The sequence below is a fragment of the Rhodamnia argentea genome, chromosome 3, assembly GCF_020921035.1.
Source record: "Rhodamnia argentea isolate NSW1041297 chromosome 3, ASM2092103v1, whole genome shotgun sequence".
NCBI classification, from domain to species: Eukaryota; Viridiplantae; Streptophyta; class Magnoliopsida; order Myrtales; family Myrtaceae; genus Rhodamnia; species Rhodamnia argentea.
This window is the reverse complement of record NC_063152.1, coordinates 22,178,337-22,322,515: the sequence shown is the minus strand read 5'-3', so window position 1 is coordinate 22,322,515 and position 144,179 is coordinate 22,178,337. Positions and strand designations below refer to the sequence as shown.

General features: G+C 38.6%; 7 protein-coding genes and 1 pseudogene across 23 annotated transcripts; 5 read left to right on the top strand and 3 right to left on the bottom strand.

Moving 5' to 3' along the window:
* The first annotated feature begins 8,213 nt into the window (after positions 1-8,213).
* On the top strand, positions 8,214-13,451 carry LOC115756700 (glycolate oxidase 1-like). 5 transcript variants are annotated; one of them, XM_030696560.2, is made up of 12 exons: positions 8,214-8,335; positions 8,986-9,144; positions 9,340-9,464; positions 10,664-10,710; positions 10,886-10,963; positions 11,386-11,510; positions 11,728-11,794; positions 11,872-11,934; positions 12,015-12,084; positions 12,179-12,279; positions 12,564-12,668; positions 13,091-13,451. In XM_030696560.2, exons 2-12 carry the CDS (start codon positions 9,008-9,010, stop codon positions 13,274-13,276), a joined length of 1,104 nt encoding a protein of 367 aa, XP_030552420.1. In that variant the 5' UTR covers positions 8,214-8,335; positions 8,986-9,007; the 3' UTR covers positions 13,277-13,451. The 5 variants fall into 5 exon arrangements, with proteins under 5 accessions (XP_030552420.1, XP_030552421.1, XP_030552418.1 ...); XM_030696561.2 differs by lacking the exon at positions 8,214-8,335 and adding an exon at positions 8,768-8,821 and having other exon boundaries at positions 8,989-9,144; XM_030696558.2 differs by lacking the exon at positions 8,214-8,335 and adding an exon at positions 8,794-8,821 and having other exon boundaries at positions 8,925-9,144.
* A 38,021-nt stretch (positions 13,452-51,472) lies between these two features.
* Positions 51,473-56,036, top strand: LOC115756701 (glycolate oxidase 1-like). Of its 2 annotated transcripts, none has more exons than XM_030696563.2 (11): positions 51,473-51,609; positions 51,805-51,929; positions 53,133-53,179; positions 53,355-53,432; positions 53,855-53,979; positions 54,197-54,263; positions 54,355-54,417; positions 54,498-54,567; positions 54,662-54,762; positions 55,021-55,125; positions 55,547-56,036. In XM_030696563.2, exons 1-11 carry the CDS (start codon positions 51,473-51,475, stop codon positions 55,730-55,732), a joined length of 1,104 nt encoding a protein of 367 aa, XP_030552423.1. In that variant the 3' UTR covers positions 55,733-56,036. The 2 variants fall into 2 exon arrangements, with proteins under 2 accessions (XP_030552423.1, XP_030552424.1); XM_030696564.1 differs by having other exon boundaries at positions 51,498-51,613.
* A 2,755-nt stretch (positions 56,037-58,791) lies between these two features.
* Positions 58,792-67,004, bottom strand: LOC115756694 (U-box domain-containing protein 43-like). 3 transcript variants are annotated; one of them, XR_004017248.2, is made up of 6 exons: positions 66,698-67,004; positions 64,910-66,253; positions 62,625-62,922; positions 61,456-61,943; positions 59,903-60,998; positions 58,792-59,658 (listed from the first exon to the last, which is right to left on the bottom strand). XR_004017248.2 is itself a non-coding variant. In XM_030696552.2 (6 exons), the coding sequence occupies exons 2-6, from the start codon at positions 66,149-66,151 to the stop codon at positions 59,754-59,756; spliced, it is 3,024 nt and encodes a 1,007-aa protein (XP_030552412.1). In that variant the 5' UTR covers positions 66,152-66,253; positions 66,638-67,004; the 3' UTR covers positions 58,792-59,753. The 3 variants fall into 3 exon arrangements, 2 of the variants coding, with proteins under 2 accessions (XP_030552412.1, XP_048132033.1); XM_030696552.2 differs by having other exon boundaries at positions 58,792-59,880; positions 60,130-60,998; positions 66,638-67,004; XM_048276076.1 differs by having other exon boundaries at positions 58,792-59,880; positions 60,130-60,998.
* Positions 67,005-84,359: 17,355 nt separating this feature from the next.
* LOC115756699 (protein TIFY 5A-like) lies at positions 84,360-85,696 on the bottom strand. Its single transcript, XM_030696557.2, has 3 exons — positions 85,516-85,696; positions 85,288-85,381; positions 84,360-84,863 (listed from the first exon to the last, which is right to left on the bottom strand). The coding sequence occupies exons 1-3, from the start codon at positions 85,608-85,610 to the stop codon at positions 84,636-84,638; spliced, it is 417 nt and encodes a 138-aa protein (XP_030552417.1). The 5' UTR covers positions 85,611-85,696; the 3' UTR covers positions 84,360-84,635.
* An 8,659-nt stretch (positions 85,697-94,355) lies between these two features.
* Positions 94,356-97,678, top strand: LOC115756698 (annotated as a pseudogene).
* A 651-nt stretch (positions 97,679-98,329) lies between these two features.
* LOC115756693 (solanesyl diphosphate synthase 3, chloroplastic/mitochondrial) lies at positions 98,330-124,580 on the top strand. 3 transcript variants are annotated; one of them, XM_030696551.2, is made up of 12 exons: positions 98,330-98,697; positions 110,617-110,703; positions 112,513-112,593; positions 112,703-112,774; positions 114,503-114,634; positions 115,398-115,484; positions 115,849-115,920; positions 116,746-116,831; positions 121,701-121,833; positions 122,463-122,552; positions 123,275-123,373; positions 124,140-124,580. In XM_030696551.2, exons 3-12 carry the CDS (start codon positions 112,579-112,581, stop codon positions 124,317-124,319), a joined length of 966 nt encoding a protein of 321 aa, XP_030552411.1. In that variant the 5' UTR covers positions 98,330-98,697; positions 110,617-110,703; positions 112,513-112,578; the 3' UTR covers positions 124,320-124,580. The 3 variants fall into 3 exon arrangements, with proteins under 3 accessions (XP_030552411.1, XP_030552410.1, XP_048131819.1); XM_030696550.2 differs by lacking the exon at positions 98,330-98,697 and adding an exon at positions 109,658-109,941; XM_048275862.1 differs by lacking the exon at positions 98,330-98,697 and adding an exon at positions 109,991-110,140.
* A 2,915-nt stretch (positions 124,581-127,495) lies between these two features.
* LOC115756692 (pentatricopeptide repeat-containing protein At5g16640, mitochondrial) lies at positions 127,496-132,955 on the bottom strand. Of its 7 annotated transcripts, none has more exons than XM_048276300.1 (4): positions 130,144-132,955; positions 129,236-129,384; positions 128,830-128,880; positions 127,496-128,078 (listed from the first exon to the last, which is right to left on the bottom strand). In XM_048276300.1, the coding sequence occupies exon 1, from the start codon at positions 132,709-132,711 to the stop codon at positions 130,246-130,248; it is 2,466 nt and encodes an 821-aa protein (XP_048132257.1). In that variant the 5' UTR covers positions 132,712-132,955; the 3' UTR covers positions 127,496-128,078; positions 128,830-128,880; positions 129,236-129,384; positions 130,144-130,245. The 7 variants fall into 7 exon arrangements, with proteins under 7 accessions (XP_048132257.1, XP_048132254.1, XP_030552408.1 ...); XM_048276297.1 differs by having other exon boundaries at positions 127,498-128,078; positions 129,236-129,332; positions 130,147-132,955; XM_030696548.2 differs by lacking the exon at positions 128,830-128,880 and having other exon boundaries at positions 127,498-128,078; positions 129,236-129,332; positions 130,147-132,955.
* Positions 132,956-135,549: 2,594 nt separating this feature from the next.
* On the top strand, positions 135,550-143,380 carry LOC115756695 (hydroxyproline O-galactosyltransferase GALT2). Of its 2 annotated transcripts, XM_030696554.2 has the most exons (9): positions 135,550-135,642; positions 135,762-135,877; positions 135,967-137,070; positions 139,780-140,012; positions 140,321-140,611; positions 141,933-142,061; positions 142,162-142,335; positions 142,753-142,860; positions 142,963-143,380. In XM_030696554.2, the coding sequence occupies exons 3-9, from the start codon at positions 136,173-136,175 to the stop codon at positions 143,167-143,169; spliced, it is 2,040 nt and encodes a 679-aa protein (XP_030552414.1). In that variant the 5' UTR covers positions 135,550-135,642; positions 135,762-135,877; positions 135,967-136,172; the 3' UTR covers positions 143,170-143,380. The 2 variants fall into 2 exon arrangements, with proteins under 2 accessions (XP_030552414.1, XP_030552415.1); XM_030696555.2 differs by lacking the exon at positions 135,550-135,642 and having other exon boundaries at positions 135,672-135,877.
* The last annotated feature ends 799 nt before the right edge of the window (positions 143,381-144,179 follow it).

The following is a 144,179-nucleotide window of genomic DNA, read 5'->3' as shown; positions in this document are numbered from 1 at the left end:
TTTGATGAATTTTACCCGACATCGCGATTCGAGTAATGAGTCTTGGGAGAGACCCGCAATCCTAAAAAATACCCCGCCGACAACCGGGGTCTTCCTTATATAAAATTAAAAAGGATCGACTCGTTAGCCCTATTCAACCCGGAAAGTAACTTTTGAAAAAAATTAAAAAAGATAAATTCCGGAGGGTCGCGACAGGGGTCAACTCGCCTCCGATGCATTTAGAACCCGCAATGCAATATAGTGTGTGTGTGTGTGTGTGTGTGTGTGTGTGTGTGTGTGTGTGTGTGTGTGTGTGTGTGTATACGAGTATGCTATCACAATCATAGGCAAGCTTACTTGCCTTGGCACACGCCTTGCATGTTACAACCAAGTATATGCAATACCATGCAATAAATGTATGACACAATTAGAACATATGTTACTTGTTCGTGCACAGTGCGCTCAAGCATACTCTCATAATTATGGCCACTCATGGCATGGCCCTTCATACACGGGGGTTTTCGGCTCTGTCGAAACAATTGTTTATTTGATCAATCACGGCAAATCGAGGGCACGCCCGTTTTTCTACGAGGGTCATCCGTCGGAATTTATCCGGTCGATCAATCACGACCGATCGAGAGCATGCTCGTCTTTCTACGGGAGTCTTCCGACTTATTCGGGTATTTATCCATTCGATCAATCATGGCCAATCGAGAGCACGCCCGTTTTTTACGGGGGTCTTCCGACTTATTCGGATATTTATCCATTCGATCAATCACAGCCGATTGAGGGCACGCCCGTCTTTCTACGGGGGTCTTCCGACTTATTCGGGTATTCTTAGATTAATGCAACTCTCATGCCAAATATGCAATAAATAAATTGCACATGATCAAATATGCGGTAACTAAATTGCACGTCCTTAAAAGTTACCAAATAATTTATTATATAAGCCAATTTATATGATTGTTCCCAATATCGACTTCATAGTTTAATATTGGATACTACACAAGAGCACATTAATAAATATAATTTCTAACTACCGAAAATTAATTTACTTAATTAGGGAATAATAATTCTCAAATAATCCGATAGCTTATCGTAAAATATCGATAGCTTATCATAAAAATACTCAATATCGTAAAACTACCGATAGCTTATCGTAAAATATCGATAGCTTATAATAAAATATCAATAACTTATCATAAAAATAGTGATATCTTATCATAAAAATACCGATAGCTTATCATAAAAACTCGCGATAGCCTATCGCATCCTTGATAACTTATCAAGTCCACTTATCACTTATCATGATAGTCTATTGACTAATCACTAATTAAATTAGTGCTAAGCATACTTAGACTAATATAAACTCATCCTCATCAAGTTTAGCATACTAATCAAGGGATTAGGACGATAACTCACTCGATTACGATTTCGAAGGCACCGGCGCGTCATCGGTGGCGGCGAGGGCTACACGTGGCTTAGTCCGACAACTCGAAATCACTTAGGACACCGGACCAGCAGCAAACAGAATCGGAGGGGGCTGTTTTTGGCTTGACAATGCTCAAATCAAGACCGAAATGGCTAGAACAAGCAACGTACAACAACAGGAGGTCACAAAGATGCTTAGGGGCAGTCTTGGCCAGCCAAACAACAACAAAATGGGCTGATTTGGTGCTAGATGAGGGCTGGCCAAAGCAACAAGGGAGGGGAAGTATTCGGCCAAAACAAGAGAGAGAGAGAGAGAGAGAGAGAGAGAGAGAGAGATAATATCTCATCCAAACTTATTCACCAAGACAAGACCAATGTGTGATCTTCTTGAAAAGCTTGCCCCAAAAGTCTTCCTCTTATCATGGTGTTTTGTTTTTAGTGAATAATGCAAGAAGGGCAGTTTGGTCATTTCATAAGGTAAGGGTATTTTGGTAAATTCACAAATTTTAGTATGAAGTACTATTCACCTATAAGAGCTAGTATTTTGTACGGATGCGTATAAATTGAAATTGGACTCAAATAAATAGAGTTTGGGCTTTAAAATGGCTTAATGGGCTTTAGAAAGCTTAATGAGCTTCAATGGGCTTACTTGGGCCCAATTGGGTTTGGCTTGGGCCCAATAGACGAACCCTACTTAGGCTTGAGACCCAATGGGTCCTCGCCGGCCCGCCTTCTTGTAGGCTCTAGATCTCAGCTTGTTGATCCTTAAACCAAGAGTATAGAGAAAATCGATAAATTGGTATCTCAATGAGGCGACATCCAAAAGTTTAGTCATGAGATTCTAGATGATTTGATACCCATATTCGGATTCTAACTCATGGTTAAAATCGATCGATCGCAACTATAGTTCATCTCAAGCTAATGGGCGGTTTCTAGGAGTTATTCGTATTTGACCCATAGTTGATTTGATATCAATCTATGTTTAAGCTGTCTCGAGTCATGGACGACCTCTGTTATCATGTAATTGCGAGGGTTCAATCACTAGTTTCAATGTACACGATCTTTAGCAATTGGTTTAGGGTCGTTCGCAATCCATACAACGGTCAAGCGGATTTATCCACGATCCAATTGTATACTATTGTCGAAACGTTCTATAGCCGTTCCTTGATCGGTTTTTAATGGCTCGAAATTGTCCCTCGTCAATCCTTATGGTCGAACCGTCGGTTTATGGTTGAGTTCTTAGGTCACGCGTACTAAAATCCTTAATAGCATTTCCTTTTTAGTTAGCCTCTCATGAGTGATCAATTCGGAGCGAGAATTACTAATAGTGCATCGATCAAAATAGTCATTTCATTACATCCAGAATAGGGTTGAATTTGAGGATGTCACAGCCTATATCTCGAATTCAAGTTCATTATGACGCACGTGTCAGGTGGGACTCACCTATAATTTATGCAAAAAAACAAAGGTCGCTCGGTGAAAGGCACATCGCCACATCTGTCATTTCTAGCAAAAATTGGTTGAAAGAATTATATTGCGCAGGAGGTTTAGGAGAAGACTGAAAATTTTAGAGTTGAATTGATATTAATACAATTGATTTAGGAATGATTGAATAATTTCTCCTCCAATTTCAATTGCATCTTTAATTGAAAAATGAAAGTTATTAAACTGATTTAGATAGGATTAAAGTGGAATTAAATTAGTCAATTAAGATTGTTGGACACTATGAGTTTGGGGGCCGAGACATGACAAGATGATGTGATTTTTTGACTTGTCCTATCTCTAATACTTATCTCTCTTAGTTTTGCTTTACTACAAAATTAATAAATGAAAATTTTGTTTTAAAAAAATGAGATTAAAAATTCTGGAGCTGAAGCCGTCAAAGTTGGGCGGCTGGGAATGGTCGTCGTTTCCATGGTCCATCTAACAGAAGGAAACCTAAGAATATATATAGCTTAATTACAATTTAGTTTGGACACTTTCTAGAATTATGATAATTCTTTTTTCCCGCCAATCTTGTCCCTAAACATAGATTGTTGTTGTCCCGTGCCTGCACCAGTTAGATCTTTATTCGCAGATTCTCGAGATGATATATCACGATTATAATCAAACTCTGATCAGCAAAGGTATAGGGACCTATCGAGCCCGACCTTGAATTTTTCCTCAATTTAGATATCATGGCTTACATGTTTTGAATTTCTTGGAATTCGAGTAACACGTAAAGTCGCATACTTTTTTTTTCATAATTTCCCAGAAATTCGAATAATATTATGAAATTTACTGTAAAAAAAAAATATATTTTTTGCTCTTTTAAGCCCAAGAAAACATGCTCTGAATTTATCTTGGGTTTGTTGTGCTTGAATTTTGTGACATTTTTAATTTCTCTTTATAATGTCAATGGCAACTCGCAAGAATGGTAATTTTATCCCAAAGCAATTCCTGATGAAATGGTTATTTCCTTGTTTGTTTTAAAATAAAAAATTACCGATATAGTTTTTGTCCCACCTACAGCCCCACCTCAATCCATTTACCAGCATGCCGCATACCTATTAACAACAAAATAATGAGATTAATTGGCGTTTAAAGGCTAGTTTCTCCAACAGATCCATACGTCTTTTGATAGTTCGATAATAACTTTCTTTGGAAACCTTCGTATGGCTTTTTTTTTTTTTTTCCAAAAGGCTTCAATTTTTGTGTGGCTTGAAAAGCTCGATTCATTAGAATCTAGTCATAAACAGCATTCTGAAAACGTTTTGTGTTTCCAAAATGGAGCATGAATGCCCGATTCGAAATTTGTCGAAAACAACCCAATGTGAATTGGGACCAAACTGCACCGGGCTGATTTGAAAGATGTTTCCGTTCTTCGGACACTTTGTAATTTGATCATGAAAGATGGGTCTCTATAAATTGGGATCCTAAATATAGCAAAAAAATGATATAAATGGTCCTTAAACTTTGATCAAATGTAAAATGTGATCAATAAATTTTTAATCTATTTAATGTGGTATCTAAACTTTTGGTACAAGTTCAAACTAGTTCCTCGACTATGTGAAAATGTTTAATATTTTTCTTTTTGTCGAAATAAAAAATATTTAATATTGTCTTTCCATTAATTTAAGTTCAAAGATAACATTGAATATCTTCATATAGTTCAATGACTAATTTGAACGTATACTAAAAGTTCATGGACAACATTAAATATATTAAAATTTTAGGGATCGTATTTTAAATTGAGCTAAAATTCAGGAATTCATTGGACATATTAAAAGTTTAGTAATCACATAGCACGTTGGGCCAAAACTCAAGGAGATCATTTGTGTCATCATTCGAGAAGGTATTTTGCCATAAAAGCACCATACACACCTTACGTTTGTAAGAGAGATGATTGTTGCAAAAGCCGTCATTACCATACGTCGCTCTTTATTGATCTAACCTTCTTCGGTAGTTGACGCAACGGAAATGAGAATAAACAAACCTATGTCATACTAGATTCGCAAAACTGAAGTTGCACTCCCATCAAATGCAGGAAAAGAGGCCAAGCTCAATTTGCTATATAATTCAATGAAAACGTAAAAAATAATAATAATCTTATAACCTTAGAGAAATCGCAACCTTTTCAGGAAACCTAATATACGAGATAAGACAAAAATATGCTAAGTGGAACTAATTAGATAGCTAATAAAAAGGAAATGAACTCATCTAAGATATCATTTTATGTCATTTAAGAGTCTAAGGGCCTGTTTGGTAATGTGCATTTTTCTTTGATTCCTGTTATTTTATTCCCTGAAACTGAAAAAGAACAGAAATCTATTTGGTAACGGGATTTCATTTTTCTGATTTCTAGAACATATCAGTGGCCATGGAACAGATTTGGCACAAAAACAAGAAGAAAAAGAATCTACTTATGTTTCCGATAACATAATAGAAAATCATTTCTACTTAGAACTATTTTCAGGAACATAATTGTTATCAAACAGGCCCTAAAGATACCGAAAACTTGGTCGAGAATATTCAATCCAGCATGAGAGAGAGAGAGAGAGAGAGAGTTTTCTTTGCCTATCACGACTATTTGTTGAAATTTGCTTCTGTTAGCCGCAGAAAAGTCCTCCGTTGACTAACCAGGAGATGAAGTCATATTTTGATTCCAACTCGCAGATGCGTCCGTCCAGCCAACAAAGATTGAATTTGTTTGTTAAATTTAGAAAATCCACAAGATATTACTGAAGACATCTTGGAAAATGTGTCTACTTCTTGAAAATCATTTCTCACTATGTCCCATCTATCAGAGAGAAACCAATACAGCCGAAATTTAAAACACATAATATGCTTGATTCTTTCATAAAAATAAGCTTACCTAAAATCTGAGCGTAAAAATTATAACTTTAACATACATTACTCATTTCGATCCAAAAAAAAATACATTAGTCATAAGTCATAATCTAGTTTGGAGAATCATACTGCTCCAAATCCGTATACGGTTTTCTCAATCATCCATATGCATGTCTCCAATTTTTCACATAACCTATTCACCATGAGAATGATAGAAATTTTGTTTTTGGGTAATTTTTATATGTCTCTTATTTAATTTGGATCTTTTCCATCCTATTCTATATTCGTTTTTTAATTGAATTTTTCTTTTCATTGCATAAGAATTCATCCGTTTCCACTTGATTTTTTTTAATTGTATTGAATATTGTATTCCATCGGCAGAAAAAAAAAGAGGTGTAAAAATAGAACCTCTGTTTACATCGAAGTTTACTGTGCAATATGCATATGGATAGAAAGTGCTAAAAACTTTCAAAGAATTACTTAGCAAGAGTGATGGGAAATGTCGGGATCTTTTATAATTGTCACTTTGCAACATTAAAACTCTTGAAAGCTCATCTTGTTTTTTCATTGAACAAGACGCATGATATTGAATACGTTGGAATGAGGCAAGCCCAACATCCTAGTTGCAAGCAAACATTGTGGAGAAGAATGCAACATAAGTGCTCTGCAACCTCATGTTATCTAGTGTCCGAGGTATCAACCTTAGAGGCAACTCTTACTGAAGAGTTTGTCATTATATATAAATATCAAACAATTTGTCCAAGCGTTGTACGGATTGTCATACAAATTATAAATAAAATGGAGCACGAAATATTTTAGCGTAAAACGGGATTGTTTTAAAAGTATCGTTTGTAGTAAAAGTTACATGAAAAAATATATTATAAAATAAAAGGACCAGTCAACCAATTAGTATAACAAATATATAGTTTAGATACTACAGTATTCTACTAACTACATGGGGAATAATTTTACGTAGTGGAGAGAGTAGAGAAGAATGGGAAGGCAACAAATTAATGCATAAATATTTTGCTACTTTTCGTGTGGAGAAACCATGAAAATCATTTTTCTTTTTGGCAATGAGGAGAGTTGCAATGCTAACAATCTACAATTTTAGGTCGCATATTTAGAGGCAACGGGTAGAAATGATTGTAAGGAGGAAAGAGGTGAATATTACCAGATGCCGAATCAAACCTCCTGATTGTAAGATAATTCGATCAAGTAATATAGATGTGTGGAGAAATAGCCCACTCAAATTTCAAAGTAATCCGACCCAAAAAAAAAATTCTCAACGTAAAAAATTGCAGTTTTGTATTCTTTGACAAATAGAGCATGCCATCAAGATTAATTAATATGGCTTCAATCGCTGTAACAAGATTCACGTTCAAAGAGTAAAATGCATCTTTTTGGTGCGTTTGTTTCACGAACAATAAATAATTTGAAAAATATTTTCCTAAGAATAATCATTCATATTACTTACAAAAATAAATAAACCAAATATATTTTCATCTTTCATAAAAATATTTAGACATAAATTATAATTGATAATAAAAAGTATTTTTCATTGACTAATTATTTAAGAAGATAAAAATAATTAAGGTTTACGCAATAAAAAAAATCTCAAATTGTATGCATATGACAAATTTACCCAAAATTAATTTTTTGACCACCAAAAAGTTCAAAGTGTATGCATGTGACAAATTTATCCAAAAATAAATTTTTTACTACCAAAAATTCCAATTCAGTACACTTATGACAAATTACCCAAAGCTAATTTTTTTTCATCACAAAAAAACTCAAACCGGTATACCTATGAGACATTCATTACAAATTAATTTTTTGACCATAAAAAATCCCAAAATAGTAGACTTTTGACAAATTTACTCTTTGTTGGTTTTCATAAAATTGAAAAAATATCGTAAAAAATTCAAAACTGGTACACTTCTAACAAACGAAGAGTAAAAATCTCGTATTTGTACACCCGTCAATTGCAACGTGTTATCTAACTCGGTAATTTAATGGTAAAATTTAAAGAGAACCGACAAATGGTAAATTTATCTTAGGTGTACCAGTTTGAGATTTTTTTTGTGGTAAAAAAATAGTTTAGAGTAAATTTATTGCTGGTGTATCGATTTGGGATTTTGGTTGGAAAAAATTAATTTATGGTAAATTTGTCATAAATATACTAGTTTAATATTTTTTTTGTGAAAAATTAACTCCAAATAATTAATTTTAATAAAATACTTTCTATTCTTGCCAAAAAATTATAATATTCCGTTAGATAGTCTAAAATATGACTAATTTTGTTTTGGTCGAAAAACTATTCCATAAGTTTTTTTGTTTGACTGGTACTTCTCGCATAACTTGTTTTGTTTGACTGGTACTTCTCGCGCAAATTCGGCATGCTTGACCCTTTCGTCTCTTAGCCGATGTTTTAATCTCTCTCTCTCTCTCTCTCTCTCTCTCTCTCCTCATTTTATTTGTTTCGACTACGTAAGTGTCTGTCTCCCTCTCTCTCCCTTTCCCTCTCTCTCTCTCTCCATATTCGTGAGCTCCTCTGAAGTCTCGGGCGCTCCGTTTCGCTTGAGTTCAGAAGCTCCAAGGTCTGTTCATTCTTTTTTCTTCTTGTTCGAAGTTTGATTCTGCAATTTTCCTCGATCTCACCTGCCATGGCGAAACTTGGGCTGGTTCCTGCCACCCTTCAAGCCCGAGAGCATTCGCTCAGCTTCGGTTCCGCAATTTAGCCACGGCGTTCTCTCTCGTTTTTCTGATGCTCATAATCTGAAGAAACACTTGATGATGCTTGTCTTTTGTGTTCGTCTCTGTTTGCTAACGGTGTTCAATTTCATTTTTGTTTTGATCGCAACACTGCATGCGTCTCGATCTTCGCCAAGTGGGTTGTGATCATGATTTGGATGATGTTTAAAAGTTTTTAAATTGGCGAGGCCTGGGAAAGGTGCACTGTGTTCGATTGAATGTGCAAAAGCTGGGTGTCTTAGGAGAACTGAGTTTTTTTTTTTTTTTTTTTTCCTTTTCCAGCGAGTATAATGTGTTTGTTCCTTTAATTTGTATATGCCGATTACAGGTGTGGGTGGACACAAACCCAAAGTCTGAATCTCTATACCCTTTTCTTAAAAGAATCGTTCTTGTATTTAAATGACAGTGTCGTTCAACTAATGAAATGCTAGCATCGAAGTCGTATTGGACCGATGGACTAGTTCTGAACTACTTTCTCAAAATCCATGGGAACAGATCAGGTACTGCTGAGAAGATGGAGATCACTAATGTGATGGAGTATGAGGAAATCGCGAAGAAGAAGCTGCCCAAGATGGTGTATGACTACTACGCGTCCGGTGCAGAAGACCAGTGGACTCTCAAGGAAAACCGAAATGCGTTTTCAAGGATTTTGTGAGCAGACATCTCACTACACTATTGGGTTTAGTTGAGCTCGCGCCATTCCTGATTTCTTTCTTTCACTGTCCATTTAAAATTGATGAACTGGTGTCTATGGTGATATTATTGGGTTTATAGGCTCTTGTTGTCTATGTGACCCTGAGACACGTATTGACATGTTTTTTCCTTGACTGGTGTTTAACTATACAGGTTTCGCCCTCGGATTCTTGTAGATGTAAGCCATATAGACATGACAACAACAGTTTTTGGATTCAAAGTCTCGATGCCTATCATGATCGCTCCCACAGCAATGCAAAAGATGGCTCATCCTGACGGTAAAGAGCCATGCTTGCATTAGCTCCTTTCTACTTCCTGAGGAGATTGATGCTTACCATTTCAGTACATGACCTTTTTTCTTTTGTGGGTGCTCTGCATCTGTATGTAAATGCATTTGTTACTCTGCTGGGGCTTGATAATGAAAGTTATGTTGGGTATGCACGCACATTTATGTATTCGCATGATCTTACTGCCACAGTGTCTGAGATCGCATCTTCAATTGGAAGAAACTTGGTGTGTATCATACTAATGTTATATTGAAACAAATCTGCATATGCATTCCTTAATATGTTTAGTACTCTATAAGTGTGTGCCTGTAGATGACAGTATGCATACGACTAACATTTATACAGATGTTAGATTAACAATCCATTAAATGTGTTGTATCTGAAAATTCTGAGCTTGTGTTTAACTTCAAAAGGGTGCTTTGCTAGTGTATCTGCATCATTTATAATACCACAGCTACACTTTGTAGTTAACATTTCACGTATAACATGATTAACTGTTGTTTGCAATTTGTATTTATTTTCACATGACTAATCCCCATTACCTACATAGCAAGCAACTTGTAGTATGACATTGACTAACTATGATAATAATTAGCAACTGCTTCAGTAAAGTTTACTTAGAGCAAGTCCATTTCAACTTGTTGCCCATGGAAGTTGGACAGGATATTTCTGGTGTGTTGAGATTTCCCTTGATGGTTTCCCTCACATCAGTTTTTGAACAGCGTGATACCTTCACATATTTGCTCATTACAAGGAAAATATGGTATACCCTTGATCACTGATTGCTTGAAAGGTAAAAAGGTGAGATGAGTGTTTCCTATTGACCGGTAGAAGTCATAATACGTAGGGACCTATGGTTAAATTTTGCTCAGAACAGCCACTAAAAATGATGGTTTGCTTATACTTTCCTTTAAGACAGGACCCTGACATGGATGTCAAGACTGTTGGTTCATTAGGAACAATAGTCTTTACTTCTGAAATTTCTGAACAACTTCAACAACCTGGTGCATGTATGATGGTACATGACCAGAAAAGAAAAATGAAGCAAAGAAACTACCTTGGGATTGCCACTTACTCAACGGAATTTGAAGTTAAAAGATTATTGACTCAGTATTTTTACTCTTGGCGTATTTGACCTTTTTCATGACTAACAACTGCAATTATTGAGTAGGCGTGCTTCTTTTCTTCAGGAGAATATGCAACAGCTAGAGCTGCATCGGCAGCAGGGACAATTATGGTACTTTTGATTTGCTTCTTCACCTCTTTCATATTGTGTAATTTAGTTTAATTGTGTTTATATCGATCGAGACTACGTAGGCAATGTGCCACCTGTACTCCTCTCAAGGAGTCATTCTATCAACAATTAATGCCGTGTATATACGCCTCACTCCTTTTTTTGATTGTCATTTCAGACTCTATCCTCATGGGCTACATCAAGTGTGGAAGAGGTTGCTTCAACAGGACCTGGAATTCGCTTCTTCCAATTTTATGTGAGTTTAAGAGATGAAATATCACCCTTTCTCTTACACTTTGATTAGTTGTTATTTTTTGCTGTTGCCATTTATTTAGTCTTTTGAATGCGTTTGTCCTTAGTTATATTATTAGTGTAAAGTGTACATATAATTTATCTCCTCCAGGCACAACCTAATCTAGAAGGTAAAATGTTGTTACTTATTCTGTGTCCGCAAGTCATCTACTTGCCGAAACTCTAGTCTTTTTCCCGATTGGTCATTATCTGCTCCGAACGTGCTCTCTTTGTTCAATTTCTCACCAGATTTGTTATCATGTGTGAACTTTTCAGATTGAACCCAGAAAATCTGTTGATAATCTTGAGAGCGAAATTTTTCTCATGCTATTTTTTAGAAACCCCTGTTTATCAATTGAATAATGATTCACTGCCAAATGCATTTAGGTGTTAAAAGACAGAAATGTTGTTGCACAACTTGTGAGGAAAGCTGAAAGAGCTGGTTTCAAAGCGATTGTCCTTACCGTGGACACACCGAGGCTTGGTCGCAGGGAAGCTGACATCAAGAATGGGTGAGAACTCATTGAATAACCCATCCTAAATGAAAGTAGCACATACTTGGATTGTCTGAATGATAAGTAGGATACTCTGGCTGCCTTCTGCAGTCATCAATTTTATGTTTGGTGGTGGAATAATGATTTAGATCCATTATGAGGTGAACATAAGATGAATTTTTGGTGGGCCTTATTGAAAATTTCAGCCTTCCAGTTCTGATGCATTCTTCTGCAGATTTGCTTTGCCTCCAAATCTCACACTCAAGAATTTTGAGGGTTTGGATATTGGAAAGATGGATAGGGTACTCTCTCTCTCTCTCTCTCTCTCTCTCTCTCTCTCTCAGTGTGTTTCTAACTGCTTCACCTCTTAATCTTGCAGACAAATGACTCAGGTCTGACCACTTACGCTGCTGAACAGGTGGACCGATCTCTAAGCTGGAAGGTGATGTAATTGACCTGAATATTATCATCCAGATAATTGTATAAATTGGACAATACTTAAAACTTCTTTTTGGTATACAGGATGTCAAGTGGCTTCAAACAATCACTACACTACCAATTCTAGTGAAGGGTGTACTAACTGCCGAAGATAGTGAGGATACCTAATCCACTTGGAGAAAACCTTCACCCATTCTATGACCTCTATGTATCCCACCCCTGACCACACCTTTCTGCTAAAATTGCAGCTAGGGTAGCTGTTCAAGCTGGAGCTGCTGGAATTATAGTGTCCAACCATGGAGCTCGGCAACTTGATTATGTGCCCGCAACCATCATGGCTCTGGAAGAGGTTCGTTCTTGATGTGAATGTTATATTCTGATTATGCTCCTACTATTTTTTCCATAAAGAGCTTGAAATCTATTGAGCTAAAATCTGTATCTACAGGATTCTGTCCATCTCATTAAGTTTCCGATTCCTAGAAAGTTGTAAGTACTGAACAGGCTGACTTGACTAATATTATCGGGTGTCATCATAGGCTACATTCTATCCGTCAACTGGATGCATTTTCCAATAACCAATTTTCTTTCCTGTCGCAGTTTCTGGTGCAATGAATTGGTTGATGTGATTTGCAGGTTGTAAAAGCTGCACAGGGAAAACTTCCGGTTTTCCTGGATGGTGGGGTTCGCCGCGGAACCGATGTCTTTAAGGCATTGGCTCTTGGAGCATCTGGCGTATTTGTGAGTACTCAGACTTGATTACGTCAGTTCTTGCCCATAGATGAAGGCTATATGGCCCATACTTACCATCACAACAATCTACATTCATGCAAAAAGTGAGAGAGAACTCATGTTCCTATAGTATCTACCTCATAAGATAAGCAGTGGGATAAAAGAGGAGTAACAATCGTGTTGGGCAGTAATTTTTCTTCCTTTTACATGGGTCTTTGAAACCCCACTTCGATTTCTATTCAATAGAAATAAACAAAAGTATTGGTATTGCCATATTGGGTTTTGTCAATTTGAAATTCCAGTCCAAATATCTATAGGCTTTAATGATCCTGGGGATTCGACACTTGATAGATATAGGATTGAAGCTGAATTTATTGATATTTAGCAAAGGCTAACAGAGAAACTAAGATGATTTTTGCCTTTTCTAACAGATTGGAAGGCCTGTTCTGTTCTCGTTGGCGGCCGAAGGCGAAGCTGGTGTGAAGAAAGTGCTTCAAATGCTCCGTGATGAGTTTGAGCTGACTATGGCATTGAGCGGATGCCGCTCGTTGAAGGAGATCACCCGCGACCATATCATGACTGAGCACGACCGTCCTCGGGTCGCACCTCGATTGTGAATGTGGTGACTCTTCTTGCCTGTTTCGTGGATTAACAGTGTGGAATGTTAATTGTTCAGGAACTTGTCTATTCGGAATAACAATGCAATGTCCCTGGTTTGGGATTATGTGAACTGGGGTCCTGTTGTGACTTCCTCACATGTATCAATGGCAATGTCTGCTCTTAGTTGTGCTCTTCGTATGGATGATCTTCTGTATGTACTTCTCCTTCATCTGGTTCCAGTACTTCAATCGTTACTTCATCCTCAGATTTTTCATGACTTATCCGCTGAGCTCGTTATTCATACTCTTCACCTTTCCAACTTCCTCATTGCTTCTTGCTAAGTCGTTGATGGCATTCAAGACTTCGTCGCACGTTTGATTTCGTGCACCATTCTTAAAGAGAGAATCTTTTTGGATTGTCCACGACTACTCTACAGCAATGTTTATCATAAAAACATCGGCATGCAAAATATGATGGGTGTTAGGTTGTGCATTCTAGGTTAAATTATACTCCTTCCCCAAGAGATTATCCAAAAGCCCTAAATCTATTGTATTTTTGTTAATTCCGTCATAAACTTTTTAATTTTGACAAATGAGTCTTGAACACATTTTGATAATTGAATCCGTCCGGCTAATTTTGATCTAACGTGAACGTCATTCTTCCTACGTGACATCGACGGCACTGATGTAGACATTTTTTTTATTATTTTATTATTTTATTATTTTTTCTCTTTTTCTTTCTTTACTCTTTTTTTTTATTGAAGGCCGGTAAGGGTTGCCGGCCCTAGGTGAGAGCCACTGATCCTAGCCTAGCCTCAAACGAGGGCCACGGCACCCTTGCTCCTACTATCAATAAAAAAAAAGAGTAAAGAAAAGAAAAAGAAAAAAATATATTTGAAAATTATATAAAAAAATGTCCACGTCAGCGGAGTCCATGCAACGTAAGATGATCGGCGTCCAGATTGAGTTAATTGGCACAAATACAGAATGTTTAGGATTAAATTGACACCATTCAAAAATTTATAATTGAATTAGGATCAATGCAGAAAATCATTAACTTTGACCTCGGTTTGACCAAGGGTTGAAAAATTTTGACCAACGAATTAGAAGTCCCGGAGCATATTAAAATATACTCATCCTACGTCAATTTGGTGTCTTTCCAGCCGTCTACGTGTTTCGAACTTTATCCTGTCAGAAAGCAATGAACCTTTTCTCATGAAAGCTATTGACTACATCTGATACCCGTCGATATAAGTAAGTGGCATCTCGAACAATTTTTTTCGTCAAAACAATACCTAATGGATTTGAAAACTTTCATTTAAAAGATCCAGCTAGACATGAGATACAAGATAAATCCTTCATAAATCTTAAATTTGTTTCCGAGAACAATTAAATGAAATCCTTTAATCGATCTATTTACTTTTCAGTGTTTACTAAAAGATCATCAAGACATAATAACATTTGATTGATACAAAAAAAAAATTGAAATAATTATGTTATTGTTCCCCATCTTGTCAAAGAAAGCACAAGTTCATCACTAGTTTACAAGACAAATGCAAATATCAACTGTACCCACCATTTCAAAGCAAATTTACAGCTGCCAACTCCATTTGCCAAAGGCTAAATGGATCAACATTGATGATCTTGAAATGACATGACACCAAAATACTTTCAGACAAATTTAGCATCATAACCATGGAACGATGCCACTATATTCACCATGAAAGGACTCTCTCCCTATCTATCGCACCAGCTCCGACATCATATCGGACAACCGATCACCATAGTTGTGACTTTAAGCTCGGCTAGGACAGAGGCCGCATCAATCACCTTATAAATAGCTTGGTGATCGTAACTTGCTAATATGGGCTTTCACATCCATCAACCTTCACACAGACAAACATAACCTGTCTAACATCTGAAATACTACCTGCGTCGCATGTCTCAATTCTCAGACAATATTCCGCTATTGGTCAATACTTTTCAAGAAAGTCTATATGGGGCAGCCTTAGCATGGTTTATCGAACTAGAACCCGAAAGACTCGCTGATTGGGATAAGTTAGCCGATGAGTTCCTCAGGCAGTACAAGTTTAATACTCCGACGACCCTTACTAGGGAGGACCTTTTGAGGACCACTAAAGGGAAAAATGAGGCCGTTCATGCCTATGCTCAAAGGTGGAGAGCTTTAGCCGTTGAAGTGAAACCACCCGTCTCCGAAGAAGAGTTGGTGGATATATTCCTCAAAGCATTACCCTTTGATTACTTCGATAAGTTGAACAACTCTGGGTGTCAAACGTTCGCGCACTTAATTAAGGTGGTGGAACGTCATGATGGGCGTTGCGGGAGAAGAAGATACCCGACTCGTCCTTTAGGCGCCAATACCTTGTAAGAAGGGATAGGGAGCAACCTGGTGATGTGGCGTTCATCCCTAACCCACCTAAACCGAAAAAGTTCTCACCTTCTACCCTTACCCAAGGATCTTCTTCTTGGACCGTCCCTAAACCACTGGAGCCAAGGAAGAAAAATCCACCTGTTTTTACCTCACCGCCTCGATCTTTCTCTAAACCGCTACCCATGCTACTTGAGAATCGATTAGTTGCGAAGGAACCTCCTAGAGCAAATCCTCCTAGGTTTGCTGGGTTCAATGAGACTCAGATATGCGTTTATCACATGGGAGAAAGGGGGCATAATGTTGACAATTGTCTCCCTCTTAAGTATAAGGTGCAAGCCTTGATTGATGGTAAGGTCCTGGAGTTTGATAGCACGTAACTTAACATGCAGTAGAACCCTTTACCGGAACATCGCGAGGTGAACACGATATTTGAAGATAATCATGAAAAGACTCTAGAGTTCATAAAGGATGTGAGTAGAATGCAAGACATCCTGACGTTGGCTTCGCAATACCCTAATGGAGCAACGATTTCCAAGGAACAAAAGAAGGCATGCTTAGAACGGCTAATCAACCTAGGCATCATTGGGAGATTGGAGGATGTTACTTTCAAGGGAACCTATGTAACCATTGATATAGTAGCAGAGGAGTTCATAATGAAAGCTATAAGAGGTAAGACTTTGAGGGTTCCTTCAGCATACTTGATGACTGTTCAAGACGACAAAGAAACGGAAAAGCTAGATGATTATGAAGTTCGCCTTGAAAAAGCTCGCCAAGGTGATAGAAGGTTCATGCAGAAGGCTATTGAAAGGGGCGAAATAGTTGACAATCTCGGGGAAGATAGCGGCGGCTACAACTTTAAAGTCCTATATTCGGCACCGCCAAGCTTTTTCATTGATTCGGGAGATATAGTTCCCGATGGTTGGGGTGGCATGGATGACCCCGAGAGTGAAGAGTTTGTAGGCACCGTTAATGAAGTCAAGAATCAGACGATCCCTCGGAAGGAGCGGAAGGATCGGGAGGTCAATATGCAACCTTCTAATATAGAGACCTACATGCGTCATCCGACAAGTATAGTGGTAGAGGTATCTCAACTAGCGGTCAAGAATAATACCACAACAATGGAAGAAAGTATGCAAATCGTAAAGATACAACGGACTATTGAGACACAAAACCGACGGATCGCGTTGTTGCAAGAACAAGGTGTCGATCTTTCGAAGAAGGTGGATGAACCGAAAGAGTTGATCATGCTGATCACCCAAATCGAAATGTTCTCGCCCCAAGGCATGAATCCAAGGGTGACTTTCCGTTTGAAATATGATGGTGTTGAGTGTCATTTGGCACATATTTCGTATTATCTCCGCCAAATGGTTGGTCATCATGAAGATGATGAAGTGTTAATCCAGGGTTTTAAGCATAGTTTGACCGGTCCCGCATTGGCTTGGTTCCAATCAATTGATCTAGATTGGGTTCCAAGTTGGGAGGAACTATCGGAGCACTTCCCGCGACACTTTGAAGCTGGGATTAGAGGATTCTTTACCAAAGCCAACTTGTTGAATATCGGGAAAGGAGAAGACGAGTTTTGAACTCTTCGCCGAAAGGTGGAAGAAGCATGCTATGATGATGCAACCACCACTATTAGAAAGGGAAATGTTGAAATTTATGCTTAAGTCATTGCCGGCAGCGTATTTCGACCGAATGTATACATATACATATTCCTCCTTCCAGCACATGGTGGATGTTGGTATGAGAATAGAGGGCATAATCATGAGGATCGGGAGGGAAAGACAAAGGCACTTTGACGAAGGAAATGTCGATGATGCAACACCCTCGAGGCCATGTCATTGACATAATCTTGAAAACATTCATAAGGATGAAATGATTGGGATGGTGGACATTCCGATCCATTTCGTGATTGATCCGAATAAGATGGATACTTGGGACGCTTCCGGTTCGGAAAAGCCATCAACACTAGATTCATCTTGTGAAGAATGGCGGAAACCTCAAAAGGTCCGGATGGCGAAATTAAGCCTATGAAGATTAAACTTCCACCCGTAGAAGAATATGACCCGAAGGAGGTACACTGGGATTACGGGACAGGTGAGATTGATGCCGTGATGAGATATGGAAGATGTTATGCTCCAAGGGAGGTAGAGCCTAAAAAAGAAGGCGCCAACGTCGAAGAGGTTGAAAAGTTCCAATCTGTTGTGAGAACTAGTGAGTATGAAGTCGTTGAACAACTCCAAAAATGCATGTACAAATCTCCCCGCTTGACCTCTTTAAGAATTCAGAGAAGCATAAAAACGCTATGTTGAAGGTATTAAACGAAATACATGTTCCCGAGACTATTAACGAAGTCCAGCTGGAAGACTTCATGGGGGCCATTCTATTGAAGGATCAGATTTCCTTCTCGGATGAAGATTTCCCGAGAGAGGGGCGCGTTCACAACAAGGCTCTCTACATCACCGTAAGGTGCCATGGAAAAGAGGTACCTCATGTTTTAATTGATAATGGCTCAGCTTTTAATTTGTGTCCTCTAAGCACTTTGAAGAGCTTGGGGATAAATGAAGATTTCGTCAAGATGTCCAAGGCGACTATTCATTCATTCGACGGAGTTTCTAAGAATGTGGTGGGCGAGATTGAACTAGATATCTCCATTGGGCCGGTACCTTTCTCCGTACCATTTCAAGTACTGGATATCCATAGCGTTTTCACTATGCTTTGGGAAGACCATGGATCCATGTGTGCAGGGCAGTACCTTCTTCTCTACATCAGAAGGTTAAGTTTGTGGCCCAAGGCCGACCGATCACTATTCACGGTGAAACGGGACATCGTGCTTCCTTGAAAGGAATGATTCCTTGCGTCGAGCCCCTAAAGAAGGATGAGCTTAGTTGTCACACCTTTGATGTCGTATCCATTATGCACGTACCATCCGATGGAAATATAGCTACTCCAGAGTTATCTAAACCCGCAACTATAGCCGGAAAGGTACTCCACACAAATGGCTTCATTCCCGGCACTGGATTGGGGAAGTATGGCCAAGGAATTCGTAATCCCTTAAGTCTTAACTCAAATGATCACAAGGTTGGTTTGGGATATAAGGGAATGATAAGACATGATACGGGTCGAGGCCGAGGTTGAAACAAATGTTATGGAGACCAAGGACGTCGTAGACACCGGGATAATCGCTTCATTGGCACCAATGCCTGGAAAGCTAAAGGGAGAATGGTTGAAAATCTCTTATCTGAAATATTCTCCAAAGGAGGTAAATGGCTTGAGGATGAAGATATTTCCGATATTTCAGAGCTGGATTTATTCAACCTATTTCTGGACAATCGGGTGAATGTGATCATTGAATGGCTCGACGACGACTTTCCCACCCATGAGTAAAAGGCTGTTTCTAAACTTTATCTTTCACCGCATTTCGATTCTTGCATTTGTTTCCTACAACTAAAGCTTTTCGATGTTTCTTCTTTTAGGCACCCTTTGGATCTCGTGTCGTGATTCAAGAAGTGCGATGTTGTATTGCTATTAGTTGCATCTATCGGTAAAAATCATTTTTGATTTTATTAAGGATATATGGAGCAACGGATTGGTTCGATGATGACAATTGCCCCGACCATGAAACTTGAGGCTTGATTCGCCATATGATCCTTGGTTTTCAAAATGGCTGTTGGGAACCAAGATGTCCGGAAGGTCAAGGACTAGTTCTCTTTTCTTTTTCTTCAAAAAGCAAATTCGAAAATGTTTTTGTCAAAATAGGTCATGCATTCTCTAATTTCATCATTTTAGCGTATCGACCTTTCATGATGCATTTCGGGCATATCATCCCTCCCATGCATAACGAGTTAATATGTGACTCGGATCAGCTCGATGACTACTCATATGAGATTGATGAAGAAGAAATAAATGTGAGTGATATCAAGAGAGAATGATATTGTTTTGAAGAGTCCAAGCCTCCTATTTCCGAAGAACCTATTGTTGTCAACCCGGGAGACTCGGTTTGTGTTAAAGAGGTGAAAATAGGGGCATTTATCTACAACCGACATTTTGAGAATGATGGCATTGCTTAAAGAATATCAAGATATTTTCGCCTGGTCATATGCTGACATGTCGGGATTAAACCGAGATATATTGGAACATACTTTGCCCACAAATCTTGCTTGCGAACCCATTAACCAGCCATGCAGAAGAATGAACCCCGAGTTGTCCGATAAGATCAAAGAAGAAGTAATGAAGCTTCTCAAAGTGGGGTTCATTGAAGCCGGCCCATATGTTGATTGGGTCGCTAACATTGTACTAGTTAAGAAGAAGGATGGGAGAATCCGAATATGCGTGGATTATCGAGATTTGAAAAAAGCCAGTCCAAAATATGATTTCCCCTTGCCGCATATTGATGTGCTTGTTGATAGCATCACGGGCTTCGAAATTTTCTCCTTCATGGATGGCTTCTCGGGATATAATCAGATCATGCTAAAAGAAGAAGACAAGATCAAAACCTCGTTCGTCACCCAATGGAGGATTTTCTACTATAAAGTCATGCCCTTTGGATTAAAAAATGCAAGGGCTACTTATCAAAGAGCTATGGTGACTATGTTCCATGATATGATACACAAAGAAATGGAAGTCTATGTCGATGATATGATCGCCAAATCCAAACCCGGAGAAGATCATGTTCAAGTACTAAGAAAGTTGTTTGATTGGGTGAGGAAGTACAAGCTCAAGCTGAATCCCGCAAAATGCGTATTTGGCGCCGGATCTAAAAATTGCTTGGATTTGTCGTAAGCGATCGTGGTATCGAAATTGACCCTTCCAAGATCAAAGCCATATGGAAAATATACTGTTAAAGAAGTAAGGGGTTTACTTGAAAGGCTGAATTACATATCCAGATTCATATCACAATTGTCAGAAACAAGAAAGCCCTTCTTCAAACTCCTAAAAAAGGGCACAAAAGTGAAGTGGGATTCTGATTGTCAGCAACCATTTGAGAATATCAAGGAATATTTGGTACAACCTCCAAGATTGGTACCTCCTATCTCTAACGTTCCTTTAACCTTATACCCGACGGTTCATGATGAGTCTTTGGGGGCTTTACTTGCTCAAACCAACCCCAAGGATCGAAAGGAATGGGTTATCTACTATCTGAGCAAAAAGTTCACCGCATCTGAAGCTAGGTACTCAACGGTGGAAAGAACTTGTGTAGAATTGGTGTGGGTCCTCCACAAACCGAGGCAGTATACCCCGCATTATCATATCCAACTAGTCACCGAAAATGATCCTATCAAGTATCTTCTAGAAAAACCAGCTTTGTTGGGAAAGATGGTCAAGTGGCAAGTGCTCCTTTCGGAGTTCGACATCAAAACTTCGCCCAAAAATCCATCAAGGGAAGAGCGATCGCTGACATGTTGGCCGAAAATCCTCCTAAGAACATTCCGGAGCGAAATGATGGAGGCCAAATCCTGAACATATTTGAAGACAAATGGACGATGTACTTTGACGGCGCTGTAAATCGCTCTGGATCAAGTACTGGGGTAGTCTTAATATCCCCCGAAAATCAACATTATCACGTCTCGGCTAAGTTGGTATTCCCGTGCACCAATAACATCTCCGAATATGAAGCTTGCATCCTTGGGTTACAACTAGCCATTTCCTTGAAAGTAAAGAAACCGATGGTATACGGAGATTCCATGCTCATCATCCTACAACCCCAGGAAGCATGGAAAACAAAGGATCCCAAGCTTATCCCTTATCATAAATTCCTCGAAGGACTGATCCAATATTTTGAGGAGATTATATTCGAGTATCTACCAAGAACTCGAAATCACTTTGCTGATGCTTTGGCCACATTATTGGCTATGTTGCAAGTACAAGACGGCCTTAAGATAGAACCATTGAGGATTGACATCCTTAATCAACCAGCATACTACATGGTCATCGAAGGACAATCTGATGAAGAACCATGGTATCATGATATCAAAAATTACCTGCTGAAAGGCGAGTTCCCACAAAATAGCCAACCAGAAGATAAGAAATACATCAGCAAGATGTCTTCTAAATTCTTCCTTAGTGGACAGATCTTATACAAGAAATCCTTTGATTTAGTCTTGCTAAGGTGCGTAAACGCCAAAGAAGCAAATCTCATTATGAAAAAGATCCATAAAGAAGAATGCGGGCCGTACATGAATGGTCATCTTCTCGCTAAGAAGATCATGAGACTCGAATATTATTGGATGACTATAGAGTCAGATTGCAATTAACATGTTAGGACTTGTCATCGATGCCAGGTATATGACGACAAGATAAATGCATCGCCAAATGAACTTCATCAAATGTCAGAACCTTGGCTATTCTCTATGCGGGGGATCGACATGATTGGTCCCATCAACCCAAAGGCCTCCAATGGACATCGTTTTATTCTCGTGGCCATTGATTACTTCACCAAGTGGATTGAAGCCAGCTAGTATGCCAAGGTCACCGCAAATAGTGTGGCTAAATTCATCAAGTGAGATATCATTTCAAGATATGGAGTTCCACGAGCGATCATTACGGATAATGGCTCCAACCTGAACAACAAGGTTGTGGACCACCTCTTAGATCGCTTTAAAGTACGACACCTTAATTCTTCACCTTACTGCCCACAAATGAATGGAGATGTGGAAGCGGTAAATAAGAACATCAAGAAAATATTAGCCAAGACTACTGAAAAATATCGGGATTGGCACGAAAGATTGTCATATGCTCTCATGGCCTATCGAACTTCGATTCGTACTTCAACCGAGGTAACTCCCTACTCATTGGTATATGGTATGGAAGCAGTCTTACCAATAGAAGTTGAAATTCCCTCTTTAAAGATCCTTTCCCGGATCAAACTCTCGGAAGATGAGTGGAATCAGCAGAGGCATGAGCGATTAAATCTGATTGATGAAAAACGACTAAAGGCCATTTGCCATGGCCAAAGCTATCAGAAGAAAGTGGCCGGAGCTTTTAACAAAAAAGGTCAAGCCCAAGAATTTTGAAGCAAGGATGCTAGTTGTGAGAAAGGTACTCCCAAATGCCCAATACCCGGGAGGCAAATTTACACCAAACTATGAAGGCTCTTACCTAATCCAGAAAATTTTGTCCGGGGGAGCTCTTATCCTTGTAAACATGGATGGAGAAGAATTGGCAAGTCCGGTAAATGCAGATGGTGTGAAGAAGTACTATCCATGAAATAAAATCAAGCTTTGAATTGATTGATTGAGCAAATCCGAGTCACATAAAACTTTGCATTTACATGCCATCTGCATATCTGCATTTGCATATGTTTGCATTTTACGGTAGGACTCTGTGTCATGAAGAATCCTACAGAGTAATTGATCAAACTAGGAAAAGGAACCAGCTTCGATCTGAAATTTTTTATTCGTAAGTGATTGTTTTCTTTTGATTCTCTAGGAAACAAGAATCAGCATTTGAAGAAGACAAGTTTGAGGTTCTCTTCCTTTATGAAAGACACTCATCTTCATTAAAAAAATGTTATCATGCTTCACACTAAGAAAACGCTGCAAGGCCTTTTAAAGAAACATCCCTTTTAAATTTCACAAACACCTTTTAAATATATCTTTTGTGATGAGATTTCCGCTGATGGTGAATTTTGATGAAAACACCCTAAGGTCCTGCAAAAGGGTATGTTTTGAAGGCCTTTCAAAAGGATGATCCTTCGGATGAAAAGAGGCAAACTTCATCCTCAAACACGTCCCCGATACACTTGAGAGATGAGCGAAGGTGATAGAGAGAAAAAGCTTAATCTTTGGACGTAGGGGTCATTCGCGATGATTACATGGATTGAAATGATGAAAGACATTTTCATTTCAAATTTTCCATACACACTTATATCCCTTGACAACTATTCTGAACCAAAAAGGGAGAAATTTTTCTAGATAAAACCCTCTCAAGAACCACCCCACACTGGGGCATATTTGGAGGCTCGTTGGTTGATTCCTTGGAGAAAAAAGATTAAGGTAAGACTTTATTGTGCTAACCTGCATCAATCTTTCTATGATAGCTTCAGGTGATTTCTCGCGGAAGCTTGGAACACCTCAAAGTGAAGAAAAACACTTCATTTCTATATCCCCAAATACTTTATCCTTTGATGAGCCAATTTGAGCCTTTATAATCTTCATTTCTAAACCATTGTTGGTGATCACCTCCCTATACTGGAGCAAGACACGGGAATTACCAGCAATAAGTCAAAAGCGTAATTCGAAGAAAAAATTTCAATCTTGGTCTCAAAAAATGCCAGTCTATGTAGAAAATGACAAGAGGCAAAAAGGGCTAGAAAAAGCAAAGTGCCTGGTAAAAAGCAAAGGCCAAGGCCCATTTGAAATCGTCTCGTGAAAAAAAAAAAAAAAAGAGAGAAAGAAAAAGTTTGAGCATTACAAAGAAAAGAGGAAAATCCTCAAATTCAGCTGAAGAAAGATATTCATGAATCTTCCTCAAAGCAAACAATTGCTGGTAAGGATAGCAAGGCAATATCCGTGTTCACCCCTCTTTTGAAAATATGGCCTTTCTTAAATAGCCTACCTTAAACCAAGATACAACCTATTACCAAAATTTTTTCTAATCTAGAGATGTCTCAAGGCGATGCGGGAGATCACACAGGAAGTTACTGCTTAAAGGGGTAAGTATAATCCTGTCTTACCATATCTTCAGGGTTCTTGACTTGTAGACCCGAAGAAGCTATTCTTGATCAAGGTTCATTTCTTAGCCTCAAGATGAATATCCTTTGATAAGCCTTTGACCTGGCCTAAATTACGGTCCCTTTTAAATGCCTTCTCTGATCAATCGGATTGTATGCATCTCGAATGATCCCGAAACCTTAAGGTTAGGTTTCTTGTGAGCATATTCGAGCTTTGAAAAGCCTTCCCAAATGGTGAGAAGCCCTCTTGGATGAAGGAAATCCTTTTGAAAACTTTTAAAACAATCTTTTTGAAGAATACTCAGATTGTGATAGTCAAAATTGTTGAGAAAAATCCCTAGATGGTTTTGAAGTTGACAAAACAATCTAAGTACTCTTGTGTTTTGCGTAAATGCCGTGATTTATTTGTTCTGCAGATTATCCTTTGGTGCGGGGATGCACGGGATTGAATCTGGCAAAAGGATTTGGCTCAGACGTTGTTTCTAAGAGTCTTAGACGCTGGTTCGAGCTCAAATGATGAACGGGGATAGCTCGGACGTTGGAATGACGCTCAAGCTTTGAGAGAAGTACTTTACGAGCGTGAATCAGAACTTCAAGAGTAATACAAATTAAGCTTAATTGATGCATATCAACGGACGCCATCGAGCTGGATCATTCTTGAAGATTCTCGGTGGATGAGATCAATCAAGGATACGGAACCAAGAAGACAAACAAAGACTTTCCAAATAGAAGAAACCATTTATGAAAACCCAGGATCATAATTGTATGGGCGATTTGATCCAAGCGGGGAAAACTTTCCTTTGGCGATCCCCAACGACTAAGAGATCTTCTTTTGGCAAACATCTCGTCTAAAATGGTAGATTTAGAGAGATCTCTTCTAGATGCCTTGCAACGACTAGATTGGAGGCGGAAGAGTATAAAAGACATCTCGAAGACGAAGGGAAACAAGCGATCGGCGTTAAGAGGGAAAAGTGTTCATAATTCTTAGATAGAGTTAATTCCATTTCCAACACACTTCTTGATCCATCCATTGTAATTGTGAGGAGGTGTACACACGAGTATTGAGCGCTAGGTTTGAAGCCCCGTGTATCAAGAAGATTACAGATCTGTAACCTCCGAGCAGCTTACTAGTGGAATCTAGCCGATTGGTCGTCAGCCGAAGAAGTGGACGTAGGCTTAACCAAAGCCGAACCACTATAATCCCTCCGTGCGGTTTTCCTTATCTCTTACTTTGATCACTCTAAATATTTTGTGATAGCTAAATTGCACACGAACAACGCGCATCGATCCCATTACATATCCCGCATCAATTGAATTACTTGCTCGTTGCGATATACTCTAGTTCCATCATCCGAGATCTCTGTTTTACGCCGTGTGATCTAAATTCCGCAATAAATTCTTAAAATCACACTCTATCACTTATCACTTATTCACTCCCTTTCTAGGTGAAATCACTAGCCATCAATAAAAATTCTTCCTCGGTGGAGATTTGAGCATGTGTGCTATTCGACAATGTGTTTGAACAAGCTTCCTTCACAAATACAAGTTGAAAACCTTTTAAATGTGATTCCTAAGTTTTTCCCCAAAACCTAGGACTACCTTTTTTTCGTCATGATCCATGGGCCTCAACCTACTGGATTGCTCTGAAAGCGATTCTAATGACGTTTAGTTGAATTTCTGCGGGTTTTCTGGTGTCCTCAAATCCTCGGAACGACTACATTTTTAAAGATCTGACTAGTTTGGATTTTTTGCGGGTCTTCCGGTATCCTCAAGTCTTTGGATAGTCCTCTTTTTAAATTTGAAAATTGGGTTTGAGCTTCTGTAGGTTCTCTAGTAACCTTAGGCCCTCAGATAGCACCCTCATCTTTTAAATTTGAAAATTGGGTTTGAGCTTCTGTAGATTCTCTAGTAACCCTAGGCTCTCAAATGGCACCCTCGTCTTTTAAATCTGAAAATTGGGTTTGAGTTTCTGTAGGTTCTCTAGTAACCCTAGGCCCTCAGATGGTACCCTCATCTTTTAAATCTAAAAATTGGATTTGAGCTTCTGTAGGTTCTCTAGTGACCCTAAGCCCTCAGATGGCATCCTCATCTTTTAAATCTGAAGTTTAATTTAAGTTTCCCAAAGGATTCTTAGTAATTATAGGTCATTGGAACAATATCCTTGTTACCGCTTTTGTCGATTCCGGAAGGAAGACATTAAGGTAGTCTTTTAATAGGTGAATTCCTTTTTACGGGATAGCCGATCTCCTTTTAATAGGTGAATTCCTTCCTATAGGATAGCCAATCTCATTTTAATAGGTGAATTCCCTTCTACAGGATAGCCGATCTCCTTTTAATAGGTGAATTCTTTTCTACAGGATAGCCGATCCCCTTTTAAACCGATAACCAATTTTCCCTTTACGGTGAATTCCTTTCGACGGGATAGTCAAATATCCCTTTTTGGATCTTTCTAGGTGAATCCCGTATTACGGGGTAAACCCTCCTTTTAACCTTCAAACCGCCGCAAAAAGACTCTTACCACCGGCCGGTGCTGCTCTTCGAAAAGGACCTCACGAATTGCTCAAAGGTAATCCCGTAAGCTCGTCATATCAACTACTGATTGACAATCTCTAGACCCTTGGCGGGTGAGCTATAGGTATCTCTCTCTCTCCTCATTTTTCTCTCACATTAGGAATGAGCCGAAGTGATTTCTCCATAAAATTTTGAACTTCAACGGCAAAGGTAAGATAATTGAATGTCGAGACTCGGTTTTCTTAAACTTTTCCCCGCTTAAGTCGATTGAAGATTCAGGCGTCACCTTGTCTTTGAAAAGCAACCTCTAACCAAGATTACATTCAAAGAGGGGCAACTGTTGATACCCGATTTTTGATCAAATGTTTCTTAGTTTTATTTCATAAAATTCACAAAAATTCATAAAATGTCAAAAAAAATTTGAAAAATCAAGTTTGGTAGCCTTGGCCAAGCATAAGGGACCATTTTTGAACAAAAAATAATTTTTTATATTTTCGCATTTTTTAATATTTTCAGAAAATAGAAAAATACAAGAAAATTCACAAAAAATACTTCCCGAGGTCACAAAAATATAGAAAAATGTTACATATTTTTATTTTAATTCCCTTTTCATATTGACCACAAGAAAAATTAAAAATTGAATTCAATTTTAGGTATTTCTTCACAATACCAAGGGTTGAATTTGCCTAAAAATGCAATTTGAGTCTTTTTATTTGCAAATTTTGCATATTTTGAGTCAAAACATTCGATTAAGATCCTCTGCATTTTCAATTTAACTAAATTCACCCTCAATTGCACGAATTGCACAGATTGGGTAAATACTCAATTATTCTTTGCAATTTAGTCCCCGGGATTTCCAATTTTTGAAATTACTTTTAATCTAGGGACTTTCATAATAAAATTGGACTACCTCCCAAGGTTTTCATATGTCCCGAATCGATTGGTAGTGGTAATTTAATCTGATTTTACCATTTAGGCGCTCAATTGAGCTTTTCCTCGATTTACAATTTTTGAAAAAGTTGGGGTTTTTATAGAAATTGGTAAAAGTTTTTGGGCAAAGTCACATTTCTAGATAGTATTTGAGCACCTGAATTCAATTTTGAGGTTTAATTGCAAAAATTCCCCACAAATTTGGATTAATTTAGAAAATTGCAAGTCTGAACCGGTTCAGACCGGTCCGACCGTCGAACCGGTCCAGAACAGTGTCATCGTCTACCCCGAGCTCGCGCCATCTTGCAGGTTTGAAGGCCGAAGTTTGACGATCAAATTGGACGACCAATTGGCTATAATCAGATATGGTCGGGGAGGCGTTTTGTTCCTCGGATCGATACGCGTCGATTGAGCCCGATCTCCGCACCGGTGGTCACCAAAGGAGCGCCGGCGAAGCGGTCAAAGCCTCGGCAACCCGGAAAGTCAGCATTTGAGGAAATGACCAAATCCGTGCACAACTTACGATCGCCGGAGTGCCAAACGGAGTTGGACGGAATCCTGTTCCGTTCCCGACGCCGCCCAGCTCACCACACGCGTGGGCACATGCGAAGTGAGTCGGCGAAGCTTGGCCCGTGCGCACCAAGTTTTGAAAAGTTGATATAAAAGCCAAGAAGCTTCACGTACAAAAGAGAAATTCATTTGTGCTCGTGAGAAACGTAATAGAGAGAGAAAGAGAGAAAAGGTAGAGAGAGAGACTCTTGCGACGATCATCGCCGCTTGCCAGAGTTCAAACCGTGAGCTGCTCGGCCGTCCAATCCAAGCCAAATCAAGCTCGTGGATCATCACCAGAAGCTCGCCCGAGTCAAGAGGAAGCGATCGCACCAGCTAAATTGACCTGTAGCCTCCGAAACGGGTGAGTCGACCTCGCGAGCTTCGATCCGTGTGTTCATGGTGTAGCACTATCCCAGGCATAATCGGTTGAATTAGCGTGTGCATTTTGATCCTTGAATATCACTAGCACGTCTACATTCCCGTTTTGCATCGATTTCGCCCGAATACCTCGAGTCGAGCCTTCAACTAGTTGTGGCTCGGTCGAACTTCGACCGGGCGATTCTAGCCATTGCGAGCTCAATCGGAGCTTGAGGTAAGCTTTCCGAACTTCCTATGATGCTCGTGTATGAATGAATTGATCCGATTTGGCTTGATTGTGCATGTTCGAACTCAAGAATGGCCGATTGTGTGTAGTGTGTAGCTCATGATTCTGTCGAGGAAATTGCTTGATTCTGAGATATGTTGATCCGGGAGAGTAGACGAATCGATTGGTACTGGTTTTGTGTCATTCCGTCGAGATCTCACCGTTAGATCTCGCCGGAGAAACGTAGGCCGTCGGTCTTGTCGTCGTTGAGAGGTTGAAGACGAAGGCGAGCTAGCAGGTCAACGAGTCGGTGTCCGAAGTGACGAGCCGTGAGTGGTCCAAGTCGGTGTCTAGTCGGCCTAGCCGTTCGCGCGAATAGGCTGGGTCAGATTAGATCGACGGTCGAGATAAATAGGTTAGTTCAATTCTCGACCGTTCAATTAGATTTTCTGAAATTCGTTTATTAGTTAGAAAATAAAAAACGCAGAAACGGTGTCATTCATGTAAGTGAGTATACGACGTCGTCCGAGGTGGGGGTCTGATGCGGCGTCGTTTTGATCTAGGGTGAACCGACGGTCAAGATCAAATCTAGGGTTTAAATCATGACCGTCCGTTTAGTTGTGATGCGGCGTCGTTTTGTGCATAGGGTAGGTGTGATCCGGTGTGGCGAGACACACGTTGGCGTGATCGAGTGAACGGCCGAGATCAATTCCAAGATTAATCGTGACCGTCCGTTAATTTTTTGTATTTTCGGATATTAGTAAAATAGTTTTAAAAATAAAAAAATATCTAGAAAATAGATACGGTGTTGTTTTAGGTCGAGCGGGTCCGAGTCGGGTTAGGGTCGGGTTGACCGGGTGTTGACCAGGTTGACCCGGTCCGAAAAATTAATAAAAAATTAATAAAATTTTTCTAAAAATCAATAAAAAATCAATAAAAATAATAAAAAAATTTTAAAAATTTCCAGATTTTCCCAAAAAATTTCCAAAAAATGTTTAGACCGATTAGAGACTTTTATAGTTTGGATAAAAAATTTTTTGAAGTTCCGAGGGTCGATTTATATCGATCTGAAAAATTATTGATTTTTGGAAAATAAATAAAAATTTCAAAAAAAAAATAGAAAAACTCCAAAAATTTCCAAAAACTCACAAAAAATGGAAAATGACCACATTCAACTGGCCCAACCCTATTTTGTAATTTTTGGGTCCCGAACCTTCAAAATGACCATTTTACCATTCTGGGCAATTGGCCCTAAAAATTTCCCGAACCATCCCGGAACTCCATTGGATCTTTTTCCCGGCCAATAAGGCCGTATTAAGCATGTCGTGCTCATTTGATTGCTTGATTTGATTGTTATTATTTTGATTGCGCATCTTATTTCCTAATTGTGATTGATAGGATAGTGAATTCTCGTCCGCATGATACCCTAGATCGTTAGAACCTACCTCATCCTAAATTTCATCTGCATGAATTCCTAGGTTAGAAAATCACTCAACTTCGATAACCGAAAGAGCGTCGATTCGAATCTCGGCGTAACCAAGTTCCCGAACCCACCTCTCTGGTTTCCGTAGAATCGAACGGTTCCTCCCGACCGCTCGATAGGGTTCCCGATCATACCCTCCAAAAATTGATCAATGGCGACTCCATATACATGTACACCGTGCACATGTCACTCGACCACACTAAGGTCGACCCCAATATCTCGATTTCTTAATTTCTTCTTCCCGTCGCAATTCGAGTAATGGGTCTCGGGAGTGACCTACGCGCCAAGGTCCACCGCCAACCGGGTCGGAAGCGCGGCTCGTCAACCAGATTAAAAAAAAAAAAAGCCACCGGTCGCGACAAACATGTTCATGGACAGTAGGGTCTAACTTGCATTTTGAGTGCTTGAATTGTCTTAATCAGATCTTGTCTTCACTAGTAATTGAGTCTAAACGTGATCAATTCAATTTCCTAAGTGACCCCGTGTAGGCTCACTAAGTCTCTTGTGATTGTTTAGCGTCTAAGGCTCAAAGACCTAAACGCATGATTTAATTAGGAGGCTTTGCATGTGATTTGATAGATGGATATTAGGATTGATGCATGACACTTGGGTAATCAAATGGGACCCTTAAAACCGAACCTTCCTTGAGCAAGTTGACGGGGTTAAAATGTGTAATCACGACATGTGCATACAAAGGCCGATCCCAAGGCCCATTCTTGAGTGGTTCGGATTGTCTCATTGACTTATGGATATTAATGTGCTTTGTGAATGCGATCATGCACGTTTGATTGAGTAGTTTAACATGCTAAATTGTTTGATGTTTGGCCCGATACCATGGAGAATGGAGGTTTATGACCGATGTCCAATCCGGTCTCGCTTTTGTCGTACCCCTCGATCATGTCTCGGGTTTATTCACTTGGTTTGTAATTATTAACCCGACGAGTTGCAGATTTTCTTTCATTTGTCCTTAGATTAGTTTTAATTCTTGCATGCATTTTCGTTAGCCCTTTGATTGTTTTGGATGATTTTATCTTTTTTTAAGGATACATTCAAAACCTAGAAAATGCCATAAAAAATTTCCTCCCGCAAAACCATTTTGAATGAACGCCTAGTATGATTGCAAAAAAATGATTAGTGATTAGAAGCAACTAAACCTCGCATGATCACCTTAGGTAACAATCAATCTCGTGGAAACAAGAAGGGCTCTAGTAGAAATACTAGGATAAACTAATTCCCGAACCCAAAAATCTTTGGCTGCGTAGAATCAAGTGACTCCTCCCAAATGATTGATAAGGGTCTCCGATCTACCCTCCTCAAAAGATCGGTGGCGACTTCTTTGCATGCACACGTTGTACATGCCACCCGACCACACAAGGTCAAATACGAATTCTTGACGTCGCAACTTAGTATGAGCTTGGGAGGGCCCAAGCCAAGGGTCCACATTTGAGGTTCCCTTGGCAATTCATTAGCTCACCTTCCCCTCGATCGAAGGAACCTCCATCACTCGAGGGCGGGTCGCAATAATGGCATAGAAGTTTACACTTTTGTGAAATCTTTCATGTGCTTACTTTTTTAAAAAAAAAAATCTTTAGAATATCTACTTTTATTGAGTAAGTTTTGTTATCATAAAAAAGTGGGAAATTGTTGAAAAAACCTTCATTTTGAATATTTTGATTCCGACAAAACTATCCTTCTTTAGAGAGAATCTGGTTAATGTCGATAAATCTTTTATTGCAGGAACGAACATGTGAACTAAAAGCTTATATTGTTCCAAACCTAGCGTTCGGACTCAAATTTTAGTTGTTATGTATTTGCTTCTAAGATAGTTAAAGTCTTTTATCCAGATGGAGGAAGATGTTGCCTCTAAAGACTTAATTTGGAGAAGACTTGTGTGACACGTTAACAAGGACTTTACTGGAGCTTATAGTCATTGTTCTAGTCTGTTTAGAATCAAAGAGTTTCTTCTTCTAAAGACCGTTTTTGAATTATGTTCGGATTCCGCAATATGCTTTAGCTAGATTTTGAAGACCCACATTTAGCAAGCTTCCGGTTTGACTGCGTTATTTATGGAAGCTTGTAATTTTTTATTGAAAGGATTATTCTCCAATCAAATCGGGAGAATATCTACGATTGGATATTACCTTCCAAGAGTAAGATTTGTTGGAGATTTGAATTAACTCTACTCATGAAAACCGAGAATTTAGTTGTATGGGCAATTGAATTTGAAGGGTTGAAACTCGACTCCAATGGCTACCATATCTTTCCAGAAAGCTTCTCATTCAATCAAGATTGATGACATCCAATCAACGGTTGAAGAGCGAACCTTTGAAGACCTATCCAATAGCTAATTTGGGGGTGAAGGAGTATAAAAGGAAGATTTATGACTAGTGAAAGAGAGATTATAACTTATAATTCCAAAGTGCCGAGTTATTCAGATTCACATATTCTTGTTCTGGAGAGCTAAAAAGTATATCATTGAGAGGTTGAGTAAGAGTGATTGAGTGTGACATATCTTGTGACCTTTCAACGATTCATATAGTAGAATCCAGCCAATTGGCTGTTATCGTGAGAGAGTGGACATAGGCTTGCTAAAGCCGAATCACTCTAAGCTTTGCGTGCAATTCTCTCTACCGTAATTCTCTTTATTGTGTTTAGATTACTCCACGTCTCTTTACTGGACTTATTCAGTGTGTGTTTTAAACTCGCTTAAATTTCGCATTAAGTTTCATAACTATTCAGAATAACCTATTCACCTCCTTTATGTGATATTGCTAGAAACAACAGTATCAACATTAGAGGCAACTTTTACAGAAGAGTTGTCATTATATATACATATTAAAGGAAAAATACCACAAAAAATCCTGAATTATGCCTTTTATGACACATTTATTCGAAACTTTTTTTTGTGACGTCAAAAATCCTAAACTATACACACTATAACACATGTACCCCAAACTTTTTTTTTTACATGAAAAACCTCAAACTTATACCAGTGCAACACATTTGCCCTCCGTTAAAAATTTGTTAAAAATTTTCACTAAAAATCTGATATGGCTCCACCTCGGCGCCACATGAGTGGCATGTCAATAAAAGTTAAAAACAATTAAAAAACAAAAAAAATGAAATTTACTATTCATTATCTTCAACCTAGAGATCGGTCGGTCAAAAATCGTCCGATGCTCGCCATCGCTATCCATCAGCACTTAAACCTCCCGGCGGCGTTCGTCGACACTACTTGACTACTCTTCAGGATCGGCCACGGTGGCCACAAGCTTTGAGCTCGGATCTCACTTGGAAGTTCATAGCCACCATGGCTGCTCAAACTTGAAGCTTGGCCTAAGGGTATGTGGATTTCGTCTCTTCGCAAGGGGTGGGCGGTGGCAGCGGTAGAGGTGGTGGTTACACGCTCGCATAAGAGGAACATAGTGAGGGTAGTGGTGGGGAGCTGCAGAAAAGGTTGAAACCAATATGCAAATTCGAAAAAGGTAAATCAAATTCATACCGGCAAATTCCAGATTGAAAACAATCTGCGCTGATGAATTTTCCATAAACAAAGGGACATACCCATAAATGGATGCAACATAAATGGACGCAACATAAATGGACGAAGTTTACAAACCCTCAAGCCAAGCATGGAGCTCGAGTGGTCATGGAGACTGCAAGCTTAAGAACCTAAATCAAACCTCGAAGCTTACGATCGCTATTCCAAAATTTGATGGATGTGATCGGGCATGGGTGAACACCGCCGGAGGTTTAGACACGAGATCATCGTTGCCATCGAGGACGGGTTGGTGCTCAAGAACAAGAGCAAGAACAACCACAAGATCCGACGCCCGAAGCTAAAACGAGCCAGAACTTGACTAAAACCCACAACAAATACTATTTGAACATGAGCCGATCCACAAACAACGACAACTCGAACCAATGAGGACTTGCAAAAGCACAAAACTAATGTAAACAAAGAAAAAGTCCATCAATAGGAAAAAAAGCAATGACCGATCTCAAATGCCGGAGGACCTCACCCAATCGAAGATGATGAACAGTGACTTCAAATTTTCCTTTTCTTTTTCCTTTTCATTTTCATGGTTTCATATGGCGCTTACATGGCGCCATATCAGCGGCATGTTGGATTCAGGTTAACTTTTTAACTATCAATTATAATGAAACCCTAATGGAGGATACATGTGTCACATAAATACAAGTTTGAGCTTTTTGACGTCACAAAAAGGAGTTTAGCGTAAATGTGTCATGGTGGACATTGTTTGGGATTTTTTACATAACAAAAAAAAAATTCAGGATAAATGTGTCGCACCGGGCGTAGTTCAGGATTTTTGGTGGTATTTTCTCCATATTAAACAATTTATCCACGCATTTTACGGATTGTCATACAAAGTATAATTAAAATTAAGCATGAAATATTTTAGCGTTAAAACAGCACTGTTTTAAAAGTATCATTTGTAGTAAAAGTTGCATGAAAAAGTATATTATAAAAGTACGAATTAACCAATTAGTATAACAAATTCAAAAAGGTACCATAAGATATGATATATTTTAGTTACTACAGTATGCAACTAACTACATGGGGAATAATTTTACGTAGTGAAGAGAGTAGAGAAGAATGGGAGGCAATAAATTAAAGCATAAATATTTTGCTACTTTTCGTGTGGAGAAACCGTGAAAATCATTTTTCTTTTTGGCAATGAGGAGAGTTGCAATGCTAACAATCTACAATTTTAGGCCGCATATTTAGAGGCAACGCTTAGAAATGATTGTAAGGAGAGAGGTGAATGTTACCAGATGCCGCATTAAATCTCGGATTTTAAGATAATTCGATCAAGTAATATAAATGTGTGGAGAAATAGCCCACTCAAATCTCAAAGTAATCCGATAAAAAAAAAACTCTCAAAGTAAAAAATTGCAGTTTCGTATTCTTTGGCAAATAGAGCATGCCATCAAGATTAATTAATACGGCTTCAATCGCTGTAACAAGATTCAACTTCAAAGACTAAAATGCATCTTTTGGGTGCGTTTGTTTCACGAAAGATAAATAATTTGAAAAATATTTTCCTAAGAATTACTCATATTGCTTACAAAAATGAATAAACCAAATATATTTTCATCTTTCACAAAAAAAAAGTTCATGGTAGAATTGAAATTGGTCATAAAGTTAGATACTTTTTTGAAATAATTGAGCCGATTGCAAAAATTACTCGGAATTAAAAATATATTAGTATGTATATATGTATGTCCCGACGTTAGGATGGGAATTCCGAGAAAGATTCGGAAAACATAAAATCTAGTCGGACAAACGCATGTTGAGACATTTTTTAAGCAGGACAGGACACCATTTTCTAATCTACTATAGAATCACTGATTATAATCAGCACTAAATAAGTGAAGTTGGGTGAGAGAAGAGACTGTATATCATTGATATTTGACATCCTTCTTGTATGTGCTCCCTAAATGAGAGCGCATGGTAAAAGAAGGGAAGACAAATTAAACAATTTGATTCAATAATTTGGGATAAGTACACCATAAGTGTCATAACTTGTGTACAACGTTCACTTGAATGTCATAACTTTCAAAACGTTCACTTAGGTGCCATAACTTTTAAAAAATCGTTCACTTGAGTGCCACGTCGGAGAAAAATCGTTCACTTAAGTGCTATAGTAACTTTTTCGGCGTGCCACGTCATTTTTTCGGCGAACCACATCAGCTTTCCGACTGCCACGTCAGCTTTTCCGGCATCCACGTCAACATGGCACTCAAGTGAACGATTTTTGAAAATTATAGCACTTAAGTGAACGTTTTGAAAGTTATGGCACTCAAGTGAATGTCGTACTAAAGTTATGGTACTTCTAGTGTACTTTTCCCTAATAATTTGGAAGCCATCAATGTGACATGCAGTTGGTGTGGCTTGGGAGTGATCTATATAGATGAACCAGTGAGAACTGTATGTTCAAGGTGCAAAGAGGGCAGGCCAGCCTTTTCCGTCAAAATGAGGCTTCTTCCATCTCACCACTTATTTTGGAGTCCTGGCCGGTGCTCAATGCGGCGCTAATAAATCCAATTGACTTTTGCTACAGAATCCACCACAAACGACATCTCATGGAGTCACCTATCCATTATGTTTCACGTACGATGAATATTCTCAGATCTCTCTCGTTACTTTATTAGTCTCTAGCTCTGCTGCATTTGAACAACTCATATTTCTTGAAACATCGACTTTAGAGTCCTTGAGGTCTTCTATGATTTAGCCTAGACAAAAATTCTGATAAGAAAGGGGGGTAAAAAGGGATTTAATCTTGCCTTGGGTTTTTTCAAATTCGCTTGTATCTCAGATTCAGGTTCCATGTGTTTCAATTCAGTATGAGGCAAATGGGAGGGGGGTTTCAGATTCTCATTGATGGGATTACTTGGTCTTAGTGAGTTTGGGCTCAAGTTAAGCAAAAGGAATAAAGAGACCTCGTCATACTGAATTTTAACAACTATGTACTCGGCGGAAACAAATATCCATCCAATGGGGTTGATTAATTTAGCTCCTCAAATTGCTACATTGGAAATGTACAGGAGGAAGAAAAGGAAAGAAAAAAAAAAGGCCGAAGAAAAGGAAAGAAAAAACGATGAAGAGAGAAAAATGCTAGATTCAGAAATAGCGAAAAAAAGACGATGCCCGGTGAATGGCATAAATCCCTCCTTTGCTTCCTTTTCCTTCATAAGTTTTTCTTGGCGTTAATCTTCGGTTCTACTTCATTTCAGCAACTCATGTCTTGAAACATCGACTTTAGAGTACATCTATGATTTCACATTAATATTGAACTTTATGCACAAAATATTTTGAAGTACAAAAACACCTTTGGAGGAATATTCTAATAAGAAAAGGAGGGTAGAAAGAGATATAATCTTCCCTTGGGTTGTTTCAGATTCGCTCGTAGATCAAATTCAGGTTCCATGCGTTTCAATTCATTATGAGGTGCATGGGCCAGGTGGGTTACCGATTCTCATTGATGGGATGACTTGGACCCAGGCAGTTTGGGCTCAAGTTAGGCAAATATGAATAGACCTCTTCATACTAAATCTTGACCGCTTGCGAACAAATATCCATCCAATGTTGTTAATTGGCTCCTTACATTGGTACATCGGAAATGTGCTGGGAAAGAAATATAAAGTAAAAGGACGAGAAGAGGAAAAAAAAAAAGGAAGAAAAGCGGAAAAAACAACAAAAAGAGTAGAATGCTAGAGGAATAAATGGAGAAAAATATGACTCTTTGTGAAAGTCATAAATCATAAGTAAGTCTCCCGCTTCTTTTTCATTAAGTTTTTATGGTATTAGTCTCCGCTTCTGCTGCATTTGAGCAACTCATATGTCTTAAAACATCGATTTTAGAGTCCTTGAGTGCTTCCACGTTTAACCCTAAAATTTAACTCCATGCATGAAATATTTTGAATTACAGAAACACAATTAGAGGAAAATTATGATAAGAAAAAGGCGTAAAAAAGACATTTAATCTTGCCTTGGGTTGTCTCAGATTCGCTTGTATCTCGAATTCAGGTTGCATGCTTTTTAGTCCATTATGGGGCACATGGGCAAGGTTGGTTTTAGAATCTCATTAATGGGATTAGTCATATTCAGTCAGTTTGGACAAAATGATGCTTTTAGTGCCAAAAATTATATACGGAGATCACTTTAATGTCAAAAGTTTCAATTGGATCATTTTAATGCCAAAATTTTTTTAAAACGATCATTTTAGTACCAAGTCCGATTTATTTCACCGAAAATCTGACTTGACATTATTTATTATTATTTGAAGTTGACGTGGCTCCAACGTAGTCAAGTTAGCAATTAAAAAAAGGTAAAAAAATTGAAAAAAATTACTAAAAATAAAAATACAAACTTAATTAGTTTACAAAAATTCACAAAAATTGGAAAAAAAATCCAAAAAATATAATTTTTTTAAAATAAATTAAAAAATTAGACTAAAAATTAACAAAAAAAGTCAAAATTTAAAAAAAAAAATGTGAACGTTTGCAAAACAAGCGGCGAGGTCTATCAGCCCTCACCGCCGCCACCCCACCATCGACAACAATAGCGGAGAGGGTGGGGCATCGCAGATCTCCCTCGGATCGGGGAGGGTCGCCGGCCCTTGCTCGAACCTGGGAGAGGGCCACGACCCTCGCCCGGATCCGAGCAAGGGCCCGCGTAACCTCACCTGTGGTCGACGAGGGTCGGCGAGCCTCAACCCCACCCTCGCCAGCCACAGGCAAGGTCCCGCAAGCTCTCGCCCATATATGGGCAAGGGTGGGGCCATTGCTAGCAATGGTGGTGGGGTGGGGTGGGGTGGGGTGGGGTGGGGGGCAGCGAGGGTGTAGTTCTTTACCCAGAAACTTTTTGCCTCTTTTTTTTTTTTTAAGTTTAAGGTTTTTTGTTAAATTTTTTAGCTAGTTTTTAAATTTATTTGAAATAAAGTTTGTATTTTAAATGAATTTAATTTTTAGCTCATTTTTAAATTAAAATTTGACTTATTTTAATTTATTTTAAAGTGCATAAGTGTTTTCTTTAAAAGCTGGGTTAGAGGACGAAAGCTTAGTTTCCAAGTTGGCAAGCTAATACTATTATGCTCTATTGTTGCATCGCAATAGAAATAGAAGCCCGTTCATGCTGCTACGGCGGTGCTTTTTCGCCTTCTCTTTAAATGTCATTTTTCATTAAACAAAATAATAATTAATGACACGTGACAATTTTGGTTGGAAATTCTAGCCGGAGGCATCAAAGTGATACTTTTATCTCCGACTTGGCATTAAAGTGATCCGATTGAAACTTTTGGCACCAAAGTGTTCTTCATCCACAACTTTTGATAATTAAAGTGTCCTTTTGTCGTCGATTTGGGTTCAAAAAGCAAAAATAATAGAGAACCCTCTATTTTGACCACTATTTACTCTATACAACAAATATCCATCCAATGTGGTTGATTAATTTGACTCCTTACATTGATACAATAGGAATGTGTAGGAGGAAGAGAAGGAAAGAAAATGAATAAAAAGCCAAAAAAAAGAGAAGGAAGAAGGGAAGAAAAATGACAAAAAGAGTGAAATCTAGATCAAGAAATGGAGAAAAACATAGGATGCCGGGCTTCCTATTCATTCATTAAGTTTTTTTTATGGTATTAGTCTCTAGTTCTGCTGCATTAAAGCAATTCATATGTCTTGAAACATCGATTTAAGTCTTTGAGTGCGTCTAGGATTTACCCTTAAAATTGAACTTTAGATTTAACCTTAAAATTAACCTTTCCGCATGAAATATTTTGAAGTAAATAAACACATTTAGAGGATAATTCTGATAATAAAATGAGTGTAAAAGGAGATTTAATCTTGCCTTGGGTTGTTTCAGATTCGCCCGTGTCATGCCGCGTACCCAACAAAACGCCAACATCCCATCCTTAGTCGTTAAGTTGTGATGTCTCAAGACGTGTCACCGACCCATTTAAAATTTTATCTTTCAATTAAACGCACATGGAAGCGATTTACTTTCCTAGACAAATATAATGATAGGGATAGTAAAAAAAAACAACGAATAGTAGATAGCAAAAGCACTTTTTATTTAATTATCATTAACCTTGGGAGGACTACTGTCACGCCCTGCACCCATCGGGCATGTCAACATCCCTTCTCGGTCGTTAAGTTGTGACATCCCGGGACGCGTCACCGACCCATTCATTTTATCTTTTAAATTAAGCGTATGCAGAACGTGCTACTTCTCCGGACAATATTAAAAGTGATAGGGATAGTCACGAGGCAGTCAACAATCAACAGTAGCAAAATATAATTTTATTTATTTATCTCGTTAACCCTAGGAAATATGTATATACAAGTCCTATCTCGGGGCCACTTCCTACAACCATCAAAAGATACTAGATCGGGGTTGGGGTAAACACTACTCCATTCTACAAAAAAAGAAACCGACGTTCACGTCCACCTCAGAACAAGCTCTTCATCGCTAGAGTCCCGAAAAATGGTTAACAACAACGGGTAAGATATAAAATCTCCGTGAGTCAACGCCTAAGTTCAAGTAGGGCGCCGATTCGCTCATGGCAGCCTATATACATAGGATAACTATTGATAACAGATCAATAGCGTGCGACTAGCTCTACGCTCTAAGCGTCACAGGATCAGACACAACCCAATAGTCAAACCTCAATCACATGATTCAACTACCAACTCGGCATACTTTCATATCCAAACATTCTTGACAATTGTTGATCAATATAATTAATTATATAAGCCAATTTATTTGGCTATTCCCAACGTTGACAACACAATTCAAGCATAGAACAATTAGAGACAAGTATTAAACCTACATAATAATATTAGTAAAATAATAAATCGATAGCTTATCGTCCAAATCTCGATAGCTTATCGTCCAAATCTCGATAGCTTATCATCCAAACCAAGATAGCTTATTGAATAAGGTTAACTAACCCAACCATGGTTAACAAAAAGTAACTATGGTTAATATAAAGTAACTACAGTTAACGAAAAGTAACTACAGTTAACGAAAAGTAACTACGATTAACGAAAAGTAACTGTGGTTAACGAAAAGTACATAAAGTTAACTAAAAGTAATTACGGTTACTTTAACTAACTAGGGTTAACTCACCCAACCGTAGTCAACTAATCCAACCGTGGTTAGTTAACTTAATCCAACTATCATTAACTAAACTAATCCAAAATTAACATAAATTAATCTATCCTTAAACGTAATTAACGACCTAATAAGAAATTAAGGGTTAACTCACCCGATTGCAAATTTGAGAACACCGGCGTGATGGTGGTGGTGAGAGCTACGCGTGGCTTGGTCCAAATCAACACGGAACCACCGAGGACCACCGGACAACATCTACATAGACCCGGTTGTGCTGGTTTTGCTTGACGGAGCTCAAATCAAAGCAAGAACGGACCGGTTCTCACCAACCAACTTCTGTTCTGCCCAAATCCACGAAAATCCAACTGTTTCTTCGATAATCAGCCCTCGGATCCGAGTTTTCCTCGTTCTTACAGTTACTTAAGAGAAAACGGAGCTCAATTCGCCCTCCGGACGAGCTCAAACGAGCGATTTCTTATCGGGCGCGCGTAGAAATCCGAGAAAACGAGGGTGCTCGGGATGGGGGAAGATTGCTCACGAAAATGGAGGGGAAGAGAGGAAAGAAAGAGAGTCACGGCCAAGCTTGGGGAAGAAGGAGAAAAGGTGGGGCCCATGGGTCAAATCTCCATTAATTTTTTCGTCTTATATGAATAATATCTAGGGGCAATTTGGTAATTTTACAATTAAGGGTAGGTTAGTCATTTGACACAAATGATTAAGGCTACTTTGGTAATTTAGCATCAAGGGAAAAATGGTAATTTTGCAAAGGGATAGAATGGCCATTTCAAGGTAAAAGGGCAAAATAGTAAATTTACCTTTAAGGGCGGAATGGTAAATTCACTTCTAAGGTTTGGCTAGGATTAGGCTCAAGTGCGAATTATCTCGGAGCTTCGATTCGACGACTCAATTATCCAGGCTTGATTTCCCTTGTCCAATGCCTTAAGGTTACCCAATACCATTTTTAGTTTGATAAATCAACGTCGAACAATTGTCCATTAATCCTCGAAAATCTAATATTATCAACCAGACTGAAATTCGTGGTTAAAATCCATCGAATTCATTTATCTTACAGATGTCAAATTTTTGGGATGTCACAACTATAATATTTACAGGCCTATCACAAAGCCACTCCATACCAACCACATACTCAAAAAGGGATGGGTGAATGGGTTAACCTAACTTCATGACAACTACGTCAACCACAAGAAGATAAGCATACGGAGCTTATCACCACGTCCGGCCATAGCTTGCGGGAGGCTCCGGATTAGACTCATCCTCTTCTTCATCATCCGGACTAGTATCCGGATTAGTAACAGCTCCATTAGGAGGGTCAAGATTCAGAGGATTCTAGATCTCCTCTCCAACGCCACCACTAAAGGGTGGGGGTCCATCAAAACCTCTAATTGGGCCATACGGCTCAAACCCATCCTTAAGAGACCACGCTAGGAACTCTTGTGGCTGCCACATCTCAAACCCCTCGTCGACCCAGATAGTTGTCATTTGCTTCTGATACAACCACTCCGGACCTACCAAATACTCTATTACTATGGTACCTATATCCATAAGCACCCCAAAACGAGTAAGCAAAGGGGGACAGATCATACTCGGGGGTCTGAAAATATTTAGAACAACGACAATGAGATAAACTCAGCAAGTTATCAGCCTAAACCTTGATTAGGGGGTCAACTCAGCTCCGATGCATTTAGAACCCGCAATGCAATACAGTATATATACATACACACACGAGTATGCTATCACAATCATAGGCAAGCTTACTTGCCTTAGCACACGCCTTGCACGTTACAACCAAGTATATGCAATACCATGTAATAAATGTATGACACAATTAGAACATATGTTATTTTTTCGTGCACAGTGCGCTCAAGCATACTCTCATCATTATGGCCACTCATGGCATGCCCCTTCACACGCGAGGGTTTTTGGCTCAGCCGAGACAATTGTTTATTCGATCAATCACGCCAAATCGAGGGCACACCCGTTTTTCTACGAGGGTCATCCGCCGGAATTTATCCGGTCGTTCAATCACGACCGATCGAGGGCACGCTCGTCTTTCTACGGGAGTCTTCCGACTTATTCAGGTATTTATCCATTCGATCAATCATGGCCAATCGAGAGCACGCCCGTTTTCTACGGGGGTCTTCTGACTTATTCGAATATTTATCCATTCAATCAATCACAGCCGATTGAGGGTAAGCTCGTCTTTCTACGGGGGTCTTCCGACTTATTCGGGTATTCTTAGATTAATGCAACTCTCATGCCAAATATGCAACAAATAAATTGCACGTGATCAAATATGCGGTAACTAAATTGCATGTCCTTAAAAGTTACCAATTAATTTATTACATAAGCCAATTTATATGATTGTTCCCAATGTCAACTTCATAGTTTAATATTGGATACTACACAAGAGCACATTAATAAATATAATTTCTAACTACCGAAAATTAATTTACTTAATTAGGGAATAATAATTCTCAAATAATCCGATAGTTTTTCATAAAAATACCGATAGCTTATCGTAAAATATCGATAGCTTATCATAAAAATACTCGATATCGTAAAACTACCGATAGGTTATCGTAAAATATCGATAGCTTATCATAAAATATCGATAACTTATCATAAAAAAAAGTGATATCTTATCATAAAAATACCGATAGCATATCATAAAAATTCGTGATAGCCTATCGCATCCTTGATAACTTATCAAATCCACTTATCATTTATCATGATAGCGTATCGACTAATCACTAATTAAATTAGTGCTAAGCATACTTAGACTAACCTAAACTCATCCTCATCAAGTTTAACATACTAATCAAAGGATTAGGACGATAACTCACCCGATTACGATTTCAAAGGCACCGGCGCGTCATCGGTGGCTGCGAGGGCTACACGTGGCTTGGTCCGACAACTCGAAATCACCGAGGATAGCCGACCAGTAGCAAACAGAATCGGAGGGGGCTGTTTTTGGCTTGACGATGCTCAAATCGGCACTGAAATGGCTAGAACAAGCAACGTACATCAACAGGAGGTCACAGAGATGCTTGGGGGTGGTCTTGGCCAGCTAAACAACAACAAAATGGGCTGATTTGGTGCTAGATGAGGGCTGGCCAAAGCAACAAGGGAGGGGAAGTATTCAGCCAAAATAAGAGAGAGAGAGAGAGAGAGAGAGAGAGAGAGAGAGAGAATATCTCATCCAAACTTATTCACCAAGACAAGACCAATGTGTGATCTTCTTGAAAAGCTCACCCCAAAAGTCTTTCTCTTATCATGGTGTTTTGTTTTTAGTGAATAATGCAAGAAGGGCATTTTTGTCATTTCACAAGGTAAAGGTATTTTGGTAAATTCACAAAGTTTAGTATGAAGTACTATTTGCCTATAAGAGCTAGTATTTTGTACGAATTCGTATAAATTGAAATTGGGCTCAAATAAATAGAGTTTAGGCTTTAAAATGGCTTAATGGGCTTTAGAAAGCTTAATGAGCTTCAATGGGCTTACTTGGGCCCAATTGGGCTTGGCTTGGGCCTAATGGACGAACCCTACTTAGGCTTGAGACCCCATGGGTCCTCGTCCGCCCGCCTTCTTGTAGGCTCTAGATTTCAGCTTGTTGATCCTTAAACCAAGAGTCTAGAGAAAATTGATAAATTGGTATCTTAATGAGGCGACATCCAAAAGTTTAGTCATGAGATTCTAGATGATTTGATACCCATATTTGGATTCTAACTCATGGTTAAAATCGTTCGATCGCAACTATAGTTCATCTCAAGTTAACGGGCGGTTTCTAGGAGTTACTCGTATTTGACCCATAGTTGATTCGATATCAATCTATGTTTAAGCTGTCTCGAGTCATGGACAACCTCGGTTATCATGTAACTGCGAGGGTTCAATCACTAGTTCCAATGTACACGATCTTTAGAAATTGGTTTAGGGTCGTTTGCAATCCATACAACGGTCAAGCGGATTCACCCCGCTATCCAATTGTATACTATTGTCGAAACGTTCTATAGTCGTTCCTTGATCGGTTTTTAATGGCTTAGAATTGTCCATCGTCAATCCTTGTGGTCGAACCGTCAGTTCATTGTTGAGTTCTTAGGTCACACGTACTAAAATCCTTAACAGCCTTTCCCTTTTAGTTAGCCTCTCATGAGTGATCGATTCAGAGCGAGAATTACTAATAGTGCATCGATCAAAATAGTCATTTCATTACATCAAAAATAGGGTTGAATTTGAGGATGTCACAGCCTGTATCTCGAATTCAGGTTCATTATGATGCACGTGTCGAGTGGGACTCACCTATGATTTATATAGAAAAGCAAAGGTCGCTCGGTGAAAGGCACATCGCCACATCTGTCATTTCTAGCAAAAATTGGTTGAAAGAATTATATTGCGCAGGAGGTTTAGGAGAAGACTGAAAATTTTAGAGCTGAATTGATATTAATACAATTGATTTAGGAATGATTGACTAATTTCTCCTCCAATTTCAATTGCATCTTTAATTGAAAAATGAAAGTTATTAAACTGATTTAGATAGGATTAAAGTGGAATTAAATCAGTCAATTAAGATTGTTGGACACTATGAGTTTGGGGGCCGAGACATGACAAGATGATGTGATTTTTTGACTTGTCCTATCTCTAATACTCATCTCTCTTACTTTTGCTTTACTACAAAATTAATAAATGAAAATTTTGTTTAAAAAAAATGAGATTAAAAATTCTGGAGCTGAAGCCATCAAAGTTGGGCGGCTGGGAATGGTCGTCGTTTCCATAGTCCATCTAACAGAAGGAAACCTAAGAATATATATAGCTTAATTACAATTTAGTTTGGACACTTTCTAGAATTATGATAATTCTTTTTTCCCGCCAATCTTGTCCCTAAACATAGATTGTTGTTGTCCCGTGCCTGCACCAGTTAGATCTTAATTCGTAGATTCTCAAGATGACATATCACGATTATAATCAAACTCTGATCAGCAAAGGTATAGGGACCTATCTAGCCCGACCTTGAATTTTTCCTCAATTTAGATATCATGGCTTACGTGTTTTGAATTTCTTGGAATTCGAGTAACACGTAAAGTCGCATACTTTTTTTTTTCATAATTTCCCAGAAATTCGAATAATATTATGAAATTTACTGTAAAAAATATATATTTTTCGCTCTTTTAAGCCCAAGAAAACATGCTCTGAATTTATCTTGGAGTTTGTTGTGCTTGAATTTTGTGACATTTTTAATTTCTCTTGATAATGTCGATGGCAACTCGCAAGAATGGTAATTTTATCCCAAAGCAATTCCTGATGAAATGGTTATTTCCTTGTTTGTTTTAAAATAAAAAATTACTGATATAGTTTTTGTCCCAGCTACAGCCCCACCTCAATCCATTTACCAGCATGCCGCATACCTATTGACAACAAAATAATGAGATTAATTGCATTTAAAGGCCAGTTTCTCTAACAGATCCATACGTCTTTCGATAGTTCGATAATAACTTTATCTGGAAACCTTCGTATGGCTTTTTTTTTTTTTTCTTTTTTTTTCCAAAAGGCTTGAATCTTCGTGTGGCTTGAAAAGCTCGATTCATTAGAATCTAGTCATAAACAGCATTCTAAAAACGTTTTGTGTTTCAAAAATGGAGCATGAATGCCCGATTCAAAATTTGTCAAAAACAACCCAATGTGAATTGGGACCAAACTGCACCGGGTTGATTTGAAAGATGTTTCCGTTCTTCGGGCACTTTGTAATTTGATCATGAAAGATGGGTCTCTATAAATTGGGATCCTGAATATAGCATAAAAATGATATAAATGGTCCTTAAACTTTGATCAAATGTAAAATGTGATCAATGAATTTTTAATCTATATAATGTGGTCCATAAACTTTTGGTACAAGTTCAAACTAGTTCCTCGACTATATGAAAATGTTTAATATTTTTCTTTTTGTCGAAATAAAAAATATTTAATGTTGTCTTTCCATTAATTTAAGTTCGGAGACAACATTGAATATCTTCATATAGTTCAAAGACTAATTTGAACGTATACTAGAAGTTCATGGACAACATTAAATATATTAAAATTTCAGGGATTGTATTTTAAATTGGGCTAAAATTCAGGAATTCATTGGACATATTAAAAGTTTAGTAATCACATAGCACATTAGGCCAAAACTCAAGGAGATCATTTGTGTCGTCATTCGAGAAGGTATTTTGCCATAAAAGCACCGTACACACCTTACGTTTGTAAGAGAGATGATTGTTGCAAAAGCCGTCATTACCATACGTCGCTCTTTATTGATCTAACCTTCTCCGGTAGTTGACGCAACGGAAATGAGAATAAACAAACCTATATCATACTAGATTCGCAAAACTGAAGTTGCACGCCCATCAAATGCAGGAAAAGAGGCCAAGCTCAATTTGCTATATAATTCAATGAAAACGTAAAAAATAATAATAATCTTATAACCTTAGAGAAATCGCAACCTTTTCAGGAAACCTAATATACGAGATAAGACAAAAATATGCTAAGTGGAACTAATTAGATAGCTAATAAAAAGGAAATGAACTCATCTAAGATATCATTTTATGTCATTTAAGAGTCTAAGGGCCTGTTTGGTAATGTGCATGTTTCTTTGATTCCTATTATTTTATTCCCTGAAACTAAAAAAGAACAGAAATCTATTTGGTAACGGGATTTCATTTTTCTGATTTCTAGAACATATCAGTGGCCATGGAACAGATTTGGCACAAAAACAAGAAGAAAAAGAATCTACTTATGTTTCCGATAACATAATAGAAAATCATTTCTACTTAGAACTATTTTCAGGAATAGAATTGTTATCAAACAGGCCCTAAAGATACCGAAAACTTGGTCGAGAATATTCAATCCAGCATGAGAGAGAGAGAGAGAGAGATTTCTTTGCCTATCACGACTATTTGTTGAAATTTGCTTCTGTTAGCCGCAGAAAAGTCCTCCGTTGACTAACCAGGAGATGAAGTCATATTTTGATTCCAACTCGCAGTTGCGTCCGTCCAGCCAACAAAGATTGAATTTGTTTGTTAAATTTAGAAAATCCACAAGATATTACTGAAGACATCTTGGAAAATGTGTCTACTTCTTGAAAATCATTTCTCACTAGCTGTCCCTTCTATCAGAGAGAAACCAATACAGCTGAAATTTAAAACACATAATATGCTTGATTCTTTCATAAAAATAAGCTTACCTAAAATCTGAGCGTAAAAATTATAACTTTAACATACATTACTCATTTCGATCAAAAAAAAAAAAATACATTAGTCATAAGTCATAATCTAGTTTTGAGAATCATACTGCTCCAAATCCGTATACGGTTTTCTCAATCATCCATATGCATGTCTCCAATTTTTCACATAACCTATTCACCATGAGAATGATAGAAATTTTGTTTTTGGATAATTTTTATATGTCTCTTATTTAATTTGGATCGTTTCCATCCTATTCTATATTCGTTTTTTAATTGAATTTTTCTTTTCATTGCATAAGAATTCATCCGTTTCCACTTGATTTTTTTTTAATTGTATTGAATATTGTATTCCATCGGCAGAAAAAAAAAAAGGTGTAAAAATAGAACCTCTGTTTACATCGAAGTTTACTGTGCAATATGCATATGGATAGAAAGTGCTAAAAACTTTCAAAGAATTACTTAGCAAGAGTGATGGGAAATGTCAGGATCTTTTATAATTGTCACTTTGCAACATTAAAACTCTTGAAAGCTCATCTTGGTTTTTCATTGAATAAAACTCATGATATTGAATACGCTTTGAATGAGGCAAGCCCAACATCCTAGTTGCAAGCAAACATTGTGGAGAAGAATGAAACATAAGTGCTCTGCAACCTCATGTTATCTAGTGTCCGAGGTATCAACCTTAGAGGCAACTCTTACTGAAGAGTTTGTCATTATATATAAATATTAAACAATTTATCCAAGCGTTGTACGGATTGTCATACAAATTATAAATAAAATGGAGCATGAAACATTTTAGCGTTAAACAGGATTGTTTTAAAAGTATCGTTTGTAGTAAAAGTTGCATGAAAAATATATTATAAAATAAAAGTACCAGTCAACCAATTAGTATAACAAATATATAGTTTAGATACTACAGTATTCTACTAACAACATGGGGAATAATTTTACCCAGTGGAGAGAGTAGAGAAGAATGGGGAGGCAATAAATTAATGCATAAATATTTTGCTACTTTTCGTGTGGAGAAACCATGAAAATCATTTTTCTTTTTGGCAATGAGGAGAGTTGCAATGCTAACAATCTACAATTTTAGGCCGCATATTTAGAGGCAACGGGTAGAAATGATTGTAAGGAGGAAAGAGGTGAATATTACCAGATGCCGAATCAAACCTCGTGATTGTAAGATAATTCGATCAAGTAATATAGATGTGTGGAGAAATAGCCCACTCAAATCTCAAAGTAATCCGACCAAAAAAAAATAAAAAATACTCAAAGTAAAAAATTGCAGTTTTGTATTCTTTGACAAATAGAGCATGCCATCAAGATTAATTAATATGGCTTCAATCGCTGTAACAAGATTCGCCTTCAAAGAGTAAAATGCATCTTTTGGGTGCGTTTGTTTCACGAACAATAAATAATTTGAAAAATATTTTCCTAAGAATAATCATTCATATTAATTACAAAAATAAATAAACCAAATATATTTTCATATTTCACAAAAATATTTAGACATAAATTATAATCGCTAATAAAAAGTATTTTTCATTGACTAATTATTTAAGAAAAAAAAAATAATTAAGGTTTACGGAACAACAAAAAATCCCAAATTGTATGCATATGACAAATTTACCCAAAATTAATTTTTTTGACCACCAAAAAGTTCAAAGTGTATGCATGTGACAAATTTATCCAAAAATAATTTTTTTACTACAAAAAATTCCAAATCAGTACACTTATGACAAATTACCCAAAACTAATTTTTTTTCATCACAAAAAAACTCAAACCGGTACACCTATGAGACATTCATTACAAATTAATTTTTTGACCACCAAAAATCTCAAAGTGGTAGACTTTTGACAAATTTACCCTTTGTTGATTTTCATAAAATTGAAAAAATATTGCAAAAATTTAAAACTGGTACACTTCTAACAAACGGAAAGTAAAAATCTCGTATTGGTACACCCGTCAATTGCAACGTGTTATCTAATTCAATAATTTAACGGTAAAATTTAAAGAGAACTAACGAATGGTAAATTTAACTTAGGTGTACCAGTTTGGATTTTTTGTGGTAAAAAAATAGTTTGGAGTAAATTTATTGCTGGTGTACCGATTTGGGATTTTAGTTGAAAAAAATTAATTTATGGTAAATTTGTCACAACTATACAAGTTTAAGATTTTTTGTGAAAAATTAACTCCAAATAATTAATTTTAATAAAATACTTTCTACTCTTGCCAAAAAATTATAATATTCCGTTAGATAGTCTAAAATACGACTAATTTTGTTTGGGTTGAGAAACTATTCCATAAGTTTTTTTGTTTGACTGGTACTTCTCGCATAACTTTTTTCGTTTGACTGGTACTTCTCGCGCAAATTCGGCATGCTTGACCCTTTTTGTCTCTTAGCCGAATTTTTAATCTCTCTCTCTCTCTCTCTCTCTCTCTCTCCTCATTTTATTTGTTTCGACTACGTAAGTGTCCCTCTCCCTCTCCCTCCATATTCGTGAGCTCCTCTGAAGTCTGGGTCACTCCGTTTCACTTGAGTTCAGAAGCTCCAAGGTCTGTTCATTCTTTTTTCTTCTTGTTCGGAGTTTGATTCTGCAATTTTCCTCGATCTCACCTGCCATGGCGAAACTTGGGCTGGTTCCTGCCACCCTTCAAGCCCGAGAGCATTCGCTCAGCTTCGGTTCCGCAATTTAGCCACGGCGTTCTCTCTCGTTTTTCTGATGCTCATAATCTGAAGAAACACTTGATGATGCTCGTCTTTTGTGTTCGTCTCTGTTTGCTAAGGGTGTTCAATTCCATTTTTGTTTTGATCGCATCACTGCATGCGTCTCGATCGTCGCCAAGTGGGTTGTGATCATGATTTGGATGATGTTTAAAAGTTTTTAAATTGGCGAGGCCTGGGAAAGGTGCACTGTGTTCGATTGAATGTGCAAAAGCTGGGTGTCTTAGGAGAACTGAGTTTTTTTTTTTTTTCCTTTTCCAGCGAGTATAATGTGTTTGTTCCTTTAATTTGTATATGCCGATTACAGGTGTGGGTGGACACAAACCCAAAGTCTGAATCTCTATACCCTTTTCTTAAAAGAATCGTTCTTGTATTTAAATGACAGTATCGTTCAACTAATGAAATGCTAGCATCGAAGTCGTATTGGACCAATGGACTAGTTCTGAACTACTTTCCCAAAATCCATGAGAACAGATCAGGTGCTGCTGAGAAGATGGAGATCACTAATGTGATGGAGTATGAGGAAATCGCGAAGAAGAAGCTGCCCAAGATGGTGTATGACTACTACGCGTCCGGTGCAGAAGACCAGTGGACTCTCAAGGAAAACCGAAATGCGTTTTCAAGGATTTTGTGAGCAGACATCTCACTACACTATTGGGTTTAGTTGAACTCGCGCCATTCCTGATTTCTTTCTTCCACTGTCCATTTAAAATTGATGAACTGGTGTCTATGGTGATATTATTGGTTTTATAGGCTCTTGTTGTCTATGTGACCCTGAGACACATATTGGCATGTTTTTTCCTTGACTGGTGTTTAACTATACAGGTTTCGCCCTCGGATTCTTGTAGATGTAAGCCATATAGACATGACAACAACAGTTTTTGGATTCAAAGTCTCGATGCCTATCATGATCGCTCCCACAGCAATGCAAAAGATGGCTCATCCTGACGGTAAAGAGCCATGCTTGCATTAGCTCCTTTCTACTTCCTGAGGAGATTGATGCTTACCATTTCAGTACATGATGTTTTTTTCTTTTGTGGGTGCTCTGCATCTGTATGTAAATGCATTTGTTACTCTGCTAGGGCTTGATAATGAAAGTTATGTTGGGTATGCATGCACATTTATGTATTCGCATGATCTTACTGCCACAGTGTCCGTAGATCGCATCTTCAATTGGAAGAAACTTGGTGTGTATCTTACTAATGTTATATTGAAACAAATCTGCATATGCATTCCTTAATATGTGTAGTACTCTATAAGTGTGTGCCTGTAGATGACAGTATGCATACGACTAACATTTATACAGATGTTAGATTAACTATCCATTAAATGTGTTGTATCTGAAAATTCTGGGCTTGTGTTTAACTTCAAAAGGGTGCTTTGCTAGTGTATCTGCATCATTTATAATGCCACAGCTACACTTTGTAGGCAACATTTCACATATAACATGATTAACTGTTGTTTGCAATTTGTATTTATTTTCACTTGACTAATCCCCATTACCTACATAGCAAGCAACTTGTAGTATGACATTGACTAACTATGATAATAATTAACAACTGCTTCAGTAAAGTTTACTTAGAGCAAGTCCATTTCATCTTGTTGCCCATGGAACTTGGACAGGATATTTCTGGTGTGTTGAGATTTCCCTTGATGGTTTCCCTCACATCAGTTTTTGAGCAGCACGATACCTTCACATATTCTTGCTCATTACAAGGAAAATATGGTATTCCCTTGATCACTGATTGCTTGAAAGGTAAAAAAGTGAGATGAGTGTTTCCTATTGATCGGTACAAGTCATAATACGTAGGGACCTACGGTTAAATTTTGCTCAGAATAGCCACTAAAAATGATGGTTTGCTTATACTTTCCTTTAAGACAGGACCCTGACGTGGATGTCAAGACTGTTGGTTCATTAGGAACAATAGTCTTTACTTCTGAAATTTCTGAACAACTTCAACAACCTGGTGCATGTATGATGGTAGATGACCAGAAAAGAAAAATGAAGCAAAGAAACTACCTTGGGATTGCCACTTACTCAACGGAATTTGAAGTTAAAAGATTATTGACTCAGTATTTTTGCTTTTGGCGTATTTGACCTTTTTCATGACTAACAACTGCAATTATTGAGTAGGTGTGCTTCTTTTCTTCAGGAGAATATGCAACAGCTAGAGCTGCATCAGCAGCAGGGACAATTATGGTACTTTTGATTTGCTTCTTCACCTCTTTCATATTGTGTAATTTAGTTGAATTGTGTTTATATCGATCGAGACTACGTAGGCAATGTGCCACCTGTACTCCTCTCAAGGAGTCATTCTATCAACAATTAATGCCGTGTATATACGCCTCACTCCTTTTATTGATTGTCATTTCAGACTCTATCCTCATGGGCTACATCAAGTGTGGAAGAGGTTGCTTCAACAGGACCTGGAATTCGCTTCTTCCAGCTTTATGTGAGTTTAAGAGATGAAATATCACCCTTTCTCTTACACTTTGATTAGTCGTTATTTTTTGCTGTTGCCATTTATTTAGTCTTTTGAATGTGTTTGTCCTTAGTTATATTATTAGTGTAAAGTGTACATATAATTTATCTCCTCCAGGCACAACCTAATCTAGAAGGTAAAATGTTGTTACTTATTCTGTGCCCGCATGTCATCTACTTACCGAAACTCTAGTCTTTTTCCTGATTGGTCATTATCTGCTCCGAACGTGCTCTCTTTGTTCAATTTCTCACCAGATTTGTTATCATGTGTGAACTTTTCAGATTGAACCCAGAAAATCTGTTGATAATCTTGAGAGCGAAATTTTTCTCATGCTATTTTTTAGAAACCCCTGTTTATCAATTGAATAATGATTCACTGCCAAATGCATTTAGGTGTTAAAAGACAGAAATGTTGTTGCACAACTTGTGAGGAGAGCTGAAAGAGCTGGTTTCAAAGCGATTGTCCTTACAGTGGACACACTGAGGCTTGGTCGCAGGGAAGCTGACATCAAGAATAGGTGAGAACTCATTGAATAACCCATCCTAAATGAAAGTAGCACATACTTGGATAGTCTGAATGATAAGTAGGATACTCTGGCTGCCTTCTGCAGTCATAATTTTTATGTTTGGTGGTGGAATAATGATTTAAATCCATTATGAGGTGAACATAAGATGAATTTTTGGTGGGCCTTATTGAAAATTTCAGCCTTCCAGTTCTGATGCATTCTTCTGCAGATTTGCTTTGCCTCCAAATCTCACACTCAAGAATTTTGAGGGTTTGGATATTGGAAAGATGGATAGGGTACTCTCTCTCTCTCGCTCTCACTCTCTCTCTCTCTCTCTCTCTCTCTCTCCCAGTGTGTTTCTAACTGCTTCACCTCTTAATCTTGCAGGCAAATGACTCAGGTCTGGCCACTTACGCTGCTGAACAGGTGGACCGATCTCTAAGCTGGAAGGTGATGTAATTGACCTGAATATTATCATCCAGATAATTGTATAAATTGGACAATACTTAAAACTTCTTTTTGGTATACAGGATGTCAAGTGGCTTCAAACAATCACTACACTACCAATTCTAGTGAAGGGTGTACTAACTGCCGAAGATAGTGAGGATACCTAATCCACTTGGAGAAAACCTTCACCCATTTTATGACCTCTATGTATCCCACCCCTGACCACACCTTTCTGCTAAAATTGCAGCTAGGGTAGCTGTTCAAGCTGGAGCTGCTGGAATTATAGTGTCCAACCATGGAGCTCGGCAACTTGATTATGTGCCCGCAACCATCATGGCTCTGGAAGAGGTTCGTTCTTGATGTGAATGTTATATTCTGATTAAGCTCCTACTATTTTTTCCATAAAGAGCTTGAAATCTATTGAGCTAAAATCTGTATCTACGGGATTCTGTCCATCTCATTAAGTTTCCGATTCCTAGAAAGTTGTAAGTACTGAACAGGCTGACTTGACTACATTCTATCCGTCAACTGGATGCATTTTCCAATAACCAATTTTCTTTCCTGTCGCGGTTTCTGGTGCAATGAATTGGTTGATGTGATTTGCAGGTTGTAAAAGCTGCACAGGGAAAACTTCCGGTTTTCCTGGATGGTGGGGTTCGCCGCGGAACCGATGTCTTTAAGGCATTGGCTCTTGGAGCATCTGGCGTATTTGTGAGTACTCAGACTTGATTATGTCAGTTCTTGCCCATAGATGAAGGCTATATGGCCCATGCTTACCATCACAACAATCTACATTCATGCAAAAAGTGAGAGAGAACTCATGTTCCTATAGTATCTACCTCATAAGATAAGCAGTGGGATAAAAGAGGAGTAACAATCGTGTTGGGCAGTAATTTTTCTTCCTTTTACATGGGTCTTTGAAACCCCACTTCGATTTCTATTCAATAGAAATAAACAAAAGTATTGGTATTGCCATATTGGGCTTTGTCAATTTGAAATTCCAGTCCAAATATCTATAGGCTTTAATGATCCTGGGGATTCGACACTTGATAGATATAGGATGAAGCTGAATTTATTGATATTTAGCAAAGGCTAACAGAGAAACTAAGATGATTTTCGCCTTTTCTAACAGATTGGAAGGCCTGTTCTGTTCTCATTGGCGGCCGAAGGCGAAGCTGGTGTGAAGAAAGTGCTTCAAATGCTCCGTGATGAGTTTGAGCTGACTATGGCATTGAGCGGATGCCGCTCGTTGAAGGAGATCACCCGCGACCATATCATGACTGAGCACGACCGTCCTCGGGTCGCACCTCGCTTGTGAATGTGGTGACTCTTCTTGCCTGTTTCGTGGATTAACAGTGTGGAATGTTAATTGTTTAGGAACTTGTCTATTCGGAATAACAGCGCAATGTCCCTGGTTTGGGATTTTGTGAACTGGGGTCCTGTTGTGACTTCCTCACATGTATCAATGGCAATGTCTGCTCTTAGTTGTGCTCTTCTCTTGTTTCCCTCTCCTGGCAAACTCGAAGGTTTAGGAAAACCTCAGACATTTTATGAAAGAATGTCATGAGCCCTTTGGTAAGATCTAGGTAAACATTAATGCAAAGGACTCTAGATGAGTTACTGCAAGCACTGCGGTTTCTCCTGCAGCGTAAGTCCCGTTGCTTCCTTCTCGGTCATTTAACCCATTCTCTACTAATCCTACTTTGCCTGTTTTGGCATTTCGCAGAAAAATTTGCTGGACGAGCGACGACACATCTTCTGGATGTGCTAGTCGCACCCGTCTCCAGCTAAAATATCCCGAGCGATGCATGCTCCTAGCATCTCTAGCACTTCCTATCGCAAATCAAGATTCGAGCCGGGATTTTCCTTCCTTGTTCTGCCTTTGGCACTGATTTTTACTCATCATTACCCATTCATCGGACAATTCAGATCTCTCTTTGGGTTTAGACAAATTTAATGTTTACCCTCCTTGACACATCCTTGCTAGATCCTAGTTGTTTAAAACAGTTCGGCTGCTTGATTGGGCATCAATTTCTATCGTACAACCTATTGACCTATTAAATGGGTGGATTGGGTCGGTTTTGGATCGAGTCATGAATGGTCCTACCCAAATTAATCCATTAACCCATTTATAACATATTTATTGTAATGCAAATTTTCGACCCATACCCGATCCAACCCATATTGTAAAATACTTTCCTATTTAATCTAAATTAGCAAAACTTATAAATTATTAAAAAATTATATCGTTAAAATATTGTGAACAATTTTTATAATTTAAAAAAAAAAACAGAATTTTTTTAAATTTTTTATCCTTGTCCTTTTTATTTTTGTGTTCTTTTTCTTTTTTATTTTTTTATTTTTTTCAAAGTCCGACAAGGGTCGGGCCGCCCGACCCTCTCCAACCACAAGCCACTAAAGTGACTAAACCCTACTCCGATTGACTGAGTTTATCAACTATAGTGAAAAACTCGTTATTTTTTGGTGCAAATATTATCTTGTCAGATCAGGTTTGGGGTTTTTTTATTTATACTTTTTATTTTGTCTCGTGTCGGTCGAAAAGTGCAGCAATTACTCAATCCTATTTCTAGAAAGTAATCCGCGAGAGAAGTTCGATTTTTCAAACGTAGCGTGCGGGGCAGAGACGACGTCGCCGTCTTACCATGGCAAGACAAGACCTTGCTGTGTGGCGAACCCAAAACAGTCAAATATTTGTACAAATCAAAATGACATAACTTTCCAGGAAATACAGAAATCAAAGACAGAGGGCAGGAAAACGAAAAAATGGGAATCGAGGAAACGAAAATATGAATTTTTTTGAATTGTCACTCGTCACCTGTGAGGGTCCGAGGAAAACTCATAATAAGATAATCCATCTAGAACTCATCCAAAACTCATTTAAAACCTGCTAAGTCGTTAAGAGATTAATTTATGACCCACTTAAATTTATTAGCCACCCTAACCCAACTCTTAAATGTGGATTAATATATGAGTTATTGACCCATTTTGCCACTTAACATTTTTATAACTTTCATGTCTTGTAGTTCTCCGTTGAAGTGAATGAAATGCAGTGTTTTGAGGGGGGAAAAAAAAACAGCCTGGACTTGCTCGGGACCATCACCCATTGGAAGCGGACATCTTCATATCCGCTGAGCTCATTAATACTCTTTACCTTTCCAACTTCCTCATTGCTTCTTGCTAAGTCGTTGATGGCATTCAAGACTTCGTCGCACGTTCGATTTCGCGCACCATTCTTAAAGAGAGAATCTTTTTAGATTGTCCACGACTACTCTACAGCAATGTTTATCATAAAAACGTCGGCATGCAAAAGATGATGGGTGTTTTTTTTTGGTCCAAAAAAGATGATGGGTGTTAGGTTGTGCATTCTAGGTAAATTATACTCCTTCCCCAAGGAGATTATCCAAAAGCCCTAAACCTATTGCATTTTTGTTAATTCAGTCATAAACTTTTTAATTTTGACAAATGAGTCTTGAACACATTTTGCTAATTGAATCCATTCGGCCAATTTTGGTCTAACGTGAACGCCATTTGTCATACGTGACATCGACAAGACCGACGTAGACATTTTTTTTATAATATTTTATTATTTATTTATTTATTATTTTTTCTCTTTTTCTTTTCTTTACTCTTTTTTTTTTATTGAAGGCCGGTAAGGGTTGCCGGCCCTAGGTGAGAGCCACTAATCCTAGCCTAGCCTCGGGCGAGGGCCACGGCACCCTTGCTCCTACTATCAATAAAAAAAAGAGTAAAGAAAAGAAAAAAAAAAAAATATATTTGTAAATTATATAAAAAATGTCCACGTCAGTGGAGTCCGTGCAACGTAAGATGATCGGCGTCCGGATGGAGTTAATTAGCACAAATACAAAATGTTTAGGATTAAATTGACATCATTCAAAAATTTATGACTGAACTAAGATCAATGCAGAAAATCATTAACTTTGACCTCGGTTTGACCAAGGGTTGAAAAAATTTGACCGACGAATTAGAAGTCCCGGAGCACATTAAAATATACTCATCCTACGTCAATTTGGTGTCTTTCCAGCCGTCTACGTATTTCGAACTTTATCCTGTCAGAAAGCAATGAACCTTTTCTCATGAAAGCTATTGACTACATCTGATACGCGTCGATATAAGTAAGTGGCGTCTCGAACAATTTTTTCGTCAAAACGATACCTAATGGATTTGAAAACTTTCATTTAAAAGATCCAGCTAGACATGAGATACAAGATAAATCCTTCATAAATCTTAAATTTGTTTCCGAGAACAATGAAATGAAATTCTTTAATCGATCTATTAACTTTCAGTGTTTACTAAAAGATCATAGAGACATAATAACATTTGATTGTTACAAAAAAAAAATGAAATAATTATGTCATTATTCCCCATCTTGTCAAAGAAAGCACAAGTTCATCACTAGTTTACAAGACAAATGCAAATATCAACTGTACCCACCATTTCAAAGCAAATTTACAGCTGCCAACTCCATTTGCCAAAGGCTAAATGGATCAACATTGATGATCTTGAAATGACATGACACCAAAATACTTTCAGACAAATTTAGCATCATAACCATGGAACGATGCCACTATATTCACCATGAAAGGACTCTCTCCCTATCTATCACACCAGCTCCGACATCATATTGGACAACTGATCACCATAGTTGTGACTTTAAGCTCAGCTAGGACAGAGGCCGCATCAGTCACCTTATAAACAGCTTGGTGATCGTAACTTGCTAATATGGGCTTTCACATCCGTCAACCTTCACACAGACAAACATAACCAGGCTAACATATTCTCCACACAAGTTAAATGTTGTGCCCCATCAAAGAATTTACGCACTGACCGAAGTGCCCAGCAATCGTCAAAAAAGAATTCTGTACAACAAAGAATTGAGCCACTCTATAAGTCCCACTGATTTCTGGCCAACTTACCAATCAGCAATCTGCAGGTTTTGTTTCCTGAAATCTAACCAGTCTTAAGATAATTGGTACAGAGTTTAGCAAAGGAGGTCCACTTCAGCCAGTAATAATAAGCTTCGCAACTTCAAACAGATGGAATTCCGAGACCTCCAAGTGGAGCTGAAGCCTGCTCGACTTCAATCGCACCAAGGACTTCACACATCTAAATGGCAGTTCTTCTTGAAGATCTCAATAATCGTTGAGATTCACGACCATATACATCCCTCGAGAGCAAAACATTCAAGATTATGCTGCCGGTCATCTTAGACAAAATAAGGATTGCTTCCACTCTCAGTCATCAATTGGATGACTCGTGAAAGCAAATATGCACTAGAAATGGCTGAGACTTAGAGTCATTTAAAAATAAGAAGACTGATCAGGAAGCACGTTTAAGTGAGCAAGTATTCTGGCAGCCAAAGATCTCATCCTGCTGCTTCTGCGCTGTGTCAAGTCAACTAAAGGCATTTGAGCCAATGGTCCATACCTCAGTTTTGAGTTTTGGTCATCTTAGACTTCACAAGAAAATAAGGATTACTTCCACTCAGTCATCAATGGGATGACTCGTGAAAGCAAATATGTACGTGAAATGGCTGAGACTTGAGTCATTTAAAAATAAGAAGACTGGTCAGGAAGCACGTTTAAGTGAGCAAGTATTCTGGCAGACAAAGATCTCATCCTGCTGCTTCCACGCTGCGTCAAGTCAACCAAAGGCAGTTGAGCCAATGGTCCATACCTCAGTTTGAGTTCTGGCAACCGGAAAATCCTTTCCAATGCCTCTAATGATTTCTCCTGCAAACTAGAGGAAGAGGAAACAAGAAACTTTATCATTGGAGGAATCACATTTGCTTCCACAAGAACCTTACTGCCACTTTGCAGTTTTTGGCCCTCAATTAAGGTCAATAATGCATCTAAAGCAGCCTCACAGGCATCAAGATCCGCCTCATTGAGGACCCCCACAAGAGGTTCCACAGCATTAGCCTCGATGAGGCAAAATGATGATTCCACTGAACAGATTCCTCCATGAATTGAGCAACCAGATTCCATAGGAGCTGAGAAGCACAAGAATCCTCTACGTTTTGGTATTGTCCTGCTCAATTGAGACGAGCTGCACGAGAACTGAGCAAGACAAAAGGATGCACGCCTTTTAGTCAAACTAGTTCCCATATTTAACAACTGCACCAGCAACGGAATAAGCCCGTCTTTAGCTGCTCTCGTTTGCATTTCCAGGTGAGTAGGTACAGTGAAACGACAAATAGCTCCGACAGCATTTTCCACTAGGTTACTCTTTTGAGAATTGTTCTGCCTAGGGATCTGCAGTAAGTTGAGTATAATGGGGAAGGCTCCTTTATCCTGAAGCCATTCAGTGAACTGAGGATCCTCTGGTAGTTTGGCGATTATCCCAACTGTAGAAGCAACCTCCTCATCATCATTGGAAGTTCTGATGATCCTAAGCAAGGTCTCGATGCATCTTTCTCCAACATGCTCTGTGATGAGCGCCTCATCACTTTCATCAACCAAAAAATAGAGAAGCTTTACAGCATTTGCTCGCACGTTTAGCCTATCAAGCTCACATAGCTGAACCAATGCTTGGATAACAGAGCACTGCATGCAGAGTAGATCACCGGCATTATAAGTAGATGTAGATAGATAATCATGCAGCAAGAGTGAGACCAACATTGAATATCATCTAGTTTTGACATAAGATAGAAAAACATGAGGATCACTCGGACAACAAAGTTTGCAGGTGACAGTTTCTCAACGGTTGGATCAGCACAAAAAACCACGATTTGCTAGGTAAACATTCACTATGCAGTTCCCCCAAAGATGGGAGTATTAGTATCTAGAAATTGAACTATATCAGTTCTTCTCGTCACATGTTACTAGGTTGCTCGTAGAATTTGCAAGTTGCAAGCATGCAAAAGCCTTTACATTCCAAAACGAATATCCTGAAGACATGTGAAACTCATACTGAAAGCACCACGCTGCAAACAAGGCAGTTATGCTTATTAGTGCTGCAAAGGAACAGAAGAGCTAGAGAGCAAAGATCGCAGGATGTTACCTGCCTCAATTTGGTCCTGACATTTGTACCACAAGGGGATTGACACAGGGCATGAAAAGTTCGAAGAATGCACTCTTGTACATTAGGGCCAGAGAATATAGTCAATGAAAAGAGCTTGAAAATATCTTCCGATTCCAACAACAAACTCTGTGTCTGACTTGGCTCTTGAGACAAGGTTGACATAGCGAGTTGCATGATTGTGGCAGCAGTTGTTTCACGCAAACTCAAGGATGATGAGCTGTGATTAAAGAGAACATCAAGTAAGGAGCCGACTGCTCCATCTACTATCATCTGGAGCCCATTTTTGGGTAAATTCGAGAGGTTGTAGAGAGCCTTGATACCCACTTCTTTCACCTGAACGTCAACATGTTCAATCAAGTGAAGGAGGGGATCCAACACTCCACCCTCATAAAGAGATGCCTTGCTGTGGTCGGTCAACTCCATTTCTGCCAAAGCTGTTGCAATGGTTATTTTGACATCCTCGGGTCCTGCATTTCCGTTCTATCATAAGCTGTGTTACCAAATTAACCTTGCAGCACTGCTCAATCAAACCCAATTTACACATTTGATTCCGAAAGAAATTTAAATGAGCAGTGTTGACTTGCTTCCAGAGTGTTGATGCACATCAATAAAAACAATTAGATGTTCCCTGAGTTGTTTCTGATTAGCAATTACACGTTTTATTCTTGAAGTGCAAACTTCGAATATAAATGACTTTCATAACCCACAATTAGTTACAGTCCCAAGATCACTGGAATAGATTAGACTATAAAAATAACCCTCAAAAGACAACACTGGCAGTGATGCCAAATTAACTGATTGAATGGGATTCAACTAGAACAAATTCAGCTTTGTTGCCCTAAGAAGAGGGGTTGGAACTTTGAATGAGATCAAAGAACAAAATGTACAGAAAAAGAATTCCCACTTCAGAAGCTCCTATCAGGCTCACTGAAATAAACGACCATTTCGACCAAAAAAAAAAAAGACCACTCAAATACGAGATCAGGAATTTTCATCTACAAATAAACGCGTCCTAGTAGATACAACTAAGTTCAGATAAATGAACAGCCAACTGCTTCATTAATGATTTTTTAGACTTGTAGAGGACCCAGAATCACCTATGCTAACATAAAGATCTTAATTTAAGCAATCAGAAATGAGAAAATCACCGGAAGAAAGATGCTGCAGGAAATACTTGAAGTAATTTGCCTTGGCCATTTGCACAACATTCCAATCTGAAAAGGACAGATTATCCAGTAGCTCTTCTGCATCTTTTGCAGCTTGAATATCATCACCCCTTAACATGGTCACCAGAAGAAGTATGCATCCTTGAACCTTCCCCAGGCGGTCTCGTACAGAACTATCTTTCGATAATTCTAGCAATAACCTTACAGCCAACTTCATCTCACGGCGTCCAAGAGAACCAACGATGACTTCAATTGCATTTTCAACACTCGCAATTCTTTCCTGTATCATAAACCATCAAATGCGAATATGATTGATGTTAGCATTAGCTATAGATAGAAATTAATCACGTAACACACATCCAGATCATGCATACATAATTTGGTCAACCGATTCATTTAGATACATTAGATATTCTAGACTGCTAATTCTCTGCAACTGTTTCTGCAGGGGAGGTGCTCTCTTGCCATAAGATCAACATCAACATCACCTTCATCCCAAACTAATTGGGGTCGGCGGTCGATGAACCCAAAAATAAATAAAATAAAAGTAAGACCGATTAAGGGAAAAGAAATATTTAAATATATATATAGGGATAAAGGACTAAAAAGGACAGTCTAAAATATAGGAATTCTGCCCCTCCACAATGTTAATAGCTTTCCTCCACTCCGTCCTAAGACAAACCGTACGCCAATCTATTTCCCACTTCATTAAATCTTGTTTTACTACTTTCCCTCGGGTAAGTTTCGGCCGACCTCTTCCTTTCTTCATGTCATGCTCTCGACAACAAACTTTGGTTCTTACCAGAGTATCTAGGGATCTTCGAAAAATATGCCTAAACCATCTCAATCTATGTTCTCTCATCTTTTACGCTACCAATACTACTCCAATTTTTTATCAAATATCTTCATTTCTCATCTTATCCATCCTTATATGACCACACATCCACCTTAACATCCTCATTTCCGCTACTCCTATTTAATGCTCATATTGCCTTTATGCTGGCTAACATTCAGCTCTGTATAGCATTGCAAGCCTTACTGCTTTTCTATAAAAAATTTCTTTTAGCCTAAGAGAGATTTTGCGATCACACAAAAACCCTAATGCACTGTGCCATTTCATCCAACCTGCTCTGATTTTATGGCTTACATCCTCATCAATCTCTCATCCCTTTTGCAATATTGATCCCAGATATCTAAAAACATCTTTCTTGGGTACCTCCCGTCCGAGCATATTCACGGATTCTTGATCTCCTCTTCTTGCCGTGTTAAACTCACACTTCATGTATTTGGTCTTGCTTCGACTTAACGTAAATCTTTCAAACTCCAACGTGCTTCTCCATAATTCTAATTTAGCGCCAATCCCAGCCCTAGTCTCATCAATAAGCACAACATCATCTGCAAAGAGCATACACCACGGCACCTCATCTTGGATATCTTTTTTTAGCTCATCCATAACTAGGGCAAAAAGATAAGGACTCAAAGCAGAACCTTGGTGTAAGCCTACTATGATTGGAAAATAACTTGATGTGCCATTACAAGCCTTCACACATGTAGTAACACCATCATACATATCCTTGATTGCCTCTACATACTTTGAAGGTACTTTTTTAGTAACACCATCATACATATCCTTGATTGCCTTTACATACTTTGAAGGTACTTTTTTCTTCTCAAGAACCCACCACGTAACAAAAAAAAAGAAAAATACCTTCATAGTATGTAGAGGCAATCAAGGATATGTATGATGGTGTTACTAAAATAAAGGAAAATTTGCGTAAGGTAACTAAAACACCATAAGATTACTGTCTCATGTTTGGTTTGGGGTTAACCGGTATATATGATGAGGGTGGCAAACTGTAATCTGTTGGGCTGCACAAGAATCTAGCTGATATAGACCAAACTAAGATACAAGTGGAACTTTAAGTTCTATATTTTATTGTTTAGTTTCTCATTTGTAGGGAGCAAGTAGTTGGTTCATTGGCAACGAAGTCAAATTTCCAAAGAATTTCTCACTTGATAGAATTAATTAAAATTGATGAAATTGAACAGCAAAGACAGTTGCTTTAATATACCAACGGCATATCTAGCTTCATAAATGCAAGAAACCGAAGTGTAACAGTATCATGCAGCTGAGAATCCAAGCTATGCCATCACAACAGCCTGTATGCACCCACGTGGAATCTAGATTTTAAAGCATTAGAAAGAGGAACTCTTCTTCTCCCACTTCCATGCAAATAACCACATGCAGAAAAACGTAACTTATATACCTTAGCATGATCAGTATCCCTTGCCACTAAGCACAGGATAATGAGAACACGACTTTTAATGTCCCGAATATCTCGACCTTTTGAATGCAGAATTTCGATCAATACAGGTATGTAGTCCTCCATTATTACCCACTCTCGATGCACATCTCTTTGTTCACAGAGATCCTGTAGCTGCTCCAAGCAACGAAACACTTCTAACTCATCATCTGACTCAAGCTTCTTTTTTATGGAAGCAATTGTAATCATGTTGTTTCTGTCCTTCCATTCTTCAATAGATTGTCGCAGAGTCTTATTTGGCCGTAAAATAGATGTATCCATAGGAGTCATTGTCAAAGGACACATGTTATTCCCTTCTGCAAACCATTTTTCTATTGCACTCCGCTCAAAAGTATGTCCAGATGATGTCTCCACAGGGTCCACCATGACATCTCGAGTGATTGGGCAGTAAAATGACTGAAGAGGCTCCAGTGGTTGAGTTCCCAAAGAATTCCGCTTGGTGAAGTATTTCATCTCCCTCTCCTTAGGAGATGAAGCAGCATCTGCCCGTTCTAACAAAGCAATTATCTGCTCCATCTGTATAGCTTCTGCCTGATCCTTCCGCAGCTGGGCATTTTCAATCTCACTCTTGAACTCATCAAATTCTCTCCTCAGGGACGTCTTCTCAGTAGATACACCAACTGCCTCCGCAATACGAACTAGCAAATTATTTGCATAGGATCTGTCAATAGTCCTCTCCTGTATTCCTGATTCAATTTTCTCTAGAACCTCTTCCTCAGCTGAAGCAGCCCGAAGCTCCGCCTTCTCCATATTGTCACACAGAATCCTGATGTCCTCACTTATTTTAGAAGAGAGATCCATGGATGCCAACGGGAGGAGGCTTAATCCTCTACTGATCTCTCTTATGCCATTCTCCAAGCTTTTCACGATCTTGCGGCAGTTCATTAAAAGATACACTTTGCTCCTCTTGCTGCACTCCCTCGTAAGTCGCTTTGCGTTGTTGACTTCTCTATTAAGGATCTCAATAGCAGCGTGCAAGCTCTGAGAATTACTGATTTCTTTCTGACTCAATTCTTTAATTACTGGGACAATCCTTTCCAAGTAAGTAGCAAGTACCTTAAAACTTTCCTTCTCAACGAGAACATCATTGGAAGCAACTACAACATCAACAATGTACTCCACTGTTTGAGAAAGGGCTTCGGATGCAGGAGCCAATGATGCGTTCGTGATCACGTCCAATGTCATTTTGTGCCAAGCAAATGGGAAAAAGCAATCAAATTTCAAACAGAGAGATGAGACAACCGTACACTAAGGACGGTGACCTCATTTTCCTCTAGAAGAGACCCCCTGCATCGAAAGAAAGAATCAAATCAGGAAGCTTTCCCCCAACTAAATGAAGACATCGACGGCCTAACAATGGATTTAGGGACTATGAGATGAGCAAATATATCCAGTCCTACCCCTTTTTATCATTTGTAAAAGCTTTCTTCTCATAAGGTTCAATTCTGAATGTACCCCATGTGTCCCAAAAACATTGTCACAGTTTATCAATTCTGGCTGGTCTCATGGGCGTAACCGACAGTGGCACATAACGGGCAAATGCAAAGCTCAATAAGCAGCAAGAAAGAAAAAGAAGTCACGCACATTCCCATCTAAAAAAGGTGCAAGATTACAATGAAAAGTTCAATCAAGGGAAAGACATCATAAAAAAAATTCGGAGAAACCACATACTGGGTACGGTCCTATACGATCAAAGAGGTGCAAAACCAAAGCGAAATCGCAACCACTCACCGCCCCCGTGAGAATCGAGTCCCGTTCCTCCCGGTTGGAAGCTGAAAGGCGAAGGAAAAAGGATCGAACAAGTGGGTAAAAGAGCAGATCGATTGGACTGCGGAATCAATGTAGAGAGACCACAGCTCTGAACCAAGACTCCGGAAGTTGACTAAGAGAGGTCAACAACATCTCCTTGCTTCCACGACCCGAAGAACGAGTCCCCGAAAGAGGAAGGAAGAGATCAATGCCGGCGAGGAGAGAGAGAGAGAGAGAGAGAGAGGGACTCGGACATGGAAGACCGACACCGAGTGTACGAAAATGAATATAGTAATATCTGGTTGAGGATTTGTTTCTGCGTGTTCGGTCTCGTCCCTCTCGACTCGCTCCTACAGTGGGGCACGAGACGGTAGTAACGACCACGAGTATCGAAGACGCTACCGTTTGACCGTGTTGATTCTCTTAGTCGCATTATACTGACCCAAACTTTAAATTCAATCCTACGTTTGCGTCGAACTTTTTTGTTTAAAAAAAATCTTAAAGTTTAATATCCATCTCAAATATGTCCCAAATATTATTTTATCTAGAAAAGCATCAACTTTCAATATATTCTCAATCTATCCCCATGATTCGGTTCCAACTTAACGTGGCATTTTCATGTTGATAAAAAATTCATCCCAATAAAAATTTTTGAATTATTCAAACTGAAACTATCCTAGGAAACGAAAATTAGAGATGACTAACAGTAATTCTCGGACAAAAGGCTAATAGGGATTAGAGATTTGAGTAAAAATTAGTGTTTTTTTCTCTTAGACAAAAAAAAATTCGAGATATATTTGGGACTAGACCTAAAATTATATTTTTTTTTCAAACAAAAGAAAAAGTTCGGGACAGATTTGAATTGGAGTTAGAGTTTGGGGCTTTTCTCAATAAAAAAAAAATCGGGGCAAAATTGAGTGTAAACCCGAAGTTTTGAGTTTTTTAGGGAATTAGACTCATTATAATGTGTTTAAACTTTAAAATAAGGGTCGATGTCACAAAAAATCCCAAATTATGCTCATTGTGACATAAATATTCCAAACTTTTTTTTTAGTCACTAAACACTTTAAATGTGTCCATTGTGACCTCAAACAAAAATCAAGAACTTATACTAGTGTGACAAATATACCCTTGCTTGGAACTGAAGTTTGATTTTTTTGACACAAAAAAGTTGGGGATATTTGTGTCACAATAAGTAAGTTTAAGGTCTTTAATGATACAAAATAATTTGGGTAATTATATCATAATTGACATAATTTAGATTTTTTTTTTTTGTGGTGTTAGCCCTTAAATAAGGATCTACACTTTATGAAAAGTACATTTTGTGAAAAATTTCAATCCTCGTACTTTTATTCAATTTTGGTCCACATACTTTATTCGGTAATAAGACCAAATCATTATGTTGTTCTTCAATCCAAAATCCGATAACGACATCATCAGGAAATAAAGTGAGGGGATATTCAGTTAGCATCGATCATTTACTTGTGGGGTTTACGTGCATAAGCCGCCTATAGGGAAATTAGGCTGTTGGGCCTACGTAGTTGTTCGATTTTGGTTTATTTATTTTATCTTTTGACTATGTTAGAGCATATTTAATAACTCGATTAAAGGCGGGACTATATTTTTTTTGTCTTTTTCGTTAAAGTTTACAATATTGTCCAAAACATTTTCAAAAGTTACAAAACAAATTGTATGGGAATTTAGGCACCAAATTTCATAGGTGGCAAAAGTTTCTAGCGATTCGGGTAAAGAAAATATTAACGTGCGTTTGCCGCAAAAAAATTGAATTAAGCTAAAAGGAAAAAATGGAAAGTTCATCTTAAAAAATTCAGCTGCTAATAAATTAAGCTATTTTGATAACTCTAACCTACTACCATAGACTCAAAAGATGTTAGAGATATGCCCTAAAGCAATAATATAATAATTACATGTTAGGGATTTCAATTGTACTTTCAATTTCTTATTTAATTAATGACATAGATGTATTTATTCATTTGTCCAATTATTTACATATATGAATAAATTTCATAAAATCAGTTGTGACTAGATCTATTCTTGAAACGTTGAGAATATGTGTAACGGGTTCACAATTAGACTGAATCTTTAAAATATTCCCTATCGATGAATCATTAAATGGATATCAATGATCTTATTGAGACCGGTGTGTTCTTAACTTCACTATTAAGTATTGGATACTTAAAGGAATGACGAGTCACAAGTCATTGGATATTACGATGTCCAAGTTCGAACACAGGTGCTTGTACTGGACAAGTTCACTAAACGTGACACGCATTGAACGATTAGCAACATGGAAGCTTTTGGCATGGTCAATGTCTAATCGTTCATGTTTTGGTCTTGTGTAAATAATCCTTAGACTTGAGGCAGAATGTTGACTTGTATGTTGAATGGCTATGATTCACAAGTGCTCATATTGACAGTTCGTTGATCCGTCTCTGTACTTGATGGCCCTAGTCCATGCACATATGAAGTCACACGTGTGCGTAAAATAGAATCTGTCTCCTTGTTACATGCAGGGTATGATGTCCTATGCAATCTAATTACGACAATGAATTGAAATCCTTAGCCGGGGTCGTAATCGAGAACGAAATGTTCATGTCTCGAATAAATGCATGTCGAATTAGATTTGTACATATGACCAAATTAGTGGCTTGACAAATATTCAATGGTCTTTGTTAGATCGGGTTATACTAAGACAAAGGGATTGAATTATACTGTCGTAAAAGCTAACAAGTTCATTATATTCTCTAAGCATTCACACTATCCGAGTAGCCATGATATATTGCTAGATGTTACTCATGGCTTGTAAGACTTGAAGATTGATCAAGACAATCAATTCTCTTGGAAGTACTAATGTGTTAATGCATGTCTTACTACCAGCTCGGTGATAAACAGAGGATGTCACACACCTTAACCAATACATAACGACGTTAAGCGTGAAGGATAGTATTGCTAATATGTTTGCAATAACGACTACCGAATTAAGTCAGGCTGAAATTAAATTAAATGTGATTTAATTTTATTTTTATTTTTGGTCATATAGGTGCACGTGCATATGATGCACCCATACGCTCAAAGTGGACGTATCTTTATATGTTTATAATACACATATACTAAAGGTGTATCTTTTTGTTTTTATAATAATAATAACTGTTATTATTATTTATAAAATTAAAAAAAAATTAAAAGGTTAATACACAGGGTCAGACCGTGCGCATTAACTCGTGCATGTACTGCGTGGTCAACAGCCGTTGACCGTGCATCACACTTGCACCATCAGCAAGTGGTCGCTGATCGTGCAGCACTCTTGCACAATTAGCAAACAGTTGCCGATCGTGGAAATCGTGCAAGTGGGCGACGCACAATGAGCGTGAGAGAAAAAACAGTTTTTCTCTCTTCAGTGCGTGTGTGCGAGATAGAATGTGAAAAAAAAAAAAGAGAAAAGTTCTCTCTCAATTTCATTCTTACGGTGATCAAAATACGAGAGAGTTCGGAGAATTGATTCTACAATATTGCTAGCACAATGAAAGTGGTAATTCTCGGAAGTTTGTTCTTCCGTTCGACGTTGTGATTGGTGGTCTGTCTAAACTAGAGATCCGACACTTATGGAGCTCGAATCAAAGAACATCCGAACCATTTTTGTTTCAAGCACGCTTTGAGAGGTAATTCGTTTAACCCCCTTTGTTAATATGATTTTTGATTGAAATGCATGAATTATGCCTCAGGAGATATATTTATGAGTCTTTTATTTATTTTCGCTGCGTTTTATGTTTTATTTGCTTATGCATGTTACGTGTATCCCAATAAAAGATTCAAGTAGTCAAAACTCAAAAGTTTGCTAAGGAGAGTAAAGACGGGTTGCTTTTTGTTCAATTGAAAAAATAATTGATGGTCATACCAAAAGTAATCATGCCAATCTATTCTAATCTAATTAATATAAGATTAGTAAAGTTGCACCAAACAATATTATGGAATGTGCTTTTGACATATTGCTTAAGAAGGGTTGCATTTGACAAATTGCCAATCTATTATGTTCTTGAGATCTTTTCACAGAGAAAATTTGAAATACCCCCCCTCACCTTGGACCTACGTCAAACACCCTCCGCGATTTTTGAAAAATGCAATTTTCATCTTCAAACAATGACCCTACTTGAGAATAAACATAATATTGTCCAAAAATGGCATCATATTTTTGTAGATGAGGAAGTAAATTAAGTTGCCTTGCTGAATAACAGCGGTCCCGCAGGGAAAAGTATCAATTTAGGACTTCCTTTTCTAACAATTTAGCCATAAACCTTTCAATTGGATCAATTTAGTTCTATACCTTTCTTCATTGGTACCAATTCGGTCCATCCGGCTAATACAACGAATGATGGCCGACGCTAATGTGGATATTATTTAATAATATTTTTTAAAATGGTTAATAGCACGAAAAATCTCAAACCGGTACGCATGTGACAAATTTATCCAAAAACTATTTTTTTATCATAAAAATCTCCAAACCGAAAGAAGTGTGACAAATTTACCTTAAACTATTTTTTTTACCACTAAAAACCCCGGACCGATACATCTATGATAAATTTACTCTAATCTAATTATTTTGGCTGCCAAAAATAACAAACTAGTATACATATGATAAATTTACCATTTGTTACCTTTCGTTAAATTGGATTAATACCATAAAAAACTCCAAATTGATACACTTGTTACAATAGAGGGTAAAAGCCCAATTATGTACATTCGACATTTGCTACGTGTCATCCAACTCAGCAATTTGACGATATAATTTAACAAAAACTAACGGAGAGTAAATTTATCACGGACGTACCAGTTTGGGGTAAATTTGTTAAAGATATATCGGTTTAGGATATTTGGTAGTTAAAAAAATAGTTTGAGATAAATTTATTACAAGTGTACTAGTTTGAGGTTTTTCATTGTATTAAACCTTTTTTTAATTTTTTTTAATTATTTAAAAATATTTTTTTTTCGTTTTTCTCTAAAACTTAGGGTTTGGTCGGCTAGGCGGCCCTCGCCAGCTATACGTAGTAGACAACAAGTTTAAGCATCAAACCTATCTTTTTCGGAAGAATCGAAGCAGATTGAAATGGTGTTTCTTGGTCATCTCTTCCATCATCTAGGTCGATGCTTCCATTGATCTTGGTAATCCTGCAGCTAGATACAAAGGAAGATCAATTGAACCTTGATTGTGTGGAGAAATTGTCAAGCCGACAAATGGTTTGCATGATATGCGCATACTACGATCTCGGCACTGTGGTAAGGTATCGTCAAGTGATAATCGGAGTCATCTCATTTGCTTTTGAACAAGCAACTCTTGCAAACCTATAGTAGAATGCACTCGAAACCTTGGTTATAAGCATACTAGGGGCGCACATGTCAACAGTTCAGTTTTTCTAAACCAGTTTGGAGCAGAAATCCGATTTAGTGGGTTATATGTGTGACGATCTAGGAACTATATCCCCATTATTCTACCTCTTTTCTAATTTGTTTATTATTTTCTGCCAACCTTTATTCTTTATTTGTAGAAAGGTGAATGCAGGCTACCTATATAAACCGACATACCAGCTACCAAGATATTTACAAACCTACTTAGACATGTGCCAAGTATATCTTACAGTATTCATTACCTTCCCTTAAAAATATACAATCAAAAGTTAGGAAGGTTATCTCGGCTATTGCTACTCGGCTATTGCTACTCGACATCTCTTTACTCTCTCTAAACTATTATAACTTGTTCCTCATTCAAACTCGGTTACTTTCCTAAGGCGTCACTCTGTAGCATCCCACACCGCCACAAACGATGGGAAGGCTTTCCAAAACATCGCTCTCTTTCTTTAATTAATCTTTTTCCTTAATTAAAGTAAATGGTGCATGCGGAAGCTCTAAGTAAAAACAATCAAGTGGCCATACGGGCATAAGTGAATGGAAAAACACAATATCCAACGGCAAGCACCCATATACAAAGGGTATGGCCTTACATGGTTTCACTAACCAAACGCACATATTTCAAACAACACACTTTTATTCATAACTCGATTATTTCAAACTCACCATCCACTCTTTGTTACATATTTATATAACTACTCATTTTATTTACAACATTTACATGGGAAGAGTAATAACATAGGGTAATCTACTCAGGATTTCCAGAATTATCATCCATGGTCTCCATCACTCTAACCATTTTGGGCTAGCTCATCCGAAAAATGGGTAATTAAAGGGAGTAAGCCGAAGCTCCTCCGCAAGTAGAATCCGTAGGCCAAACGACTAAATCAACTATAACATCACAGAATTGAGGATCGTCCAAGACAACCAAACATATCTCACATCAACGGTAGATATTAGAATCCTACCAAAACAATTACGATCCTCATAGATAGTAGATCTCAGAATGATATCCAATTCCTCCATTACAACTCATCAATTATCAGAAAACCAATAATCGTATCCGTAATCATAGAAAGTATATTAGTAAGGTGAGAGATCTATTTGCCTTGACTAAGCGAGAAATTAAACGAATGATTAGACGAATGAATGGACAAACCAACGAATGGAGTGGGACGGCTGGCCAAGGTAGGGCGACGGACAATCGGCTCGGGTCGGTCGGCGCTGCAATGACGACGGCGCGAACGATGAAGGGCGGCAACGGCAGCAGTCGTGACCGCGGACGGACGGCCAAAGATGGTCAACGGTTCCGCAGGATTTCAGAAGCAGAGTAATGACAAATTTTTCGACAATGGCTGCTGAATGAACCGAATTGATTTCTATTTATAATAGCTCGATTAGCTTGCGGTAGCTTGTAGAAGAGTCGCCTTATAACATGTTGTGCTTAATTAGCCGCTTGCGTAGAGTCGCCTTATGACGTGTTGTGATTAGAGTCGGCAGCTTGTCGCCTACTTCTGATTTGTCGTGCCCGACAATTTGTCGTGCTTGACTACTTTGTCATGCTTACATTGGCCGAATTCCAAATTTCGTACTAAATGATCCTAAACTATCAAGTACTAACTTGCTCCTATTTTAAGCAGGTGAAAGTTTCATATCGTGTTCCTAAAAATAACACCGAGTCCATCAAATTTTTTTTAAAAATACCCGGGAGTTCGGATAAAAATTTCTTATCGCTTATCCAATAATTTGAATTCATTAAATGCTAATTCATCCACAAGCAAGTGAGGGTTTTTGGGTTATCACACACTCTAACCTGAAAACCAAATGGTCTATCAAAATTACGCAGAGGACCCATAAGCATTCCTCTACCTAATCTTCGATGCCGGTTTCTACATTCACAACTTTTAGCTGGGAATATTGCGTGTGAGTTGGCAATCCAAACAGCGAGGTAAGAGGCGGATCCATTTTAATTTCCTGAAAAATAAAGAAATGAGCGAGTAGCCTAGTAAATGAAATTACTAAACCTAAAGTAGAAATGTCAATTTTATACTCAACAAAGCTATCATGAGACCTATTATAAATATGAGCATGAATCTTCATTTGTAAATCATCAAATGCGTGGAGTCACTACATAACTTTTGTTCAATTGCCATGAACACATCAATCCATGCAAGTCACATCAAACGGCCATTCTTAGCTTGCCAATTTTTCTGCCTAGACCATAAACATTTGCCTATCCAAGCTATAATTATTTGCCTATCTAGGCCATAAATAATTGCCTATCCGGGCCATAAATATTTGTCAATCGAAGCCATAGTTAGTAAGTTGTATCCTGGAAACGCTCACTTATGATTTCAACGTTACCAAACGGTAAACATCTTGCATAATCACCTTCAAGAGAACGACAGCTCAATATTCCCACAATATGAGCCCTTGAGATTTTAAGGAAACGCTTGCCTATCCAGGCCATCATAATTGCCTATTTGGGCCATACGTCGTTCCTCAAATGATCTGCGTAAATTATTTCGTGCGGGCAAATGCATCAAATAATTTTAGTGCAAGAAAATATCATCGTGGTTTAATGTAATAATACTCGTATCGCACACAAAATGCACACAATTTATGTCAATCTAATGCAACATTTCGTTTATGTAACAAACGGACGTTACTATGTTAGATTTAGTAATCTCATTTACCTTTCACCGAATTATTGTATTTCAATGTGCTTAACGAATGAAGCTCAAACTAAAACAAAGGAAGAGGGGATGGAACGACAATGGCGGTGAGGCGGCGGCGGCAGCGTGACGACAATAGGTTGAGGCGGCACGGCGGTTTGAGGCGGTAGCGGTGTGAGGCGACGGCTTGAGGTGGCGGTGGTGTGAAGAGAGAGATAGCACGTGAGGGAGAGGGAATGGGTGTGAGAGCGGGGAAGAGGCAGAGAGGGAGGATTGGTGGTTGTGGGAATTGAAGAAACCTTACCCCTATGTATAGCAGTTTTCCAACTTCTTTCCTAAGTTTTCTAACTTCTTCCCCAAGTTGTTTCATTAATGACCTTGCTTTGATGTCGTAATCTTATTGGTCTACCTAAAAGCCTATCCCTCTTAGGTTTCTAGCCTAGCTACTTATCGGCATTTGATTGGTCCACTTGTTTGGGCTATTAACCTTAGGTTTATAGAGTAGCTCTGTATCCTCACTTGATTGGTCCGCTTGTATGGTTATTAATGAATATTGTCCTAACACATTGAGATAGAGAGAGAATCGAAAAGAAATAGGAGAAAAAGCTTTTCCGTGGGTGCTCACCAAGTCCTTCATCAAGGAGTTCACCACCATGTGTCAACTGTTGGTGGTCTAAAAAACCTTTGACTTGGGTCCGACGGTCCACGGTGCATCTCTCAGCCTTCCTACGGGTCTGCTGGTGTTCAACTTTGCAAGTCATCAAAAGCTTGGCCTCAACGAGCTTTGCACCGAAGGGCATCGCAAACCCAATCCAAGACATATGCTCGGATACGTGCGACCCTGACGAGCCGACACCTCCTCACAAACTCTGATCTTATTTTTTTGTGCAAGTTCGGACCAAGAAAGCAAATCATTCCACGTGCAAGTCCACACTCAAAAGAAGATCACATAAAAGCAAAAGTGAACTTGGGTGCACATCAGGAGATCCTCCACAGAGTGATGAAGCAATCCCCACATACCTTCCGTCCCTAGCCGCGCATGAGTTCCGCCAATCGTCGGCCACCCATCATTGAGCTTGGTTCGTGAGTCGGTCTAAGCTTTGAATTAGGAAACACAATCTTCGGATAAGGTAAAATTATAATCTTGAAATTAGATATTCACTTGCCTATTTTGTGATTTTTGCATATCTTACCATATCTTGCATATCATGTCATACTTGCATATTTTACATATTGCATCAAAGTGGATATGTTTTCAAAATACAGGTTGATTAGGAAAATTTTCCTTCCTAATCCGCAACTTGCCATATGATAGAGAACATCCATCTTTAGGATTATTGATGGAATATTTGTTTAGGCAAGGATTTGGGTTCAATCGTTAATTGTAGGATTACGAATTAAAGATTGACTCAAATATTCGCGAAATATTTCAAAAATTAATTGATATATCCACTTTCTTGATTGACATTAATTGGCATATTCACTTTCCTCATTTGATTTGAATTGATTGATTGTCATATTTTTTAGCATATATCTAGTTGCGTGATGTAATCATGAAAATTTTAAAAAATTTGCATTCGTTCACTTTCCATATTTAAAAATTGTGTATCTTTTAAAAATAGCATCATGTAGATAATTGCTTATCTAATATTTTTTTAAAAAATATATATTTAGGTTAGATTACATTTTAGGATAGAAATTGCATGTTTAAATGAAATTTTATGTTTAAAATAATTTATCTTTAATAAATTAGGGTTTAGTCAATTTAAACTCTAAAATATGCAAGTTAAAAATTATTTTTGCACAGTTCTATTTTAGGAAATAAATACATCCGAAAATAAAACAGAAACGTTCATCTTTGCCACATAGTCTATGCCTTTGACATGTCATCATCGCTATGTCATCCATGCCATGTCATCCTTGCCATGTCATCTTTGCCATGTCATCACCTTTGTCATGTCGTATTAGGTTGCATTTTAGTTTAAATTACATATTAGATTGCATGTCTAGGTTTTAATTAATTTATATGTCACGTAGATAATTTAATTAAACCCCGGTCTCACTTGTACATCCATTTAATTAATTCACATGTCATGAAGTAAATTTTTATGCGCATGTTTAGATTAGTCTTGCATTTAATTCATGTCATTGCATCCTCGAATAATTTCATGCATTGCATATAGTATAGCCTTTCATGCATTCATTTAAAAAAAAAAAAAGAAACAATGTTTTGTGTGGCGCATGCTCCCTTGATTATATTGACTTTTGGATGTTCATTTAATTGATTGTACACCCATATGATAACATTTGTTAGTGACTTAGGTTAAAATTAATTAATGTTGCCTTCCCAAATTATTTTTATGAAATAAATATGGTACCAAAAGGGCGTTAGAGTAATCTAGCGTAATCAAGTCCCCAAACTCTTAATCTCCGGTTCGTAAAAGTAATTTAGTTCTCCCGCTAATTTACTTAAGTTTCCAATCGACCTACCAAAAACAATTAGTGATGATTCCCAATGAAAATCTTTTGCATTTAAATGTTTAACCTACGTTTCGAATTGGTGGAGCTTGGGAGTGCTCAAACTAGGTTAGTTAATTCACTTAATTAATCTAGTAATCCATTAACCTAGAATTTCCTAAATTTTAAGTCGTGACATTTGTCTCATACCAAGCTTCACGGTTTATCAAGTCCGATGTAAATATATGATAATGACATGTGTAATGCATGTACGTTTTCAAAACTCAGCTGTTTTAATGCAATAAACACATGCAATGCATGTATAACCTCATAACTCGGACTATGTGCAAATCAATGTCCAAAACATCAGTTCTTGATTTAAATTCAACCTCATAAAATCATTAGCCAACCATCAACTCCAACTTGTAAGGGTCAATCATTACCAATCGACACTTATCTTTCTTAATCATCACCTAAACTAGATCCAAGACCATTCAAGACCATCAACAAATATTAAGATCTAATCCTCCATACACCACTACGAGTTCATGCCTATAGTTCGCGACTACTATTCGCTTCCTTGCAAACAACACAAAGTTATTCGGAGCCTATTGATGAAGATTGGTATCTAAACCTCAATGTGCTAGCACGAAATTATCCCTGCAGTCCTCGATTTTCACTCACTTCATCGCAAGTCCAACATCCACTAACCATGGTACTAAATAAACCATAAACTAACTCAAATACCAATAAATTTCCAAATCGTTTGTCCCTATCATAAACTTAACATTATTAAATCATTAGGTGACCATCAAATCTCAAGATCAATTGCCTAAAATCTACATTACTCTTTCTTGGTCGCTGTTTACTCGGGTTTCAAGATCATCAAATATCAATTATCATCATATCATTTATATCACATAGTCTTTCCGGCCTATCGTCCAAGATTAATATCTAAACTTCAATGCATAGTTATAAGTTCAAGCCTATGAATTATATCCATCACTCCCTTCATCGCAATCATCTCATATGTATTCGGGGCTTATCAATGAAAATCAATTATCTAGACCTCAACATGCCAACATGAATTCAGTCCTATAATCTTTAGATATCACTTGCTTCATTGTGAATCCCCGATACACAATTTGTTATACTACTTAACCACCAATCCCAGCAATTCGGACCTAAAAGGTAAATCATCACCTCAATTTGCAGACTAAATATTTTCTCGGGGTGCATCTCCCAAAATTATCCAATTCGTCCTTGTATACTTCGTTCGTCGGTTGAGTTCAATCATAAGGGGTTACTAAATCTTTCATACATATATCATCACACTATGCCTCAAAAACCACAATAACTAACAATGATTATCATAAACATTTTTTCTAATTGTGAGCAAAAATATTTTTATTATTATACTTTCATTTATAATTGCATCCACGAGGATCGAATTCCTGTCGCTTTCGGATCACTTTATTCCCCGTGCCACCGGACCAAAGCATTGGTAGTGTTAGAGACGGCCTCCTTTTTCTTTATATTAACTAATACGAGACTAACACAAATATTTACTTATTGACGTCACGAAATATCAAGCTCACTTAAATCTTTTACAATATCGTGGCTAAGTTCATGAGCGAATCAAATCAGTCAAGCAACCAAATTCAACAATCATCAACTTATGCAAATAACTGCAAACAACTCACGGATAATCCGTCCGCTTGGTATTGCTGTCCCCACATGGATTTTCCCGGAGATTTCCTCGGATTCCGACAGATTATTTCCTAGACCATATGCTAAACCTTTCAAACTAAAAGTTCTTCTTCTCACTCCAATCTAAAATCTCTGTATCACTCCAAACTAACCTTTACTTTGATACCACTCAAACGAGGATGTGATGACCCAGGAACTATATCGCGTTATTCTACCTATTTTCTAATTTATTTATTATTTTTTACTAACCTTTATTCTTTATTTGTGGAAACGACCGTAGGCTACCTATATAAATAGACATATCAGCTACCAAGATATTTACAAACTTACTTAGATATGTATCGAGTATATCTTACAATATTCGTTACCTTTCCCTAAAAATGTACAATCAAAAATTGGGAAGATCATCTCGTCTTACTTGGCATCTCCTTACTCTCTCCAAACTATTAGAACTTCTTTCTCATTCGGACTCGGGTACTCTCCTAAGGCGTCACTCTTTCTTGGAAACCCGACAATCCATCAAAATTGCGTAGAGGACCCATGAACATTCCTCTACCTACTCTTCGATGCCATTTTCTACATTTATAACTTCCAGCTGGGAATACTCCATGTAAGTCGACAATCCAAATAGCAAGCCATGAGGCGGATCCATCTTAGTTTCCTGAAAAATAAAAGGATGAGCGAGTAGCCCAATAAAAGAAATTACTAGGCCTAAAGCGGGAATATCAGCTTTATACTCAACAAAGCTATCCTATGATCTATTGTAAATATGAATATGAATCTTCATTTGTAAATCATCAAATGCGTGGAGTCCATCACATAACTTTTGTTCAAATGTCATGAACACATCAATCCATGCAAGTCACATCAAATGGCCATTCTTGACTGGCTAATTTTTGTGCCTATCCGGACCATAAACATTTGCCTATCCGGACCATAATCATTTGCCTATTCGGGCCATAAATATTTGCCTATCCACGCCATAGTTATAATAAGTCGTATCCCGAGAACGCTCGCTTGTGAGTTCAACGTTACCAAATGGTAAACGTCTCCCATAATCACATTTATGGGAATGATGACTCAATATACTCACAATATGAATCCTTGAGATTTTAAGAGAACGTTTGTCTATCCGGGCCATAATGATTGCCTATCCGAGCTATACGTCGTTCTTCGGATGATTTGGACAAACACATTCTTGCATGCGCATACATCAAATTATTTTAATGCAAGAAAATATCATCATGGTACAATAACACTCGTATTGCATACAAAATACACACAATTCATGTCAATCTAATGCGAAGCTTTCTGTAAATAACAAATGGACGTTACCGCGTTAGATCTAGTAATCCCATTTATCTTTCACCGAATTATTGTATTTCACTATGATTAACGAACGAAACCCAAATTAAGATAAAGGAAGCGGCTGCGGAACAATGGTGGCGGTGAAGCGGCGGCGGTATGACGTTGGCGACTTGAGGCAACATGGCGGTTTGAGGCGGCGGCGGTGTGAGGCAATGGCCCGAGGCGACATGGTAGTTTGAGGCGGCGTGAGGAAAGAGAGAGCACGTGAGGGAAAAGGAATGGGCATGAGAGTAGGGGAAGAGGAAGAGAGGGAGGATTGGTGACCATGGGAATTGAAGTAACCTTATCCCTACTATAGTAGTTCTCCAACTTCTTCACCAAGTTTTCTAACTTCTTCCCCAAATTGCTTCACTAATGACCTTGCTTTGGTGTCTTAATCTTATTAGTCTACCTAAAAGCCTATCCCTCTTAGATTTCTAGCCTAACTACTTATCGGCGTTTGATTGGTCCACTTGTTTGGGCTATTGACCTTAGGTTTATAGAGTAGTTATGTATCCTCTTAAATAACTTTCTTGAAAAGTTATGAAATAGCCTCTTCCAAAGGTTCATTAAGAGCATGTTAAGAAGATTTATTTTGCTCTCTAATTATTCCTAATGTGGGGAAAATTCAGGATGTCACAATATGGATGAATGGGCCACCCAAGATGGGCTAACCCAGCCCATAACCCACAAAAGAAATTACCGAGGTAGTAACTTGGATTTCTCTTTCAAATGTGATAAAGATCACGTTCTTCCCGAGTGGTTAAGATGCGAGGGGCCCATTTGATTCAACATTTGAAAGAGGCTTTGGAGCTCTAAAGTTTCTTGGCCAAATGCTAATAACGTTTGGTTCATTTTTTTGCTCAATTTGGCCCAAAGTATCTCCAAAGGTATATTGAAAAGTTGCATTTTCAGAATGTAACTATAATTTTTTATTTTTTCGTCTATTTATTTTCTTCTTTATTTTCTTTTTTCTTTTATGTTTTTATTTTCTCCTTCTTCCTCCTTCCTCCGCCGACAGTGGACCTTGGCAACAATGGCCACCCGACAATCGACCATGATAGGCGGGCCGGCGAGCTTGAAGCTCGGCAATGCGAACCTCGGCCTCGGCTCGCCGGCCTCCACCGAGGCCGAGGCGAGGCGAACCCGGCCTATGGTTGACGATAGGCTAAGAAGAAATTAACGAAGGAAGAAGGAAAAAAAAAAGAGAAAAAAAATTAAGAAAGTAATTAAAAATAAAATAATTAAAATAAAAATAAAAATAATTTAAAATTTGAATTATTTACGAAGGGCATTTTTTTACCAAATGTATTTACGTCAAAGTTGCTTTTCAATGTGTTTTTAAAATATACTTTACCAAATACTATCTCGCATTTCGAAATCTCTTTAATCCAAAGGTATTTGCATTTTCTCAAGGACATTTCCCCAAAGCTAAACCAAACATGCCCGACATTCCTCTTGCAAAAGGAAAAAGAGAGAACGGTGAGAAAAAAACAACGACGGTACTTTGTTCCTCTCCCGAACAAACGTACGAATCGTGTAAGGTCACTCTCTCTTGAGGGCCGCATCGGCAACTCTTAATATGTGAAACAAAAAGTACACTCTATTCGTTATGTGATGTACACTTCCAATCGGTGTTACTTGCTAATTTTGGGCATGTTATTCCACAATTCATTTATGTAAATATTTAGGAATGTGTTTTCGCCACGTTTAGTAATGCAATTTCATTTTTTATTTTCGCGGCAAATTTTCTGCTAAGAAATAAGTTTGGAACAAAAATAAGAAGTATAAATTTTTTACTTTTCTTTATGGAATAAAAATAGAAATAAGAATTCTTTTCATTGCCCACTTCCTTTCTCCGGCGTGCGGTCTCCTTCTCTCATTATCAGCCACTCATCATCGGCCACTCGTTATCGATAGCTAACCACTTCGTGCCGTCCGTCGCTGGTCACCTCTCTTGCATCCCTACATCGGTTCGCCATTTGCGGGCCGTTGGTCGCCGTTCGCTAGCGACCTCCGCCTATCACCAGCCATCGGTCTCCAGTACCCGGCTCCCATTCACCGTTTGCTGTCCGCCATTCGCCGATCTCCATCTGTTAGTCGCCAACCGCCGATCTCTGGCCGCCGCCTGAAGCCTAGGGGCCGATAACCATAGAAATTTTATGTTGTTATCTAACGAATTTCTATTTTGAGAACAAAAATTTTGTGTCGTTATCAAAGGTATGTCTCTACTTAGAGACTCATGCAGGGAATAAAAATAAAAAACAAATCTATTTATAGCCGAAAATAAAGCCTAGAAAGATAATAGTTATCACTTGTCCGAGGTACATAAAAATTCTATTTCTTTGTTTCTTTATTTTTCTGTTCTTGGGAACATGTTTGGAATAGAAATGAGAAGTAGAAACTTGTCTACTTTTCTATTTCCGAAATAGAAACAAAAATTCTTCTCATCTCTCCCTCTCTCTCTCTCTCTTGCATGCAGCCTAACTCTCTCTCGCGTCTCTTTCGTCGGCTGCCATTCTTCGGTCGCCGGTCATTGACGAACAACAATAATAGAAATTTATGCTATTATCGGACGAATTTCTATTTCGGAAAAGAAATTGTGTTGTTGTCATATGCGTTTCTCTACTAAGAAACTCGTCCGGGGAATTTGGCTAGAAATAGCTCCAGGGAACAAAATCGTTATCATTCACGCCCTAAGTGATCGGTTTTTCTCCGATTTGATACTTAAATGAGCCGGCAAAAACTTTTGGCATTAAAACGAGCGTCGTGCGAAACTTTTTTTCATTTTTAAGACGTGAATGACAACCATTATCTTCTTTGGCTTTATTTTTTGCCACATTTTTATTTCCTAGATGGTTTCTGAGCAGAAACACGCATTTGATAACAACATAAAATTTCTATCCCTAGAAGAGAAATTCGTTTGATAACAGCATAAAATTTCTACGAACGGCCAGCGACCAGCGGACGATGATGGGAAGACGGAGACCGACATCCGGTGAACGGCGACCGGCGAACGATGATGAGCGAACGAAGACCGGCAATCAGCAAATGGTAGATGGCATACGGTGGCTAGTAGATGGAGAACGGCAAACGGTAGAGGGGACAGGAGATCGAGATGGCGACCAATGGCTAGCGAATGGCGAACGGTGGCAGCCAAAGGTGATCAGCAGATAGCAAACGACGAGGAGCGAACGGGAGCCGGGACGGGCGGATAGCGACAGGTAGCCAGAGGATGGTGAACGGTGGCCGATAGCGGGGACACGAGAGAGACAATTGGTAAATCGGCGGCCAAGACAGGAGGCCCGCTATTGGCCGGGGGACCGAGGCCGGCAGCTAGTGATCGGCGGCGGGGACATGAGAGAGAGGTAGAGCGCATGCGAGATAGAGGGAACAATGAGAAGAATTCTTATTTTTGTTTCCATAAAAAGTAGAAAATAGTTACTTCATATTTCTATTACAAACCTATTTACGGGAGAAAAATTTCTCTCGTAAATATAAAATGACATTGCATTACCAAACAGATTTCTATTCCAAACATGTTCCCTAAACCAGAAAAATAGTGTCATTATGCTCAAAACTTTGACTTCTTGGGTTGTTTGTGTAGCAATAGTTTCATATGTGCCAATTTGACGGAAATATGGCCTTTCAGCATCGACGCCAAATTGATGTAGAACGAATCTCACTTTGAAATCAAGTAAATTGGAGCAGATCCAGTTCTCATCTTATACCAAATATTGCAGAACGAGAAGCGTAGTAAGAACTGTTTAAAATCATAAAAGGTATCGGACAGTAGGAAAGGATGGAGAAACTAGAGAGTTACATGAAAAGGACAGAAACGCCAATGCAGGCGGGGAAGAAGTAATTAATGTCAAACTTGGCAAACACTACCGCTATTTATAGGCATCCTGAACAAGAGCTCAAAGAATAAAACATGAAGATAAAAATCCTAATTTCCAAGCAATGTTAAACAAATAGTTTATGGAAGGAAATAAATTGGTAATGTGATCGGGAAAAGGCATCTGCTGCATCACTTACACGTCCAACTTTACATCTTCAACCCAAATTAGATCGATATATGGAGTTTCCTCAGTCCGTGAAGTCGAGATTAGACTTCACAGAAAGATCAGGACATCCACCATGATCAATCAATTACTGCGTAGAAAAAAAAGTCCACACTCGAGTCGAAATATCTGTTCAAAACAGGATCGAGAACCTCCTGAGTTCGCTCAATTGGCAACGCCTAATCCATCGAACAGGACTCCATTGAAGGGCCTATCAAGAAGTTGTCCGTGTGATAGATAGAACAACTACTGGTCCATGTGATAGGGAGATGTAGCTCGGTAGCGAAGCTTTCTTTTCTGGAGGAATCGCTGGAGCGATCTCTTCATGGAAAGACCGGTGTCAGTGGGGCTATGGAGCTCAGCTGGTGGTGGTCGTCTGCTTGGCGAATTGGGCTGCTGCGGATCGGTCACGGCCACTGTAGCTGTCATTCTTTGCTGCATTTCTCTGCTTGCAAACACTAGAATTGCTCTCGCCTGTGACAAACAAGAAGAACAACAAGCAAGCGATTATGTACATAGTTATTCCTATGAAAAATACTCACGACTAAGGTTTCGGAGGAAAATCAGTGCCGTGTATATAGTTTAATGGTCACGGCGAGGGGCATGTCAGCATACGAGAGAGTATTAAAGTGACGAACCTCAAGAAGTTTCCAACGAATAGCAAGTTTGGTTTTTGCAAAGTTGGAGTAAAGTAACACGGTACTTCTATTGGGAAAATTACCAAAAAATCATAAACTTATTATATTTGTACTAATTTGATCATAAATTCTCTTTTTTATCAATTGAGTCATTAATTAATTGCATTTGTACCAATTCAGTCCATTTAGCCGTCCTATGCACCATTTATACATCGAAAAAAAATATTAAGGTTTTGGCCTAAAACTAGCGGCCGAGGTACCTGTAGTTCAGTAACATCGGAAACGCAGACATCACCGTTATAGAATATTGTCAGCTGCTGCTGCTCTTCCTGCCTCCCGCTCGACCCTTCCATCCTAACCACAACAGCATAAAAAAAGATCATGTTTTGCTCTCGGGGCGTTTGCTTTTCCTTCAAAAAGCTGGAGCTTCTACGGTAACGCCAGGAATATATTTCACGCCATGAGAGAGAGAGAGAGATAGAGCTTACTGATCTGGATGGTGGTCTGGGTGACGGAAATCTACTGAAGAGAGAGAAGCTGAAGCAGACTGCAGGCTAAACTGCAAGTTACAGTTCCTTCTCATTCGCGGTGATCAGGTCTATGGAAGAAGGGAACATCCGTCAAATGCCGCAACTGCAGTTGAGACAGAGACAGAGAGACAGAGTCTGAGGCGGCTTTCGCTTGTTAGTGCGCTTGTATAGGCCTAGAAGACAGTGGGGGGCTGACGTGATACTGGAAGAAAAACATCTGACAGAGAATTCAGACAGGGGTTTTCTGAATTAAGCACGTGGGGGAAAGGGTCCGAGTGGGGTGACGTGATTCCCGGAAGAAAAGCATTTAAAAACCCGGGATTCAGACGCCAAGTTTCTAAATTAAAGCACGTGGGAAAACGATCCTCTCCTTCCCTCTAGCATTCTGTGCTGGAATGGACCCAACCTCTCATCGAGGATGCGACTTTGCTGTCCCCGACAAAACGCTCTAAATCAAGATTGTGATCGCCACCCCTCCTTGAATTGGAAGGAAGTGGCAAATTCGGCGATGATCTCGATTGGCGAAAGGAGGGCCTTTTCTACTCAAACTCCTGTTATACCAAGGGGAGACGGAAAAATTAAAAAAAAAAATGAACATAATGTATTAGTACCCATTAGTTCTACGTAGATGTCGGCAGTCCTATGTTGATGTCGGTCGTCCCATATGGCACCGCCGGTATTTATATAGCTATTTTTAAATAATAATATTAAACAAATTAAATTTTCATTATTTGTTTTTGATTTGTTTTTCTTTTCTTTTCTTTTTGTGTCATTTGCTCTCTCTTTTTCTTTTCATTTCAACCGGCAAGGTCTTAGTGGCCCTCACTGGCCAAAATGTAAGGACATAAAAAAGAAAAAATAAATAAATAATTGTAAAAAATATCTATGTCACCCCCAACTGTGCCACATAGGACATCCGATCATCACGTTAATAATTTTCAATCAAAATTGACTGGATGGACTGAATTGGTATTAATGTGAAAAACGTTTCCGACTAAATTGGTCCAGCTTAAAAGTTTATGATTGAATCGGTATCCGCACAATAGTTTTAGAACTTTTTTGGTATTTTTTTCAATGGAAGATTATCTAAGATGAGATGAACATATTCCTAACTCTTGGTGTCATCTGGTAGTCCCAATACGTTTTACCCTTTCGGACGCATAATTTATCGAATTTTACTATTTTTAAGGAGAAAACTTTCTCGAAACTTATAGATGCCCTTATTATAATGAACCAATACTATGTGCATTTTCTAATTTTGTTCCATGGTTCTCTCTACATTATTTTCTGTTTTGCGGAGATTTACAACTTTACACTACTATCTCGTACTTTTCTATTGTTATTTTTTATTCAATGCTAAGAAATATTCAAGAATGAATCCATTAAAGATATAGGGATGATTTGCCTCAGTAATTAGGAAAGAACCTTAAGATACAATCACTTTAGTCACAATATTTATTACCCATCTTCGCTTGTATAGACTTATGTAGTTGATTACTAGTTCTCTTGCAAGGTAGAAACAAACTCGAAATGTTGTACTTCGAAAAAAGCAGGATAATATTCAAATTAAAATGACATAACACACTTTTTTCCCTTCACGTTACGAACTCTATAATAATTCGGGTGCTTCATATTGTTGAAAAAGCATCTTAGTATATTTTGAAGATGACAAAACAATTCATAATTCTTTAAGAGCTTGATATATGCAAGTGTTGTTTATGCATCTCGTAAGATCGACTTAAAAGTAACTTGAATGTGCAAAATAGCTAGGAAACCTACGTGAATAAGTCTAGAAGAATTGGGAGTTCATAAAGACTTGGAGGCACCAAGATAAACAATCTACAAGATCTACACCACCGATGTACACGAAGTACCTATTGGGACACGGTTGATAGCACCGGGAAACCTAATATGACCAAAAAATGATGTCACCCAAAGGCGGCAAAAGTACACTAGAAGTGCCAAAACTTGTGTACGACGCTCACATTAGTGCCAAAACTTTCAAAACGATCACTTAAGTGCCAATTTTTTTTAAAAACGATCACTTAAGTGTCAACTTCTTCTAAAAATGATCATTTTAGTGCCAATTTCAATTTGAGCTGACGTGGCTTGCCGGAAATCTAACACGTGCTATTTTTTATTAATGTTTGAGCTGACGTGGCTCAAGAGAGTTGACACTGAAGTGATCGTTTTTTAAAAAAATTGACACTTAAATGATCATTTTCAAAAAACATTGACACTTAAGTGATCGTTTTGAAAGTTTTGGCACCGAAGTAATCGTTTTTCAAAAAAATTGGCACTTAAGTGATCATTTTGAAAGTTTTGACACTAAAGTGAGCGACATACATAAATTTTGGCACTTGTAGTATACTTAAGCCGCCGAAAGCCAGATACAATCAGAGACTATTGTTATAAGCGGATCGACAATACTACTTGTGACAAACAACCTTATCATATGCTCAGAAGAAAACATTCCGAGATGAGTTGATTCATATTATTTGCCAGCTAGTAATTATGTATGGATTCCTAATTTGGAAATAATTGATTGATATTCAAGTTCAAAGAATACCTACGCGAAAGATATTAATTACGCGTGATATCTTGATTGATTGACAATAATTCTGAAGACGAGTTATCCATAGTTTGAACTACTCTATTATTGGAAACCTAAGATTTGATAGTATATGCAATCATATCTTGCGACCAAATCTGCGGGAACTTAGATTGATTGACTTCAACGGCTAAATTGATTTGCTAAAATAGTAGAAGTTTGGTCCATTTTAATCTAGCATAAGTTTAGGAACTAGACTTAGGCTACGTATGATAATGTTTATATTCTTGGGAACATATTTGGAATAGAAACATTTTTTTGTGTTTCTGTTCTCGACTATGATTTCCGAGAATAGAAACATGTTTGGCAAGTACCCAAAAAAAAAACACTTTCTTTCACCAAAAGCAGCGGGCGACGGCGGCGGCGGCGGCAGGCAATGGGCAACGGTAGCTACCGACGGCAGCTGGCGACAAGCGATTGGCCATGGCTAGCGGTGGCCGGCGATCGGAGATCGGCAGCGGCAGCCGCTTCAGCTCCTCGCCGACGATGGTGGGCGGTGGTAGCTTACACGAGGTCACCCTCAAGTTGTTTCTAAAAAGTGTTCTAAAACCCGTAAATAAGTTTTTTTTTGCTTCAAAAGTGTTCCCTAGAACAATTTTCAACCATACGCGTTTCTGTTCCGAAAGTGTTCTGGAAACACTTTTGGAACAGAAATACTTTCCAGGGAGTGTTACCATACGGGCCCTTAGTCTCTAGCATAAGCTCATGGGGACCATGTCCCGAGGCTAAGTATATTTTTTGCCCGACTTGGTATCGGACCAAGTTCATGGGGAACATGTCCCGGGGCTTAGGATGACAAAGTATCAACCTAGGGCTTCACTTTTCTCAAATGTTTTGATAACCCACATGACACATTTTGAGATAGTATAGTCTCTAAAGTCAAGCCCATAGGGATTGTTGTCATGGGGATTATTAACGAGAACATGTCATATTTTTTGCCCGACTTGTTTCGGGATACTATCCTTGACGTGTTTGTTGTGATTGCTTTTGTATCATTTTTGTGTTGTGATTCATTTATTAGTTGAATGTTTAGGTTACACTTTAGGATAATAAATACAAAAATATTGCGTAGACACTTAGCGGATGAGAATCTTAGGACTCATAATTGGATAAGAAGACTATATGTGACATGTAGTTGACAAATAGTCAAGTTTAGGTACTGAAAGGGTACTAGTTGCATAATTAGAGTAATTAAGTCAACAACCCTAAATCTCTAGTTGCACAAAAAGTAAGTTGTACTTCCGTACCTCACTTGGTTTCTAGCCGACTCCAATAGGTCGGTGGCGACTCCTCATGTAAAATCCTCATAGGATTAATCGAATTGAAATGAAATCTCAAAGTGTGAAGTAAGGGTTTGGGAGAACTCACGCCAATGGAAACCCACTGGTCCTCAACTCGACATTACTTCCAACATCCATCATTCCCGACCACTCGTTCGGGAGGGTCGCATCGTTGATGGAGTTGAAGTGCTAAAATACATACACATCGATTTGTTGTGCCATTCAAGAAGACCAAGTAGATCAGCCAACTATGTCACTCGTGGTTCATATGTTATAAGAGGGAAAAAGTACCAAAAAACCATTGGTAGCAATTCAGTCATAACCTTTCAATTTGACCAATTTATTCCTAAATCTTTGTACATCGATACCAATTCAGTCCATCCACCCCAATTTTGATCGAGAATTGCTAACATAGATGTTACTTCTCCAATGTAGCATGCTGAACATTTTTTTTTTTAATTCGAAACACGGTGAGCATTGATGTAGACATTTTTTCACAATTTTTTCAAAAAAGTTGAGTTTTTTTTTTTCATTTTTTTCCTTTTTTCCTTTCATTTTGGCCTGCGAGGATCATGGCGACATGGCAAGGGCTGCGACCCTGGTTGGGCAAAATGAATGGAAAAAATAGAAAGAAATAATTATTATAATATTTCTAAAAATGTCTATGTTAGTGTTAGTCGAGCTACATAGGATGACAGATGTCCACGCTAGTGATTTCTAGCAAAAATTATTGGTACCAATGCAAAAAAGTTTAGGATTAAATTTGATTCAATTGAAAAATTTATAATTGAATTAGTAAATATAATAAATTTATGACTTTTTTGGTAGCTTTCGCTATAAGAGACGATACTATTACACTTATCCGACCATCTTAGCCTACATTCTCAATTCGGAGATATGTGAAAACATGTCCTAGCCGATTTACAAAGCTTCCATTGTTGATGAATTAATGACTACTAAAGTTTCGTCCAGATGACCAAGCATCTTCAATTTCCACAATCATCAATTAGTAAGTGCAAGTCTTTTTTTCAAAACAAAAATCTTCATTTCATATCAAAGAGAGATGTATCACTTCAAAATAACAATGAAAATATAATAAATCAAGTAAATCTTAAAAGTGAATCAACTTGGTACAGCCAACAAAAACTCGCTCATTCCTCAAAGACGGAATTATCATAGCATCCAAGTATAATTGGTGGCCAATTACCGAATCTCGCATCATCATCAATGATGAGAACACACCGAAAAATCCCTCTCTAGTAACTACGGCTTTACCAAATGGCGGTGTGCACCATGGTTCTAGATCACTAGCACCATCACCATATAGAGACAACAATAATACAAATAGCTTAAAAAAGTACAAAAAATTCCTTGTAAATCCCAGATCTACATCTAATTAGGGATTAAAGAGCACCCAAATCTAGTTCTAGCTCTAGATCGGGAGAGAATAACTGTAAAAAAAAAAAAAACTCAGTGATCACAAAATTACTTCTAGATAAATCGATTGCTAAACATAGAAAAAGAAACTTAGAAAACTTACAGAGCACTTGGCAATCGGGAGCAAGCATCCGGAGCCGGAGCAAGCGAGCAGATTCTTCCGAGACATTCACTCTTCGATTTTTAGAGCTCACTTTCGTGGAGGATGTTGATTGACCGTGCATGAAATTAATGAAGAAATCTAAATGATAGAGGGATAGAGAGATCTAAAGGAATATGAAGGAGAGGGAGAGGGAGAGGGGTAAAGGATCCTCTCTCTCTCTCTCCCTCAAAAACAAAGCTGCAGGGGAAAAAAGGTGGGCGACAGCAATGGGGAAGAAACCCAGGGGAGAATACGCGTGCGCCACTGATAAGTAAGTGCAAGGTTAAAAGGCTTGTTTATTAGTCGCCATTATCCAATTCGCTACTTATATTCTATCAGAATGATTCATACAATTGCTTGAGTACTATATCGATTCTACAAGTACGCCATTGATATTAAAAATTAAGCATATGAATCTAAATCTTTTAAGACCCTTATATATCTCTGTCATTGCTATGTTTACACTTTAATTTTAGACCAAAGCTGTGCCCACGCCTATTGGGGGATTGTTAGAATAGTCATGCATTAAGCAAAGACTTCATCAACTAGCTTAAATTTTTAGAATAATTGGTTGTGATCTCTCAAAATTTTACGAAGGAAATTACTAAATCGGGCAAACTTACTAGAAACCCTATTGGATGTATAGGTCTATAACGTTTTGGTCCAATCTCATTTTGTCATTCTCTCTAAGACTATGTTTGGTCGTCGGGATTTCTCGCCGGGATAGGATTGGATAGGATAGGATAAGAAATCTAGGGATTTGGCCATATCCTATCCATCATTTGGTGAACTACGGATTTAAAGTCGGATATTCTCATATCCTATCATATCCTGCATTTGGTAGAAACCGAATATCAATATAAATGACATATATGTGATGCTATGAAATATTCCGATCTTATTACTATAAAAATAATGTTCTCATACACAAAAAAAAAAAACTTGAAAATGTACACATTTTATTAGATTTTCAAACCTCTTTGCAAAAAAATAAAATAAAATGAAAATAGAAACAAATGAGACAAGAAAGTTAGCTTTTATATGACGGATAAGAGAAATCCTATCCGACCTTATCCTACCCCCTCCCCTAGGATTTTTTTATCCGGGTTATATCCCCCCTATATCCGACATTATACTATCCGGGACACCTACCAAACACGGGATAGGATAAAACATATCCTATCCCGAGTTTTATACGGACGACCAAACGCAGCCTAAGAGTTCATTGCACTAAAATTATCTTTAGGAGACAAGAACAGTTTCTCTTTCATCAAACTGGAGAACCAAACAATGTGTGATCATCCGGAGTTGAACCCTCGATTGTAAAGGTAATAATTGAAGAAACGCGAAAAATAAGGATCACACATTATTATCGTATTTCTTGGTTCCTACTCCTTGGGATGGGGTAGTTTGTCCCGCTTGGATGTAATATATAGTAGCTTTGCCTCGGAATCTAAGAAGGTCAAGTAGTTACTTACATCTTAATTTGTACAAAAAATAAAAAAAGCCTCGACAATTTCCTTTTCGGTCAAAAAGAGAGCATTTTATACTAATTATCTCACCTATATAAGAATTTTGGGCTTATCTTATTGGTGTTTATTAATTCTAGTATCGAGATAAAATTAAAAAAAAAGAAAATACCAAAAACATACCTCAGCTTTCATCCAACAACCACTGAAGTACCTCTACCTTTTAAAAAATTTAAAACATGCTTGAGTTTTACTTTTGCAAATATAAAAGAACATACACCAATTATCTTTGTGTCCCTATTACCGAAAACACCATTTTATTTACAAAATGCCCGTTCCCAAATCCTAAATTCCTCACTTGCCAAAGTCACTCAACACTAATTAGATACTAAACCACCCAAACCCTAAACAAGATGTTGAAACCAGTTTGCAAGGAGGGGTAATTTGATCTTTTCGATGTAAAGCTTTGGTCATATGTTTGTGAACGGTATTTGCAAAAAAAATAAGGTAGGTGAGCAGTCATTTGGTCAACAGTGCGCCACGTTTCGAACCGAAAAAAAAAAACAGTGCGCTATTTATTTGGTTGTTTCCGTCAATGAAACACATTTTGTAAATATCTCTGAAGAAACAATAGGGCGGAATGGGCCGGGCCTCAATGCCCTTGTACAGCCTAGGCCCACCTGCTGAGCAGACCTGTCTAGGCCTGCCCAACGGGCTTTCCAAGTTCAGCCAAGCCCACCCATTATTGATCAGGTCCATTGCTCAACGGCGCCATAACAAAGGAAGTTACTATTTCTGACCAACCCATATCAGGGTCAAAATAGTCAGCATGCCACTCTGTATACTCTATCATTATGGGAGAGAATGGTCTTCTACTATCATTTGCCAACTTATAATCCAGAGGATGTAACACCGTCTTCCCAGGACGTGCTTATATAGGGAAGTACAAAAGAAAAAGGGATAAGGCACAAATGGTCATTGAACTTTGGTCTAATAAGCAATGTGGTCATAAATTTTAGTCCATTGTGTAATGGCATCCCTAAACTTTTAACTTATTTAATGTGACCTATGGATTTTCGGTGCATATTCAATTTACTCCATGAACTATATAAAAATGTTCAATGTTGCCCTTTCATTAATTCGGGGATGACACTGCACATTTGACTAAAATTCTGGAATCACATTGAACAAATTTAAAGTTCGGGAATTATAATACACATTATGCCAAAGTTTCGGAGCCATTTACCCAAAGAAAGAATGAGAGACCTACAATATTCTCAATGAATCTAAGCAAAAGTTATGGAGCTCGATGGATATTCACACACATTTGGAAGAAAATAGAAAAGACATTGAGTGCTTTTGAATGTTGTCTTTCGAAGAGCAAGAATCGATATCTCCGAGCTTTAAGAATGTGAAAAGCAACAAAGTCTTGTCAAATCAATCTTCTTGGTCCCGTCATGTTCGTCACACATGTATTGGAGTTCCCTTTCAGCTGTTTTTTGACAAATACATCCGCACTCTTGGTGCTCCGAAGCGAATCACATCGGGCGTGGCAGTTATCCGTCCCACATGTACCGGATAATTTTTCCAGAGACGCGCATTCCTATGCTTCTGGATGACCCCAAGAGAATACGCAAGTGTGACGATTCAAATTATAATTGACGATCACACTTATGACTTCAGCAAGCCTTAACTCATAAATCTAACATATAACCACCGCCAGGTCTTTGTCAGCCTTCCAGTCAACCAGCACGGGAGTACACCAATTGAGACTTTGACTAATTGGTCGTTGCTGACCCCGGCATCAGGGGGAGCAGCTACAAAACTTGTTCTTGGCCAAATCAGACAAACGCAAGACCTGGACTTAACTGGTATTAAACAAAGTTTGTGCGCCTCGCCCTCCGGAAGTTGCTCATCATCTTACTCCTCTTTGAACTAATCTTATTGTGCTTGCGTTCTTTCCAAATTAACAGATCAAGATGATTATCGACGCGCCAAGAAATATTTCCTTGGCTTTCTTGATTTCATGGCTGATCCTCTTCATCCCAGACACTCCTGTCAGCAGTGCACAGACATATATTCAAAATTCGTGCTCTGGAAGGGGCAACTACACTGCCTTTGGCAAGTTCCAGAACAACCTCTACAGCCTCCTCGACCGGGGGCTTTACAACGAAGGACGCGATAACGGTTTCTACAACATGACAGAAGGGGAATATCCGGACAAAGTTTATGGTCTCTTCCTCTGTAGGTCAATCACGTGGAAAAGACATCCTAAGTTTCAACTTTTGAGTAGTACCTTTCAATTCAATCCTCATAATCTTTGGAGCCGGCTCACTTGGTACTAGGATTTATAATGGACCTGATGTATTTGTGTCAATTGAGATACTCTAAAACGTACGGCGATCCAATGCCAACCGAAGTAGTACTATCCAGATTTAAGTGACTACTAACGCAACTTTCCTATCCCTCTTTAGAGGCGATGTTGCTGCCAATCTCTGTCAGTCTTGCATCAAATCAGCTACCGGCAACATCACAGAAAGATGTCCAGGAGATAAAGAGGCGACCATTTGGTACGATGAGTGTCTCGTGCGCTACTCCAACAGATCGTTCTTCTCTATCATGGAGTCAACACCAACTTTGTTCATGTACAACGTTACGAACGTATCAGATCCCAACCGGTTCCGCCCGATTGTGGCAGAAACTTTCAGGAAAGTGATGAACTTGACAATCTCCTCAAAAAGCTTTTTTGCGACCATTAACGTTAACGTCTCAAGTTCAATGAGCTTGTATGCGCTGGCGCAGTGCACCCTTGACTTATCAAAGTCAAGTTGTGACAGTTGCATGACTGCTGCAGTTGCTTATTTTCCTGCCACTATTAGCGACAGAAAACCAGGTGCGCGAATTCTTCTGCCGAGTTGTTTGCTGCGGTACGAACTGTATCCTTTTTATGGGAAACCTAGAGGACAAGCACCAGCAAATTCTCCATCTAACAAAACCGGCACTGGCTCCGGCACTAGAGGTATAAAAATTCTGTAACACTCAAGATGTGCTTTCAATTTGTTAATGTAAGCATAATTCTTATTATAAGCTGTTTTGTGTATCATAATGCACTTCACTTCTATTTATGATCTAAACCATGATCATTCTCTCTTGCTTTCACTGAGTTCCTGGTACTATTTACACCTAGTTTAAAAAGATCTGCAGACTGGTGGTATAACTAGATACAAGGAATCACTTTGTCTTGACAGGGGTGAAACGAACAAAAGCTCCATGGAAAGCAATAGTTAGCTCCGTCATTGGATTCTGTTTGCTATTACTCATCGTGGGTTCCTGCATTTTTTTAAAGAGGACAAAGAGCTTGAACAAAGGTATGCATGAATTCATCTAGCTTGCCATTGGAAGACCATCATCTAAACTTATATCTTATGAGAGTAAGCTCTTACACTGTCAGCGAAGGAGAACAGCCAAGAGGTTCAGTTACTGCATCTGAGACAAGAAATTGGAGAAGAGATCTCAGAAGAAAACTATCGACAAGAAAAGCCGGTGGATTCTCGAGAATTCTCCCTGATACGATTAGACGTTATCCGCACAGCCACAGGAAACTTCTCCAATGAATGTAAGCTTGGGGAAGGTGGGTTTGGTCCTGTGTACAAGGTAAGCATTTTAGTGACTAAACACCTATTCATGGGACTATAGGAAAATCTTCTAATTGTAGTAAACTGGCATGAGTCATTATCCGTGACATGAACTGAATCCAATTGGGCTACCGTTAGTAATCGTCAAACAGGAATTTCACTACTAATGTCACACTGTTTCAGGGCACACTGGCAGATGGAAAAGAAATTGCGGTTAAGAGGCTTTCAAGAACCTCCGGCCAAGGACTCATCGAGTTGAAGATCGAAGTCGTCTTGATTGCCAGGCTACAACACAAGAACCTCGTCCGATTAGTGGGATGCTGCTTGGAAGAACATGAAAAACTCTTGATATGAGTACATGCCAAACAAAAGCCTGGATGTCTTCCTTTTCGGTTTGAGCTTTCGCAGATGCAATGAATTTTCTCGCCAGTTAATTTTAGATTTTTCTAATGGGGACATCCATCTGAGTCTCTCATCATCGACAGATTCAAATATGGGGCAATCTCTAGATTGGAAGATGCGCATGAACATCACCTGCGGAATAGCTCGGGGGCTTCTATATCTGCACGAGGATTCTCGCCTGAGAATTATCCACAGGGATCTGAAAGCTAGCAATATCTTGCTAGACGGCGAGATGAATCCAAAGATATCCGACTTCGGGATGGCAAGGATCTTCCGTGTAAATCAAGACGAGGCCAACACAAACAGGATTGTTGGAACCTAGTAAGCGCTTAAATATATTTCCAAGTCTGTTCCATGTCCGAATGATTCACTAGGCGAACAAAGAACTCCGATGATCAGTTCAACAATACCAAAATGTTATCATTCATATTTCAGAAGTTTCATATATAGTCACTTAAAATTTTTTTTTTCTAACTCCCAACTGATTGCTCCTCATCACATAATTCTGATCAGTGGATACATGGCACCGGAGTATGCGATGGAAGGACTCTTCTCTGTTAAATCGGACGTCTTCAGTTTTGGAGTTCTCTTACTAGAGATGATAAGCGGGCGGAAGAACAATGGTTTTCATCTCCGAGAGCACGGTGAAAGCCTTCTCACCTTCGTACGTTCCTCCTAGTCACCAGTCACCACTCCATTTTAATATGATGTCCAAGAATTTCGTGCAGCTGTCCTTACAGCTTATTTCCCTCGCAAAATGACAGGCATGGAAGTTGTCGTCCGAAGGTCGAGGGTCGGAACTTACTGATCCGTTGATTGAAGAGTCATGTGATGGAGTTCGAGTGCTGAAATGCATACACATCGGTTTATTGTGCGTTCAAGAAGACCCGGCGGATCGACCGACTATGTCGCTCGTAGTTCATATGCTAGGAGGCGATACCGTCACACTTGCCCAACCATCGCAGCCTGCATTCTCAGTTGGGAGGTATGTAAAAGCGCTCGATCCTTCCGGGCCGATTCACAAAGCTTCCACCGTTAATGAAGTAACCCTTTCAGATGTTTTTGCCTAGGTGACCAATTATCATCACATCACCCATTTTTTCAGTTGATTTCTCTTTAATCCTTGGTAAAGCTTCGCGATTGTATTCTAGTTTACCACTTATATTCTATAAGAATGATGCATGTCCTCACTTGAGTTATCTATCAACTTTGTAAGTACCCATTTGATATATGCGGATCTCCTATTCAATTGCTCAATCAACATGTACTCTCAATATTACGCCATGAAAAGGACTCTAACGCCACTCTATGCAGCACATGATTTCGTGTTTCGCGGATGTCGACCATTTCACCATCACTGCATCTTGAAAGCGATTCTTATTCCAGGACCATGAGCTCTTCTTATACCATTGAATCCACAAACACTGAGGATTAAGAAATCACCCGATCTCATATACTTGCAATAGTCATGATAGTGTGGTCGATATTTGCTTGAACATGAATAACCTCCCTTTTGACATTCTACTCGTGCTCTTACGTGAATCACTGCCGTAAACCACTTTTGTATATAGCATCTCATAAATAGTAATTCTAGATATATGCCAAACATTGATTTTTTCAATTCATTTGGCTCTCAAGTTTAATTACTCATGTAAAGTTATGGTTACGACACTCGTTAATGGGACAAACACATAAATTTACCAATAACTTGTAAGGAGCACTATCGCCAAAATCAACGAGTCGTGTAAATGTTACTTTTGGAAAGTTTTATTTTATCTCCCAAGGATTTTGGAATTTGGTTACATTTTTCCCTTCGATAGTAATAATGCGATTGACGTCCTCCATCACGTCGCTTGCAACTTTAATATAATCTGTGCTTATGGATGGCTGGGCTTCGGCCGTCGTGTCGTCACCACCGCGAACGAGAACAAGTAGTCGGTTAGCCGCTTTGACCCTCCTCCTCCTCCTCTCTCTCTCTCTCTCTCTGCTGTTCTTCCTCTGCTCTCATCGCGAAGCCTAGCGTGGAGCGATGTCATTCCCTCGGGGGCTGTGCACGGTTTCGAGGTTCGCGAGACGAGGCGTCCATGGGTAGCGTCGGCTTCGTTCTTCGGATCATCGGCTCCCTACCCTGATTCAGACCCACTTCGCCGGCTCTCCTAAGACGGTGCGTTCTCGTTAGCGGGTCGTTTCTTTTCTTTCCGATTGGTCGTATTTGTGCGAGCATTCGGGATTGAAGGTGCTGAGCTTTACTGATTCTTTTCGGCGAGTGGGGAGAACTGGGATAAAACGGTGGTTTGAGTATACGCGCTTTCTGTTCGACATATTGTCTGAGAGGTTGGGGGTTGGTACTCGATCTCGGCCAAGGTCAGTACGAGAACGACTTGTTGGGTTAAGCTTTTCTCAAAGATTGTTCAGCTCATTTGGGAGTGTAAGGCAGCTGCCGGTGTTTCGTGACTCAACAGTCTTGTTTCGTTTGTTGTGAGGCAAAGTACAGTCGCAAGCATCAGTTAGTGTTTGCTGGGATTGCTGAATGATTGGTTCTGGATTCTGGATTATCATTAGCTTGTGGAGGGTGGGTGAATCAGGAATGAATGCGGGGTTGGGTTGCTGCAGAGCAGCACAGGGTCTCCGGATATCGATTCTTGATCACTGGAGTCATTATTGAGACCTAAGCAATTTGTTCTCTATCATGATCACGAGGCATTGAAGTATATAAGTGGACAACACAAATTGAATTTGAGACATGCCAAATGGGTAGAGTTCCTTCAATCCTTTTCCTTTGTCTCGAAGTATAAACATGGCAAAAAAATGTTGTGGCTGATGCTTTATCGAGAAGATGCACGATGCTTGCTGTTTTGGATTCCAGAATTCTTGGTTTCCATTTAATGAAAAAACTCTATGTTGATGATCTTGATTTCTCGCCCATCATCGATAACTGTAAACATGAACTTCAAGGCACTTATTCTATCCAAGATGGTTTCCTCTTTAAAGGAAATCAATTGAGTATGCCCAAGAGTTCCTTCAGAGAGCTGCTGATTTGAGAAGCACATGGCGAAGGAATAGCAGGCCATTTCGGAATTAACAAAACTTTTGAAGTCCTTCAAGAGCATTTTATTGGCCAAAGATGTATGGAGATGTTCATTCTCTCATTTCCAGATGTGCGACGTGTCAAATGGCAAAGAATCATTTCCATGAAGGGCTCTATACTCCTTTACCAGTACCGGTACAACCTTGGGAGGTCGTTAGCATGGACTTTATTGTGGCACTTCCTATAATTCTAAGAGGCAAAGATGCAATCATGGTGATTGTTCATCTATTCTCGAATATGGCACATTTCATTCCCTATCACAATACGGACGATGCTTCTCATGTTGCTCGCTAATATTTTAAGGAAGTTATTCGTATACATGGGCTTCCCAAAGCCATTGTATCTGACCACAATTCCAAGTTTCTGAGTTACTTTTGGGGAACCCTATGGGGGAAGCTTGGCACCAAACTTTTATTTAGCACAATTTGTCATCTACAAATTGATGATCAAAATGAGGTAACTAATGGCACCATCACTACTCTTCTTCGAAGTATGGTGAGTAAAACTTTGAAGAATTGGGATTTAAAGCTTACGCATGTTGAGTTTACCTATAATCGATCACCAAGTTACATTACTGTCGATCACCTTTTGAAGTTGTGTATAGAATCAATCCTGTTACACCTATCGATATGATTCTAATTCCATCCAACTCTCAAGTCAACTATGATGCTGAAGAAAGAGCCAATGTCATTAAAAAACTTCATGAGCATGCTTGAACCAAGATCGAGAATGCGAATGAGTCTTACAAACATAAAGCAAACAAGCATCGGAAGAAGACTCAATTTCAACCCGGTGATCCAGTGTGACTACACTTGTGAAAAGAGAGATTTCACGCTTGTCGATGCCTAGAGCCGATGGTCCGTTTAAAGTTCTCGAGAGAGTCAATGACGATGTATACAAGGTGGACCTCCCTAGAGATTATGGTGTCTTAGCAACTTTCAACGTGGGAGACCTTTCTCCATATATTGAAGATGGTGAACTACCAGATTTGAGGGAAAATCTCAAATAACCTGGGGAGCTTGATGCAATAGCATCCAGTTTGAAAGATCGATCCTCAAGCTCAACTCACATATCGCCGACCCAATCGCTGTTCATACAAGTCAGAACTAATTCCGTTTGCAATATGATCATGTGGGATCGGGAATAACAACTATCCATTATGCGATATAGTATCAATTACAAGACTTATCGCCGATTTCAAGGGTCTTATTAACCAATTTGTTGACATCTAAATTTTGATTTTCAGTAAATTATTCATTTAAGCACAAAATGATGATTAGTCATACTTCTCGAAAAGATTAATTCCCCATGTATTGCATATTTTATTTACATCGGTCATGCATTATCGTTTGCATTTAGAACAGAGGCGAAGCAATTGAGTTTAATTCGATAAGCGACTAGACCGGATTTAGTTGGAAATTTTCCACCATGCACAAGGGAGAATGCCTAATTTTATATGGGCCAAGTAAACCTATTTTCAAGCTCAATTAGTCCATTCAAACTTAATTTAATTGCTCGGACTTTCAAATAAATGTCCTTTATTTGAAAAAAAAAAAAAAACCTTAATTTAAGCCCGAGGATGTGAGACGAGCCCACAATATGATCACAAAAATTTGGTTAGAGCATGACATGGGTGTGTCGAATTCTATATATGGGTTTGTAACTAAATTCAAATTTAAATCAGCCCTTTTTGGTTATCTAATTAAGTCGGGTCTTTAGTTAATTACCCATTTGATTAATTAGAGCTCGGAATAGGCCCAAGATATTATCACAACCCCACAAGAGCCTCACAATTTTGGCCATGCTCACATTCACCCCGTCATTACCGAAAATTGTAGAGTCCTAGGAGAATTGGACTCTTCAAAGTTTCAAAATTAATCGAGAGTTTTGTTAGTTTGGGGTTCTTATCTTCATTATAGTTTTATTGGATTTGGAAACCTAAAATCTAACGGCTCATATTAATCTTGTCCTAGCTAGGATTCCTCATCTGACGGCTCGAAACCAATCCTACTTCTACTAGGACTTGGAGGACCAAGATCTATATAAGCATGGCATTGGCTCACACTGCTCTCATTCGGCACTTAGAGAAATTACGGCACTTTAAGAGAGCATAATATTGAGAGTGCACTCGAGGAAGCTTAAGGAGTTTGATTGTCTCTCTAACCGGTCGAGACAATCCTCCTCAATCCTACGTACATCCACCGTTCGCCTCTTTTCTGCGGTCCCAACGCACCTCCACTATCCGGATTTAGCTCAGCTCGACTCCAAGCAGCTCCGAGGCCCCCCAACGACCTTGCTTGGCCACGGTCGGACCAACACCACCGCTGTCCAGCTCGTGCCCGCTTGGGACCTTGTACGGATCATCCGCCAAGTTTCACCGCCCCTAACCAGCCATAATCTGCCTCTATTCAGCAACAAATCAAGGTCGATCAGCCCACGTTTTGGCATTATTTGAAGCTCTAATCCTTCTATTACTTGTGCTAGATCTTTTGGAGAGTTTCGGCGATGAATCGATTCGGAAAGAGTTTTAGTTTTGGGTGAAAATCCCAGGCTGTGAGTGCTGAACTTTTCGCTTGAAAGAGGTAATATTTTTTAGCCTTTGATTGTTAATCTATGCTTGTTTGCTTGATAACTTCCATTGTTGTTCCTAGGCTCCCTTGAACACACATGATTTTGCAATTAAAGCTAAGAAAACTCAAGCTTTTTCCATCAATTCTAGCATGACCCGAAAATTGAGTAGTATGGTATATAAATTCTGACCTTTTCGTGATAGGTTTGATCATAAAGTTGTTCAAATAATCCTTGGGAATCAATGTAATTATTTGACACTTTTATGATTTAAGTCGAATTCTAAAAGGTTGAATTTTTATGGATTAAATCTGGATATTTTGGCACTATATAGCTCATTTGACCGAACTTGATAGACCTTACTTTGAGTTTTTATCTTTGGTTGGTTGAGTTACCTTATCTTTGATTATCCGATAATAATCATGTATTATGGATAAGCATCGTGTTTAACTGGATAATGTCTGGTTGTTATGGATGAACTTTGCTTTGAAATTATTATCTCATGATTATTGAATTGGTTGGATGGTTTATCTAGTTGTTGTCTTATTTTATCTCTTATGAATTTTTCGGAATTTATTTGACTAGAGACAAGTTTTGAATTCAACTGGATGTTTATCTAATTTTTGAGAATTATTTGGAATTAAATTTTCAAAATCTCAAAGATAATTTTCTCAAAATTAAATCAAGCTTTGGATGAGGAAAGGTGGGCCCCATCTAAACAATTTCGACCACCCCTCTTTAATTTTTTCGAAAATTTAAATTGATCGGTTTATCCCTTGCTTTTACACAGTCTTGCTTGTTTATTTTATCCCTTGCTTTTACACAGTCTTGCTTGTTTATTATACACACACACACACATTTTTAAACAAACATGCCCATAATATATGCTCTCTTATGCCTAGACCCTTTAGAAAATAAATTATAATCTTTAGCCATGATCTTATGGAATAGGATTATAAATTAGTATAGAATTTCGTAATTTATCCTTTGTATTACCAAATAAAAGAAGGTTGAAGTACAAATCCCGCGCATTAAATGATTACTTACTTGAACTAGCACTTGATGCTATTCACTCGGCAGACGATCGGGCTAGATGCTAATTGGATAAGGACCGACCATCTTCTCTCTTTCATGACTTTCTTGTTGCTTGAGACCCTCTCCCGATTGTTGATCGAGGAATAAAGTAAGAAAAATTTCCCTAGCAATTATTTTTCACAGTTGCGAAATTTCTGTCGCAACCCTCTCTTCCTTTCGTCGTCGATGTGGCGATCGGAGATCGAGGTTAATGAGCCGCACTTCCGACTCGGTTGGCGGTGGATCTTGGCGCGCGGGTCCCTCCCAAGACCCATTACTCGAATCGCGATGTAAAGAAGATTTTCGGATATCGAGATTGACCTTGGTCGGGTGACATGTGCATAGTGTACTTGCATATGGAGTCGCCATCGATCAATTTTTTCGGAGAGTATGATCGGGAACCCTATCGAGCGGTCGGGAGAAACCGTTCGATTCTACGAGAACCAAAGAAGTGGGTCCGGGGACTTGGTTAAGCCGAGATTTACATCGACGCCCTTTCGGTTACCGAAGTTGAGTTATTTTCTAACCTATGAATTTATACAGATGAAATTTAGGATGAGGTAGGCTCTAACGATCTATGGTATCATGCATACGGGGATTTGTTAACCTATCACTCACAATCAAAAAGTTAAATACGCAATCATGGATAATCACAATCAAATCATACAACCAAATGAGCATGATATGTCTAGTATGGCCCTATCGGCCTAGAGAAAGATCTATTCAAGTTCCGGGATGGTTCGGAAAATTTTCGGGGCGAAATGCCCGGAAGGGTAAAATGGTCATTTCGAAGGTTTGGGACCCAAAAATCACAAAATAGGGTTGGGCCAGTTGCATGTGACCATTTCCCACTTTTTGTAATTTTTCAGAATTTTTTGGAATTTTTCTAATTTTTTTGGATTTTTTTATTTATTTTTCGAAAATCAATAATTTTTCGGATCGATATGAATCGACCCTCGGAACTTCAAAACTTTTTGATTCAGACTCTAAGAGTCCTGAATCGACCTAAACATTTTTTAGAAATTTTTTGGGAAATTTTGGGAATTTTTATGAATTTTATTGATTTTTTTTATTTTAGTAATTTTTTATGAATTTTTTATTAATTTTTTTATTAATTTTTTGGACCGGGTCAACCTGGTCAACACCCAGTCAACCCGACTCTGACCCGGCTCGGACTCGCTCGACACTAAAATGACACCGTTTCCTATTTACCTAATATTTTTTGATTTTCTAAAACTATTTCCTAATATCCGAAAATACAAAAATAAAACGGACAACCAGGATTAAACCTTGCATTGATCTCGACCGTCGGCTCACCCTAGACCAAAACGACGACCATCTGGTCTCTGCTTTAAACGACGCCGAATCACGACTAAAAAGGACGGCCACGATTTAAAACCTAGATATAATTTGAACCGTTCATCCCTACTAAAGCCTAAACGACGACGTATTTGCTCTTACTCCGAACGATGCCGCTTGATCACTAACCTAAACGACACTGTTTTGATTTTTTTTTTATTTTCTATCTAATAACCGAAAATTAGAAAATATAATCCGACGATCTACAATCAAACTAGCCTATTTATCTTGACCGTCGGATCAAATCCAACTCGGCTCACTCGCGCCAACGGCCGAGCCGACCGGGCAACACCCCGGACCACTCATAGCTCGCCACCTAGGACTTTGACTCGTTGATTGGGCCACGTCGGCTTCGTTTTCAGCCTTTCGCCGGCGACGCAACGAACGGCCGAGACTTCCCAACGAGATCCGACGGTGAAATCTCGACCAATCGACCTCAAACCGGAACCAATCGACTCGCCTAAACCTCTAGATCAACATATCGAAGAATCAAGCTATTTCATCCGCTAGATCGCGAGTATTAAGCTTTGCACGTAACGACATTGAAGAACTCAATCGAGCAATATAAAGCGCAATAGGCTAATTCCTTCATAAAATCACACGAGATAGGAGTTCCGAAACTTACCTCGAGCTCAAATTGAGCTCACGTGGCCTAGAATTGCCTAGGCGGGCTTCAACAGCTCAAACTATGGCGACAGAGCTCGGGAGACTCGATTATGCGGTTTCATACAAAATCGATGCAAAACGAAGGTGGGGATGTGGTCAGCAATGTTCAAGGATCAAAACGCACACAATAATTGCAACAATCGTGCCCGTAATAGTGTGATGCCATGAACATGCAGAGTTGAGTTCGAGAGGTCGACTCACCGATTTTGGAGATTGCGGGCCGATTGAGTTGGTGCGATCGCTTCCCGGAGCTTGTACGAAGCTTCCGGACTTGATTAGGAGCCTCAATTTGGTCCGGATCGGGCGGACAAACTTCTCATAGTTCGAACTCAAGTTCTCGACCAAACGGGCGGGAGAATGAGCTCTCTCTCACTTTCTCTCTCTCTCTCCCTAGCTCTCTGAGTTTGTTGCGAGCAAAATGAGCCTCTCCCTTTGATTCGAGAAGCTTCATGGCCTTTTATACCTATTTCAAATTTTGGCGTGTCGGGAGGAGCTTCGCCGGCCTTCCTTCGCATGTGCCTAAGCGTGCGAAGACGTGCAAACGGCGACGGCGACGGTGGAGAATTCCATCCAACTCATCCCGCGTTCTGACGTGTACGAATTAAACGTCATTTGATCAATTCTGTGGAAATGTTGACTTTCCGTGCTGCCGGGACTTTGATCGCTTCGCCGGTGCTCCTCCGGCGACCATTGACCTCGAGGTTGGGCTCAATCGGCGCGTATCAACTTGAGGAACAAAACGCCCACGTTAATTGATTCAATTATCAATGATTAGCTTGTCAATTTGGTCGTCAAAATTAGTCCAAGTACTATTCACTTGCGCGGGAGTTTTGAGGAAGAAGATGACACTGTTCGGGACCGGTTCGATCGGCGGTCAGACCGGTCTAAACATGTTCAGACTTACAATTTTCAAAATTAATCAAAATCCGTGGGGAATTTTTACAATTAAACCTCAAAATTGAACTAAGGGGCCTAAATACTGTCTAGAAATGTGATTTTTCCCGAAAGTTACTATCAATTTCTATGAAAACCCCAAATTTTTCTAAAATTGCAAATTGGGGAAAAGTTCAATTAAGTGCTCAAATGACCAAATTGGATCATATCACCACCGCCAATCGATTCAGAACATATGAAAACCTTAGGGGGTAATCCAATTTTGCCATGAAAGTCCCTGGATTAAAAATAATTTCAGAAATTGGAAATTCCAGGCACTAACTTGTAAAGATTTTGGGGATTTTTGCCTAATTCGTGCAATTCGTGCAATTGGGGACGAAATTGATTAAATTGGAGTTGCAGAGGACTGAAATTGAATGTGTTGACTCAAGATATGCAAAAGTTGCAAATAAAAAGATCCAAATTGTATTTTTTTGGGCAAATTCAACCCTTGATGTTGTGAAGAAACACCTAAAATTGAATTCAATTTTTAATTTTTCTTGAGGTTAGTATGAAAAGGGAATTAAAATAAAAATGTGGAACATTTTTATATATTTTTGTGACCTCGGGAAGTATTTTTCGTGAATTTTCTTGTATTTTCCTATTTTCCGAAAATATTAAAAAAATGCGAAAAATATGAAAAATTATTTTTTGTTCAAAAATGGTTCCTTATGCTTGGCCAAGTCTACCAAACTTGATTTTTCAATTTTTTGATTTTTTATGAATTTACTGTGAATTGTTTATAAAATTTGATCGAAAATTCAGGTGTCAACAATTTCTTACGTAACAAAGAAGCGGACTCTTAGCTATAATAGCTGCCCTGGCGCTTGCTCCCTAGGTAGCGAAGTTTCAGGTCTGCTTGGCTCGATAAGCTTTTGTGCTCTACAAAAACAAAAAACAGAAAAGAGTTTTCTACTAGTATATATTGAGAAGCCATGGCCCACTTCTAAGAAAATGAAAAGCAACGAGCTCCGATTATAGAGACTATACTTACAAAACCTATGGCCATGAGAAAACCAATAGAAAGATTCGATTTTGACTTCGTAGAGCCGGTGCTTCTGTTGCCTACGTGTAGGGCCATCCCGCACCGATCGAATAGATGACTAAGGCTTAGAAATATTCTATTCTGATATTACGAGAAATCCCTCTACCCTATTGTCCACGAGGAAGAGTTTGACGAGCCCGAATCCCCCGCGTTATTGTCACAATGAAGAGGCCTTCCAGCGAGGTGGCCGCCCATTCGTCAAGGCCCAGGAATCTACTAGACATCTCGGCGGCATGAAGATGGCATCAAACGGATCTAGGACTTGAGGAATAGAAAAGGGGGATTTCACTCATTGCCTGCCCCCAAGAGACCTAAGACGAACGGAGCAACCAAAATAGGAGACCTCCAAGAGATAGCTACTGCATCGCTAAAAGCCGGAGCGAGATGATGTTGAAAAGCGAAGTCAAAGCTATTGTCGACCGGTATTTGTATTAAGGGATGATGTTATTCTGTACTTTTATTCGCATATTGGCTCGAATATACAAGGATGTAACGGATAAATTCTGCTCTAGCTATAATCTTTGGGAATGAGTGAATTAATTGGAAAATTCGGAATTAAAGATATATTATGGGCATTTTTGTTTATTTTTGTTCATATTTTTCTTTTATTTTAATTCATGTAAATAAAGTCTCTTTTTCTATGATCAAACATGTCATAACATCATTTTTATGTCATAAATAACATCTAATATAAGTTAAGACTTTGAGAAATCATTTTCTTAAGTTAAATTGGATGTTATCACACTTTAAGGCATGTTTTCATAATGGTTGTCATTTAATCCGAAAATTAAAAAAAATTACGTTTTCGAGTATCACATGGTCTATTCCATTTTCTAAATCATTCATGTCACATTTTCCAAAGCCAATTTTATTCGATTCATATCAATCAATCAAAAAGGATTTTTCATGAAATTTGGTACCGAAAGGGTATTAATTTTTCAAATAGTTTTCTCGCTATTTTATTTAGGTATCTAATCAACCTACCATAAATAATTAGTGACGGTTCTAAATTAATAAATTTTGCATGTAATTGAACCTAAGTCGCGATTCGGCAGGACTTGGGAGAGTCCGAATTAGGTTAACTAATCTAATTAACCTAATAATCTGTTTAACCTGAAATTTCCTAATTTTAGGTCACGACACAACCGAAGATTAGGGGATATTTTGGTCAATTTCTACTATTGCTTGATGACCTTTTATGGTGTCTTTTGGATTGCCCAAGTTGATGCACTAACTTGGAGTCTTTGTCAAGTTTCAATGCATTTAGTTACTATGTCTTTCAATTCAGGACATTTTATGAGTCTTCATTGTCGTGATATTTTTAAGAGTCATAATTAGGTTAATTCCCCAAGAGTCTGTTCAATTTCGGGAATTGTATGAGTTTTGTGTTTCTGCTTAGTTTTATCTCTTTAAAAAGACATGCAATCTCCATTGCAAGGCATAAGATTTTGACGAATGAGAATATTAGAGATTTGTCACTGTTTTTTTCGCATATCTTGGAGAGTGTATAACTCTTATTTCGGTTTCTTTATCCCGAGAGATTGGATTATTCCTTTCCGGTGAGCCAGGAAGGCCTTGATCCTTGTTGGTGGTTCGTCCATTGTGCCTTGATGGTGAGCAGATCTTAGATTCTTTTATCCTTGGCTGGTGGCTCGTCCTTCATGCCCCGGTGAAGAGCTTCGTTGATCCCGATTTTGATCTTTGGTTGGTGTTGCATCCTTTAGGCCTTGATCAGATCGTTTTCTATCATGCATTTAGCATCCATCCATCCATAACCATCCCTACACACTCTGACCTATCGACACTTCCTATTGATAATCACTCAAAACACACTTGCCCACCCTTGGAATCGCAACATCATATACTTGCGACAGTCATAATAATATTGTCGATACTTGCTTGAACATGGATAACCTCCCTTTGACATCCTACTCGTACTCTTACGTGAACCGCCGCCAACATTCTTACGTAAATCACTTCTCTCATAACCAGTAATTCCAAATATATGCCAACCATTGATTTTTCCAATTTATTTGGCTCTCACGAACAATTACCGATGTAAAGTTATAGTTACGGCACTCATTAATGGGACAAACACATAAATTTACCAATAATTTGGAAGAAGCACTATCTCCAAAATCAAAAGTGCACCGCTCATGATGGACTTGGTGCAAAACGTAAATTGGAAATCTTCACAGTGATTTTTTGATTTTTAGGTAATTTTTTTTTTTAAAAATAATCACCCATATTTCCTCCCTCCCCGGGTCCAACATTGAGAGTCAACCGCAAATCTCTTTCGTATTCCCTTTATTTTCTGTCCTAAGGATTTTGGTAATAATGCGATTCACCTCTCCATCACGTGGCCTGCAAATTTAATATAAGCTGTGCTTATGGATGGCTGGGCTTCGGCCGTCGTGTCGTTACCACCGCGAACGAGAACAAGTAGTCGGTTAGCCGCTTTGACCCTCCTCCTCTCTCTCTCTCTCTCTCTCTCTCTGCTGTTCTTCCTCTGCTCTTATCGCGAAGCCTGGCGTCGAGCGATGTCATTCCCTCGGGGGCTGTGCGCGGTTTCGAGGTTCGCGAGACGAGGCGTCCATGGGTACGGTCGGCTTCGTTCTTCGGATCATCGGCTCCCTACCCTGATTCAGACCCACTTCGCCGGCTCTCCTAAGACGGTGCGTTCTCGTTCGCCGGTCGTTTCTTTTCTTTCCGATTGGTCGTATTTGTGCGAGCATTTGGGAGTGAAGGTGCAGGGCTTTACTGATTCTTTTCGGCGATTGGGGAGAACTGGGATAAACGGTGATTTGAGTATACGCGCTTTCTGTTCGACGTATTGTCTGAGAGGTTGGGTGCTGGTACTCGATCTCGGCGGACGTCAGTACGAGAATGACTTGTTGGGTTAAGCTTTTCTCAAAGATTGTTCAGCTCATTTTGGAGTGTAAGGCAGCTGCCGGTGTTTCGTGAGTCAACAGTCTTGTTTCGTTTGTTGTGAGGCAAAGTAACGTGGCAAGCATCAGTTAATGTTTGCTGGGATTGCTGAATGATTGGTTTTGCATTCTGGATTATCATTAGCTTGTGGAGGGTTTGGGTGAATCAGGAATGAATGCGGGGGGTGGGGGTTGGGTTGTTGCAGAGCAGCACAGGGTCTCCAGAACGAGTGTTTTAGGCGATGGTGCTTTGGCAAAATGAAGCACAATATTTTTTTTTTTTCCTTTTTTCCGGGGTTAGTTTCTCCATTTGCTTAAGGAGGACATTTAACAAACCATTAAACTGTTTAACTCAAACTTCGATTTTTAATCTTGTTTCTGTTGGATCTATGTTTCTGAGTCATATCTTCTCTGTGACAATAGGTGTTGGGCTGCAAAGACATCTACTCGTGTTGTTTGCCTTCTTCATTTAGTATCAGACATCAGATTCATCATCAAACAGTGGTTGAGGTAGTCATGCCATCTTCTCTTATTTATTTTTCTGCATATTTTGGCCCGAGGTCTCTTTCAGTATTGTTTGATTAAATGTACATTCTTGATTGAAATAGTGCTGAAGGGAGTATGTGTGTTTTCATTTTTTATTTTTTTCCAGTTGTTTATTTGCTTTAGTTTCTGTTTGTGGCATTGCTATGAGTAGGAAATTCTTCTAGTCAAATGAGTAATTATTAATCTTACTGGGGAAGATCAGTTTTATGGGGTTCTCAGGCTTGATTTATTATTGTCCTTTTTTGTCCTTTAATGAAAGCTTTCTTTGTTTTGCTTATAGGTTCCTCTTTCATTTGAATTTTATAGAGCTTTAGACTTTTATTATTGGGTTTCACATGTAAATTTTCCTCCCCGGCTTTTCAAACAAGTGAATATTCATCTGTGCATGATTGTCCAATTTATTCTGTCCATGATCAGTTGTTCTAAGTGTACACCTTTTGTCTTGTGATCATTACTGTGGAAGCTCGTTTTCAGTTATTGTGTTTTGAGGTGGCATGGGATATTGTGCTTAAACTTATTTTTTGTTATTAAAGTTTTTCTCTTATCCATGGCTTGGTAATGAGTCTCGAACTTTGTGATACTCATGCCTATAGCTGTAACTATACTCAAAGAGCTTTCCAATAATTTCAGTTTCTCTTATTGTGGATTTTATTGCTTTCTTTTACTTCATTGCATACATTGTCGTTCCTTGATTGTAATTTCAAATCAACTTTCTTGTATGAGACAACATTTCACAAGATACAATGATCTACTTGATGGGCTCTTTTTTCGGTTTCTTTAAGTTGATTATGTTGTGGATTGACTGAGAAAACAATATCTTAATTGGGTATTTCCCTTCACTTTCTCTTTTCCTTTTTCCCAAATGTAAGAGACGGCTGGTCAATGTACTGCTGTATCCAGCTTCTCATATGTGTGGAACTTCTTTTTTGGACTTAGTGGCACAGATACACGATGGCTTACTAGACTAAACCGTATGGCCGCATTTTACAAGAAAAGCTGATGAGTCTGCAACACTTAAGGGATTATGCTGCAAACACACGCAAATGTACACGTGTGTGATATCTATCTGGATCTCTTTATAGGGACACGTAGAGCTTTATTAGTATCAATATAGCATGCTTAATCCACTGTTTAAGTTTGTTAATGGCAATTTTTGGTTTGACACATAAGAATGGGTATTAGATGATGAAGCTTCAACGTGTGGGATTTAAGCCTTGCCATTTACTTTCACTAAGGAGACACAACAAAATCATGGTTACTTCCCAGGTTGTAGTCTGACCATTCACAATAATTTCAATGTACATGTTGAAAATGATTACTCTTGTCTCCCCAAATAAATAAAGCTTCAAGCATTTCTTTATCCAAATACTAAGAGTTCTTGACAGTGAAGTACTCATCTGGGTAAGCTTTTCGTCAATCAGCTTGAGAAATCTTCTATACAAACCAAAAATTGAAAATTAGTTGATACTTTGGCATCCATCATAATACTTCCTTATTCTGCCATATGTCTGGTGTGGCATGGCTTATTCTTCCTGTTTTCCTCTAGCTGGTGCTGTTGTGGGGAATAACGTCCTTTTGTGACAAGGTCTTTTTGTCTATCCATTCTGATGTTTGTTAATGTTCTATTTACTATTCACTTATTCAATAAATCTCACAATGATATTCTCCCATTCCCTTACTCTTGGTAATTTTTATACAATTAACATCATTTCTTCTTTTCATGTGTGGTATGCTTTGAATTTTGTATTCTTACATGCTCTGCGCTTCTTTCAGGAACAACTTGACCCATTCTCACTTGTTGCAGATGAGCTATCACTACTTGCTAACAGATTGCGAGCAATGGTTATTGCTGAGGTATCAATATTTGCTTTCTTCTCTTTTGTTTCATTCTGTTTTTAAGAAGTAGGAATGCTTTGGGTGCTTTCTCCTTACTAATCTAACAGTGGGAGAACCGATTCTTCAGGTCCCAAAACTTGCCTCGGCTGCCGAATATTTTTTTAGAATGGGTGTGGAAGGGAAAAGGTTTCGCCCCACAGTACGTCCTATACCTTTTACATTTTAATATCGTACTTCTAGTTTAAGGGAAATATTAGAATGAATTTTTATGCGAGGCTTCCCTTCTTATGCCATTTCATATAGGGGTGGTGCCCGCTAACTCCTTGGTACCTTCTTAACAGAAGGTTTTGCATCATGAGAAAAAAGACCTTGTTTATACTTCTTTGGAATATCAGAAGTTTGGGTTTGCCTATTGCTTTTTTGTATTGTGATTGTATAATTCATGATGTTTTGCCTATGCTGAATGTTCATGCTTTTGCAAGGTTACTTTGCAGACCTTTAACTGATAAGTGTGTTCCTAAGCTGTGATGTGACCACTATTTCTGTTCTGCTTATCCACACCATTAAGTTCACAGTATGGGAATGTTTGAGTTATGATGTTGAGTTGGGAGAAAATGTCTCGAGGATAACCTAGATTTGCTTGCCTGAGAACTGTGATATTAAGAGATCTTAATAGATCATTGTCATCTGGCTTATTTGCTTTAAGAGGCTTTAAGGGGGAGAGGGAATTATAGCGGAAGTCCTAAATGTTTTGTACAGAATACATTCAATTAATAAATTGAAAATTCATGCAATTAAGACCTCTTCACTGGTGTATCTAATTGCTGGAGATTCAACCTGTCATCAAAATCAAGATGGTTCCGATTATACCGTTGTGAAAAAGCATATTGATATTGTTGAATTTTGATGTATGGCCTGGTTATGAGATCAATTAAAAGACAGACCTCAAGTCTTATGTGGAATTGAGGAAAATTGACTTTTATGAAAAACCTGAAGGTGGTCTCAAATATGATCACCAAAATTGAACGAAATTCTTATTGATCAGTCATTGGTTCTTAAACCCATACATAAATTGCTCATGAGTATTCAATTTAGTTATTCATTAAGTCTATGCATTAAATAAATGAGAATTTGATTTTCAGTCGCTAGGGTTTAGCTAACCTGAATCTATTTCTTCAATTCTTTTGGTTTCTTATTATTTTATTGAAATTAGACTCGTGTCTTATTACTTCAATGATTTTCCTTATTCACAGATGATTAATTGAACAATTTGATTATCCTTTTGTGGTTTGATTTGAAATGGGGGGCTAGTTTTTGGGTTCATGTAAAAAGGACTTCTTCTTGACTTCGCATAGATTGATTTTTGTTTGCAATGGTTGCTGATAATCATTTTAATACCTGATTATGGTTAAATCAGCCTTTATTTTGTGAAAGTGAATATTGTCCTAAATTCTGGTGTCTAAATACCACTGGTGGCCAGTTTAGGACTTGGTGCACGTTAAAAGGATTGGAATTTGATTCGAGATGTTTATGACTTGATTACACTCTGTATGAAACTTTTAGTGCTTTTGGTGTAATTTAGCTCGAAGGATATAGACACCTTTTAAGCTAAATGATAATTTGTTGACCATCAAGACAAATTAATACTAGCATATAGCCCATGAGCTTTTGTGGACATTGTGGAACTAACAGCTTTTAGAAGATGCTTCGAGGCATATTGAAACTCAACTTCCCCCTTTCTAATGTTTAGATCTTTGGTTTTAATTGGTTATTGTGCAAGTGAATTTCAATTTCTTTATCATTTTCCATGAGTTGATTTCTTTTTCCCTACTTTCAGCTTCAGATTAATTTTGTGGAGAGAAAATTGATGTACTTCTTATCTTTTGGATTCCACCTGCTTTTAAGTTTTATCTTTTATCTGGCACAGGTTTTACTTTTAATGGCTAGTGCTTTGCATTTGCCTCTGCCGGTACCAACTGATGGTAGTTTAGGAGATGCAGTGTCTTCGGAACTACGTACAAGACAGCAGTGCATAGCTGAGATCACAGAGATGATTCATGTAAGTTAGTTTCTCATCTTACTGTTATATGTGCCTTTTCTGTGTCTATGGAATCAAAGGAGTAGGAAATAACAGGCTGTTGCTGCGTCTGCATATGGATTAATTTAATTATTCTCTTATATCCTTTCGTTTGTTCTTTTAACATTTGAGCATCTAACTTGCTGGTCCTGTGAACTTTGGAGATATGTTATACTGTAGATGGTGGAGAAAATTTTTCTTTGAGTGATCTACAATGGCTCTTTACCAGATGAAGTTGTTCTTTAAATGATGTCTGTGATGCTACTTCCTAATTTCCCTACATGCCTTTTGTTTAGACACTAGATTAATATATCTGAGCTCCCTCCCAAGCTCACCACCGCCATAACCTACCCACCAACCAAGAAAGAAAGTCTGTTGTTGGCAAATAGAAGTAAATAAAACAAGTGAGACTTGATAATTGTAGTGAAGCGAGTATATTAAATGAGAGATGATTCTGTGTAAGTAGGCAAGTTCAATTTCATACTTCAATATTCTGAAGCGGGTTTTTATTGGGGTAGTTCCTCCTTCGTACCTTCTGAGGGAGTTGTGTCAACCTATAGAAAGAAAGGAAAGGAACAGACCCTGCACATATATAGCGTGTTTGTTAGTACTGGTAATGCAGAATAAGGATTACATTTCTTTTGCTGGACAATGTCATAGACTCAAATACTGTTTCTTTTAAGTTCACCCTATTAAACAACCTTTTAATTTCTGGATTAATGCACATATTATTTGTTTCCCTTAGGTTGCAAGCCTTCTTCATGATGATGTGTTGGATGATGCCGACACAAGACGTGGTATTCCTTCATTAAATGATATCATGGGAAACAAGGTGCTCATACATCTCCACCATCTTCAGAAATATTGCTGGTTCTTACATTTGTTATATGTCTAGATTTCATTCATGCATGCATGCATGCCGCCAAACACGGTGTTAAACAGTAACGGATGGAGAAATCTTTCCTCTTTTACATAGACACAATGCCTGCACCTTTCCACGATTACAGATGTGTTAGTTTTTTGACAAGTTCGTGCCTTGATTTTCTTTTATAAAGGAAAAGAAGTTTTAGTCTTACCATACTGGTCTCGCTTTATGAAGAAGATGCATTGTGAAGATTTGTGACTTCATCGTGGTCCATGCAGATGATAGTACATTCAAAAATATAGATGTCAACAAACTTTTGTTTGCTATGCAGTTGGCAGTTTTAGCTGGGGATTTTCTCCTTTCTCGAGCTTGTGTGGCGCTTGCATCCTTGAAAAACACGGAGGTATGTCTGGATTTCAGTATGATTTGACATGATTCTTTATTCATATTTAATGATAATCTTTGTGTCAGTAATGCGCACCACGTGAAAGGGCTTATTTTGTCTAGCCCATAAAAAAAGACATGCTTTGGGTACTGAATACTAGGCTCTTCTTTTGTCATTTAGCTGTAAATCTGTGGATGCAACATTCTTGAAATCTAGGTAAATATTTCCTATCTAGAGTCTGTCGAGTTCTTTTTTTCCCCTTACCCAAGATCACAGTTCCCTAATTTTGTGTGGACATTCAAGCTTAGGATTGGGCATGAGTGTTACACATCAGGTCCTGTTGCTTGTAGAGTGATAGATGCAATTTCTTACGATGGCTCAGGATATTCCAATGAGTCTCACAAATGCTTGTTCTGTTATTTGTGCGAACTGCATTTGTTTAGGATTGACAAGGAGATCCACCATCCTCCTTTCTTTTCCTCTTTTGCACTGAAATTTCGTCTACTATTTCCTTTCCATTTGACAAAAATAGTAGAATTCAAATTCCGAGCAGAGAGAGCTTTTCTGACACAGCTCCAGTTGGCATTTTTCTCTTCTTTGTATCATTCTACTTAATTAAGAAGGACCAGATGAGTTCTGGAGGATAATCCCCTAAATGTCTTCTCTGTTCATCTAGTTTATGACTCCTAAATAAATCTTGCTTCATTTTCCTTCCACTTTTCTTTTCCTTCAAGAGTTCAGTGATTTAGAGGTGTAGTTTATGTGGTATGACTGGGATTGCAATGCCATACCTTGAGTAGCATGAACAAACGTCTTTTTCTCATTATATTGCCATATTTGTAGGTTGTATCGTTGTTAGCAACAGTGGTAGAGCATCTTGTTACTGGTGAAACTATGCAAATGACCACGTCGTCTGATCAGCGGTGTAGGTATGCTTCTGTTTGATCTTTGTCGCACTTATAATTTTCTTTCCTTGGATAAGCTGTGCCTTGTGCAGATTGGTGCCTAGGCGATATTTATTTATCGTTGTGCTCCCTAGATGTGAGAATGGACGCATTTATATCTCAAATATCTATATGTTATATGGACGTTTTACTCTGTATGTCATGGCTGCATCCTTTTTTGTTGTTCTATTGCTTCCTGAATCAATTGTTTGTTCTGGTTCTCTGCGGTGCTGTACATCATACATTATAAAGAATCAGTTTATTTTATTCCTTTCATCAATAGCTTAGCATGTGTTTAGCAAAGAATATGCCTGTTCTCTTGAAACTAGTTTTTGAGCTTGTGCTACCATGGCTGACTTCTTATAGATGTTTAGAAAATTAATAAGACAAAGGACATAAGACTAACATATTCTATCCAAAAACGCAATGTGTCTGTCCAATATTCAAGTAAATGCTTCATTGCACTAAGTTGTACTGTAGTATACAACAACACATTGATTAATACATACACTTTATTCTAAAACAAATCTGGGATCATTTTATGTTTGCGTTTCATTTGACCTTACGTTTAGCATATTTAGGTTTTATCTGGTATTATAAACTGTTTGTACTATGAAACATAGAAATCCCAGTACTTAAATTGATCTTTAAGTAGCTTCTACAAGTTAAATTCCACATATATGTTCAACATATGAGATGGAACATTGAGATCCCAAGTTTCCAACCACTCCTATTGCCATGCTCCCATAATGAAATATTGCTTTCTCATCCAAAAGTGGGACTTCGCTTTCATGATACTAAATTGTTAACCCAAAGTGAGATTCACAAAATAGTTAAAATACTCATCTATTTAATTAGATACATGAGTTATGGAAGCTCTAGATTTGTAAGTTCACACTCGACTTGATTTGACACTTAAGCTATTCAAGATCGACTTAAACCTAAAGTCATCAAGTCTTGTTCAAGTAATTTATGAGTAGGTGGACTCATTTATACATCTAATGATCATGCTCATGATCAGGATTTAAGATAATGTCAACTTCTTGAAGATATAACTCATATCAGGATAATTTTAAAATTGGCACCTTTAAGATCTGCAGTTTGTCTTTGTATTTATTGACGAACATATATGATTTACTTGGATATTCTAAAAAGTAAGTCACTTATCATGAAATCCATATCTAATTAAGAAATACATGAACTTATCAGGATTAATTAAATAGCCACTAAAAGAAAAGGTTGTGACCTGAGTCTTCTTAATAAAGATCCAAATTTAGGTGGTGGGGCTCCCAATTAAGTTATGGCAGAAACTTGTCTTGTACAAGAGATTCACCAAAATGCCCTTCTTTCTGCTTTAATGACAAAAATATCTAACAGCGTAGACTTTTATAGGTTGTACAGAATGAAAGAGAGTATTTTGAAGACCTTGAAAATATTTAAAGTGGAGAAGAACAGTGTAGAACAATCACCTGGTTTACCTACGTGCTCAGGCGAGGTAGGGCAATGGCACTTCTCTTCTAGGAAGTCTGGCAGGGTGTGTTTTGCCAAGCATATGCCTTTTACCACATTTTGAGCTTTCTTCATCAGACACAAGCTTAACTTGTCACCTGATGAAGAAAAATGGATTTCAGTCAAGTCAATTGGCTTTTCCTGCGAAAGTATATTTGATCCTTTTATTTACAGTGGGGTTGAAAGTCTACTTTCTTCAAAACTAGAAGTACTTTTCAGACTCTCAGAGCAGAGGAACACCTGCACATTTGTCATCATTGTCAGTGTTAGCTACACATAGGCCAGTGTTTATCGAAGGAACTAGACCAGTACCAGCTCTGTGTATGCGCACGCGTGCCTTTGAAAGCACATATACGAGATTGAGCCCTATATTTTCTCAATTCTAATTTCTGTCTTTGAATTCATATTTTCTTATCTGTCTCTGAATCATCTAGAGTGCATGCTCTTCTTGATCAATATTTTTTAAATATTCTTTGTAGTTTGAACCCTGTGCTCTCTATTTTTGTCGAATATAATGCTACTTCCCAATTTTGAGTTTTTGCGCCCTACTTTGCTGGGGGGGCGTGCACTTTTTTCACACCTTTTGCCTTAGGCATTATTGAGTGCTAGCTCAAGTGCGCTTTTTGCCTTTGCCTGCACTGGATAAGATCTCCAGGATCCCCACATACAGAACCACTCTTTAGAGAAGAAAAAAAAGTGTACTCATGGCGATTTGAAGTTTGTTTCATTATCTTGCCATCTACTTTCTTGTCAAGAGATACTTCTCTTCACAAAACTTCCAAAGAGTCCACTGATAAGGTTCCAATATGTAAATGATTGTACATGAAGCTGCAAAGTGGCCTTTGATTAATGGTGGAAACTAGATTATGCTGTTATAATGTTGCATAGTTTCCCAGATTTTTCCAGTTTATGCAAAGAAATTTCTTTACCTGACTATTGATACTTAAGTTGTTTGGAGAGGTTGTTGTTTCTTTTTTAATTAAAGTAGTTTTCTGGGGGACTCTTGCTCTGTATGCACTTCCAGGTCAAGAACATGGTCTCACTATCCTCAGTTTCAAAGAAAGATTCAACTTCCAAAATGTCTTCCTGGGGATGACTAAAATTACCCACCTTGTGAAGTGGAATTTAATAAGGTAAAATTGGAACTAAGTTAATCTGATTACCCAGACTTGTGAAACTGTCACGAAATCAAGACCAGCAGGAAAAATTCATATAAAGAGATGGGACAGCTTGAGGGAAGTGCGTCACTTGGAAATTGTACACCAGCTTTAATACTAATAAAAGCAGCAAAATGATGTTGGAAGTTAGTAATTGTTCTCCAATTCCATGCTATGATGGTGCCTCAAGTATCTCATCACCAAGAGGATACAACAGCAGAATTAACCTGCACCCTCTAGCTCTGATTTCCCTTAACCCTCCTCTTAAGTTATATATTGTGGATTGTATTATCTGTCCCTCTCCTTTGACTTCTATTAGCTTTCTCCTTGAGGATTTGGCATTACTTTTCATGCTGCTATAGTAGGCCTCCATAGAACCATTCCTTGTTTGTATTGAGCCACTTTGAAGGTCAAAATTTTATTCTGTGACCATGCTTTTACTGTTAATGTATGGTTAATTTTTCCTGTGTTAGGAAGGTTTTGATCCATGAGACATTCATGAGCATCATACATGATATAATGATCTCATGCAAAGTATTATTTAGGGGGAAGTCCACTTCTGGTCCTATGGCTTAGGTGGATTGTGGAATCCAAGTCCTGTAACTCTTAATTGGTAAATCAAGGTCCCGGATCTTCAGTCCATTGTTGAATGCAGTCCTCTGATGACCGGAGATCAGAAACTCCGATCAAATCAATGACATAGGTATATAAAACAAATGACGTGGAATTTGTGGGATCCATGCAGACTAACAACACTCATTGGACTATCTTCTTGAGAGAGGGTGATGCATCATAAAAGTCCACAAAGTAAAAACCCATAAAAAAATAAAAAAGCACGGAAATTTGCTTGAAAATAGAGAAAACTCTGGGGTTTAGTTTGAGAAGATGAAGCTTGAAATCACCTTCAATCGGTGAAGGTAATCACATCGAGCTTGAAGTAACCCAAGATTTTAGGAAGGATCAAAGTAGAAAAGATCATTTGTCATTTTTTGCATAAATGAACTTCTAGCTATAACACTCTGCATCATGAACTTCTAGCAATAATTTTACACTCAAGGACAGAGGAAAACACACAAACTACGATGAGCACCTTGGATCACGACCAGTCAATTAAGTTAGAACAATAGCTACAATCTTTACGGGCAAAAACAGAGAAAAGCAAGAAGAGGAAAAATGAAAATAATGAGAAAGAGGAAAAGCATTGTCGTCACTTCCTCACAATGGAGTTGATAACAGAGACTCCCAAAACTCGGCGAACACCTACAACAGGAACAGTGATGGTGGCATGAGTTCAGCAACAATAAGCACTCGAGAAGCTTCTGCAGCTCCTCCATGTCAAACGTCTCCTCCTCCACTATCATCCCAACCAATGATTGGCTGAAATCCCAGAGCAGGTCACTTGACTGCAGCACTGCGAAGCTGTCTCAGTGTTCCTATTGTCGCTGCCACTCAGGGGCAACACCCTTGACTTCGGCTGCACTGCTCCTCATCTAACAACTCCTAGTAGAGGGAGCAGGAGGATGACAGGCCTGCATGGCTCTCGTTGCTGCTCCTAAACCAGTCCTCTGGGGACGTGGTCGGCGAGTTGGATGGACTTGTCTTTCTGCTCCATCAACATTGCCTTCTTCATCTTCTTGGTAGCTTTGACTCGTGTTTTGAGGTCAATTTCTATGAGCTAATGCAACAATGGCAGATCGACGTTTTCTACATCACCCAAGGGAGCCTCGGTGTGATTTTAGGCTCAATCTTCACTGATTGAAGTCGATTTCAAGCTTCATATTCCCCAATTAAATCTACGCTGGTTGCTTTGTTCTCAAGCACGTTTCGGAGCTTTTTAGTTTTTTTGGGTTTTACTGTGTGGACTTCGTGATAAATCACCCAAAGAATACACATCCAGTGATGTTTGTCCACATGGATTTGCACTCGCCATGTCATTTTCTGGATAAAGATAGAAGTCCATGTCCTCAATTTGATTGGATTTTGTGATTTCCTGTCACAAGAGGACTATATTGAACGATTGACTAAAATCACAGGACTTGATTGCACAATCCACCTAAGTTATAGGACGAAAAAATGGAATTATACTATAATTTAATTGCACAGTGATCATTCTACTGTTCGTGTGTCGTTTTGGAGTCCACCGTGCCTCTTTGTAGTTGATGTAAGTTAAATTGTTCATTGTGTGCAGCATGGAACATTATATGCAGAAGACATATTACAAGACAGCATCATTGATTTCAAACAGCTGCAAGGCTATTGCTATTCTTGCTGGACAAACAACAGAAGTCGCCGTGCTGGCTTACGAGTATGGCAGAAACCTGGTTCGTCCTCTACTATAAGCTTAATATGAAGACTTCTAAATTTTATGGATGTCGTATTGGTAACAACCGCAGTTGATTACTTTATAGGCTACACTCGCCCTTACTCATAACTGGGAAATGCAAAAACAGCATCATCTTATAATATTGGTTTGAAGCACTTGATGAAATGTCTTCATTGGTTGATGTCATGCGTGAGGCAGTAAAATATCTCTACAAAATCGTACATGTATGGTGCTTGACTAAAGCAATACCCTACGTGAGTGATAGCATGCCTATTAATAAGGAAAATTTAAGCTCCTATCACAGGTGGAGTAGTTCTTTGCTTATTATCTTGGGATGGTAATTAAGTAGGACAACAAATGGCTCCTTCTGATGAGTTTACATAATTTTTCAGCAGTTGCCCAACTGGCTTGTTTTGTTGGTTTAAGTATCAAGTCCTAAATCTGCTTGTAAATCCTTTGTCTTTGATTCACATTGCAAATACTTTACGTTCAATTAATAAGTATTTCTAGAGCATGCTTCTACAACAACTGACATGCATGTTGACTTACCTTATAAATAGGAAATAGGCACATAATTGTTTAGTTTCCTCGGTATTCCAATTTCTTATTTGTCTTTTCTGTTCCCAGGGTTTGGCATTTCAATTGATAGATGATGTTCTTGATTTCACTGGGACATCAGCGTCCTTGGGGAAGGGTTCTTTATCTGACATTCGCCATGTAAGCTGTACTCGTTGTGAAGCTTCATGGTTCTAGGATTGAACTTGATGGAGCGGTCACTTTCTGTGCTATTATACTTATTGGAGAAATTGCTTTGTTATCCCAGTAAATCTGATACTAGTTGAGCAGATGATAATTTCCTCTGCTGGTAAATCTTATTCTTGAATTTATGAAGTAATTGTTTCATGCATCCATCCATAGTCTTTCTGTTCTGGTGAAAATATTAGGAGGAAACAATTTCGCATAAATGGTAATTTTTTCTTAATGTCATCTAAACTAATTGAGAAGCAGTTTTGGAATATCTTATTGGTATCATTTGCAGATTCTTTTGGTAAGAAACAAAGATGGCTCTGGAATATTTTCCAGGATAGTATGTTGTTGTCGTGTGATTGCATTTGACTAAATGGGGTGGTGATTCCCGTGCATATTGCTGGGTACTTGAAGAGCTCTAGAGCTATATTTGCCATCTTTGTAGTTGTTTGGTTGAGTCTTTCGCCTGATCTTAGCTTGATGTTCCTATTTAACTGAGTTTTTTTGTTCTTGTGATTCTTACAATGTAGTAAGTGCTACAAGATTTATTGTGGAAGTATTCCTCTTGGTGCATTCAAGTGCCTGCTTGCCAATTGTCCGAACCAAACATAAAATGCCTTGCTCTTTTTCCGAATTTGTGCACAATTGGATAAGAATATCTGTGACAACTGAAATTTCTATCATTTGCGCAGGGAATCGTAACAGCTCCAATCTTGTTTGCCATGGAGGAGTTTCCCCAGTTACGCACGGTTGTTGACAGGGGCTTTGATGACCCGGCAAATGTTGATCTTGTAAGTGACGCTTATTTTCCATCAACTAGCTAATTGAGCAGTCTCGGATCTAGAGTGGATGCATTTTCCTATTTCTTGCGACTGCTACAACATTATCAGCCTTTTGAGCTGGCTGGGTTAGTGATGGTAGCTTTTTTAGCTGCTAAACTATGACAAGCATAATTAGGAGGGGGAAAAAGAGAGCACTTAGATGGGCTGTTATTTCAAGTAAGATAGGGTTGAATCGTTTGTCGGAGTACAGGTTATTCCTAGTTTAGTGGTGAATTATTTTGTGTTCTATTTTAAATTGTATTTTAGTTGTCCTTACGGCTTTGAGATTGTCTATCCAAGTGCTGTTTATCCTCTCTCTTTTTTTTTTGGGGGGGGTTCTTAAGTTCTAATCTGTGGCATGAGCAAGGTTTGACTGAGAAGCAAATTAAAAAGCACTTCCCACTTGCATGAATGACCTAATGGGGAAATTTCTGTCCTCATTTGTCATTGCAATGAAAACACCTGTTAAACTCGGGATTCTGTTGGTGCTGCTTCCCCCTCAATCAAGCTCTCTTTGCCTATCTTGGTCAACTAACTATTCTTCTTTACCAACTACATGGTATCGCATTCAATGAAAAGTACTGAGCATTTTGAGGGTGCCTTGGAATGTTTGAAACCTAGCGATATTTTGTTTCCCTCCCATCTGCAGAATATGTTCTGATCGGTGGATTTTGTGTGAGATGATTTGAAAAACAAGTGTAGTTAACCTTTTTTTTTTCCCTTTCTGAAATTGCAGGCTCTTGAGTATCTTGGAAGGAGTCGTGGAATACAAAGGGCAAGGGAACTAGCCAAAAAGCATGCAGCTCTTGCCGCTACAGCAATTGATTCTCTTCCCGAGAGCGACGATGAGGATGTCCGGAAATCAAGGCGAGCACTCATAGACCTCACACATATAGTCATTACAAGAAACAAATGATGCAGGGGGGCTCATTCTTCCTTCAATAATGAACACGTCATAGAGGAGGTTTTGATCTTTTTGTATTAATTCCTTGAAAGGTGAGGGGTAATTTTGCCCTCCTTGTTCATCAACATTCTTTTAATTTATCCAATGTGTTCTAATAATCATTTCAATAGAAAATTGTTCATTGTATGATAGACCCCAATTAGAGAGTAGGATTTGAACTAATGTTCTATCGTATATCATAAGCTCCCTTAATCAATTGCTGTTATACTCTGCTATTTTACCCACATGTGCATGGGTCACTTCAGTCTCTAAGCCATCATAAAAAAAAAAGTTAACTCCGTTAATAAGTGGCTGAGTAGTGAATTTTCGAAATTTGCCTACTACATATTGGGTGTTCTTTCGTGGCGTTTTGTCTCGACAGTCGGCAAGTGCAGCTTCAATTTGGTTTCACGATTTAGATCAACTGAAAGGAAAGAATGCCGTGCATCCTCATCTGGCCCTTTTAACTGTAAGTTAGTATTGTATCTCCAGACTTACTTTTGCCTAATCGTTGTCTCATATCTGGAGTGCCCCACCAGCTTTTGCCTAATCGTTAGCTAATCATAAATGCAATAGTCAGCATGCTTGTGACCCACTAGCATATTGGGGAAACGGATTCTGCTGTCTCTGCAAGTGCAAACGGTAGAACTTGGGGTTGTCTTGCAGGATTGAGAGAGTCAAAAGAGCGAAAAGCCAGCTTTTTTTTTTTTAGTAAGATAGGAAAAGGCCGCTAATCTCCTATAACAGCAATTCCCCTATCCTTTAAAGCTTCCTTGGAATAAGGAACTTCTTCCTGATCTGCCGCTTTAGAATTTGTTTTTTCGTCCAAAATTTTCCCTCGTTTTGAACAGTGCTTAGCTTAGGTCGACTTCCATTGAGATAGCTTTCTCAAGGATTGGCTGTCCTACTTACCATCCTTTTCATGCCATGTGCTTCCTCCAATATAATATTGGAACTAGGGTTGCCCTATATTATATAGTCAAACCCCTTTCCTCAACAAGCTAATTAAGGGTAGTAGAGGCAGCCTTTGTCAGTTAAGAATTCGACATCTCGGGTCGAGGAAGTAGCAAGCCACGTTGAGACAAGGGATGAGAGTCATGGGTCCACTGCCATGGCTGGCGAGGGTCGTAAGCCTTTGCTGCCTTGAGTGGCGAGGGTTGCCACCCTCATTGCTCTCAATGGCAAGGGTCGATGATACCACCTGCCCTCGCCTAGCCTTCTCTCTTGTTTATTCGAACTTTGCTTTTTTGCAATTTCGGCTATCATATCTTCCCATTCTGTAGTTGGTTTTCTTCTAGTTTAGGATGTGAGACGTTATGGCAATCTACTTTTTACAGGTAGAAGGATACCTCACTCAAGTGACAATATTTGTATATGGCGCTCATTTTAGTGTTGATAGTTTTTTTTTTTTTATCACTTAAGTTTCAATTTTTTTGAAAAATGGTTATTTGAGTGTCAATTCCGCTGAGCCATGTAAGCTCGCTGGAGTTCTCAGTCAACAATAAAAAAATCTAAAATTTAATATAAAAAATTTCATGTAATATTAAAAGTAAAAATAAGCTAAAAAAATACGTTAAAAACTGGAAAAAAAAAAAAAGAATAGAAGTCGCAGGGGCAAGGGCTTGCTGAATCTCGATGTGCTCATTCTCCCTCCTCTACACCTTCAGATCTTCCTCAAGCCAAAGACTTGATCACAATACCGCCGCCCGCCGCCGCTTCCTAGCCCCGCCGATTCAACTACGCAACTGGCACATTGCGAGCACAAGTCCGAAGAAAACAAAGGCACCAGATCTCAGAAGAAAGAAAAACGAAACCTAAAAAGAACGAAACCCAAACCCTAGAAAAACAAGAAACACTCGCCGGAGACCTTGCGTTGCTAGTTCTGAGAAAACTTATGAAATCATTGGCTAGGAATTCAAGGCTGAGGGCAATCAATGCTAGTAGAGGGTAGGGTAGGGTGATGCTGGTCAAGGCCGAGGATAAGGCGAAAACCGATCGAGGGCGAGGACCGGCAAAACCGATTGAGGGCGAGGACCAGCGACCCTCGCCCAAATATGGGCGGCAGCCTGTTGGCCCTATCCTACGTTCAGCGAGGGTCACCGGCCACTGGTCGGGGCTTGGTGACCCCCGCCGACTAGCCCCCATCCATTGTTGGATCGATGTAAGTTGCAGCCTTCTTTTTTTTTTTTTTTCCTTCTTCTTCTTGTTTTAACTTTCTTTTATTTTTTATTTTTATTTTTTAGCTTATTTTAATTTAAGAATGATTTTTTTAAAGAAAATTTCACCTAGATTGAGTTTAAAAAAAAAATTGCCACATGAACTGATTTTAAATTACAAATGACGTGGCACAAAAATGTGTTCATTATAAATGCCACGTATATTTTTTGCCGGAATTTCTCGCCGTTGACACTTAACTAATTGGTTTTTTTTTTTTTTTCAATTTGGCACTTAAGTAATCCAAAGAAAAAAAATATGAGTACCAAAATAAGCACCTTCCACAAATATTATAACTTGAGGTGTCCTCCTGCCAATTTTCACATCAATGTTTCATTATGCTCCTCAGTATAAGGGTTAAGGTCAATGCAAAACTGTAGAGTTTGAAGGACCAATTGAAGAAAAAAAGTTGATCATACTAGGTTAAACATTTGGCAAAAACGCAACTATGCATGAATATTTGCCGGAATCTCTCTACTAGAGATTTTTTAAGGCTCTATTATTAGTTTATTGTCTTATATTTATGGACTTTTGATATCCCTGAAAAGAGGATTGCCTCAGGTAGCGAGGAACCCACATCGTTAGAGATTAAAGAAGATGGGTAAAAAATTGAAAAAACTGGAATCAAAGAATTAGTAGATATGTTTTGTTTCGCCTGTCTGTGTTAGTCCCTTACGAATTAGCGGGCGTAAATGGCACATCAGTTAATTATATTTGCGCTAAAGAAATCATGTTTTTCTTTCTATATTTGGTGCTTGTGTGGCAGGAGGCTGACCTTAGACAATAGTAACAGCAATTAGACCTACTCTTGTTAGAATGCATTTGCAGGCCATTCAATATTTTTTGCTTTTTGGAAAAAGAGGACAAGGACACCAGATTAAGAACATAATGCATCGATTCACATCGCTGACGAGTATTTGGAAATCCAACGGTGAAATGCTGCAAGAAGACATTGAGTTATGCCGATTCTCAGCCAATATAAACCCTCTCTCCCTCACACACACATTTATTTGCCCGATTCGCACTGACTTCATATTGTTTAAAACGATAAGAATGAATTCCCTAAATCGGTGCGCTTCAGTGCAGAAAATAATCAGTTGCTACTAAATATTACATGTACCTCCACAAAAGTCCTGTATAGTCTGTCTTCACAATTCATCACTTTGTCTTGCAAAAGAGTGCCAAACATCATGCTTGAAACTCGTGAAGAATCACTCTGAAGTCGCTTCTGCATATCAGTTCAGGCAGAAACAGATAGAATTCCTCTCTCCCTTGATTGGACCAAGCCCCATATCCAGATTCTGTCAATTGTAAAGATTTTCTTTTGCTGCGGAAAATCATCGAAGATGTGAAAAATACCCCGGTTTCTGAGTGTCTGCATCACAAAAAGACAGACCGGAGAAGACCTGACACTGTAAATTTTGATTCAGGATTTTGACTCATCAAGATATGAAAAATACTCCTGTTCTGCCCATTCTTGAACCTGAGTAGCTGTCGAATTACAATGACCAGAAGTTCCTACACATAAAGCCCAAGGTAGATCAATTAAGAAGCGGTTTGAGTAGCAAATTAGTGACTATATGACGACGACTTCTAAATAGTTAAATTCACCACAATCGACCAAATAGGTCCTCATTGACCCACCTCCTCAAGAGGAAAAATCAATCTCGACCACCAAAAAAAAAAAAATGCACGTAAGCTGCTTAAGAGGAGAGAAACCTCATCCGTTAGCTCATGACGTTAATTGGTGGACAAAAGTAACACGGCATGAAAATATTTTGACTGGCTTTGATATACTGGAAGTGTCAGGCTGTAGTGAAACCAAAGCCTGATTCATCTCATGGCCTTCCTAATGTAGCACTAAAGGCAGGTGCATGACTTTTGTATTGACCAAAAAAATTAAGACAAATATCACCATTCAGATTTTAGGCCATCTTCAAACACTCTAATCTGAGACTCGGACAAATTAATTTGAACCCCTTAATGCCGGATGAGATGTACGAAAGCAAATCCATCAAGATATCTGTTGTCATGCTCACATGAATTTTTTTTTTACTGACACACCGCCCCGCTCCTTTCCTATTTAGTCCTAAGGAATTCATTGATAGATAGCTCAATATGTAAATCAGAGTTGAATAAGGAGCATGTTATTCTAGCAATGATTTCACCTACTTCATCATGCTTAACTAAAAAGAAACATTGTCGTCTGATCAGGCAAATCCCACCAATAGCAGGGAAGTAATGCAAGAAGGTAATGCTCATAACTAACCTCTAGACCTTGCTGCAGTTGAAGCTCCATGTAGAAATAGGTTACAGTGGTCTGAGTAGAAGCACAGATGAGTTTTTAGTTGAAAGTAAAGAAGAAATGACCAATTTCTGATTAGGTTTCCCCGTGATGATGGGAAATTATAACACAAATGTGAAGAGACTATTCCATATCAAGCAAGATTCAAACAAAGAATGGTAGTATCATAGTGAAAATGAAACATAATTCCAGTCAATCTGATTTTGGGCCTGTAAATGCTAATTCCTTAATTTAGATTGGAAAAAGAGATTTGTGTTGATCACACAAAAGACATATAAAAAGCTGACTAAGGGGTAGATTGAAAAATTGTTTCATCCCCGTGTCAGTACTATCCTACAGTCTATTGCTTACATGTTAACCAGCATAATACCTTCTCTCTGCCGGAAACAGGAAGAGGATCATGACAGCCACTGGTACATCTCACTTTCCGACTTCTGCTCTTGCATCAAGTCTGAACAGGCATCCTCCTATGTATAAGTAGAAGAAGCTCAGAACAAAGGATACCTTCTACACACCATGTTCTTGTAAACAGTTCATCATCATTATCTATGAAGCCATCATTACTTTCTATATGCGAAGAACCAACTATGACAATATGGATGGTATAATTTTAACTGCCCGATGTTGTACAGTGACCTAAATGATATGGGAAACAAGACCACAGAACAGCTTAGAAGACAAGCTACATGTTAAGGCATGGGCCAATCAAATAAAACCACTTCTTATTTAGGAAATCATCACTACCAACTTAACTCCCACTCACAATCTCTCCCAGTATCATCATTTTTCTACTCTCGATCAGAGCAGTGAAGTTCCATGCTGCTACTGCATCACAACAGCACCTAACTACTCCATCCTATCTCCTATCTCCCATTCATGACACCAATCAGCAGGTGATGCACAATCAATATTTAGATCCTTACTTCCAGGTTGTGGCCTTCATGTTCCAACAAGTTCTATCATTAGTAAATCTAGGAAAATCAGACAAAACAAGCCCCTAGATGGCTAGCTTGATAGTATGATGATGGGATGGTTTAGGGGTTTGCTTGTAAATTTGAAACTTGTGTCAAATAATGGTCTATATAGGAACATATAACCAGGTCCAGATATGATACGCAAATTAGGGGCTAAAGCCCCAAAATAGGCTACTAGACAGCATAATTAACAAAATGCCAAGAGTAAAAACATTCAGTACACCTTTAATAAAGAAATAAGTAGAGGTGCAATGGAAAGTTCTACCATAATGCAGAGGGAAAGATGAAGATAATTTCACGGACATACCATGCTCCTAGACCATGAGAAAAAGGTGATGGTAGAAAAGTTGGAGTTATCAACTGCATTTTAGTGTAGAAGGATACTTCACAAGGATTAGTATTGCTTTCAACTCTGAGGCATAACGTGTCCACGTTCCACAAAGAGTAACATAAGCTTATCTGCCTCCACCATTTTCCCTTCTGACATAAGTCCTTTACTCACTCTCTCACACAGTTTTAAATCAGGAATCATATTTCGCCGGAACATTTTGCATGCAACTTTGTAAGCTGACAGAGGGATCCCCTTGCTCAAGTAACTCTCCATTAAGACATGGCATGTATTGCCGTCAATACGAGAGGCCGTTCCCAGAACCTTACCCAGAAGTTTTTCCGCTGCCTCTAAGTTTCCAAAATTACAAAGCTTCTCAATGACTTGATTGTATGCTGTTCTGAACTTTTGCCTTAAAAGCATCTTGTCCAACAACTTTAATAAATCTTCCACCTGACCCCTTTCACAATAACGGTGTATGACTGTCCTGTATGTAACCGGAGTAGGAAGTAAACCCTTCTTCAACATCTTCATCATAAGGTCGGTTGCCTCTTCAATTCTTCCCTTCTTCCCCAATGCATCTATGAGTGTCGTATATGTGAATACATCAGCATGTTTGCTGCTGAGGTACATGTCATCGAACAAAGATAGAGCTGCGTCTAAATTATCTGTCTGACAGAACCCATGAATTACGGTGGTAAAGTTAACAACATTAACTGCACACCCCTTCTTCAGACATTCTTCCATGAACCTTTTAGCCTCGTCCACTTTTCCCTTTTCGCACAGAGACTGAAGAAGTAAGTTAATTTCAACAGGAGTGGGGAAGAATCCCTTCTTCACCATCTCTTGAGCTACGTCACTGGCCTCTGACAATTTTCCCTCCCTGCGCAGCCCATGCATCACAACACTGTAAGTAATGGCATTAGGACTCCACCAGTCCTCTTCACTTGTGTTCATCATGTCTCTAGCTTCTGAAGACTTACCACTTCGACAGAGCCCAGTTAACAAGGCTGTATAAGATACAGTGTTTGGCTTGCAGCCATGCCTTACCATCTGCTTAAGCAGCTTTCTAGCTTGATCTACTTTACCTACTTGACAAAACCCATCAATAATAGCAGTATATGTCACCACATCGGGGATGCAACCCTTCGAGAACATCTCGTTCACTATTTCCTTTGCCTTATCTAGATTCCCATCCTTACAAAATGAATGAATTATGGCACTATGCCCTACTTTATCAATCTGAAATCCTTTCTGTTCTGCTTCCTTCATAAATTCAAGAGCCTTGTCTCCGTGACCATGCTTGGCAAGCACATGGACTAGATGATCATAAGTAACCCGGTCTGGTAATAAATTACCGTCCCTTACCATTTTCTGCAGCATCCCCCTCACTTCTTCAACCCTTTTTTCTCTACATAGGAAATCCATAACAGTGTAGTAACTGACCTTATCTGGAGGACAACCCTTCGCAGGCATTTCATCAAGCATCTCAATGGCATCCTCAACACGATGCAAATCACAGTAACCCATGATTAAACTATTATAAGTAACCACACTCGGAGTAATTCCAACAAGTTGCATTCTCTCCATGAACTTAAATGCCTTTTCAAGCCTATTAGCCCTTACAAGGACATTCATCACCACGTTGCAGATTGATAAATTAGGTTCAACACCTGATTTCTGCATCAACGTCAGAACCTGCAAGGCGTGCCTTAAATGGCCTGCCCTACTGTAAGACAGCATGAGATATCCAAAAGCTTCAGGCTCGCGCACGATCCGCCTTCGGCGCATGAGCCGGATAATTCTCCTAGCCCCTTGGCACAATTTGGTCTTGCTCAAGATCCCTAGCATCGTATAATACACGACAGGATCATGCTGGTACCGCCACTGTCGGTCGGCCCAATAGAAGAACTTCAAGGCGACTCGTTCATCCTCCTGTGCGCGAAGCACGGCGCACACTTGCCTCGGCTTGAGGCTCCTCAATAGATGCCTCAGCTCACCTTCAAGGTCTGGGTTCCAAACTGACTGAAGCTGAACCAGCCGACAAACTTCCCTCACCAAAGGGTGTCTCAATTCATCCTCACATTCTTCGACACTGCGAATGCAATCGCTCCGTCCATTCTTCAAATTGAGCGGTTTCACCACCGGAAAACTATCATCCTCGTCCGAACAAGCGCTTTCCGCAGCTTCGTCACCGCTCGACTCTTCGCCTACTTGATAATTACCGAAGCCAGGCTTAGCGTCATAACTACAGTCACCTGGCGTGCGCACAACCGCTCCATCACAGACACTGTCGCGACCCATTCTTTCAAACGAATCGAACCCATCAAAACCATCCGTCCCCCTAGGCCGGACAGCAGAATCCCGACTGGAAACACGAGCGGAAGCAGGGGTTTCAGGTGAGGTCGATGCAGAGGCTAATGGGCGTGCACGGAAACGATGTCGGCGTGTAAGAGTGGGCTCTCTTGGAGCAGATTGAACGCCAGCGATGCGAGTGCGTAACCGAGAAAGACCCGCGAAATGGTAATGATTCCTGAGCAGCATTCTTTGATCCTATTCACAAGCACTGCCGCTCTGGAACATTTCGATGCGAACGAAGGTGAACTTCATTCGTCGGAATGCCATCGGAAGAACTGCTCCAGAGAGTTTTTTCGCCGGCGGGATACCATGAACCGGGATCGACAGTTCGACAGATGAGTGAGCGGGTCTTTCTATGCCCCACTCGTCCAAAAGCACGGACCTTTTCGTGACCACGAAAGCCGGTTCCACTCGATTTTTCACTTGAGCTTTGGTAGAATGCAACTCGACACAAATCAATGCTGGGTTTTAATTTAAAGTAGCATATGATAATTTTTAATTTATTTGATGTGATTTTCGAACTTTATTATTTTTAAATTTTGTGATTTTTAAACTTTTGGTACATCTTTAGTATAGTCCCTTTACTAATCATGATGAAGGATAATATTGAATAATTTTATATAGTTTAATAAACTAAACTGAACATATACCAAAAATCTAAGTACCATATCGAACGGACTAAAAGGTTAGGACCACACTACACATTGAAACATAATTCAATAATCATATTGAATAAATTAAAAGTTCATAAATCACATTAAGTCAAAGTTCATGGATCCTTAATATCATTATTCCTTTTATAGAAAGTTATTGACATTAGGACATATATTATGTACTTCAATGGATTCACAAATCACTAACCCGTTTATTAATGTTAACAAATTTTAAAAGAGCATTTAAACAATAACTAAATAAGATTATATTTTAATTTTCAACGTCTTAATTATTTTTGTCATATTCATAGGTAATGCTTTGAATAATGAATAGTTTTTATTATTTTATTATCATAAAATAGCTTTTCATCGAGTATATTTAATAAGTGCCCCAAGCAAGATCGTACTATTACTATATAAAAACATACTGCCCGCATTAAAGTTACCAAACATAACAAAAGATACTTATCACATTAAAGTTCTTACTTTCCTAGAGTAACAATTACTAATCATATTCAAAGACATTTCGACATGGACACAAATCAGTAATTGCTCTTATAACCAATCGCATGTAGCTCGAGCGTAGCTCCCCAACTCCTAGGACTGTTCCGAGTCTTAGTTTCAAATTGTCTGCCACATCAAATACATGATTTGAAAAGTAGACAGGAGTTGCTATCAAATTACTTGTTTTCACATATTGTAAAGATGTATAGATGTAATACACATTTTCGTGTTATCGCAAAGAACATTTTAAAAAAATTGTTCAACTAATCAAGTACAAGCACATCATAAAACAAATAAAAGGGTTGTTTGATGCATGTCATGTTTGTATTCTTAGGCCGCGTTTGATCATTCGGATTTCTAGTCGGGATAAAATTGAATATGATAGGATAAGAAATCCATGGCTTTGATCATATCCTATCAGTTGTTTGGTAAACCGCGAATTTAAATTCAGATATATTTATATCATATCATATTCATTGTTTAGTAAAAACTGGATAGGACTGGTTTTAGGATTGGAGTTGATACATTCCAGATGATGAACTCGTAACTCACCTCTCTCTCCAATTTCTTTGCATCATCCTTGGGGAAACTAGAACAAAGTGGGGGTTGCGAGTTTGCAGTTGTAAATTTCTTCAAAAATGATAAGAAAGAAAAGAAAAAGAGACATTTTGGGGTCCGATAATTCTGTGGGTTGATGGGGCCGAAGAAAGGGAAGACAAACCAGATCGAGACCACCATCGGTAGCCTCACCCCCGTCGGAGAAGCCGAGGTTCTCACCGTTACTGATCACAAACGTCCTACCAATGATAGAACCAGAAATGGAAATCGTAGCATAAGGATCGCTGGTTATCTTAGACATTTACCCTTTGATTTTGCCTTTAACCTTGACGGGAATTTTCCCAAATTGGGGAGTTTTTCGGCGTCCTTCCCCCATATGTCTAAGTTTCCATGTAGGAGCTGCAACTTCAGCCATTGCTTGCTGGTCTTAATAGGAACATTTTGTTGACCTCGGACATGGGATGATCATATGAGGACAAGTTTCAGCGAAAAATGATCGAGCCATGGAAAAGCTCCTCACTATCGATGGAACTTAAGCACTTGCAATAGTGCCCGCCGCTGCTGAAGAAGATTCCCGTTGCAACCGGATAGGCGATTGGGCGTGGCGGAGGGGGGTGGCTTGAGCATGCAATTTATGGTATTATGTATAAGAGAAATTCTATTCGATTCTATCTCACCGTTCCTTTCAAGATAATTTTATCTTTCCATATCTCCTTTTATCTTATCTTGGACAACTACCAAACACATGATATGATAAAACATATCATATCTCGATTTTTATCGGGATGATTAAACGCAGCTTTAATATTTAAGCTTATACAAACACATTAACATGCGTGAATGTATATGTCTTGTCAATGGGTAGTGCCGAAGAATACTAGCTTTTTAGATAAGGGTATTGGCGGTTTGCCTTGTAAAAAAACCCGATGACCCTCACTGTGCTCAAGCAAAGGCTAATAGAGAGAAGTAATGAGAATATAATAATTTAAGGGCGAGATTAAACAAATAAATAAAGTTCAAGGAAGAAATCATACAAAAAAAAATCTAACGAGTCAGTGATTTTAACGACCATGTCAGCAAAATTTTGTTGAACCTTAAATGGAGGGATCATATTAGAAAAAATATTAAAAAAATTCAGGAACGATATTAAATAAAAAGAAATCCTGAAATTAGGAGGCAAAATTCAAAAAAGCTATTGGTAATATTAAAATCGTGTATGGGGACCACAATGGAATGTCCAATTTTTTTTTTTTAGAAAAAAAAGGAAGAACAAACGAAAAAGAAGAAGCAAAACGAAACATCATCAGGTGTGAAAAATCAGATTCCCCACCCAATCCGACGGGAAACGCGAAAAGCGGAAGAACGAAGAACGACGCATTGAGCACCACCTACATTCCCGCAGGTGAAATTGCACATGCGCAAGCAAACAATTTCCATTCCTGCATTTTTGGCTTCTCCTACTAAATTAACCTTTACATTCTCTCTCTCTCTCTCTCTCTCTCTCTCTGGGCTGCTCGTCAGGGTTTTCGGGGGCATCTTCAAGGTGCACTTTGTCGTCTCCACCAAATACGTATCTGGGTCGCCTGCTCTGTCTCGGCCAGTCACTGGATTCCGGTGCAATGCAGCTAATTTTCGAGGTTCGTGGTCCACTCTCGAATGGGATTTGTTTCGACGCGTTGTTGACCTGTGACGTTCGCTGATTTTTGGATTTCCGATTGTTTCCCAGCTGCGAATTTCGCCCGAGGATTCCGTGATTGGCGGTTAGGTTTGTCGATCTGCATCGATGCGTTGATGGGTTTCTCGCGTATGTTGAGGAGGTGCTTAGATGTTGTGGAGACAGTCTCTTGGGTTTGATTTTGATCCGTTTGCGAAATGATTCTGGTAGGCAGTTGGTAATATTGTTGGGCATGTTCTTATTTGGTCCTGATAAAGATGAAGAGACTGAAGTTGGAACCCACGAGTGGCAGAAAGCTCAAGCTTTCGCACTTATTGCTGGTTGTAGGGGCATTATACTTGCTTTTCATAACCTTCAAGTTCCCAAAGTTCTTAGAGATGGCAACCTCGATGGGTGGAGATGATAGCCCCATTGGGTCGGTAAAAGAGGATCCTGAAGATAGGAGCCTAAGCAAAACGTTCATCACTTCCGTTCACGAGGATAAATTTCACCAGAGCTTAGAAGATTTACGAAGCCAAAATGTTTTTAAAATGCCTAGGAAGGAACACACAGAAGTGGAAATAAATAGGTCTGGGCCCACTAAGATATCTCAACACCGCTACGGTCGAATAATGGAAGAAATCATGAGGCGGAGGAATAGGACCAGTGACCTATCGGCGCTTGAGAAGATGGCAGATGAGGCTTGGAGTTTGGGTCTAAAAGCATGGCAGGAATTGGGCAAGTTTAATCTGAATGAGACTGCACAAACTTCGCTCTTGGCGGGGCCAATAGAGTCGTGTCCTTCGTGGGTTTCAATGAGTGGGGAAGAATTGGCGCGGGGAGATAGACTCATGTTTCTTCCTTGTGGGCTTGCTGCAGGATCTTCCATTACCGTGGTTGGAACTCCTCATCATGCCCATCAGGAGTATGTCCCACAACTTGCAAAGTTAAGGAGTGGTGATGGCGTGGCTATGGTCTCGCAGTTTATGGTTGAATTGCAGGGGTTAAAGGCTGTAGATGGGGAGGAGCCTCCCAAGATTTTGCATTTAAACCCAAGATTAAAGGGTGATTGGAGCCACACGCCGGTTATTGAGCACAACACTTGTTATAGAATGCAATGGGGAACAGCTCAAAGGTGTGACGGTTTATCGTCCAAGAATGATGAAGATATGCTAGGTAAGATTTATCTTGCCTTTGAAATTTCTTATAGTCTCGAAGTGTCTTCAGTCTTCATCTGTTTAGTATCGACGAGTTTATATCTTTTACTGACTTTGGATTTCTCGGGAATACTTGTTGCCATTGTATGTTTTAATTTTCATGTCTTACACCAAGAAAATAGCGCTAATTCCCTAAAAAAGACCCTCAACTTTAGGTTCAATGTCAATTCTGCTCTGAACTTGTTTTGTCTGAAAAAGAATCCCCAACTTTCACTCTAGTCCCAAATTTTCCCAAACGTCAAAAAATCACCCCTAGTTTCTTCATGATTATAAACATTAGGAGGTTGTTGTTGTTCCATACGAAGGTGAAGGGCTTGGTGGAAACGTAGGTTTTGATAATGTATCTCTAACAAGCCCGATGTTGATAATTTTAAAGAAACAAGTGGCTATTTTTGGATGCGAGAGTGAAAGTTGAGGATTTTTTAGGGAATTAGGCCCATGAAAATATGAAGAGTTTTGACTATTAAGAGTCGTTATCTAATTTGATAATCTTGCTTCCATCTTAAATGGTTACCTTTGCGTTTATTTAGGTTAAGGGGTCAAATGGCATCAAGGTGGGTCTATAGTTGCTTTTAAAGTCTTGATCTGGATGTTAGAATGTGTGCTATTGTAAAGGTTTGGATAGGATTCTCACAAGATTCTAATCTCACTTAAATGAAATCTCACGATTCCCTCTTTTCTATAGATTCTATCCAATAACCTCAATATATTTTAGCTATGGTCTTGTGTAATTTGGGTTGTATGATTTTCCTTAATAATGATTTTACCAGCAGTATCATCAATTTTCTTTTATGTGCTTTACGTTCTTTTCCCTACTTCCGGATGCTTAAAGTCCTGGATTTTTACTATTTCTGGACCTGATCTATCAGGCATTCATATAGAACCTACATAGGATCCTGTTTTCCTCATTGAGGCATATAAACGTCAGCATAATCTGTAATCCTATCAACTCATTAGTCTAAAAAGGACTTCTACCATTACGATGTTATATGGAGCGTAGGTATGTTGACTCATGAAAAGCAGTCAAAAAAGAAGCATTCAAAAATAGGTTATACTCATAGTTGTTAATGGATGCATGGATCGACACTTTGCTAAACTTGTGGGATGTTTATGCCTTTTTTTTGTTACAAGGTAGTTTGGGATTCACATTGTCGATTTTTGTGCAAATACTGGTTTTCTCCATGGAGAGAGGCTCACTCGGTGGCAATGAGAGTAAAATTGGTTTAAATCTGGATTTGGTCCCTCAACTTCTGTTCTTTTCACCATGTGGTTCTTGCACCATTTTTATTCACAATGCTTCCAATTTGTAAATAAAAAGGGTTGATGTTGTTTCTTGCGGCACCTCGTCAGAGATCGGCAACATAGATAAACTGGGAACTTTGGTTAGGTTGTATAAACGATCATGAAGCCCTTACAAGTACGGACATATTGATTGGTAAAGTGGTTGATGTTGCTTGAAAAATGTGTTGGAGGAGGTCAGGATCCAACTCTTTATACAATCTGGATGGAACGTAGTGAACAAAAGGGTTTGTGGACCACCTGTTAAAATGGCAATAGTTGACGGACAAATCTATACTTGAATGTTAAAAGTTTGTTCTCGCATGAACTTCTCCCATTCCTTTTTTTATGTATGAGATGTAATAACGCAATTGTTGGTTCTTGTACTGTAAACGTAAGAAACTTTTGAGTACAGATAAATGGCTTATACTGGGGTAGGCATTTTGCAGAAAGAGTAGCTGCATACTATTTCTGCTGTAAGTGATTTTCAGAACGGTTAGTATCCACTTGGTACATCAAATTTTTAGCCCTGGAAAGCGTTCGTGTTGATCTTCCCTAGATGTGTTCTAGATGGAGTCACCAAGTTCTGTTTGGCTCTAAGAACTTGGTGCAGAAACTGAGACCAAAGTGATTTGAGAGTGAAGTGGAATCGCTGCTGCACTGATTTTATCTTGAAAGCTTGTAGGAACCTCTTTTTATTTGTTTCAGGTTTTCCTAGATGAAGGTTAGGAGTCATTTTACCATTGAGCCTTTCAAAATAATATCTGTGCGATGATTCCAATTCATTTTAGATTTGTTTCACGGTGGGTGTATTACTGGCCGCACTTTGTGTCATGTTCTGATAGATATTGGTATTTTCCTTTTCTGCTGGACTCTGTTTTATCCTTTTAGTATTTTGTAAACTATTGTTCATTGGTTGCTGTACGTTCTGTTAATTAACCATTTATTTTCTCACTTGGTTGCTTGAATTGGTTAAATATTGATGGAAGAGGATTTCAGTATGGAAATGGCCGAGGGAGATAATTTAAACCTTGGATGGTTAGTATAACATTGGACGGGCAAAAAGCAATACTCATATATGATTGTAAAGCTAGAGAAATAGAAATGTAAGCATACTTTCTGTCTAGTGGTTAATTGGTCATCGTTGCTAGTCACTGTTTGTTTGTGAATTTTCCTTAAGATTAATCAAGTTGGACCTTTTTTGGTAATGCCAAGTAGAATTTCTTGCACGATCTGCTCTTTCTTACTTTGTATGGTGATGTTAAGAGTGGATATTCATCTAATTGGTATGGTTTCTAAGAGCAATAATGATAGTGGAATGTTTTGGAACTGATAGAGGCTATATGGTTATCACATTGTATATATAACATTTTCCTGTGTATACTGGCAGTTGATGGATATGCGAGGTGTGAAAAATGGATGCGGAATGATATTGTTGATGCGAAAGAGTCCAAGACAACATCTTGGTTTAAGCGATTTATAGGACGTGAGCAGAAACCAGAAGTGACATGGCCTTTCCCTTTTGTGGAGGGTGGGCTGTTTATTCTCACTCTTCGTGCAGGTGTTGATGGTTACCATATTAATGTTGGGGGTCGGCATATTACTTCATTTCCTTATCGGACGGTATGTCATTTGTCATGAGAGAGACTGATCTCATGAGCTTTACTTCTTGGGGCAATTCTTCCAGATTCATTAAATTAATGCTGAATATTTTCCTTTAGATGGCCGGTCATCTGCGTTTGCTTTAACATCTAATGCCACAGTAATTCTTCCTGTTGCTTTTTCTATAAACTGGCAAATCTCTCTTCATCTGGGATATCCTTATTTGATTCTGATGATTCCTAATTTTTTTTGGGTGATATGATGCTTATTTATCTGGAGTTGCACAAGTGGTACCTTCTAAAGCCATTCTTTCTCCATTGTATCCGTAGGGATTTACACTTGAGGATGCAACTGGATTAGCAATAAAAGGAAATGTTGATGTTCATCAAATTTATGCTACCTCTCTCCCTACTTCCCATCCGAGTTTTTCTCCTCAAAGAGTACTAGAAATGTCCGAGAAATGGAAAGCTCGTCCTCTGCCTAAAAGACCAGTTAGGCTTTTTGTTGGTGTTCTTTCTGCAACCAACCACTTCGCAGAGCGCATGGCAATCAGAAAAACCTGGATGCAATCAGCAGCAATAAAGTCTTCAGATGTAGTAGCTCGTTTTTTTGTTGCACTGGTAAGGTTGCTGGCATGCTGACTATAGTCAAATTTTAAGTTAAGTGTGTCTAAGTTAGGATAGAATCAGATGTGCTCTCAGAATTTCACATTTTATTGGGTGGGTTGTTTCTTGTTTGTGTGTGGTCCCTTGCTAATTCAAGCTTTTGTAGTTATTGTTTGTTAGTAATCAAAGTTATATACTTTACTGAAGAGTTACTGAGAAAATACTTCTTAAGGTTGGAATAATATGGCCAGAGACTTTCTGGATTGAATTACACCGACACTATGGGAACTTAGGAAAATGACTTTGGCACCTGCTGTGCTGTCTTTTCTCTTGGTAGTGACTCCAACCCTCTTGGTAGAATGTCTTGGGCAAAAAACGGTAAGAGTATACTGACAAGTTCCTAAATAAGCCTTTAAGTTGAAGAAAGTTGGTTTTGATGATGTGGTTCAGTTTCATGACCCCTTCAGGCACGAAAGCAATCTATATAGATTCTGACTGGCCCAAGTTGCTTGTATCAGCAATAATCTACATGACAACATGTTCGTATTTCCACTATGTCAACGGAGTGAATGATGACTGATCTCTGTCTGTTTGGATGTTAATTTGGCATCTTCTATAAGCTTTTGGTCCAATAACTTAAGGGAGGGAGTCAAAGTAAATATTTGATAAAGCCTGCGAAGGGTGTCACAGTTTCAAATGCGTGTGTTGGCACCGAAATGTATTTAAAATTGAGGGTTTACTGGAGTAATTTACTTACTAGTAGTAGTAACTAGAAGGATATCTGGAAAAAAAAGAAAAGAGAAATCATTTACATTTTGAGATCACCATTTAAGATGTTTTTAGTAGTTATAATGTCATCATTTGTTGAAATCTGTTGCTGATAATGTTCACTAGAAATTGGAAACCCTCGTGTGGAACTTCTCTTCCACACTAGAAATTCATACCAATTATTGCTTTTGAGATGGATTGAATCATTCACCAGAAAAGAGAGATGGAAGGAATCAGATAGCCTAAGGAATCATTCACTGGTTAAGTTGGGTGGGAGTGTTTGACTTGAAGTTTGATCGCATAATGTGTTGTAAGCAGTTGGTCATCAACTAATTTTTGAACGGATCTGTTGGAAATTGAAGTTCAAGAGTTCTTTAATCTCCAAACAAATGCCCTTTTTGGAATGTTAAGTACTATGATCTGATGTTTCTACGTGGGCAGATAATTTTAACATCAAATTACGTTCATAAAAAGGGTACACAGGTTTATGATTTCCTGCACTATTCATATTGTAAGAATCTTTGCACAATTGCCAACTTGCAATCTGATTGTTAGATACCATCTTTAGAATCCGAGGAAGGAGGTGAATGCAATGCTGAAAAAGGAGGCTGCCTACTTTGGTGATATAGTTATTTTGCCCTTTATGGATCGCTATGAGCTTGTGGTCCTGAAAACCATTGCGATATGTGAGTTTGGGGTAAGATAGATTTTGTTTAGTTCTACATGAAATAGTCTACCCACTTTGAATATTCTGTAGTAGAACTCTACTTCTAACAAGCTCATCATCCTGAATGCAGAATCAGAATGTGACAGCCGCATTTACGATGAAATGTGACGATGATACATTCGTAAGGGTGGATGCCGTCTTGCATGAAATTGACGGCATCTCTTCGAACAAGTCTCTTTATATGGGCAATCTCAATCTCTTGCATCGTCCCCTTAGAAATGGAAAGTGGGCAGTTACTTATGAGGTAGGAGATTTCTGTGGTTATACTGATTATTGATTGCAATACCAGTTTGTTGTTCTGTTTGCTACTTGGAATTAGATGATTATTGCATGATTGCTAGACATTTTCTGTCAGCAAAGTTACTTAGCAGCTTGATAGTTGCTCATGGGATCTTTCATGTTCTCAGATGAGACCAACAAAGTTCACTAGATGTTATTGCCTTGAAGCTTGAATAGAAGACATTTGACAGATGCACACACGCATGCACACATATTTTCTGCATGCCCTGTTGATGATTAAGTTCAGTTTCATTATAATGGACCTTTTGCTATGCATCTTGCTGAACAATTTTAAGAGTACAGTGAATTTGTTGTAGATTGCTGCATTTTTTGTATGACATGATAATTCTCTCAAAGTGATGATTATTGTCCAACATGACAGGAATGGTCAGAAGAAATATACCCTCCATATGCCAACGGACCAGGATATGTCATTTCAAGTGATATTGCCAAGTTTATTGTTTCTCAACATAGAGTCCGAAGCCTCAGGGTGAGTTTCCTGTGTGGTTTTCGTAAGAATATGTGTATATATATATATCTTCCAAGCTTTTTTTTTAATGGCTGAACTGTTATATGTTTTGCCTGTGGGTAGCTCTTCAAGATGGAGGATGTAAGCATGGGGATATGGGTGGAGCAATTCAATAGTTCTGTGCCGGTACAGTACTCACACAGCTGGAAATTTTGCCAATATGGTTGCATGGAAGACTATTACACTGCACATTACCAGTCTCCTAGGCAGATGATCTGCTTGTGGGACAAATTGGCAAGGGGTCAAGCCCAATGTTGCAACTTTAGATGACAGATTAAGAGACAATCTCATCTTTAAGATTCAGCCGTACATAGTCCTCTTCGGCTTCTTGTAATTAAGCCCGCATCTGGTTAGTTCCGCTATATCATGAAGTAGGTCAGGCTGGCAATCCCAGTAGAGAAAGTGAAAGAAATTTTGACTGGGATATATTGTGCCATTGCACTGGCTGTTTTGATCGAGCTGAGTAATTTCGGTTCGGTCATCTTGAACGGAACCCGTTTTGCGCTACCGGGAAAATGTCTCAGTGACAAAGGAGTAGGCTATTGATCGAAGCATCAACTGAATTGAACCAAAGATGGGTTCAAGTTGATGCCTTGAGTTTTTATCTCATTTCTGTGTGACATCTTACGCTGTGTATCGTAACATTTTTGTTCCTGGGAACATGTTTGGAACAGAAATATTTTTTTATGTTTTTTTTTTTTCGGCTATGATTTCTAAGAGTAGAAATGCGTTTGGTAAGTATAAAAAAAATAAAATACTTTTTTCACCAAAAGGAAGAATCTGCAATCGGCGGCCAGTAGTGGCCTCTAGCGACGGTAGGCGGCCACCGGCGGCGGTGGGCGGTGATCGGTGGGTTGCGGCAGCGGCCGCTTCAACTCCTCGCCGATGATGGTGGGCGGTGGCGGTTTACACGAGCTCGCCCTCGAGTGGTTTCTAAAAAGTGTTTCAAAATTCAAAAACAAGTTTTTTGTTTCTTTTTTTTTTTTGGCTTTAAAAGTGTTTCTTTTTTCAGAAGTGTTTTTCGGAACATTTTTTAAATATTTTTCAACCATGCGCGTTTCTAGAACACTTTCGAAACAGAAATGCTTTTCAGAGAGTGTCATCACAGAGGTCCTTAGTCTGCAAGCTGAATTTATCTGAACTGGACCAAATGATGTTGTCTCTATGTTTTTCTATCTTGATGGCCAGATTGCTATTCCGATCCAAAAATCCAGCGCGTTCGATTAATGGAAATTTGCACTTCTACAAAACGGGCATCCTATCAAGCCCCACTCACCTCT

Excerpts from the sequence above, each read along its gene's own strand:
- LOC115756700 (XM_030696558.2), top strand. Across the intron at positions 11,935-12,014 it reads ACCGATCTCTAAGCTGGAAG|GATGTCAAGTGGCTTCAAAC; the intron begins GTGATGTAATTG and ends TTTGGTATACAG. Across the intron at positions 12,280-12,563 it reads CCATCATGGCTCTGGAAGAG|GTTGTAAAAGCTGCACAGGG; the intron begins GTTCGTTCTTGA and ends TGTGATTTGCAG.
- LOC115756693 (XM_030696550.2), top strand. The coding sequence starts at position 109,807 with ATGTCATTCCCTCGGGGGCTGTGCGCGGTTTCGAGGTTCGCGAGACGA. Across the intron at positions 115,921-116,745 it reads CATCCTTGAAAAACACGGAG|GTTGTATCGTTGTTAGCAAC; the intron begins GTATGTCTGGAT and ends CCATATTTGTAG. Across the intron at positions 122,553-123,274 it reads CTTTATCTGACATTCGCCAT|GGAATCGTAACAGCTCCAAT; the intron begins GTAAGCTGTACT and ends TCATTTGCGCAG.
- LOC115756694 (XM_030696552.2), bottom strand. The coding sequence starts at position 66,151 with ATGACATTGGACGTGATCACGAACGCATCATTGGCTCCTGCATCCGAA. Across the intron at positions 62,923-64,909 it reads GGGATACTGATCATGCTAAG|GAAAGAATTGCGAGTGTTGA; the intron begins GTATATAAGTTA and ends TTTATGATACAG. Across the intron at positions 61,944-62,624 it reads CCTGCAGCATCTTTCTTCCG|GACCCGAGGATGTCAAAATA; the intron begins GTGATTTTCTCA and ends ACGGAAATGCAG.
- LOC115756692 (XM_048276300.1), bottom strand. The coding sequence starts at position 132,711 with ATGCTGCTCAGGAATCATTACCATTTCGCGGGTCTTTCTCGGTTACGC.
- LOC115756695 (XM_030696554.2), top strand. The coding sequence starts at position 136,173 with ATGAAGAGACTGAAGTTGGAACCCACGAGTGGCAGAAAGCTCAAGCTT. Across the intron at positions 137,071-139,779 it reads GAATGATGAAGATATGCTAG|TTGATGGATATGCGAGGTGT; the intron begins GTAAGATTTATC and ends GTATACTGGCAG. Across the intron at positions 142,336-142,752 it reads AGTGGGCAGTTACTTATGAG|GAATGGTCAGAAGAAATATA; the intron begins GTAGGAGATTTC and ends CCAACATGACAG.
- LOC115756699 (XM_030696557.2), bottom strand. The coding sequence starts at position 85,610 with ATGAGAAGGAACTGTAACTTGCAGTTTAGCCTGCAGTCTGCTTCAGCT. Across the intron at positions 85,382-85,515 it reads CCAGACCACCATCCAGATCA|GATGGAAGGGTCGAGCGGGA; the intron begins GTAAGCTCTATC and ends TGTTGTGGTTAG. Across the intron at positions 84,864-85,287 it reads CCGATGTTACTGAACTACAG|GCGAGAGCAATTCTAGTGTT; the intron begins GTACCTCGGCCG and ends TGTTTGTCACAG.
- LOC115756701 (XM_030696563.2), top strand. The coding sequence starts at position 51,473 with ATGGAGATCACTAATGTGATGGAGTATGAGGAAATCGCGAAGAAGAAG. Across the intron at positions 51,930-53,132 it reads AAAGATGGCTCATCCTGACG|GAGAATATGCAACAGCTAGA; the intron begins GTAAAGAGCCAT and ends TCTTTTCTTCAG. Across the intron at positions 55,126-55,546 it reads TTGGAGCATCTGGCGTATTT|ATTGGAAGGCCTGTTCTGTT; the intron begins GTGAGTACTCAG and ends CTTTTCTAACAG.